A 120844-nucleotide genomic window follows, 5' to 3' on the forward strand; every position below is an offset into this window, starting at 1 on the left:
ACATAAGATGGATGGAATCGATAAAGGAAAGCACAGCCCTCAGACTGAAAGACCTGAACAGGGCTGCTGACAAGAAGATATTTTGGAGGTCTTCATTCCCATGGTCACCATAAAGTGACTTGAAGAGACTTTACAGACACACATAAAGAGACTGGATGTTGGGTTGGCAGTTTCTACTGTCTCAACTGAATTACAACTGTCATCCAAGTATTTGAGAGGTATTCTCTACAAAGAAGTTTGCAAAAGCGTCACAGCTAATTTGTCAGTTCTTGGGAGCCAACCAGCTCAGACTTTAGAGTCAGCAAATGGTCAGCTACTTTAAACAGCTGGACTGAAAAAGCTACTCTCCACAGTGTAGAGATATACAACGTTTTCAATAATTTTTGTTTAAATAATTGGCACAATTATTGTGCTATAATGTCTTTAATGATAATACATTATTAAAGAGTTCAGTCTTTTCAGTGTCATAAAGTTTAGCAGAATCCCCAAATCCACTGGCAGGCCTGCCTGTCTAAATAATACACTTTCCTCTGTTTACTGCAGAATTTGTTTTTTACCTTCAACTTCTACTTTTCCCTACCTATCAGACGGCCAAAATTACAGATCCATGTGCCGTGGCTGCAGAGTGTGCAGCTGCTGGCAACGTCTCCTCAGGTATTGCAACTTTTCTTATAGAAAACCAAAATATTCATGCTTTTAAATTCCAATATGCCAAAGAGTACAATTTTATATGCTAACTAGATTATAAATTATGTGTTTTACGTTGTTCAATCAGTAAAAGAAGTTTACGTTTGACAGAAATTGTTGCATATATTTCTATTTCCCAAAAAAATTCTGTGTTTTTTCCTTCTTTCTTTCTGTGGTTTCAATATTTTGGGAAAGTTTACATCTCTACTATCTACCTATATTAGGAAGAAAAAAATATTTTAAAACCATGATTATAAACAAAATGTTATCTGTGCAAAGTTTATTCTTTGTACAGTAGGAACTTGCCGTACACGTCATATGTATACAATTTGTAAAATAATATTTTCCAATACAATGAAAAAACAACCCTTGAAAGTCTGTGCAGTTTCTCAAAGTTTCAGCTTTGTTTTGCACAGTGCTTTGTGATTCTATCAGGCAATAATTCTATAAGAATCATTTACTCCATTCATTCCCCTTTTGTATGACCTCCATGTAACAAGCGCCTGCAGTCGGGGCCAGAAAAACCAAACAGCATAACAGAGCAACAGCTGAGACAGTTTAAAAAAGAAAGAGCATCAGATCTCTTGCATTCCTGGTTTCAGAAACATCTTTGAAATATTTAGTTTTCATCCCATAAATCAAGACTGCTTGCTGCTGGCCACCACCTGGGCAAGATTTCTGGCACAAGCCCAGTGCGACCCCCCCTCACAGCCATGCCACCCCCCTGCTTTCTTCTGAGCTGGGCCTGAAGCGGCTCCCTGGAAGGCCAGCAAAGAGACCTTAAGAAGACAGGAGAACAGAACATTAAGCTGGGAGTTAAAATGCGGATGTGCCTGGTGCCAACTCAATGGTGGGCCTCTCTCAAGCTGTGTTCCAAGGATGACAGAGAGGAACTAAAAATGTTATTCTCTAGCCGTTTATACACCACACTTTTAAACCTCATTCACTCTCCCTTTACAAGAAACACCACAGCACTTACACAGACAAACCCTGCATTTTACACACACACCATTCTCCAGTGACACACGCAACCACACATCCTTAATATCAGTTGTACCCACCCAAATCTCCAGAAAAGGAAGCCTGTCCCCCCCACACACACCCTCCACTGGCATTTGCCTGCACAGCTGAACAGAGTTTGAAGAACAGGGGGGGGGGGGGGGGAGGAGGGGCTTTTATCCACTGAGGAGATGATGATGCTTCTCAGCCATCTTTGTTCTTTGAGTTTTCTGGCCCTGCTGCCCATTAGCTGGTTTTGGTTAGTGGAAGTTGTAGGGCAGGTTCATTAGTTCCGAGAAGCTGAATGGGATTTCATACAGCTGTTGTCTCGGAATGGGAAGTTTTATATGAAGACCATTTCTTTCACATACACACACAAACATCCAGCATATCACAGCAACCATCTGAAGTTTGAGGTTTGTTTGCTGCCCTGAACCAAGTGCCTTCACCCAGAGGAGGAAGTCCTTCATACACTCCTCCCCGGACACTGCACACCTGACCACACTTTACAGGTCTACAAAAAAAAGGTGTGGCCATCTTAATGATCACTTATCTTCCTGTTCATGTTTGTAATTTCTCAGATCAACTCATATGTAACATTTACTCATTGAGGACATAAACCATTTTGCATCTAAGGATATTTCCAGAAGTGCAGTTTTGAGCCAAAATGACCTAGGCTACTTACTATCCACAAGCCACAAAAAGCCAGCAGTCTGAAATCCCCACAAAAGTTGAAAAAGCAGAGACGCATGGACATACTACAAAGAGCAACAGTTTGCTGCTTAGTGTCTGATCCTAATTAAGCAAAAATAGATCCACAATTTCTAAACCACAGGGGTGGGATTTTGCCTTTCACAAGTCCTCTGTGAGCTGCTTCCAAAACTACAAGCGTTGTCTTGTTCCAAATATATCTGCTATGACACCAGCTAAAAAGTTGTGCTGCTGAAAGACTGTTCATTGTTGACTGTCTGGCACAACGATGGCTCAGGAAATTAGATCATCATCCCCCCACCCCCCCACCCCAGTCATCAGGCAACTCGAGGTGCACAGGAGGTATCTGACGTTCCAGAATAAATGAGTCTTAACTGTATCACGAGGATCTTCCTCAGCTTGGGCTACATCACTACCTCAGGCTCTATGTTAAACAGCAAGTCATCGTTTCCCCTTCTGACTTCAAGCAGCAAAGGCGACTCATTCATCACTGCCTCTTGCAAGTCCGCAGAAGTCATCAATGGACGTCCATTCACCTTAACAATGATGTCTCCATCCTTAATCCCACCTCTGCGTTGGAGAAAGAGAGAGAGAGAGAAAGAGATTCTAAGATGAGGTTACTGGGTTACTGCACTGAAGTTCTCACACACAAGGGCCAGCTGAGCACCATGGGTTGCTGGAGAATTGTTGTCCACTGCTGTGATCGGGCAACGGGGGCTCAAATACACATGCCCACTTGTCTCCCTACAAATCAGGATCTCTTTTTAAAACTAAAACACACCTTCAGCGATCAGGTCTTCCAGTTCATTTGACAGCTGCTTGCCAAATTATTTTGCAATAAACAATTCCAACGTGCACAATGTCTCATACTGGGGAGTGGGGCGGGGCTTTCTCACAGCTGGTCTCTAAGCGAGTCACTTCTCCTGAGACACATGGAGCATTTTCTTCAAGAACAAAAACAGAAGATACCTCTTCATAGCCTCAGTCTATACTGCTGTCAGCACCCTCAATTATATACTCAAAACTCTTCCCCAAATATGAAAATTGCAATTTACAGGACTTGTCCTGTACAGAAGCAGCCAAGCCTTCTAGAATTGCCCATCCTGTGCTTGCCGCCCAGTGGGCCAAGGCGTGTGCCAGGGTCACTATAGAGAGGTCACAGCTGCTTTCTCCTCCAATCCCTTGCTGTGAGAAAATGCTACTATTTGAGTGACAACTGACAGTGCTGGAATCTAGTTCATGGTTGATATCACAGGCTGTACATCAACTGAATCCATGGCAGAGATCACAAGACTAATTCAGGGAGCACTGTCAAAAAAGTGAGCCAGGCTAGAGACTGGAAACACAATGAGCCAGGGCTGAAATCTTTAGAGAGAGAGAGAGAGAGCAACAGTTCTCAGAAGTCCACGCACACACCCTGACGTCTTGAATAATTTGCCAGCTGCTGCAAGTCACTTTGGTCCAGAAGTAGCCATTTTGGGTTTGGGCAGAGGTTCATAATGGGGGGGGAGGTCAATCTGCTGGTCAAACATGGGCTAGATTTGCCCCCCACTTCTGTTTCTGCTTTCAGAAGCCCTCCTTGAGAACCACTCTCTGCCATTCCCCTTCTTCATTTAACATTTAAAATGAGGAGTCTACAACTTCACACTCTGACAATGACCACAACTATTAAACTGAGAAATCCAAAGTATCTTTTGGATAAATTCATTCCAAAGCAAACATTTTAAAACTGCTATTAATTCAGCAATCCTAAATGGTATTTTCTTAAATTTGGACCTATTACACTCCTCACACAGGGCCGGCATGTGGGAGTAAGCGAGGTGGGCAGCTGCCTAGAGCACCCCCTTGTCGCAGGCATCCTCACTCACGCCGACCCTGATGCTCTGTGCAGTTCTTCCTTTGCTCCAATGGCTCAGAGCAGAGACAGAAGGATGCAGCCCCTGCCCAGCTGCCTCTCAAGCGGGGGAGGGCTGGGCAAGGGGCCGGCCAAGCGAGGGAGCAGTCGAGAAAGAACACTTGCGCAAAGTGCAGCTTCACAATGACATCACTTCCGGGTGACCTCATCATGCTGCATGCACTTTGTGCACGCAATTAGAGTCCGAGGGTGGGGCACGGGGCTCTGCCTGGGGCAACAGAACCCCTGGCACTGGGGCTGCCCTCACATTATAGTTATAGCCTGCCTAATACCACAGACAGGTGAAATGAGGAATGCACTTTTCAGGCCTTTACTACACAGCTGATCTAGTTGCTGGCCAATAGGAGGCAGGAGGGGGAGGGGGAGAGGGAGGGGGAGGCAGCTGGGGTCACACTGTTTTGACCACAGAATGCTTCAAGTTCAGTCTCCAACTACAGTCCTGTTTCCACAGCAGAGTAGCTATACAGAGAATGCTGGTGAGTTTCTGGACTTGGTAATTACAAAAGAGACTTGATGTTATTTCTCTGACATTAATTCTATAACCAACTTTCTTCATGAAGGCAAACACAAGAATATAAACATACAGTCACTGCGAATAAGCACACGTAGAACTCTCACGCTGGGGGCCAAATACACCTTTTTGATATATTTTAATATGTTCAACAGCAATGAAAATCAGAAACAATACTTGACTAAGGAGTCAAGAAGCACCTTTAATTCCAACAAAGTTTATTCAGAATGTAAGCTTTCGTGTGCGTGCAGACTTCTTCAGACGAGGATGCATATGAAAGCTTCCATTCTGAATACAACTTGGTTGGCCTTAAAGGTGCTAATTGATTCCTACTTTGTTCTACTGTTTCAGACCAACACATCTGCCCACCTGGATCTAGTACTCAAATAAAACATTTTTTAGCTAATAAATAGGAACATTAACTTTGGCTTGGTATTTGGCATTATAACACAGCTTTCCACACTTGATCCAATGCAGCCTCATTGTGCTTGCATGTATTGCAACCCCTCAAGGTCATCATTTCTTGAACAAAGCAATGCCAGTGTTGAAGGCTTGAAAAAAACCTAAGTCGCTCTGACTTTCAGTCAATCAGAAAGCCTCAAAGGTTGGCCTGGCCATTCAGCCTGCATTTTGCTGGCCCCCATTCCTGCTTCTTCTCCATTAGGTGACCTTGTCCCTGCCCTGCCGGTCTCAGAGAGGTTGTCAGCCCTTGTCTAAGAGCCGTTTGCTGAGTGCTGGAGGAGCCTCAGCCAGAGGGTGTGGGAGAGGAAGGAGGCCAAGACTGGCCAGGAGAAGAGGCAGGACCAGACCACTGTGCAGGAGGGGATTTTAATCATGGAGCACAACCACCAGCTTTCTGCTGCACAAGGTCAGGCACGATCAGAAACACGACTGTGACACACAACATTTCCACCCAGCCCAAGGACGGTGGTTGCCCACTAAGCGTTTGTTCTCTCATAATCCCTGTGCCCACCTGAAAGCAGGTGTGCTGCCTCCTTGGGACCCCACCTGCCTGGAAGGTCCCCCTCTGGCCTTTTGGCAGGAAGGGGAAGTGTCACTGGCTCTCAGCTGAGTGAAAACCAAGAATCCTGTCCAAAGATATCTTCAACTTGTAAACTTCAACTTGTAAGCTGCCATTTCCATTCAGAAGTTGATCCAAAGTGATTCCAAACTTGAACAGTTGTAGGATAGTTAAAGGCAGATCTGTTGTGTGTGTGTTGGTGCTTTAATTGGCTATTAATTGCTAGATACTGGAAACCACCTCTGTAACGATTTTGCAGAGGTGGAATATCTATAATTTTTAAAATAATAGTCTTTGAGGGCAAACTCTCCCTTAGGGGCCCTCCTGCCCCACTAGAACCTGCTCAAATTTAGGAACAGATACCAGGTGAGGACACTTTTATTCCTTTGCAACTGCATTCCTAAGCTTGTGCATTAGAAGCAAAACATCTGATATTTCATACTCACATTTCTAAAGCAGCCTTATTTCAATCCCTTGTTCCCATTCCCCCTCAACACACACACAGAGATCTGTATGCAACCACTGCAGATTGCCTGGCCAAGTACAAGCTTTGTCTCTCCCCACCCACCGTAGCTGCTTCAAAAGCCGCCAACCTCTGGGGCAACTCACCTGAGCTCAGAAACATACCTGTGAGATGGTGAATTTGGAACAACTTCGTGAACATAAATTCCAGTACTGACATCAGGAAAATCTGGATTATTAAACTTCAGTTCTTCCATGAGTCTAAGAAATGCACAGAAATATTATGATGTCTCAATATTAGCAATGTTACTATTGCTGTTGCTCTTTAAAGACATTCATTTTTCTTCTAGATGTCAAAATTTAAAGATTTCTATCTCAAGATTTTTTTTAAAAAAAGAAAAGAAAAACATTACCATGTTGTGTGACATTTGCTACACAAGTAGCCTTAAACAAACGCAGGCCTTTTATGTGTGTCACAGTGAGGAAAGGGGAGAAGGGTGAACTTTTCAAGAAGACCAGTTTCCATGTCACAGCCGAGGGAGCCACCCTGGAACAGAGGGCTTCAGCCATCCTGCAAGGAGACGGGGGGGGGGGAGTGGGCAGGGGGCTTGCTTGCGAGGGCAGGATGGAGGAGCAATTGGGAGAATTAAGATTTCTCAATGTGATGCGTGGGGAGAGGAATGAGGGAAAACCTGGCCCCTACCCATCTTGGGGTTAGGGCAGTGTATCTCCTTCTTTCTCTCTTCAGCTGTCCACTGCAAACGTCGTGGACAATAAAAGACCAGCTATCCATTATTGAAATCTGGGTGAAGCCACTGACTGTCTGTCTGTCACAGCATAGCAAGGGGTACCGACTGGTCCAGATGACTCTGGATGTGTCCTTGGCAGAGCCCTGTGTGGACAAGGCTTGGGGACAAAGAACCAGCAGAGAAGAAAGAGGAGAAGCCACCCCCACCCCCACCTAGAGGAGAGACGGCTGCCTCATTCATCCGGCAGAGGATGAGAGGATGAATGTTTGGTCCCACAGCCCTGGCAGAATGGGACCCTCATCATGAAAGCCTGTCCTGTTCTGAGAGGGACTCATACTGTACCCTGATAGGCCCTTAGGCCCCTGTAAATAGCCAATCCATGTACATAGTTAAGGACCAATCAGAAGGGGGCAGAATGGGACCCTCATCATGAAAGCCTGTCCTGTTCTGAGAGGGACTCATACTGTACCCTGATAGGCCCTTAGGCCCCTGTAAATAGCCAATCCATGTACATAGTTAAGGACCAATCAGAAGGGGGCAGAATGGGACCCTCATCATGAAAGCCTGTCCTGTTCTGAGAGGGACTCATACTGTACCCTGATAGGCCCTTAGGCCCCTGTAAATAGCCAATCCATCTACATAGTTAAGGACCAATCAGAAGGGGGCAAGAATTGTATAAAGGAGCGGGAGGTTTGAATAGAGCTCAGTCTGTGTTTGTGTTAGAACAAAGTCTAGCTTATTCCACTGTGCTGAAGAAAAAAGCCAAACAAGAAGGGGAGCTGAATCTGGGCGGGGGGCAGATCTTACAACCCCCTCCCCACCAGGCACAGGTTCTGTCCAGGGCCAAGGCCAGGAGACTGGACACAAAGGCATCCGAGACCTTCCTGGCCATGATCCGGGGGTGAGGAGGGGGGCAGCTGGACTAAGCTGGCTTTGGGCTTTCGGGGTATTGCAGACAGTGAGACAAGTCTGTGGCCTTGGCCCTGAGCCGCGATGTTTGGGGGCTCACAGAGGTCTGGATTACAAAGGACGCAGTACAGCAGCTACTCCCCAAGGGGGTTTTTCCAGTTCAAAATGTCTGTTTTTCTTTGCAACCCAAATTTGTTCTCCAAACCCCTCTGCCCCATCCAAGCTTCCTCCCCCCAACTGCAGTGTAAGGCAAGCAACACGCTGGCTGCTGGAGAAGCCAAACACATTCTTTCCTCCATCTGGAAGCCTGTAGCCTCCTGTAGAGACCATTAGTGGGACTCTGACCGTTCCCCCTTGAAATTCCTTCCCTCCAGGGAGCTGTGAAATTTCAAGCCATGATATCGTCCAAGAGCAGTGGAAGAGCTTTTCAGGCAGGAAAGCATTTGGAATCTTGACTGTTCCTTCTTTCCCCCCACCCAAAGATAAAACAGACACCTGTGAAATCCACATGAACACTGAAGGGGAAAACTAATTAGGGGCAAAAGGACAGCAAGTCTTGAAGCAGCAGCTGGACAAGCATGTGTCGGAGATGCTCTAGGCTGATCCCGCAGTGAGGAGGGGCTGGGACTAGATGGCCTCTCTGGCCCCTTCCAACTCTATGATTCTATGACATTCAGTCAGATGGAACTGGCCCCAGTGTTTCTTTTCTTTTACAAAACGCAGCCTCAGAAACTGCCGTCTAAAGTGGACAAAGGGGCCATGGGAAGGGATTTTCTTTGCTGCTGAAAATTACTCTCTCACACACCCACACACACCCAATTGCTTTTTAGCCCACCGGATAACTGTAGCTAGCAGAGCAAAAAGTGTGTGCTTTTTAAGCAGGAAAAAAATGGAAAGGAAAGGCTTCTGTCCTAGACCCGTGCCAGTCTGGCTTCCAGCCGGGCCACGGGACGGAGACGGTCCTGGTCACCTTGGCGGATGACCTCCAGCGGCAACTGGATCGAGGCGGTGTAGCGGTACTGATGCTACTAGATCTGTCGGCGGCATTTGATACGGTCGACCATCAGCTGCTGATCCACCGCCTCGCCGACATAGGGGTTAGGGGGTTGGCCCTAAAATGGCTCTCCTCCTTCCTCATGGGTCGGGGACAAAGGGTGGCGATTGGGGATGAACGATCCCAGAGGCACACACTAGATTGTGGGGTGCCTCAGGGAGCAGTTCTCTCCCCGATGTTATTTAACATCTATATGCGCCCCCTTGCCCAGATTGCCCAGAGGTTTGGGTTGGGTTGTCATCAATATGCAGATGACACCCAGCTCTATCTGCTAATGGACGGCCGGCCCGCCTCCGCCCCGGAGAACCTGGACCGGGCTTTACAGGCTGTTGCAATGTGGCTTAGACTGAGTGGGCTGAAGCTGAACCCAGCGAAGACAGAGGTCCTTTGTGTGGGTCGTGGCGCCCTGGGGAGGGAAATATCTCTCCCGACCTTTGACGGTGCGCCGCTAAAGGCGGCGCGGCGGGTAAAGAGTTTGGGTGTTTTACTGGAGCCTTCACTATCAATGGAGGCCCAGATAACAGCCACTGCCAAGTCAGCATTCTTCCATCTGAGGCGGGCGAGGCAGTTGGCCCCCTTCCTGGAGCGCCGGGACTTAGCAACGGTGATCCATGCGACGGTCACCTCAAGATTGGACTACTGTAACGCCCTCTACATGGGGCTGCCTCTGTGCCGGACCCGAAGTTACAACTAGTGCAGAATGCGGCGGCCAGGCTGTTGCTTGGTCTCCCAAGATGGGAACATATACGGCCGGGGCTACGCGAACTGCACTGGTTACCGATTGTATACCGGGTCCAGTACAAAGTGCTGGTTATTACCTTTAAAGCCCTACTTGGCCGAGGACCAACCTACCTGAGGGACCGTCTCTCCCCGTACGAGCCCCAGAGAGCACTGAGGTCGATAGGAAAAAACAGATTGACTACCCTGGGCCAAAAGAAATTAAACTCCAGAACACCCGCACACGGGCCTTTTCTTCCGCGTCCCCACATCTCTGGAATCAGCTCCCAGAGGAGGTGCGGGCCCTGCGGAACCTTGACCAGTTCCTCAGGGCCTGCAAGACCGCCCTCTTTAAATTGGCATTCACGAACAGCTGAGCAATAAGTGCATAACAAGAAACACTCGCCGTCTACATCAATTGTTAGGTTTACTTTAATGTATTAGATTAATTGTTTTAACTAATGTATTAAGTGGTTTTATTATTAATGTTCATTAGTATAATGTTTTATCAATGTATTATCTTTTTTGTTGTTAGCCGCCCTGAGCCTGCTCCGGCGGGAGAGGGCGGGATACAAATAAAATTTTACTTTACTTTACTTTACTTTAAGGAAGGACCCTCCCCCGCCCCCCCAAGACCAGTCTCCTGCTTCTCCCCCCACCCTCCCCGTCTCTGCACTTTGCAGAAGCAAAAGCTCTGGCCGTCACATGCCCCTGCACGAAGCCAAGGCAGACCTCCAGTTTAGGCCCACCTTGCTGGAGAAGAATCACCTGCCTCCAGTTCCTCACCCCCACCCCACCCCCCGTGATGCAGGGCTGCTGCATGACTGCAACTGCTGCGCATCCTGTGGCTCGGGCCTGCAGGTGAGAGAGCTGCATCTTGCAGCCAGACAGAGCAGCGCAGCAGCTCCAGGTCTTCTGCATTCTTGTAGATGAAGAGAGACTTACGCAGGTGTTATCGTCAGCATCCGTAAGCCAATAAACCTTTTCTTCCCATCTGGAATAAAAATGGGAACCCGAGTGAAGACACTTTTCACCTGAAGAGTAGAGCTGGTGTGAAACAGGACCTGAGAGAGCCCTACAAAGCAGATGTGGCACGCTGGAGTCCTTGTCTCCCAGGCGCCACCTCTGAGATGGCTGCTTACACAAAGGGCAAAACATCTGCTCTCTTTGCATATTTAGGCAACGGAACTGATGAAATCTGCTCTACATCTATGTAGCCTCTTCAAGAGGCAGTTTGAATTCTTTATCTTAAAAAGGAGTGCTCCTTCCAGTTCTTGAACTCTTCCTTCTGTCCATGACCTTGACCACAAAGGTGCTCAGCAGCCCACTCCTAAAGGACACTCAGCATTACAGCGCCCCACTCCCCATGGCCACAGCCACACTTTGACTTTTTGCGCAGGTCTTTTCTAACTGATGGCACAGTTGGGGCTGCTAATGCAAAACACGTCTCTCTTTTCCTCTGTGGCTGTTGGGAAGGCCTGCAATGGTTCAAACCCTGTTCACACATGATGCCGCTTCCGAGTGGAAATGCCACCCGGGATAACTGAGCTGGCCTTTTAACAATGCCCAGCCACAGGCATCCCTCACTGGCAAGACTTCAGAGGGAACCCCCCTCCTCATCCTTGAGAAATGGCCCCTCAAATGACCACAGCCAGAGGACCTGTGTGAGCGGGGGGGGGGGGGGGTCTTAACACCCCCAATTTCAAAAGCAATGTAATGACACGGCTGACCATAGGAAGCTTAACTTTTATGTTTGTCAGTTAACAATGTTTTTAAACAGTTTCATTTTTTAATGAACCAACTACAAATTTGGTGGGTCAGTTATGATTGTTGCTGTGAAAAACTCCTGCTCAAAAAAATCTGTCCCCCTTGAAGGTGTCCCCCAACTTCTTTGTGGCCAGGATAAAACCCCCTCATGACACCCAACACAACGTTGTGGCTACAGGGAGGGCATCAGCAGCACAGGACAGGATCAGGCCTTTAGGTCTGTCAGCAAAACTGAGAATCCCACAAGAACCAATGACAGTATAGTGCAATTATCTGGTAGGCAGGGGATTAGAATGTAAAATGGTACAATGACAGAATACTAAAATTAACAAATTGAGCAAACCTTTGCTCTGAATAGCATGAGCATGCAAAAGCAATAAAACAGTAATATGTCAAAATGTGAGAATATCTGTTAATGACTATATTGTATTTGACCCAGGTGTCAAGTCTGTCTGTAAACTCTGGCTCAGTCAGAGAGCATTCTGGGTAGAACCAAAGTATAACCAAATGCTGCTAGCTCAAACCTTCCCTACCCCCTCCTTTCCTGTAATGGATAGTTTTGCTTTGAAATGGAAAGATGTGAAAGTCTTATCTGTGCCTTCTCAGGCCTGGCTCTCAGGAGGGAGTCAAGAGCCCAAGACGATCAAGGCCATGCAAGCCTGAGAACGAATTAGTAACATCAATGTGTGAATGTTCCCTGCATAATCCCCCCTCCCTTAGGAATTCCTCAGAAGTATCCCTTATATGCAATGTATCATGATATACTCTTTAGTCTTTCAATGCTGACTTAGCCTCAAGTATCAGTATCAATAAAGTAGTTTCTTTGTATCAACAACGACTCGTTATTGAATCTACCGACTTGACATTTTGAAAGACTCCCAATCCGAAGCTCAACCGCCCTGGCAACTTTGTAACCAAATGGCCAAAAAGATTCCGGGAGACGGGGAGCTTCCCAACGAAGAACGGGAGCAGGAGGCACCTTGGCACATCCTGGACACCAGGAGAGCAGCAGCCTCCCCTCCGCAGTTTCAGCTCGTGATCACCCCCCGGCAGTACCAACAACGGACCTCAACCACCACCATGGACGAGGCGCCGGTCCGCCGGGATACCATCATGACCCGACACACGAGGAGGGTACGGATGGCCGAGCCAGAACCCATCAAGTCGGGCGAGGTGGACAGCATCATCGTCGTCCAGGTGCCAGAGGATGACCCAGAGCGGGCCAAGGAGGAAGACGAACCCTTGCCAAGGGACATGCCCGAGGAGGACGCCCGCATGTTCCAAGCCATGGTGCGAAAAGAGGTCGATGGGGCGATCAAAGGGCTGAAGGACGAGGTGCATGCGATGACCGCCCAGTTCTCCCATGCACTGGGTTTGACCGGACCTCGGAGGCCCCTACTGCTCCGCCGCCGGCGCAGGCAGCTCCCCCCGTGAGAGGGCCGATGCCGAGGCCAGCGGCCCCCGCCGCCCCGAGAGACAGGGGACGGGGCAGAGAGTTGGAAGTTACCTTCGACGGGGACCCGTAGTTTCTTTGTATCAACAACGACTCATTGAATCTGCCGACTTGACACCAGGCTTAATACAATATACTAGCAGGGGTGGCCAATGGTAGCTCTCCAGATGTTTTTTGCCTAAACTCCCAGCAGCCCCAGGCAGCATGGCCAATGGCTGGGGCTGATGGGAGTTGTAGGCAAAAAACATCTGGAGAGTTACCGTTGGCCACCCCTGCAATAGAGTCATTAACAGACACTCAGTTTGCTCAGTTTGTAAATTTTACTATTCTGTCATTGAATTTTAATTTTTTTTTACCATTTTGCATTCGAAACCACTCCCTACCTATACTGTCATTGGTTCTTAAATTTGTACCAGTTTGCATTCTGAGCCACTGACTACCAGCTATGTGTGGCTTTGCTCACTGTACCGGATTCCTCGTCTGATGAAGTGTGCTTAGAGAGCACATGAAAGCTTACGTTCGGAGTAAAACTAAGTTGGTCTTAAAGGTGCAACTTGACTTCTATTTTGTTCTACTACTTCAGACCAACACGGCTGACTACTTGGATCTAAATATATGATTCCATTAATATATGCAAGCACAGTTTTGGTTTCTGGCATATTCATGGCATTTGCTTCTATTTTTCAAATTAGAAACAATGTGAGCATTGTGTCCTGTAACGTCTGCTGCTGTGGACATCTGTCCTATGACAGTCAATATGAAGTATTTCCCATAAGTGCAGGAGAGGGCTGAAGCACACCAGGCAGCGCCTGACACCAGGGCAAAGTAGACATGAGTCTAGTTAAAGATGCTGCAAACAATTATAGTGCTGCCTTGTGCAAGGACTTCTGGGAACTTGTCAGGCTGACTGAGCCAGTTTGGCTAAGTGTGCAGACTCTTATCTGGGAGAACCGGGTTTGATTCCCCACTCCTCCACTTGTAGCTGCTGGAATGGCCTTGGGTCAGCCATAGCTCTGGCAGAGGTTGTCCTTGAAGGGGAAGCTGCTGCAAGAGCTCTCTCAGCCTCACCCACCTCACAGGGTATCTGTTGTGGGGGGGGGGAGATAAAGGAGATTCTAGGGCACCTAAGACTCTAAGATTCAGAGCGAAGGGTGGGGAATAAATCTAATATCCTCATTATCATCATCTGCACTGTGTCTGCAGCAACCATCCTTCCTAGTCAACCCCCTTCCCTCTGTTAACAAATTTTACCTTGACTTTGTTTGCTGTTATTCTCGGAGAGGAATCGGGAGATGCGATCAGATGGAATCGCGAATGAAATTCCTGCAGTCACCTTTAAAGTATTGATGCCAATCACTTCCCCATCCTGTTGAAAAAAGACATACGTTTTGTTTGTTCATTTAAAGGACTCAGTGTTTCCATGCCAGCTTTCAGCCTTGACAGCAGCGACTTGGCCTTTGCTTACTGTTCTTCTGCTTTGTTGTGGGGCATACGAGGGACTCAGGCCAGTGATTCTACCGGGAGGCAGGGCTGGAGCTGATGGGAAGGGCACCCCCCCCACCCCCCAACACACACACACAATGCATCAGGGGCCGCTGAGACAAAACCAGGCAAGATCCGCCTTCCTAGCCCCAACCAAGGAAGGGCCCCTCCAGCCCCCCATCATATCTCCTGCAGTGGCCAGCAGAGAGGGGGAGCAGAGCATTTCCCAGGACTTTGGATTTACATGGAAAAGTTTCCACTTCTAAAAAGGCTGTTTCATCTCGTAATAACAACGAGGAGACGCCTGCGTGGTTTCAAAGCTGTAGTTAATATTCTTCAAGTGACTAGACTGAAGAATTATGCGATAGATTGCATGTACTTTTTTATTGACCAGTAAATGGTGGGGAATAAAGTCACAATTGCATATATTGACCATCAAGTCATGTCATGCAAAGCTGAAGTTCTTATTTCTGTGTCTTGTCTATGAGAGGAGACACCAATCTGATATGGAATAAGTCACATAAGGGGGCCAGGTGCCTCCGAGGTCTCCACAGCGGAGGAGAGTTTATTTACTTAATGTATTTCTTTACTTCATTTCTCACTGAGATGCAAGGCAGATTACAAAATATCAAGAAAAGCTATGCAACCGACAGGACTGGCCTGAGAAGCAGGGCTTTGAACTGCACCAAGGAACAGACTGCAGAAGGGGCTGGAGATTCACGCTCTTGAGCTGCCACATCCGGGACCGACCAACTGGAGTTTCTAGATCGACTTTAAGGGCAGACTCCTTGAGCACTACATCCTCTTGAACTGGACAAAGGAACGGCCAGGCCTGCTGCCACCCACTGCAGACTTCCGGTCTGCCTGGGGGGAAAACCACCACCACGCCTGCCGTGTATCATTCACAGTTCATTCGGTGGGCTAAAATTAGTGTGTCAACAGTTTTCAATACCTCTGGGTTTTTCCTTGAATTCAAATAATGCATGGGAAGTGCTTCCTATGTTGTCTTTACATTTATATTTGAGTATAAACCGCACTCAAACCCTGCCCATCACCCCATCCAATCTTCCCATTCAACCATTTGAAGCCAAGCGCAGCTGGCTGTGGGGCTCTGGGGGGCCTGCAGACCTCCTGGCTCTGAGGGGGCAACTTGCCTGGCAGCTCCTCCCACTCCATCCAAGGTCAGCAGACCACAAAACGTTCCCCCCAGATGGGGAAGTCCTGGTTCTAAAAGCAGCCGTTCTCCAATGCAAGGCTTGTCTGGCTTCTCAGCCAGGTGGTCTTTAATCAGCCAGCACTCAAATTCACAGAGCCCAATTAAGTGTCTCAGAATATTGTAAAGTGTTGACTTCTGTTTCTGTTTCTGCTGGCAAAATTTATGACCATTAGCCACCACATTAATGCTGGACACACAAAAACCTACTTATATTAAGAACCGCTGCTTGCCATTCCATTTTTGTCTGATGAAGTCTGCTTAGAGCATACGAAACCTTACATTCTGAATAAAACTTTGTTGGTCTTAAAGGTGCCACTTGTCTACTGCTTTGTTCAAAAACTCCTTCAGTGCACTAAGAGGAGGCTCATATTCACCACCAGCAAGAGGAAAATGTGTACAGAATTCTACTCCTGAGGAGTGAATAAGCAGCACAAGTTTTCTCTCTTCAGACGCACCCGAGCCACTAATTGCAAGCAGGTAATTATCAAAAATGTGAATCTATGAAGTAAAAGCAATTGGAGGCTCATCTGGACTTTGCAAAAAGAAAAGAGAGAGTGTCAGACACTGGAAATTATCATGATATGATGCTAGGTTTAAACTGTAATGAACTGTTTAGCTTAACCGACTCCATTTTCTAACATATGTTACTAACCCGAAACCCTGCATATCAAAGTAGAAGTGAAATTGTTACTAACACTACTGTGAATTCCTGTCCTTGATACTAACAAAGGCAACAACCCTTTGAAGATAAAATGCCTCAGGGGAAGCCAGCAGAACTGTTCCTGTGAGAATGGGAACCACAACGAGATAAGAGAGAGCAAATGTGTGAAATGTATCACTCTAGTGTGGGAATGGAGAGTTGCTTAGAAAACCTTTGATGTGCATCTAGTTAAAACATCTATGCTTCTAGGGAAGAGTATCAGTTCCAATGTAGCCATGCTCAGAAACTATGAACTATCAAATAAAGTCTTAACATTGTAACAAATGAAGTCTGCTTAGTTTGAAGTTCCATTGTCTGACAGAGAGGGGTGCCAGTAGATTCAACGGTACGAACACCATCGCACCCTTGTTGACAGTTTGTTTTGTCTGCTCAATAATGTCAAATTCCAAAATCTGTTTATTAAGCTCTTGGCCAAATAACACTTAAAACCCATTCCTACAGCTCTCACTTCCTGCATCCAACTTTTATGCATCTCTTCCCATAACAACTGTTCTCTTAAAGAAACACACACACAGCCGCTCCGCCATGACTTGCGCATTTGAACCCTCTGCACTTACCTTGGTCCTCAATGTTTTTTGAGCCTGTGGGCACCACGGGGTCGTGGGTGCAACTACAAAATGGCTGCTACAGGAGAAGGAGTCAACCACACAGAGGGAGGCCGAGTGTAGGGGAGAAGAGAGAAAGGGGTGAAAAAGAATAAAACCCACACTGCTGCTGAAACCAGGCCATTTGAGTCTTCACACTGAATCATCTGTCCGAATTGCCAGTTAGAAGCCTGCCGGGCAAGAGCCCTGCAAGAACCACACATGTTCTTTGATAAGTGAACAATGGCCACTTGATTCATGTTGGAAAGGCAGCCAAACTGAAGCTAAGCTGAGGAACACACTTACTTCTGGGTAACAGTGCGTGTGAACAAGGTTTTGGGGTATGGGTGGGCCAATTGTGTTCCGAGTTCGTTACAAGGTGCTGGTTATTACCTTTAAAGCCCTATATGGCCGAGGACCTGCCTACCTTAGGGACCGCCTCTCTCCATATATTCCCCAGAGAGCACTGAGATCTAGCTCCCAAAATCTTTTTAAAATCCCTGGACCAAGGGAGGCCAAATTGAAAACAACTCGAGAGCAGGCCTTCTCAGTAACGGCTCCTCACTGGTGGAACCAATTACCAGCGGAGGTTCGAACCATGCGGGACTACAATCAGTTCCACAGGGCCTGTAAAACCACCCTTTTTCAAATGGCCTTTCAAGACTGAATCTTGAAATGACATCCAGCCATCTGACATACATCCGATAGGTTCTGTATTATAGCACCTTAATTGTAAGTGTAATGGTTTTAATTAATTAATTAATTAATTAATTTAATGGATTTTAATGTATTTTACTGTATATTGTATTGTTGTAATCATGGTACTCTCCATGTCTGTGAGCCGCCCTGAGCCTGCCTCGGCGGGGAGGGCGGGATACAAATAAAAAATTATTATTATTATTATAAGTTAAATATGAGCAGCCAGTGTGATGCAGTGACAAAAAAGGCAAATGCCATCTTGGGGTGTATTAACAGAGGCATAACATCGAGATCGCAAGATGTCATAGTCCAACTGCACACTGCATTGGTCAGGTCACACTTGGAGTATTGTGTGCAGTTCCGGAGGCCTCCCTTCAAGAAGGATGTGGGCGGAAGGGAGCAGGTGCAGAGGAGAACAATGAGGATGCTCCGGGGCCAGGAGACCACGGAGCCCTAGGAGGGAAAGGCTGAGGGGGGACTTGGGAAGGGGAGGCTGAGGGGGACAGGAGGGCTCTGTCCCTTAGAGGAGGAGGGCAGGGAGCTGTTTCTGCCGAGCAGAGGAGGGGACTCATAATAATGGATTTACATTATGGTTGGGAAGATGCAGCTGGATATTAGGAAAAAACCTTTTTAGAGTAAGAGTTGTTGAACAGGTGGAATCAGCTACTGAGGGATGTGGTGAGCTCCCCCTCCCTGGCAGTCTTGAAGCAGCAGCTGGATGAACACTAGTCAGGGATGCTCCAGGCTGGTCCTGCACTGAGCAGGGGGTTGGACTGGATGGCCTCTATGATTTTTCCAAGACTATTTTTCAAAATAGTTCGAGATTATTTCAGAAATTCTGCTTTTAAGGTAACTACTTCATCAGATTATGCAAACACAAAAATCCAGTCATTTCTTACCAAGTTGACTAGAGGTCCTCCTGAATTCCCATACTGCAAAAACAAACATCAGAAAATGTTAAAGCCCATTCCAGAAAATGCTAGCTGTATTTCAAAAAGGTATTTTATATTTTGTTATTCTGTTATCTTTGGGGGGGGGGAATGCCGTGTACTACATAAGAAACCTGCACCTGTTTCTACAGCCTCAGATCTAATAGCACTCCCATACCGTGAGGCTGCTTTTTACGATGAAGACAACCCTCTCCAACCCTGTCTGGATTGAGTTTCAGTTTGCTGGCCCTCATCCAGACAACGTCCCAGTACTGCCATCATCTTGACTGAATCAGAGAAAGGGGTGAAGGTAATCTGCACACAGGTAAGGCTTCACTTCAAATCCTCAGATTGCTTCTCCCAGCAGAAAGCACAGAGGTGGAGAAGAGGGAACTTTGTCACCACCTCCTGTTGAACAAGTGTTATTAGGGGCTCCCACAGCATTCCCTCAAGCACCACCACCTTCTCCTGATCCAAGAGATGAGAACCAGTTCCCCCCCCCCCACCTCCACCTGACAGCCTCAGAAGGCGGCAGAGAAAGCAGCCGTTCTGCGGGGTTCTGGCTTACGTTGATGATGGCGTCTGTCTGGACGTAGTCCATGTCCGAATCCCGCAGGCCCAGCTCCTTCCCGTCCCTCTGGGCGGTGCTGACGATGCCGGTGGTCACGGTGTTTTGCAGGGCAAAGGGGCTTCCCATGGCCACCACGAACTCCCCTGGCCTCAGGTCACCTGACTGGCCCAAGAGGAGGACTGGCAGTTTTTTCTGCAAGATGAGGGAAAGGAAGATGGCTTCATCTGAGCAGACCGGAACATGATCATGAGCAGGGCAAGTCTCGTGGGGAAACGCTCCTCTGGCTGGAGCCAGGGATGCCACAGGTCACATCTGCCTGTCAGAGCCTGAGCCTGGATATTGTGCCTGAGCATGAAGCTCACAGGTGGCCTCCGATGTTCAGGCCTGTGTGTTCCCTTGGAGCTTGGATGACGACACAGAGTGGCTGTCAAGGGAAAAGGGGCACCAACCTCCCGAATTCAGCTTCAGAGAGTTTGGTTCTTCCCGTCCGCAAGCTCCTTGTTGGTGCCCTCCCCAGACGACGACGCAGAATGTAAAAGTTGAAGAATGAGCAGCACAACCAACAATTGTATTTTAGAGGTCAGGCACGGTATTTTAATGCAGCAAGTTGTGATGTAGCTCATTATTTTACAACACAACAACTATGTAATTCTCCAACTTGATCCATTTTCAAAGGATCATTGTGGCTGCTGGTTTTGAAGACAGAAAGGGCTGCTACACAGCCACAGGTTAGGGGGCTGTGCATTACCATGTGCCACCTCATGTGATTAAGGCAACACAAAGTGTGAGGATGGCAGATCACCTGGCGCAAGACAAGCCCACATCTGACCGGCAGGGGGGGGAGCAGAGCAGCTCTGGGTTCCTAGCAACACTGGGCTTCAACTCGCTCATGGGCCCGTTGGGGGGCTTGCATCAGAAACTACACCTGCAACAGGTTCACTCCAAGTAGAAGGTGAATCTAAGTGAGAAGGCCTGTCTCCGTTTAAAGGAGCAAAGCGCTGTCAGAGCCCCCTCCCCTCGTGCCCCAGGAGGAAGCCGGGGCAGGCTCCTTACCCGGGGCTTGATCTTGATGGTGGCGATGTCTGACTTCTTGTCAATGTCCCGGATGCTGGCCTCGTAGGTGTCCCCGTTCTGAAGCTGGACTTTCAGCTGCTGCCGCCCGGTGGCTGTGCTGCTGCTGGACACCACGTGGGCGTTGGTGACAATCAGCCCCGTGTCGGACATGATGAAGCCCGAGCCGCTGGAGAGGGGGACGTTGCGGCCAAAGAGGGGGTGCCTGCACAAGAAGCCGGCAAGGAGAGCTCGTCGGTCACACGGCAGGCAGGGAAGCTGGATTATTTCTGTCCCACCCACCCAGCGAAGAAAAACCTTTTCCTCTAGAGCAGGACCAGGCTGTCTTTCAGCCAGAGGACCAAAAACCCGCAACCCCCCTCTGTGAACAGGCCTATGTGCCAACAAGCAAAAGTGTACATGAATGGCCTAGCTGGTCAGACACACCAGGAGCAAGCTGAGCCCCACCAGTGCCTCCCTTGGGTCCCCCCTTGGAGACCCAGCTGGCCCTGCTGCTTAGTAGAATGGTCTGGCCTGCCCTGCCCCCCCAGTGCCTCTGCTCCCCCCCCCCTCTGCAGCTGCAGCAAAGATCACAGAGCTGCTGAAACAGGTGAGCAGAAATGCTGTGGCCGTCCCTCCACCTTTACTGCCTCCTCCTCAGCCAGACTCTTGGGGTACCAAGGTCAGGACCAGCCCCGCTCTGTCCTGGTCTTGAGTTGAGGTCTCTGTATGTACTCCCTTATTTCATTCCTAGCCTGCCTTTCTCATCGACACTCTGGGCAGATCACCAAGTTAGAAAATATTGCAAAAGAGGCTGGTATAAGATCTACAGTGACCCATCCAGCCAGAATGGATTACAAACAAGTAGACAACAATGAAATAAAAAAGCAGCATATGAAGCAGTGCATCATACAGGAAAAACTGCCCATGGTTTTGACAGACATTGAACCTCCCCGCCCTTTCCTAATCCAACAAGCAAAGCAGATGCTCTGCCCCTGAGCCACTTCCCTCCCACCCCCCCACCCCCAAAGAAGGTCTTCAGGAACAGCCTCGCTCTTTGCCCCCCCGCCGCTCTGCAAAGGCTTCTGGACACAAGTCAAAATGCACACACCATGACAGTCTCAACCCACCCATTCTGCTCCTTCTCTGCATGAGGCCTGTTAACAAAGCCACCCAGAGGTCAGTGGCAGATTCTTTCATGCCAGGTCTCTGGACTCCTCCTGGAATGTTTGCCGCAGATCTGGCACACTTCCCTTGCCATGTTACAGCAGGCCTTGCTTGGCCTGGAGCACCAGCACAGGGGGGGTCTCCGTCCAGAAATTATCTAGACAAACATCCAGTGCAGGGCCTACTAAACAAGCCAGAAACAAGGATGCTCAGGCCTGTGTGTTCCCTGATTGCCTCCAAGTGCCATAAACTAACCTCAGCTTGTTTGTAACCCTCATGGATGTGGCGTGTTACGATGCCCATGTGCAACCTTGTGAGCGGAGCACAATCGAAGGCAGCCTTCAGTCGGGTGTCTGTGATGCTCCAGGTCAGGCATCTGAGCAAACTGGGCAGTGCTGCCTTTCCACAACCACAGCTGCATCCAAGTCTTTTATGTGAGCCTATGGAACACTCACACCACCCACGGATAGAAATATGGCAGGCAGCAAGGGAAGGCAACCCTGGAGCAGTCCCACTGGCAGGAACAATCTTTCTCTAACATTTAGAGTCCACTGACCCCAGCCAATGTGGCCTGACCCCAGAACCCCAGTTCAAATCCTCCCTCTGCCAGGGAAGGAAGGTGGCTGGCTGACTTTGAGCCACTCACCCAACCTTGCAGGACTGTTGGGAGGATAAAATGTAGACTAGAGTGGGTTCCACGCAATGAAGAGGTGAGGTGGTAGTGATCACAGCTCTTTTATTAGATACAGCATAGTATAGCGCAGCACTCAAAGACTGCAGACTGGGCCAACTATATATACACTCAAGGTTCCTGTGCTAGCATGCTATTGGACCATTCAACCAGCAGGGGGCTCGTGATTGGAGCAGGGCAGCGGGGATTTGGATCCTGCTGCGCATTGTTCCTGAGTCCCCAAGCTCAGGCCTACAGGCTCCAATGAGCCAGGCAAGAACTCCATATAATAGTCACATTTTAGATCACATATACAACAAAACGGAAGCGAGGAGGAGGTTGGAGGTTGCACTGAGTCCCCTTGGGGAGAAAGGGAGGGGACAAATATCTACGTAAATACACAAAAGAAACAAACACAATAAAAAAGGCACAACCTTTACCTGAGAAAGAGTTCTATGTGCACAACAGCAGGGGCAATCTTCTCCACCACATCCGCAATGAAGTTAAACTTAAACCTGGGGCTGTTTGGCTGTTGATGATCTATACTAGCAAAGAGAAATGGAAATGCCATTAAGAATTCAGGCATTAGCTTGGTTGTCCGTCTTATTTCTCTACGGCCAGCTTCAAATGCAGTCCTATATTTCCCCTTGGCAGTGACACTGGTGTCCGTTCCTCCCAGAGGGCTGCCACCAGTGTTAGCACCCAGAAAAAGACAAAGCCGAAGTATAGGAAGAAAACCCCAGGTTGATTTTGTACAATCCAAGGACCTGTCAGCGGTCACGGAATGGTCAACATAACCCGTGAAGTCCTCTTAAAACAAGCTGAGGTGGAGCCCGGGACTTGCTCAGATGTCACTCCTGCAGGTCCCTCACCTTGCAATTTGAGTGATCGTCTGTGAGCTTTCAGAACAAGCCCCAATTACAACAAGCTGAACTTAAATGTTCCAAAGCTGAGATATTTGGGTTGTGCCATGTTGGAGTCATTCCCCTTTTTGACCTCCTCATCTCAGGGTCTTACAAGAGCTAATTGCAGTGTTATTTATGTAGAAACGGTGTAGTAGTTCTCAAAGGAAATTATGAACTGAAAGAATAAAACACCAAAATCAATAATGTAGTTGAAAGATGCAGGCGGGTATCTGTGTTGGTCTGAAGTACACGAAAGCTTATACTCAGAATCAAACTTTGTTGGTCTTACAGGGCCACTGGAGTCAGTACTTAGTTGGAAGTGTGAGTAGAACCAGATCCCACAGCTGTGACCAGGGTGATCCCAACAGTCTGCCACAGTCAACGGGCACAACTCCTCCTTCCAGCATCAAAGGCTTGCTGGACAGATGTCTCTAGACACAAGAAGTGCTCCAAACATCCAGATCTCACTGGGCAACTGGCTGCAAAGCTCAGGGGCCACAGCCCGGAGGCCGTGATGCTCAGAGCCCATCTTCTCTCTTCCTCCTGGGGAACTGGCTGCTGTCTGAAGATCAGCTATAATTCCAGGAGAACTCCATGCTCACCTGGCATTTAGCAATCCTACCACCTAGTCCTGGGTTTCAGCATCTTCTTCTTCCCCCCTTCCCCTGCAAAGGCCTGGCAGGTACCCCAATCTGCCATGTGTCACCCAACTAAAGGCCTTGGCGCATCACCATGTGGGCAGGCAAAGAAGACCTTGCCTCCTGAGACATCATGGGGTGTCCTTGCCACAGGAAACAGCCACCAATCTCCTCCCACCCACCCCCAGGCATTTCCCAGCCTTGCTCCTTTCCTTACACTGAGCGTGATGGAGCCAGCCTCCCTGTGTTGATTTAAGGGCAAGGCCTGCTCACAAGTGAAAGCAGACAGTTTGTAAATGCTGTAAACGTGGCTGTATACATTAAGTAATTCTCAGGTTACACTGAAATGTGTGATATAAACCCAACATTCATCCAGGTGCTGGTCTCCAGTTTCCTCTGGGAAGTGAACACGCATCGGTTCTTTCTCACAAATGGGTGTACACCAGTTGTGAGTATGTTCATTTTAACTGTCGAACAAACACTCAAGCGTTCCAGCAGGTGCTCCCCTGGCAGGAGTATGTATCATCCACTGCTGCAACCTTGGCCCATTCCAGCAGACTCTCCTCTCTCTTCCTTCTACCACAGATGTTTGCGGCAGCTACTACAGATGCCCCACAACCACCAGTCTTTCTCACAGCCTGTGTCAGGTTTTATGTCTTCCCACAAATGCCTTCCTCTGCACAAGAGTCCCAGCTCACCACCAAGATCCAAAAACAGCCTCCACCTCTTCCTACTCACTCAGCAAGCAGGCAGGCAAATCATGATGTATGAGCTTCACGAAACAAAGTGAGGAAGTAACAATGTGGATAATTAAAGAGAGAGACAGACTTGGGTGTGGGATAAAGACTTGGGCTGGCTGGGCTGGCTGAAGGCAGGAGAGGACTTTCAGGGGTCTCTGAAGATAAGGGCTATGGCTGGGGGGCAGAGGCCCTGGGGGAGCACTTTGCAAGCAGCCCTGGCCATGCAAAGGCTGCTGAGAGTGTGACAGATGACCCAGAAGCCCTTGGCTTCAGACCCCAGCTGCTCACCGACTGCAGACTTGCGTGGCACGAGACCCTGCCGGTGTTCTTCCAAAAGCGCACCGCCTCTGGATTTGTGGCGGATGCAGCACAACAGACACACAAGTGCCATGAAGCTTTCCTTGCTACCCAAGATCAGCTTTATCAGCTTGTCCACAATCAGGCTGACAAGGCGGCTGCATAAGACTCCTCCTCCAGATCCAATGCCCTCCAGTGAGGTCAAAGTTATCTGTGCTTAGTACTCTTGACTGTTTTTCTGTTTTCTGTTCAAATAATAAACTTTCTTTTCATTATTACAAAATGGATGCCAAATTCAAATTTGATTTCTTTCTACTTCTAATTTGCAAACCTTAAAGTATCTGGGCTATGCTCCTCTCTCTGGCTCCTGTTGGGCATAATTGCCATTTCCCCTCCACACAACGATGTTCCCTGGGGGTGGGGAGGGCTGTCGAGTTGCAGCTGCCCTACAGTGACCCTGGAGGGGGGGTTGACCCTTGCCTGCCTCTGCGTAGTGACCCTGGACTTCCCTGGTGCTCCCCCATCCAGGTACGGACCAGGCCTGGTGGGCCATGCAGGGCTGGGCTTATACCACTTGGCAAATCTCTTCACTATGCCAACAACTGAGTCCAGCAGCACCGTAAAGACCAGCAACATTTCCCAGGGTATAAGCTTTCCTCAGTCAAAGCCCACTTCATCAGTAACATTAAATGTAGATGGATAAAATTAAATACGCCAAACACCGTAGTTGCCTTTTGCGTTCTTAAAACAGTAAAATAAGTTTATGTTCATTAAGAATATAAGAACTGGAATGTATTTCAATATCTCCCCAAAACCCTTTGTTTCCCCAGGGGCAAGGGTTTCCAAGTTTCCAAGCCACAAAACACATCGTCTTGGACACCCTCCCGACCCATATCTGCTGGTACCCCAGGCAGCCCTCCCACCTCCTTTTGCCCCTTCTTTTCAGCACAGTCCTGGCAATTTTAAATCCTCTACACAGCTTTAAAGCTGACAATGAAGAAACTGAAATTGTTCCAGAGGACCCCCCATTCCTATGTATGGGTGTGAATGAAGACTTCTTTCTTGTATGGCAGACTTACACACAGAAAGTAGGTAATAATATAAAATGTGTCGCCAAGTTGATACAACAGGCACACAGACCGATTGGGCAATCCTCCTGTATACTAATATCTAGCTTTTCAATCCATTCCAGTTGCAGCTGGGGAGAGAGCTCTGTCACATCTCCCTGGGAAGCACGACACTCACATTCCTATGACAGATGGAAAACAGTTTGGCAGGCTGCACCACGATTGGGTCCTGGTCCTTGTATTTTGCTCCATTTAAACAACATGTCTGCACAACTGCCGAAGCCTATTTGTATTCTATTAGCCATCTTCCATATTTTACATGGCAAGTCAAATCCTGCAGGCCTCTTGCTGGCTGTGAATGAAGACTGCTACAGGAAGAAAGCTGATTCTTTTGATATGTGGTGTTGGAGGAAAAGTTTATGGATACCCTGGACCACCAAAAAGACAAATCGGCAGGTTGGAAATAAAATCAAGCCTGAACTGTCCCTAGAAGTGAAAATGACTAAAGGGAGGTTCTCATACTTTGGTCACATCATGACCAAACCGGGTTTGATTCCCCACTCCTCCACTTGCACCTGCTAGCATGGCCTTCGGTCAGCCATAGCTCTGGCAGAGGTTGTCCTTGAAAGGGCAGCTGCTGTGAGAGTCCTCTCAGCCCCACCCACCTCACAGGGTGTCTGTTGTGGGGGAGGAAGGGAAAGGAGATTGTGAGCCCCTCTGAGACTCTTCGGAATGGAGGGCGAGATATAAATCCAATATCTTCATCTACCTCACAGGGTGTCTGTTGTGGGGGAGGAAGGGAAAGGAGATTGTGAGCCCCTCTGAGACTCTTCGGAGTGGAGGGAGGGATATAAATCCAATATCTTCATCTACCTCACAGGGTGTCTGTTGTGGGGGAGGAAGGGAAAGGAGATTGTGAGCCGCTCTGAGACTCTTCAGAATGGAGGGCGGGATATAAATCCAATATCTTCATCTACCTCACAGGGTGTCTGTTGTGGGGGAGGAAGGGAAAGGAGATTGTGAGCCCCTCTGACTCTCTTCGGAGTGGAGGGCAGGATATAAATCCAATATCTTCATCTACCTCACAGGGTGTCTGTTGTGGGGGAGGAAGGGAAAGGAGATTGTGAGTCACTCTGAGACTCTTCGGAGTGGAGGGCGGGATATAAATCCAATATCTTCATCTACCTCACAGGGGGTCTGTTGTGGGGGAGGAAGGGAAAGGAGATTGTGAGCCGCTCTGAGACTCTTCGGAGTGGAGGGTGGAATATAAATCCAATATCTTCATCTACCTCACAGGGTGTCTGTTATGGGGGAGGAAGGGAAAGGAGATTGTGAGCTGCTCTGAGACTCTTCGGAGTGGAGGGCGGGATATAAATCCAATATGAGAAGACAAGAGTCACTGGAAGAAGACAAGAATACCGGGGGAAACTGAAGACAACAGGAAAGGAGGAAGAGCCAACGGGAGCTGGGCAGAGTCCGCCACAAAGGCCCTCCGCTTGCAAGACTTGAGTCAGCTGTGCATGAGAGGTTGTTTTGGAGGTCACACATTCATGGGTTCACCATACATTGGAAGCGACTTGGCAGCACTTGACAGACACACCTAAAGCCCACCTGTTTATGGGGTTTTTAGGCACCTCTCATACATCCAGCCCCCATTTGTACCTCCCAGGTCTGGGGCTGACGCCAAGCCCAGGGGGCCCTTTTCTCCCCAGAAGTGAGCTGAAGATCCTCCTGCAGCATGACTCAGATGCAGCTGCACCCCTTTCCAAACAGGAACAGATTATTCTCCTGACTCAGCTGTGCAGTTGTCTTCTTGCAGCAAAATCACAAATAAGATTTCTCTTGGCACCCAAAGACATCCAAAATAAATGTTTTGAAACTGTCTGCAGCGAGATGAAAGCAAGCCAGAAGAGAACCCCCACCCCGGCGGGTTTGTTTTTCCAGCTCAGACTTTCCTGTGGGCTCATCCCAGACACGGAGCCCGGCCCATCCTCTGGCTTATGGAAGCACCAGGAGAATCAGGGGCTCCTCCAGCCCTTCAGGGGAATGTGGGGCGGAGGGGGGGAGGGAGGCTTTGGCCTCACCAGATTTCGTGCAGATACCAAACAGCAAACTGGACAGCCTGTTCTTGCATACATTCTCTTGGTGGGAAGCCACATCAAGGCCAGTTAAGTCTACACAGATCCACCGTCTTCCTGCCTGATCCAAGACATGTTTGCTCAGACATCAGTCTTGCGCTGTTTTGTTGGCCTTCTCCCCAAGCAGCCGTGGATAGGATGACAGCCACATGACGGCTGTGGGTATCCCACGAGAGATGTCTGGCTGCCCTGCCAGCTTTTACCAGCGCTAGACTTGAATGCACCTTGCCGTGGAGCCCATTTGGTGACTTTGGGCTCATCACTCCCTCAGCCTCGCCTCCCTCACAGGGTTGTGGTGAGAATAACCCTTGGAGCAAGGGTGAGATAAACACACAACAGACAAACAGTTAACCCAGGGTCCCTCAGTCTTGAGGCCGTACTCAAAGACTCAACATGACCCTAGGCCATCTGGAGAACAAGAGACTTCAGGCTAAAACTAGCCATGAACTAGAAAAGAAAAAAAAAACATTAAGGTGCATCTGCAATTAAAGACTTTCACTCACTAGAACAACGTTTGGGTCCAGTCGGGCACTTCTGAGTCCAACAAACTTTAATCCTGAGTATAAGCTTTTGGATGCCCACTTAGCACACACAGGAAAGCAACTCAAACTTTGGTCTGTTGCTTCAGACGAACACAGTGACAGACACCCCCCCCCCCCCCGAAAACACAGAGAAGGAAGGCGGCAGCATTTCTGACTAGGCAAGTGCACAAGGAGTAAGGACTGGAGCAAAGAACTGGAGTGAACGCGGGAAGGACAAAACCAAAGCGGCCTCTGGACAATGCCTGTGAATTTGGAGGGAGATCACTGCAAAACATACGAGTCCGGCCACCCTGCCGCCTGCGCCCTCCACAAAGCCCGGGAGCCAAGGGCATGTGTGCCAGCTCCACAGCCGAGCGGGGCCAGGGGGTGTCAAGGCGGCACTTCTCCGGCCTCTGGGGCTCGCTTGTGTTTAGCGGGCCTCCCCGTCGAGCGCGGCCGGCCTGGCGCCTCCCTTCCGGCCGGCGAGGCTGCCCCCCCGCCCGGGCCCCAGGGCCCTGCTCCCGGCTCTTACCGGCTCCTCCTCGGCAAGCCGCGGCGGGGGCCTGCTGGACGGCGGGGAGGCCCTGCTGCAGAGCGCGGCGGGCGGCGGCGCGCAGGCGGCAGAGGTTGGCGTAGGGGCGGCCGTCGGTGCCGCAGACGGGGGCGCTGAGCTCGCACTGGCAGGCGCCGCCGGGGGGGCGGCAGTGGAGGCCGTCTCCGCACGGCGGGTCCTCGGGCCGCCCGCACGCCTCGCCCTCGCCGCCCGCGCACACCAGGCAGCAGTTGCAGCCGTCGGGCACGTAGCCGCTCGGGCAGCCGGGGCTCGGGCAGCGGGACACATCGCAGCGCGCCGGGCACTGCCCGCTCCCGCCCCGCGCCGCCGCCGCCCCCACCAGCAGCAGCAGCAGCAGCGCCAGCAGCATCGCCCGCCCTGCCCGGCCCCGCACAGCCGCCCAAGCCCACGAGCCGCCCCCGGCCAGCGCGGCACACTCGGCCGCCGCGCCCACCCGGAGGCGGCGCTGCTGGCCGCCGCCTTGGCTCCGCGCCCCCCGACAGGCAGGCAGCGCCCAGGAGGAGGAGGAGAGACGCAGCCCACGCGCCGCCCGCCCGCCCCAGCCTCGACGTGGCGGCCCAGCGAGGGGCCGGAGCTGCTGGCCAAGGCCTTGCACCGAGCAGCCCGCCCCCCCCCCCCACCCCCGCAGCTGCAGGCCGGGCCCAGCCTTGGAGCGGGGGTGGGGGCTGCACTCCAAGGCCTCCCTGCGCCCGGGGCTCTCTCGCCTCCACCCCCCCCCCCCGCCCTGCCCTGCTCAGGGCTGCCCTCGGGGCGAAGGCCTTGGACGCCACCCGGGCACCAGGGCTGCCTTTCCCAGAGGAAGCACCTGCCGCACTTTGCCTTTTCCCGCCTTTGTCCGGAGACTTCGGAAGGAGAAAGGGCAGCAGGCCGGGCAGGAGCGCCTGGGGTTACCTGCCCGCTTGCCTGGCCTGACCTCCCAGAAAGAGGCAGCCGGCCATTTATTTATCACCTTACTTCACATTTCTATCCTGCCCTCCCAGAAAGGGGCCCGAGATGGGTCACATCAATAATAAAAAGTATTGCAGAACTTTAAAACAGCTGGCTAAAAACAACCAACCAACCAGTTTCCAAGTTAACAATTTCAGATGCTGGCCAAGTCAAAGACCAGGCCCTGGCTGACAGGAGACAAATGGCCAGAGTCAGGATCCATTCCTGCTCTCAGTCGAGTTCACAGATGGGCCTGCATGCGGCAGGGAGGCCTGCTGGTGTTCAGTGATGCCCGCTCTGTTTTACAGGCCCTGCGGAATTGCAGCAGGGTCTGCAGGGTCCAGATCTCCAATGAGAGCTGGTCTCACCCGGTAGGGGCCAGCACAGAAAAAGCCCTGGCTCTTGTTGAGGCTAGGTGGACATTCTTTGGGCCAGGGACAACCAGAAGCTTTTGCCCGGCTGAGTGTAAAGCTCTCCAGGGGATATATGGGGAGAGGCAGTCCCTAAGATATGCTGGTCCCAGGTCGTTGTGGGCTTTAAAGGTCATCACCATTACCTTGAAAAAGACCCAGTACTCAACTGGTAACCACTGCAGCTTGCAGAGCACCAGTTGGATGCACACCTGTGTAGGTTTTGCAGTCAGCAAGTGTGCCACCGCATTTTGCACCAGCTGGAATTTCTGGATCAGTTTCAAGGGCAAGCCTGCATAGAGAGAATTGCAATAATTTAAGCTGGAGGTGACTTTTGCAGGGCTCTCTATGGCAAGATCCTGAGCAGAGAGGTAAGGAATTGGTTGCCTGGCCTGCTGATCTGGCAACTGCTGTGACCTGGGCCTCCATAGAAAGGGAGGCATCCAAGGTTTCTAACTGGCACTAATAGTGCCCCATTGATGGTTGGGAGCCAGCTGCACCCCAGCTCAGGCATCTGTGAGCCACCCAACCACAGCCTCCAGCACCTGGCCAATCGGGGCAGAGTCCAGGAGGCCACCTGTCAGCAGATAGAGCTGGGTGTGATCCACATACTGGTGACATCCCAGCCCATCCTGTGTACCAACTAGGCAAGGGAGCACATAAAACATCATCAGTGAGAGGATTGCCCCTTCTGGCACTCCACATTCCAGTGGGTCCATTCCAGACTCACAAACCGCCACCCTCTGTCCCCAGCTAGTCCATTGGCAAGATGTGTGTTTGGGGGGGGGGGGGGGAGCGCAGGCAACCGCAGTCCAGAAGACACCTGTCGGTCTGTTTTCCAGTGTTAGTATTGGGGGGGGTGGGGAGGAGAGGATGCCTTCCATCCTGAGGAGTCACTTCTGGACCACTTGGAGATGACTTGAATGAGAAGTAGGCTGGAGGGCAGATTTCTTTCTGCCTAAGTGGTTGGGACCAAAAAGTGCAGTGATGGAGTGAACCCGCTCCCCCCTCCACTGGGTCAGCCTGCTTTCAGGCTTGCCGCAGGCCACATCCTCCTTCCTTCCAGGGGTCAGGAAATTGCCAAGGAATGGCAGGAGCAGCAGTTGGATTGACCCAGCTGTGGCCCATCAGCTGAAGGAACCAGCTCCCGTGGGTTGGCCCCGCAGCCCTCTTCCGCAAATGGAGGGGCCTCTTGTCACATTCTGGCTTCTCGCTGCCGGGGCCTGCATCTGCCCCCAAAAGCCATCCTGAGCCTGCTTCGGCGGGGAGGGCAGGGTATAAATCAAATAAAATATAAGAAATAAAGATACCACTTTTGAGTAGGTGTTTTCAGGCCCCTTTCTCCCTGCAGTGGACCCAAAGTGACTTAAAAAAAGGGAGGGGGTTGCAGTTTTTGTGGGCCTTCTAATGGGGGATTTTGAGAATGAGGCTCCGGATGGTGCATACCCAAGCAGTTTGCCTGGAAGTCCGAAAGGATGGATGAGCTGAGGTATCCTCAGGAAGATTTATTTGAACATCAGGTACTGGGTTTTGTGATGATTTACTTCTTGGTTTGACTTGATTTTCTTTCTTCCCACTTTTTTCACTGTGCTCTTAAATTCATTTTGGGGTCTTGCTTGAGTTGGGTCAATTCTGCAGCTGATTATATTGGACTTTACAAATGCCATACTGAGTGTATGTTTTAATGTCATTTCTATAGTTAGCCACCATGGAGGCAGGATTTTATGAAAGTCAAACCAACTAAGGAATAATTTGTACCCCATTCTCCACCCCCTCCCCTCCCCCCCCTCCGCCAAGCCTCAAGACTGCTCATTATTTCACATTTAAAATGTACAAAGCAGCACAAACTCCTAAGCAACCCCCTCCAACGCCCATGCACCTCCGCTTTGGAGGGAGGCCTGCTGGAGGCCTCTCTGTCCTCTAGACACACACCAGCCCAGCTGCCGTTCCAGAGGGGGGGCTGCCTCCCCCCCCCCTGGAACTGGCGTGTGCTCAGGCAGCCTCTGACTTCATTGCGATGCCATTTCCTGTCGCTTGTTTATGCTCTCTGGCTGGTCTGCAGCGCCTGAGGGTGGGTTGGTTCTTACAAACTTTCACAAGAAATGCACGGTTGATACAATGGGGTGATTGCTTTATATTATTGCATAAATCTGCCTAGCAAAATTCTATATTTACTAGGATCAGTTTATTCTTACAGTATGGATCATTACAGGGTTAAAGTCCAGCCGCTGAAAAGAGAGCATCTGCCAACAAGCAGGCTTTGAAATATTTCTCACTGTCTTCATAACTCAAACCTTCCTGTCTCTGTATGAATAACCTGCTCTTGCTGGCTTCAGCCTTCTCGAAGCTGGTCCCTCCACTAGTCAACTCTAACAAATCTCCACACTGAAAGGTCTTTTCTTTTCTTTTTTGCTCTGAAATCCCTCATCGGCCATCTGTTGTTTGAGAGAGAAGTCGCCCATATTTCTGACAAAGCTGGCTCGAATTCAACTTGACTCATCTCTTCTTTTTCTGTCTTGTGTTAGATGCGGGCAGGATTCGGGAGGAGGCAAAGAGAGACCTCATCAGGAAGGAGGTGGCACCAGCAGACCTCGCCCCCACCCCTGCCAGGCCTTCTTCAGCTGGGGCTCTTGAGTTCCAATTTCTCCATGGTAGCTGGCTGCACAATATGGCCACCATGGAGGAGGGCTTGCCCATGACCCACCTTCGGAGCCTTCATGACCCAGTTTTGGGTTGGGTATCACTGGCCTGGGACATGTCAGGCATCAGGAACCAGTACCTGTCATGGCCCTTTGAAAAGAGCAGCAGGTATAGGCCTGAAAGCATCATTAGCTCTCTCTCCCCAGGGAGGGCATGTGGCACTGGGTTCCAGGATCCCTGGTTCAAGGCACACGCCCTGCTGCCCCTTACTCGGGGAGAGAATGCCTCCTCCCCAGGGCTTTTTTTTTTTGAGCAGGAACGCAGTCCCGGCTGACTTGGTGTCAGAGGGTGTGACCTAATATGCAAATGAGTTCCTGCTGGGCTTTTTCTACCAAAAAAGCCCTGCTCCTCCCCAAATGGCCCTTACCACTGACACACATTACCAAAAGAAAACCTTCAGAATATTGGAACCCTCTGGCTGGCTGAGCCGGTGTAAATATTCCAGATTGCCCAGAAAACTTGTCAGGTTTGCAACGAAAACAACGGACTGAGATCAAAACGAGGGGGGGACCCTCATGGTGCTTAATGTCAGCCTGGAGCATGTCCTGTCTTCTGTGTGCATGAGTGGAGGCAGACCGCCCAAGATGCTTTTCTCTTGCATTGTGGCTAAAACGAAGAATGTCAGTGTGTGCAGTTACCTAGGAGGATGTGCTGGTATCCTCATTTGTTATCTTAGGGACTACTAATAGAAGATGTTGTTGAGTCTCAGAGTGGGGTTTAGATGCTATTATATAGCGAGCTCAGCCAGCCTGAGGTAAGCAAGAACATTTTTTGAACAAGAGCAGAACTGAATGCAAACAGGCAACACCACTCCTTATATCCATTTGCCTGAGTTAAACCCGTCCCCTTATGTGGGCAGCAATCCACCCTATTGGTCTCTCCAGGCTCCTCTATTTGCATTTCCTGAGAGAAATGCCTTGCGTCCTGATTGGCTGGTTCTAAAAGAACAGCCAATCGGAATGTAAGCATCAGGATCTTGGAGGGCAATGATGCTTCAAGGTCAAACAACAGACATAACAAAGCAGCAGTCAAAACAACCAATACACAACAGATGCAGAATGGGGGATCTGGGAAACGTAGCAATCTCTTCCTTATATGCTTGTAGGGTGAGGCCAACACAGCTCTCAGCAGCAGCAAAAAGAAAAAGTGACACAGTAGAGTTGTTATTGGCGGTTTCAGCCACTATTAGCAGGATTGTGCAACAACTATGAGGAGGTGTGGCCTCAGAGGCAGGAGTCCTAGGCAGGCTGGCCAAGTGAGACGCTGGCTAAAGGGGTAACTGAGAGACATGGGGCTGAAACACAGGAAGGGACCCAAAGAACCAGAAGTGGTTCAGGAATGGAGATGAAGCAAGAGGGAACCAAGAAGAACATGGGGCAAAGTGTAATGGGCTCCTCAGAACAAAGAGAGCTGTGCGCTCCTAAACTTGCCTCCTTCTTTCTTTCCACTCACCTACTAAATAACCTTTATCCCCCCCTCCCCGCCCCCCAAGATCATCAGTTTTCCCTCCTTCCCTACCCTTGGCAGCCTCTACCCAGGAAAATGATGGCCCAGTTGCACCGTGGCCAACTGGAAGGACTTGCAAGCAGGGAACTTGCTTTCCTCTTTTCACCAACAACATATCGTCGTTCCCTGCTGCTCTTGACTTCCTTCGCTCCTTCCTTGCCTCCTCTCATCTTTAGCTGTATTTATTATGTATTTACTTCATTTCTGTACCACTTTTAGCCACAAAAGCAGATGATGTAATTCTCCTCCATTTTATCCTGGGGTGGGGGGGGAACCTGAGCAGGAGGAGACTGGGAATAAAAAACACTGGGAAAGTCTCTCCCCACCCACCCTGACCCCATTCCTCCCAAAGGGAAGAGGCGGTCTGCCAGCCCCATCCAACCCTCCCTCCCAACGAGAGGAGGAAGGAAAAGACTGCCTGGCTGGATACCACTTTCATCCCCTCGCACTCGGGGCTCAGGGGGGCCATTTCCTGCCCTCAGGCAGGCTTGGTGCTGCTTCCCTGGTTTCACACAAGGCTTAGGCAGGCTGAATGGGTGCCGCCTCCCCAGTGTCTTGGTCAGAACAAGGTGGGCTAGGCATGGTGGCCCCCAGTGGATAAGGCTGGACACAGCCTCTCCAATCTGGGCTGCCCTCCCCCCCCCTTGCAGGGGGCTTGGGCAGGCTGGGCTCAGCCGTTCTGTTGTAGGGCTGGCCAGGTGAAGGCCATCATCCCACCAGGAGAAGTCTTAATGGCCAGCTCTGTCCCTGCTTGTGAGGTACGCAAGGCTGAGGATGCAACCGGTCCAAGGTCACCCAGGGAGTTTCCAGAGCAGACCTTGGAGAGACAAGCAAGCCCTGTGGTATCAAGTCACTCAAGGCTCTGCACCTAGCCAATAAGTCTTCCTTCAGAGGCCAAAACAGTCCTGGAAAAGGCCCCCTTTTTATTATTTATTTATTCAGTCACTGAATTTATACCCTGCCCTCCCTGACGGGGCAGGCTCAGGGCAGCTGTACTGACAGAAACCAAAACTGTTATGGCTGCCTAGCAACTGAGGAAATTAATTTCTTAAAGCTAGAGATGCTCCACTTATCATTTTGTTTTTTTTAAAAACCTCCCGATGGTTTTGGATTTCTTTTTAAGATTTCAGATTTTCCTGCAAACCTGGAGCATTTTTCAAGTTTGTAGAAAGATCTGTCTTGACCATTCATGGGCCCAGCCTCTGGATTTAAGTATCCTCAGATTTGGGCTAACTGACTATTAGTATATATAAGTGTGGACCTGTGACAATCGGGGGCAGGAGAATTCTCCCCCAATTGGCCTCACTACAGCTTTGTCATAGCAGGTTTGCCCTCATCTTGCCAGCTCCAGCTGTGGCGACAGTAGAGGCAGCCCCCCCAATCCCACGTGACCCCCCCACACACACACACTTCCAGCAGCTACGCCAGCCCTCCCAACTTCTTCACCATCAACCAAAGTCTGCTTTTGTGTGTTTTTGGAAGGAAGACAAGAAAGAGCAAGAATAATTGGCTCAGGACTGAGAAAGAAAAGAAATGGCTGCATGAGGACAAAATCAGCAACATTAAAGAACTGGGAGGCAAGAAGGGAAATGGGGGGAGGGAAACTGAGGATTGGAACAGCCATTAAGCGAGTTGAAAGGTGTTAGAGGCTTCACTTCCTGCTGTTTACCTTCTTGCCTCTGGTCTGATGTAGCAGGATAGACCCACCAGCCCTCCTGACCACCTCAGTGGCTAAGCCAGACTCTAAAAGGAGTATTCCTTGCACCCCATTTCCCCTTCATTGCTCCAGCAGTGGCTCTACCAGTACATGCACAGACAACACCCCTCCGGCTGGGAAGATTCATGCCCCCCTCCACCACCCCAGACCGTTTTCAGATTGCTTTGCAGACCTGGGTGTCCCCCAACTTTGTAGAGAAATCTGTTTTTGTGTGTAAATGGCCCTAAGAACATAAAAGAAGCCATGTTTGATCAGAGTGGGGACGGCGGCGGCAGGAAAGACAAGCAATCTGCTGAAACAACAGCTGCAGCCGCTGCCACCTCCCCACGCAATTCAGGAAGGAAGTGGTCGCTTGTCCCTCCTGCCACTGCTGCCCCCATGCTGATTGCGAGCGCGCCTGAGGGCTGGCATAGGAGTGGCCGGCCTCTGGTGCAGTTTTACCCACCTATCAGCTGATTGGTGCGGGTGGCCTTTGAAGAGCGGCGCTTCACTGCCCGTTCCCAGGCATTAAAATTGTGAGGGAGGAGGTGGAGGCGCTGGGGGGGCAGGGCAGAGCGTGGGGCAGGGGGGTGGCGGGTACTGAGGCTGCCTGGGGAGCCATGCGCCTTAGGGCCGGCCCTGAACCTGACTGCTCAGCAATTTCATTGAGTGCCCACGAGTTCTGGTATGTGAGAAAGGGAGAAAAGGACTTCTTTCTCTTCCTTCTCTATTCCATGCATAATCTTGTAAACCTCTATCACGTCATCCCTCAGACGTTTCTCCAAGCTAAAGAGCCCCAAGTGTTTAACTTTTCTTCATTACTTTGCGCTTGGACACATTGAAACTCATTTGCCAGGTTGACACCCACTCGCTTATCCTCAACAGATCCCTTTAGTGTCCTGATCCATACATTTAAGTATCTGCAGATAGGCCCTCACTTCACTATTAGATATGATGATGATTGAGAAAGGTGCTTGGAAGGAGTTAAATTTGGGCTTTCATCTCAATGCCTTCTCTACATATCTCATTACATATGCTCAACCCACTTTCCCCAAGTATGGCAATATATCCACAGTATTCCAACGTATTTCTCTTTTAGGATAGTGTATCAGAATAATACTTTTGTACTGACATACCCAAACAAGGGATATTGGCTGTTTATCTCATTACATATAGTAAACCCATCTTCCACTCTATTTTAATGTATTTTTTCCTAATGGCAAACTAGAATGATGTATATATTTATGTTACATGTTAAAAGGTAAATTAGTTGGACAGGAAAAACTCCTGGGAAAGAAATGCCCTCAATTTTGACCCAGGTTTATTAGCAATAGAATAATTAACAGGCATTCTCACATTCTGACATGTGACTGTTTTATGGTTTCCCACGCTAATGCAACCCAGATCAAAGGTTTTCTGAATTTGTTAATTTTACTATTCTGCTATTGGTTTTTAACTTGGCATTCCAAACCCCACCAGCTATGTGTGGCTCTGCTTACTGTCCCTCATTCCTCGTCTGAAGAAGAGTGCATGCACACGAAAGCTGACCTTCTGAATAAAACCAAGTTGGTCTTAAAGGTGCAATCGACTCCTATTGCATTCTACTGCCTTCTCTCCTGGTAGACTGGGGCTCAAAGGTAGAAGATTCAGGTACCCAGCTGCCAGTTCTTGCAAGGTGTGCGCCAGGAATCCAGCCATTACTAAGGGGATGGAGGAGAGCCAAGACTGTGGTAACAGGCTGCATCTATCGAGAGGAGGGTACAGCTGGGCTATGGCTGCTGGGGAGCAGAGTGCCAGCCTCTGTCCTTGTTCCTAAGCCAAGAGCATTTCTGGGGGAACTGGTAAAGCCAAGCCCCATTCTGAAAAGGTCAGCTGAGGCAGCAGAGAGCACAATTGCCCTTGCTTTGTCAGCCCCTGACCCCCTCTGGCCCACTGCTCCACAGCCCATGAGAGGGTGGAAGGATGGCCCCCTCAGACAGGAACTTCTCCTCCTCTTCTTCCTTCCTTTCTGCCAGCTGGCTGGGAGGGAGATGAGAGAGAGAAGCTCTTTCATTGCATTTCATCTTCCTGTCCTACTCCTGCAGTGGCTAATTTGCCTGCAGCATTTTGGACCAGCTGCCACTGCCAGCTTATGTTCAAGGGCAATCCTGCAGAGCCCCTCCTTGGTGGCAGGCCAGTGGTGCAGCTTCAGCCTTCAGCATGCTGGGCCACTGCCAGCCAAAGCCTCCCCGCTCCTACTTGAGAGGGGTCTTCCAAAGAGGACCCCCAGGCTCAAGACAATCCAACAGGCACCGAGAGGCTGAGGAGGACCCCAGAATGTCACATTTCTACCATCTACGAGATAACCCAATGGGACTTTGACACTTTATTGGCACTAGGTGGCTCTAGAATGTGTGTTAAAAAAATTAACTTTTGGAGCTAGCCCCATTTCAGATTCAAGTAATTGAATAAAAGTGAATTTAAAGAAAAAGAAGTGCTGAAGACTGTGATACCCAAATGTGTTGTAAAGAGACTGGTAACCTACACGTTCTTACTTTTGAGTACGCACAATTATGCTCTACTGAACTTCCAAGAAAACACGTATAAGTTTGTGGTTCCTTTACAGAGATGCAGTCCAGCTGGCTACACAGACTGCTTTCAGACAGTTTGCAGTATTTAAAGGAAGTCACCATGTTTAGGTTAAGTTTCAAACAAGAAACTCTTAAGCTTTAATAGTCAGTATGTTTATTGCTTGTCCAATCCTGCAGGTAATTACATTTCAACAATCTTCTCCTTAGATGAGCACTTAATTTGCTTTGAAATCTGCTTGGAAGATGCAGACTGTTCCGTATCATATCACACTCATTTTATTAAAGTGCACACAGGTGAATCTTTGGAGACTTTTGCAGAATCATATGTTCTCAGTATAAAAACGGCATGATGTTTGTGGCATGCAAGCGGCCCCTGCGCCATGTCATATACGAGCAGGTCTCTTGCACACTGTCTGGGCACCAGGTGTATGGCTGGAATCTCATTTGACAGTCTTCGCTAGCGCCTGTGCTGCTCTCACATGACCCTGAGGAGGGGCTAGATTGATTCTGTGAATGTTGAGCTCCGTTGCAAAGGCTCTGGCCTTCCGATAGTAAGAGAGAGAGACCTCCCGGTCCACCAGGAAGTTGTGGTAGATAATTGCGAGCCTCGTGTAAATCTTCAGCTGAGCTTTCTTGTTGCCCAGTTCCATGGCTGCTGCCAGAGCCAGGTTGTAGTACCCAGCGGCATCGAAAGGATCCTGAAAGAGCAAAAGAAGTTGTGAACGGCCAGGGCTTGCAGGAGAGGAAAGGAAAAGACACCAGGAGGCCTGCGTGGCATTCTACAGGCCGTCACCCAGAGGGATGGGCCCTCAGGAAACCCTCACTTGCTGGCTCTTTGACTTCCATAGGAACATCCATTCTGGATCAACCCAAAGATCTGCTGTCAAGTCCAGCATTCTGATCATACAGTGCCCCCCCCCCACAGCTGCCTCTAGGAAGCCCCCAAGCAGGGACCACTGCAGCAGCATCTCCCGCCCATCCTTCCCAGCCGCCGATATAAAGAAGCCTGTTGCCTCTGGAAGGGCAGACTAGTGGCCATCATGACTAGTAGCCCCGTCCGCCGTGGATTTCTCCGCTCCCCTTTTAAAGCCTTCCAAGTTGGCAGGCCTCAGCACATTCTGAGGCACAAACTGTCACAATTTACTTCCTTTTGTCTCTCCTGAATCTCCCACCCGCCAGCCACTGTGGATGGCCTCAGGCCTGAGTCCCACGGGAGAGAGTCTAGGAGAGGGAGGGATGCTTCTCTCTGGCCACTCTATCCACCCAGTGCATAATTTTAGAGACCTTTACCTTATCTCCCCTTACATTTTTTAAAGAAAAGCTGAGCAGCCCTAAGCGTTTTAACTAGTCCTCAAAGGGTCTGTTGCTGCAGCCCTGTGATAATTTCGGTTGCTCGTTTTTGCACTTTTCCAAGTCCTGCCATGTGCTTGTTCAGGTGTGGTGATGAGAACGGTGCAAGTGTGGCTGCAGCAGATGCAGTGCAATTGTGGCAGTCCTGTTGCAGTTATGGCCAGCATGGAATCTGCCTTTTTCAGAGGAGCCACACGTTGGGTCGATGCATTTCCATCGAGCTCCCCACTTCCACCCCAAGGTCCCTTTCTTGGACTGTTGCTGCCAGCGCAGAGCCCATCAGTCTACCTATAAAGCTGGCGTTTGGCGATTTTTTGCATCACTTTACACTACTTGTTCGCCCTGAATCTCATTTTGCCATTTTAATGCCCATTCCTCAACTTTGGTGAGATCCATCTGGAGCGCTTCTCAATCCATTTCTGTCTTAACCACCCTAATTTGGAGTCATCTGCAGACTTGGCCACCTCACTCCTCACCCCTAACTCCAGTCACTTATGAGCGAGTTCAAAAGCACTGGTCCCAATAAAGATCCCCAAGGAACCTATTTTTTAAATTTTATTTTATTTTTATTTGATTTGATTTATATCCCGCTCTCCCTGCCGAAGCAACCTGGCTTCCGCATCCCTTCCATGGCAAAAACTATTTATCCCTGCTCTCTACTTCCTGCTTTTTTAAAGCCAATTTCCAATCCACAAGATAACTTGTTCTCTTAACCCATGACTCTAAAGTTTGCTCAGGAGTTTTTGGTGAGGGACTTTGTAAAAAGCCCTTTGGAAACCCCAGTAAACAACATTTATCAGCTCATTGCTGTCTACATATTGATTGACATTTCAAAGAATTCTAAAAGGTTAGTGAGACATGACTTCACAGAAGCCAGCTTGGTTTTTATTCAGCAGGGTTTGTCCTTGTATACACTTGATGATTTTATCTTTAATAATGCTTTCCTTAAGTTTACCTGCAACAGATACTGGCCTGTTATTTCCTAGATCCTTATTTTAAAAAATGGGTGTTGCATTTCCACTCTCTAATCCCCCAGCACAGAAGCAGATCTTAGGGACATGTCACATATCTTAGTTAGAAGATCAGCAGTTTCACATCTGAGTTCCTTAACTCTAGGATGGACATCTGATGATTTGTTAGTCTGCAGTTTATCAGTAAGTTCTAGAACTTCCTCCCTCATCACCATTATTTAACCCAAACCCACATTCCATTCCATATTTTTAAATCCTATCATACCCTGAGAGCCTAGATCAAGTTCCAGCATAAAAGCATGGTTGGAAAAATAAAAGACTGGTGGGTTTTTTAGGCATCTCTTGTGAATGTTTTCTGTGCTTGCTGTCTGTAACACCTGTGGGATACCTGGAGTGCCACATAAAGCGTAGGAAGCTGCTCTTAGCCAGCTTTGACATTTTAAAATGAAAGGTGGGACAGACATACATTGATTGCACCAAATAAACAAACAAACGTTTTGCATACTTTTAACCGAAGCATGTGGTTAAAGCCTCAGAATAGTCTTTCTCCTCAAATTCCCAATCTAAATCACACACCCACCCAATCTAAAAGCCCACCTCATTCCTCAACAGCCACAGAACAAGAGGCTAAAAATAAAACATTCTCCTTGAACTCATCACCATTGTTGTTCTTTTTAAAAAAATAATTACAAATCTGAAGTTGGTAAAGGACATCTCTGGATTTAAAGCCACCATGGACCACTGAGACAAATAACTCCTACTGTTCTCAGTGATACTGCTGGCTCTTGAAAGGAAATGCATGGGAGAGAAACTGTTAGTATCTGCAGAAAATTGTCACCTGACTGGTCCTCCAACCAGTGAACAAGGTGACTGGTTCCATTAATTTTCTAACATGGGCTAGCTAACGGGATCCAGCCACCTCCTGGGGCAAGACTGCATGTTTCAGTATAACCCTGAGAGCCTTTTCTTAATAATATACGCTCCAGTCTCAAGTGATGGGGGGAAATGTTCATGTTCAAGTACTAATTCATTTATATTATTAAAACCTTTTAGCCCACTTTTCTCCTGAGCAAAACCAGGACCCAAATATCAGTTCCCTTCCGGTGTCTCACCTTCAGTTCATAGAAAATGATGTCTCCGAGAACAAGGTAGACCTGCATGTAGTATAAGGCTTCTTCGTCATACTCCAGAGGGGCAGGGCAGAGGGACAGAGCTTTCAGGAAGAAGTGCTCCGCAAGCTCACTGTGCCCCAGATGGTGGTGGATGACAGCCAGACGGTGATATGCCGCTCTTTCACTCAACGGTATCCCTAACAAAGGAAACAACAACCAGCATGGGAATCTAAGAACAAAATATTTCTAGAACCGTGTTTGATTCCCAACTCTTCCACTTGCATCTGCTGGAATGGCCTTGGGTCATCCATAGCTCTGGCAGAGGTTGTCCTTGAAAGGGCAGCTGCTGTGAGAGCCCTCTCCAGCCCCACCCACCTCACAGGGTGTCTGTTGTAGGGGAGGAAGGTAGAGATTGTGAGCCACTCTGAGACTCTTCGGAGTGGAGGGTGGGATATAAAGCCAATATCATCATCATCTTCTTCTAAAAGCACTAGACTTCTTCTAAGGATTAACAGCCTTAGGTCTAAAGTACACATGGCTGCCATGGAATGGCCATGGGGACTTGCAGAAAGAGGGAGGGACTCAGCGCAGAAGAACTGCAGAGTCCAATTCTGTTCAAGACCACGGTGCAAGGCCTGCCTTTCCCTGAACCATTTCCTCTGCCCCATCAGGCAGTTGCATGTACACGGAATGTGTGGCAGGGAGAAGGAACCCCTCCCCTCCCTGTTCTGGGGTCCTGGTCCAAATCAGGCCTCCTGTGGCACTTCTGAACAGAGTCCCCATGAGGAACCAGCAGCCAGCATCCTGCTGCAAGTCTACATGACCATTATGCACCAGATGTTATGTGTAGTTTAGCTCTTATTTAGCCTTATTCAAACATGCACATTCATCAAGAAATGGCATCAGTGCCCAAGGATAACCTGCATGTGTGAATGGGCCACTGCACTAAACAGCACTCTCCTGATTCTTCAAAAGCAAGTATTTCCAATTGGTTGCATCCACTCCCTTTTTGATGCATGATGCTTGCAAATAGATGCACGCCACATGCACGGCTCATGGTAAACAGACTTCACTGTGCCTTGTGTGTTTAGAGCCAGGCAAGAAGTTAAGGCCTCGCTGTACATACATGGATCACATGTGCCAGCTGTAAAAGGTAAAGTCAGGAATACAGGAGCCAAACAGGAGCCCAGACATCCAGAATAGAACTGCCTTGCAGAAGGATAAGGAACAAAAGTGTAATAGAACAGGATGACCCCCAAGTAAACTAGAGATAGTATGATCAGCAGCAGATATGTAGAGATAGTATGATCAGCAGCACATATGTGTCTGGGCCCTGGGAATGACATGGGGGTCCAATTAAATGCAGAAAAGACAGTCCAAAGATGGGAACCACTACATGCGATCACTGCTTTTGATATTCTTTAATACAGGGGTCCTGAACCCCTGGGCCATGGACCAATACCGGTCCATGGGCTGTTAGCAACCAGAGACCTTCACCTACTCCTTATTTAAAGATCCCCATAGGGGAGCAGGGATGGGGGCTGCCTGGGGCAGCAAACCCCCCCCCCCTTACTGGTCCATGAAAAAATTGTCTTCCACAAAACCAGTCCCTGGTGCCAAAAAGGTTGGGGGCCACTGCTTTAATATTATCAAAGCAAGAAAGAACTAACACAGCTTATATATATTTTACAAAGCCATTTCAGCATAGATAACTTCATATGGTGTTTGCCATTGCTAGCTCTACATTAATTGTCTATGTACAATCATTGACTGGCATCAGTGTATCCTTTTATGTTATTAAATATTAAAATTGTAAATAATTATGTTTTAATAAAATGGAGGAAAATTCTCTAGACTGTTTTTACTTGGATACTATATCCAGAATGAACCAAAATATTGTTGAGGTGTCTTGCCAGGAGATGAAAAAGGATACAGGAAAGATAATCAGACACCCAGGGCTTCTTAAGTGTACTTCTATGTCTGAATCAGGCCTGACTAGAGACACCCAGAAGAAGATCCATTTGTGAACTAGCCTTCCACTGAAAAAAGGAATAGCTTACATTTCGGTGACATCAGTTAGCTGCATTCAGTGCTGTCAACCAAATGTAATAAAATGTACATTCCCTTTAAAACAAGCAACAGCTCTTCATTATTTGCAGTCAAACACTGTGCTGTAATCAAGGAAACACAAGCTGGTTTTCTTCTGAAATTCTCTCCTATGCTCCAGTAACCAACATAAATTTGCAATATGATCTCTGGTACCACTTCCTTTTCTGAATCCAGCTAGCAAATCTGGCATTTCTCATTCTGTATCTAGTAACAATCTGTATCTAGTAAAAGGATTACTGAAGGAGGATGGGGAAATGGCTGAGAAGCTGAATGCATTTTTTGCCTCCGTCTTCACCGTGGAAGATGAGAAGTGTTTGCCCGCCCCAGAAACACTAATATTGGAAGGGGTGTTGAAAGACCTGAGTCAGATTGAGGTGACAAAAGAGGAGGTCCTACAACTAATAGACAAATTAAAAACTAATAAGTCACCGGGTCCGGATGGCATACATCCGAGAGTTCTGAAAGAACTCAGAGTTGAACTTGTGGATCTTCTAACAAAAATCTGTAATCTTTCATTGAAATCTGCCTCCGTTCCTGAGGGCTGGAAGGTAGCAAATGTCACCCCCATCTTTAAAAAGGGTTCCAGAGGAGATCCGGGAAATTACAGGCCAGTCAGTCTGACTTCAATACCGGGAAAGTTGGTAGAAAGCATTATCAAGGACAGAATGAGTAGGCACATTGATGAACACGGGTTATTGAGGAAGACTCAGCATGGGTTCTGCAAGGGAAGATCTTGCCTCACTAACCTGTTACATTTCTTTGAGGGGGTGAACAAACATGTGGACAAAGGAGACCCGATAGATGTTGTTTACCTTGACTTCCAGAAAGCTTTTGATAAAGTTCCTCATCAAAGGCTCCTTAGAAAGCTTGAGAGTCATGGAGTAAAAGGACAGGTCCTCTTGTGGATCAAAAACTGGCTGAGTAATAGGAAGCAGAGAGTGAGTATAAATGGGCAGTCTTCGCAGTGGAGGACGGTAAGCAGTGGGGTGCCGCAGGGCTCGGTACTGGGTCCCATCCTCTTTAACTTGTTCATAAATGATTTAGAGTTGGGAGTGAGCAGTGAAGTGGCCAAATTTGCGGATGACACTAAATTGTTCAGGGTGGTGAGAACCAGAGAGGATTGTGAGGAACTCCAAAGGGATCTGTTGAGGCTGGGTGAGTGGGCGTCAACGTGGCAGATGCGGTTCAATGTGGCCAAGTGCAAAGTAATGCACATTGGGGCCAAGAATCCCAGCTACAAATACAAGTTGATGGGGTGTGAACTGGCAGAGACAGACCAAGAGAGAGATCTTGGGGTCATGGTAAATAATTCACTGAAAATGTCAAGACAGTGTGCGTTTGCAATAAAAAAGGCCAACGCCATGCTGGGAATTATTAGGAAGGGAATTGAAAACAAATCAGCCAGTATCATAATGCCTCTGTATAAATCGATGGTGCGGTCTCATTTGGAGTACTGTGTGCAGTTCTGGTCGCCGCACCTCAAAAAGGATATTATAGCATTGGAGAAAGTTCAGAAAAGGGCAACTAAAATGATTAAAGGGCTGGAACACCTTCCCTATGAAGAAAGGCTGAAACACTTAGGGCTCTTTAGCTTGGAGAAACGTTGACTGAGGGGTGACATGATAGAAGTTTACAAGATAATGCATGGGATGGAGAAAGTAGAGAAAGAAGTACTTTTCTCCCTTTCTCACAATACAAGAACTCGTGGGCATTCGATGAAATTGCTGAGCAGACAGGTTAAAACAGATAAAAGGAAGTACTTCTTCACCCAAAGGGTGATTAACATGTGGAATTCACTGCCACAGGAGGTGGTGGCGTCCACAAGCATAGCCACCTTCAAGAAGGGGTTAGATAAAAAATATGGAGCAGAGGTCCATCAGTGGCTATTAGCCACAGTGTGTGTGTGTGTGTATATATATATATATTTGGCCGCTGTGTGACACAGAATGTTGGACTGGATGGGCCATTGGCCTGATCTAACATGGCTTCTCTTATGTTCTTAACAATCTCTATTTTGAGATTTTGAGCATCACTTTACTCACATGACAAATTAACTCAATGGTCTGATAGTTGCTGCAGTTTTGTTGTCTTCTCTTTTGGAATTGGAAAGTAGATTGAATGTTTCCAGTCAGTAGGCCATTGTTTTCTTTTCCATATTTGTTGGCATATTCCTGTTGATTTTGATGGACTCCATTTCTGTGGCTTAATATAGCTTAATGATATCCCAGAACTAAAGACTGGCAAAGCCAAATACTAGATACTTTTTCTTCCTTTTGGGACAGGAAAATCAGAACTAACCTCAGAGAGGGCCAGCATCCCAAAACTGAGACTATAAATTCTCAGGACATGATAAGAAGCTATCTTATATTTTTGCACTCTGTTGGACTCATGACCATTTGTTTTTTTTTTTTTTGAGTTTATAATATTTTATTAGGTCGTCTCAGTCATACAATCAGCAAGACAAAGATGTCAATTTTCTAAACAAAATAGGATTAGACATAACATCCTCCTCCAACTTAGAAAATTACAGACCTAGAAGGATTATCATTATCCTAAAACAACTTCTTTCATACATGATGAGATAGCACTGTGGTATAAAATCTGCAACTTACATATAGCCCCAAATAAGAAAGATATCCTATTAATCATTACAGAATAGTGAAGAAAAAAAAAAAAGATAATACAATAACTAAATATAATTCTTAACCAGTTAAATTTAATTTCTTTCCATCCACAAATACACTTTTTCCCATCTTCTTTTTGCTTCCTCCTTCGGGATTCCTTTTATTACATTAGCTAAAATATCCATTTCAACCATCTGCATAATTTTTTGAGTTATTTCTTCCCTGCTTGGGAGCACTTTGGCTTTCCAGTTTTGGGCAAATAAAATTCTGGCCGCCGTTATAATGTATATTGTAATAAATTCGTCTTCCCGTGGGACCGTCTCTTTAACTAGTGAGAGAAGCATACACTCTGGCTTAAGAGGAAAATTAACTTTGAGAATATCTATCAGAATTTTATGTATTTCCTTCCAGTACTTTTTAGACACACTACATGTCCACCATAAGTGGTAAAACGAACCTACCCTCGTTTCACATTTCCAACAAATAGGTGGGATAACATGATTAATTTTGTTTAGTAATACCGGCGTGATGTGCCATCTGTAAAAAAGTTTGAAAAAATTTTCACGAAAGTTAGCAGGCCTAATTACCTTATAATTATTTTTCCATAATATCTCCCACTGTTCTAGCGTAATATTAATCTTCAAATTACTAGCCCATTTTAACATAACATTTTTAACAACTTCATCCTCCAATTTTATTTGTAGAAAATAATTATATACCTTCCTAATCAATTTTCCATATGTCGATGTTATTATCCTGTCAAAATCAAAATCTTTCTTGGTAAACCCAACTATTTTATCTTTACTATATTTTGTCAAAATTTGAGTCATTACCCACCAATCGAAACATATCCCTCTTGCCTCCAGATCCTCCTTCTTTCTAATTTTATTAGTTTCATCTAGCAAATCTACATATCTGATTGCTTTCCCATAAGTCCACAACTGCGGTCGTATTGCAGCCTCCGCTGGGGATAACCACCTGGGTGTTTTCACATATATTTTCTTCTTAATCTTCATCCAAACTTGGAACAGCGCTTTACGAATTAGATGGCTTTTGAAGTAATTTTGAGATTTTTGGATATACCACATATTTGCGTGCCACCCCGCTTGTAGGTCAGCACCTTCTAACGTTAATAGACGGTTATCTTCCAACATTACCCACTCTCTCAGCCATAAAGTTGAGCAAGCTATGTGATATATCTCATAGTCCGGAATGCCAAGACCTCCATTTTCTTTTTTGTCTGTTAGAAATTTCCAACAAACTCTGGCTTTTTTCCCCTGCCACACAAAATTTTTAGACAGTTGATTTAATTTAACAAAAAACAGATCCTTTACGGCAAAATTTGCCATCTGAAACAAAAATAAGACTTTGGGGAGGATATTCATTTTGAGTAATGATACTCTTCCCATTATTGACAGTCTCAAATTAGACCATTTTTTAAATAGATTATCTATTTCCTTTAATAAGGGGACAAAATTATCGTCATAAATAGTACTACATCTGTCCGAAATCACCAATCCTAGATATCTGACTTTTTTATCTCTTTTAAGGCCCGTTTTCCTTTCCAGCTCACGAATATCTTGATCTATCATATTTTTAGTTAACATGTTCGACTTGTTTTTATTTATCTTCAGCCCGGCCACACTCCCATATTCTTCAAAGTGATTGAAAACTGCCTCCACTGACTCCAACGGATTTTGTAGCACTAAAGCCATATCATCTGCATACGCTAATATTTTATACTCTTCGCCTCTAACTTTCAGCCCCTTAACATTATTATCATGCCTAATTATTTCGCATAATAGCTCCAACGAAAAAATAAACAAAAAAGGGGATAAAGGACATCCCTGCCTTGTGCCCTTACTAAGGCATATTTCCTCTGTCAAATCTCCGTTGATTATTATCCTAGCGAATTGTTTGTCGTAAATTGCACGTATGCTGTTAACAAATTTGTCCCCAAAATTTGACTTCTCTAATAAATTCAACATAAAATGCCAATCTAAATTATCAAACGCTTTTTCCACATCAAGAAATAGGAGTGCCAAGTGTTTATCCCTTTTAAACTCAAAATATTCCAGAAAATTAAACAATAACCGGGCATTTGTGCGCATGTATCTTTTTGGTAGGAATCCTGTCTGGTCAGGGTGAATAAACTCACTCAAGACCAATTTGAGTCTATTAGCCAAAATCATAGAAAATAATTTGTAATCTATATTAAGCAAGGATATTGGACGATAATTCCCAATAACGTCCGTTTCCTTTCCTGGTTTTGGAATAAGCACAATATTACTATACCGCCAAGACTCCGGGATTTTAGCCTGGCACCAAACCTCATCCAATAGCCTTTTAAATGGGTCTAATAGATTTTCTTTAAAAGTTTTATAAAATTCTGGCGGTATGCCATCTGGTCCTGGAGCCTTGTTAATTTTTAACTTGTTCCAAACTTCTACAATTTCAGCCATCGTAATTGGACCAGTTAGTGTATCTCTCTGCTGACATGTTAACTTTGTCTGCACCTTATTTACAAGATATTCCTCTTGTTTGGCCTTATCTCTATCCTCTTTTATATATAAATTCTTATAAAATTCTTGGGCTATATCTTTCATATCGTCTAACACCGAAGTATTCCGCCCCGATTGATCCTTCAGTGTTTTAATCATTTTCTTTTCTCTCTCCTTTCTAACTCTGTAAGCAAGCCACTTACCAGATTTGTTTGCGTTCTCAAAAAATTGCGCTTTTGCATACGCTATCTTTCTCTCCATCTGTTCTATGAACATTAAATGTACCTTGTGTTGGAGAATCCTAATCTCAGATCTTAAATCCTTTAATGAAGGATTTGATTTTAGCAGATTTTCTTTAGTTTTAATTAAATCTGTCCATTTCGTCAGGTTGCTGCTTTCTTCGCGCCATCTTTTAGCACTATAGCTAATAACCAGCCCCCTGAAATAGGCTTTACTAGTATCCCAAATAATGGACTGAGATATGTCCTTCTGTGAATTTATGAGAAAAAAAGACTTCAGTTCTTCCTCTATATATCGAATAAATTTGTTATCCTTCAGCAAACTTAAGTTCATTCTCCATCCCGCTTTCCTCTTAGGGGTATTTAATGATAACAGAATAGGAGAGTGGTCAGCAATAGTGGAGGGAAGAATTTCCGCCTCTTGTACCACTTTCATTAGTCCTAAAGATATCCAAGTTGAATCAATCCTAGACCAAGAGGCGTGTCTATTAGAAAAGTACGTATAATCTCTTTTAGTGGGATTAAGGGTACGCCAAACATCCACTAATGCTAATTCGTCTACCAGTCTCAGAAAAGGTTCAGGAAGGATATTACTGCTATTCGTTTTACCTTTCTTTCTATCCTTTTTGGGAGACCTGTCTAACTCTGCGTTCTCAACTGCATTTAGATCACCAGTTATACATACATTTTCATAATCCGCATCCGTTTTCTTAGAATATAATTCATCATAAAATGACTTTTGGTTATTGTTGGGTGCATAAACGTTTACTAACAAAAACTTTTTAGAATCCTTTATTATTTCAATTCCCTGACTTCTAGCTTCTTTGCCCTCGAAAATTAACTCTGCATGAACTCCCTCTTTGACATATGTCACCAATCCTCTCTTTCTCTTGTCGTTTTCCGATGTAATAAAAGCCTTACCCAGTCTTTTATTATTTAATAAGGCTTCATCTTTTTTCCTCATATGCGTCTCTTGTATACATAAAATATCTGCGTTAAATTTTCTTAACTGAAGAAAGGTTCGCTGCCTCTTCTGCGGGGAATTCAGACCGTTAGCATTAACCGAAATGATTTTTAACCTGTTTGTCATATTAAATTTCTCGACTTACTAGACTTACTGTTGATTTCTTTTTTTCTTCTGTAGCCTAGTCTCCCTTTGTGATTCCTCTGTCTGCGGGACGTCTTCCCCTTCTTGTCCCTCTAAGTCCAGTAGCGTAAATACTTGTGCAGAATCGCTTTGTTCTCCCTGTCTCTCTATCCCATTTGGGCTTTTCCCCTTAGTTTTCTTTAACCATTTACTACCATGCCCTTGAATAAATTCTTCCAATTTAGAAATCGAATCTATCTTGAATCTGATATTTGCATAAGTAAAAGACAGACCCTCAGGGACTAACCACCTGTACATGATCCCTTTCTCCTGCAGGGCATAAGCCAGTTGCATATATTCCTTTCTCTTAATCCTAATTGACCATGGTATTTCTTTCATTGTCTTTATTTTTATCCCATTTATGATCAGCTGCTGGTCTCTGGCTTCTCTCCAGACCCTCTCTTTAATTAATTTACGAGTAAATTTTAAATGGACTTCTCTGCAGAGTCCATTTTTCCTCGCATAGTTAGTGCTGACTCTATGCACATAGTCAAATTCTTTCTCCAGTTCTGTCTTATCCATCGTCAACAGGTCCGCTAAGGCTTCACTCATCAATGTAACCAGATTTTCATTCTTTTCCTCAGGTATATTTAAAAACCTAAGTACATACTCCGCGTGGTTCATTTCCATTTTTGTAATCTTTATCTCGGATTTCCTCTGATTAATTTCTATTTCCTCCATTTTACTTTCCATGTAACTAAGCTTGCCCTCTATAGATTTGGTCATTTGGACCATCTCAGCAATATCTTTCTTCGTTTCTCCAAATTTATCATCTAGACATTCCATTTTGTGTACTACACCTTCCATCTGTTTAGTTAGTTCCTCCTTCAATTGGTTTAACGCCTCTACAAAATTTTGTTGGATATCTTTCAAGGCATCTTGTGAAATTGCCGCACCCACAGCCTTTGGCTGCCCTGGCGAAAATTTTGTTTTACCTGCCTGCGACATCACTAAATACTATGTTGTTAACTTATTTTAAACTAAACTAAACCTAGCTCGTTAGCATCCACACACTCTTAGCAGATTAAACAGGATTTGAACAAATAGGGTTAGAACAAATAGAACAATTTGCAAGACAGACTGCACTGCTCAGGTTAATAAACAGACATATTAAAAATATGTTATCAGAAATCACAGAATTATTAGCCTTCCATACAGTAGAAAGCAGGAAAAAAAAAAAAAACAGAACACTATTGATGCTATTAATGTCTTATGATGTACTGATAATGTGTGATGATGTCTCAGACTCAGGCCAGATGATGCCCGATCTGAATACACACCCAAGAGACCAGGTTTGGCCGTTTTCAGTTCTGGGTTAGTTGTAACGTCTAAAGTTTCTCTTTTCCGTTCTTCCATTCTTCCACTCTCACCACAATGTCACCACACTGACCTTTCTTGCTAAACCAAACTGTCCATAATCAGCTGTGCCAGACTCCGTTCCAGTCTTCTTAGACCGCCGCTCCTTTCTTCCGGTATTACGCCGCCCTTTCTGAGTCTAATCTATTTTCAGACGACTTCCTACGTCCTAAAACGTCAGCACGTCTATGCGTCTGCACGTCGGCGCGTCTGTTTCTGTCTGGATTAACCCTTTTGTCACTGGATTAACCCTCTAGTCACTGGATTAAGCCTCCTGTACTTGGACGCAAGTCCCGTCTCCAAAAGACAACCGCAACGACGGCCTCTTTCTTCCAGCCTGGGAATAGGGTTGCCAATCCCCCAGTTATTTTCACTTTAGTTTTCCCAATCACCAACAACCGACCTCCAGTCCGTGCTCCACGCCTTCTCAGCAAGCCAAGCCCCCCCGCGGGAGGGCAAAAGACGCCGAACAGAAGCGTCGCACACCAAAGGCACAAAAACAAAACAATAGGCTGTAAAGAACCTCGAAAGAGAGGTAAGCAGAATCGCAAAGACTTTTTCCTCCGCCGCCAATTCAACCTTTACCGCCAGCCACAGTCCACCTCGCTAGACCGGAGGCTGGGGCTGTATCGCCCGAAGACGGCTTCAACCACGGTGCAAAGAATAGAGGGATAAAACACTCAGGGAACACCGAAGGTCCCCCACTGTTCCCTCGCTCTTTCTGCACACTTTCCCTCCTCGACCGGAGGCAGTGTGGACCCAGAGGCCCCCCCAAAAAAGGTTGAAGCTGCGGTTCGTCCCGAGGAGCTTCTCAAGACGCTACCGCACCGCCCCGCCGGAACCGGAACTCCCCCATGACCATTTGTTAAGGGACAATGAAGAGAGACCCCAGGTCTCAGAACTAAGATAATGATAAATACTAAAAAAGACTTCTAAATACTGTAACTTCCAAGAATTACTAGCCTATCCCAAACAATGCTGAATTAGGAGAAGTTCAGGTTTTAAAGGATTGCATGTTTTCACACTTTTTAATATCTTGGGGCTCAGTGCGATGCTTGAACCAACCAGAAATACTCTTATTTTTATTAAATGTTCTTATATTTTGAATGTTCAAAGCATGATCTCTGTAAATACCCACCGTTCCTATTCAGTCTTTCAGTCTTACCATCCAAAGAGCAGTAACTTTCAACTATTACTCATTGCATTTGGTTGTAAATGGTCACATTTTAAGCATGGAAAGACTAGTCTGAAGTTGAGTCCAGACTTCTGGACAGGCTTCCATTAATGCTGCCAGTTTACCTAAATCTACACTGAGGACCAGCGCTGCTTGTGCGTATCCCAGGCATTCCTCATAGGCCTTCACCGTCATCAGCAGCCCCACCAGCTTGTTGTAGAGGCGGAGCTCAGCGTTTCTGTTCTGGGTCTTCACAGCAAGGGGCAGAGCCTTGTCCTGAGAGGAGGAGGAGGACAAAATCTGTTATTCTGACTGCTTTTGAAAATATATTTCCATAGCTCACCATGTACTTTGAATGCCTCTGTCGTGGAAACAGAAGCGGGTGTCTATTCTTGGAGAGGAGTGCCAAGTGGAGTGCCTCAAGGATCTATCCTGGGGCCTGGTTTGTTCAACATCTTTATAAACAATTTGGGTGAATGAATAGAGGGAATGCTTATTAAATTTGCAGATGGGACTAAATTGGGAGGGGTTGCAAGTACAGTAGAAGACAGGATACAGTATGATCTTGACAAGGCTGGAAAACTGGCCTAAAAATTTAATTTTAACAGGAATAAATGTAAAGTTCTGCATTTAGGTAGGAAAAATCCAAGGCATAATTATGGGATGGGAGAGACTTGTTTTGGCAGTAGTCTGTGTGAAAAGGATCTAGGGGTCTAAGTGGACCATATACTGAATATGAGTCAACACTGTGATGTGGTGGCTGAAAAGACAAATGCAATTTTGAGCTGTAGCAACAGAAGTACAGTGTCCAGATCACATGAAGTGATGGTATCACTTTACTCTGCTGTGGTTAGCCCTCACCTAGAATGCTATGTTCAGTTTTGGGCACCAAAAATTAAGAAGCTGTAACATGTTCAGAGGAGTGCAACCAAAATGGTGAGGGGTCTAGAGATCAAGTTCTGTGATGAGGAAAGGCTGAAGGAGCTGGGGATGTTTAGCCTGCAGAGGAGATGACTCAGAGGTGACATAACCATTTTCAAGTACTTGAAGAGCGATCGTATAGAGCAGTGGTTCCCAACCTTTATGGCCCCAGGGACCGGCTCCAGGGCCAGCCCGCCAACCGTGGCCCCAGAGACCCAATTCGGTCTCCCCTCCCACGGCGCCTCCTCCCTCCTGTTTTCCTCCCCCATTTTCCTCCTCCCTCCTCGCCCCCCTGCACAGCCTCACCACTCCCTCCCCCCCATTTTTCTCCTCTCTCCTTCCCCCCTTGTGAGCCTCGCCACCTCTTAAAGGTGCAACTTGACCCCTACTTTGTTCTACTGCTTCAGACCAACAGGGCTGCCCACCTGGATTTATCCTCCTCCCCCCGTTTTCCTCCTTGCCCCCCCCCCCTGTGCAGCCTCGCCACCTCCCCCCCCCCCGCTCCGTTTTCACCATTTTAAGGCTGGGGAAGGGGTGGTGAAGTCCTCCCAGGCTGCCCCCTCAGCAAACAGCTGCAGGGGAAAAACCACCGCAGCCAGTGGCAGCCGAGGGCACGTGGCACCCCGGCAGATGCCCCCCCCCCGCAGTGCTTCAAACCCCCTCAGGCCTGCTGTGCTCACCCCCTCCTTTGCTTCCCTTTCTGTCCCATTCCATCACCTCTCCCCCTGTCTGCAATCATAATGCACTGCCAGCGGCAGGGCTGGGGGGGGGGGGAGAGGGAGGTGACGGAACAGGAAGGGAGGAGGTGGGGAGGCTGCACAGGGGGGGCAAAGGAGGGAGGAGGAAAGGGGGAAGGAGGAGGCATTGCAGGGGGGGCGGCAAGGCTGTACGGCCCGGGGGCTGGGGACCCGATATAGAGGATGGTGTGGAGTTATCCCAGAAGGTTGGACCAGAACCAACGGGGTGAAATTAAATTAGAAGTTTTTTGGCTAAATATTAGGAAGAATTTCCTCAGTGCAGTTCCTCAGTGGAACCAGCTTCCTTGGGAGGTGGTGGGCTCTCCTTTGAAGGTTTTCAACAGAGGCTAGATGGCCATCTGACAGCAATGCTGATTCTGCGACAGGCAGATCATGAGAGGGAGGACAGGAAGGATTGCATCAGTGCTCAGTTCTAGTGGCCCTTTCTTAGATGTCCAGGGAAATGCTGATTGCCACTTTGGGGTCAGTCTATCATTTTTCTCCAGGCCAGTTTGGCAAGGGATCCTGGAGGTTTTTGCCATCTTCTGGGCATGGAGCAAGGGACACTGGCAGTGCTCCCTCTAATCTGAGTTTGTGTTTTAGCCTCTGGTTCACACATTCCTAGCCCCAGAGCAAACTGATTTATGCAGTCTCTCACAACTTTAATGCTGGTAGCTCATGAAGTAGAATTTTTGCTCACAAAACTCCACAGCTTAGAGGGAGCATTGGTCACTGATGTATGTGTATGGGAGAGGTATTCATGAGGTTCCTGCATTGTGCAGGGGGTTGGACTAGATGACCCTGCAGGTCCCTTCCAACTCTATGATTCTATGATTCGCTTTTCCTTTGGGTGTGCCCCACTGATGGATCGCTCAGTCGCCATCTTTTAGGCAAAGACAGTCCTCTTTACCAGAGAATTTGGTGGCTGACTATGTGTTTGCTACATTCAGCCAATGAGACCAAATGGCAGCATAGGCAGTCTTCTGAATAAATGGACACGACAAGGTTTTGTTCGCTGCAGTTTCATCAAAGTCCCTGCAGCTGGATGATGAAGAATTAGAAAAAGCAACAAAGAACACCAACCCTGTAGAAGGACACTGCTCTTCCCTTTTCCCAGTCGCCATTAAAAAATATGTCTCCAGATGCTTCAAATAAATCCATTTCTAAGTGAGCATCCTGAGTGCAGGCAGCAGCATTTTGGGCAACCTAGAGAGATACATTTGCAATTAAAATGAAGAAGTAACCATCTCAAACAGAAACATCATGTAATTCAGCTGAGTCTGAAGCAATAGAATAAAGTTTTAGTTATATTTATTTATTTTGTACATTTATAGTCCACCCTTTTCCATAAGGACAAAATCTGTTATTCTGACTGCTTTTGAAAATGTATTTCCATACCTCACCATGTACTTTGAATGCCTCTGTCCTGGAAGAAGTTAGTGTCCAATGGCACCTCTAGGACCAACCAAGTTTTTACGGATATAGCTTTGTTGGTCTCGAGGTGCCACAGGACTCTACCTTTATTCCATGATGCAATTTCGTGACTGTTTTAATTCACTTTTCCCTGGTGTCTTGCTAGTAACTGCATCCTTTAGTGCCCCAGTGTCATATACTTGAAATACAAATATATATTATCGCTTCTCTTTCTTTGGGATAACAGCAAATGCTCTGCTGGTTCTTTATTCAGTGAAGATGAAGATATTGAAGATGAAGAAGATATTGGATTTATATCCCGCCCTCCACTCCGAAGAGTCTCAGAGCGGCTCACAATCTCCTTTACCTCCCTCCACCACAACAGACACCCTGTGAGGTAGATGAAGATATTGGAGTTATATCCCGCCCTCCACTCCCAAGAGTCTCAGAGCGGCTCACAATCTCCTTTACCTTCCTCCTCCACAACAGACACCCTGTGAGGTAGATGAAGATATTGGAGTTATATCCCGCCCTCCACTCCCAAGAGTCTCAGAGCAGCTCACAATCTCCTTTACCTTCCTCCCCCACAACAGACACCCTGTGAGGTAGATGAAGATATTGGAGTTATATCCCGCCCTCCACTCCCAAGAGTCTCAGAGCGGCTCACAATCTCCTTTACCTCCCTCCACCACAACAGACACCCTGTGAGGTAGATGAAGATATTGGATTTATATCCCACCCTCCACTCCGAAGAGTCTCAGAGGGGCTCACAATCTCCTTTCCCTTTCTCCCCCCCAACAGACACCCTGTGAGGTAGATGAAGATATTGGATTTATATCCCGCCCTCCACTCCGAAGAGTCTCAGAGCAGCTTACAATCTCCTTTCCCTTCCTCCCCCACAACAGACACCCTGTGAGGTAGATGAAGATATTGGATTTATATCCCGCCCTCCACTCCCAAGAGTCTCAGAGCGGCTCACAATCTCCTTTCCCTTCCTCCCCCACAACAGACACCCTGTGAGGTAGATGAAGATATTGGATTTATATCCCGCCCTCCACTCCCAAGAGTCTCAGAGCGGCTCACAATCTCCTTTCCCTTCCTCCACCACAACAGACACCCTGTGAGGTAGATGAAGATATTGGATTTATATCCCGCCCTCCACTCCCAAGAGTCTCAGAGCAGCTCACAATCTCCTTTCCCTTCCTCCACCACAACAGACACCCTGTGAGGTAGATGAAGATATTGGATTTATATCCCACCCTCCACTCCCAAGAGTCTCAGAGGGGCTCACAATCTCCTTTCCCTTCCTCCCCCCCAACAGACACCCTGTGAGGTAGATGAAGATATTGGATTTATATCCCACCCTCCACTCCCAAGAGTCTCAGAGCGGCTCACAATCTCCTTTCCCTTCCTCCCCCCCAACAGACACCCTGTGAGGTAGATGAAGATATTGGATTTATATCCCACCCTCCACTCCCAAGAGTCTCAGAGCGGCTCACAATCTCCTTTACCTTCCTCCCCCACAACAGACACCCTGTGAGGTGGGGGGGGCTGGAGTGGGCTCTCACAGCAGCTGCCCTTTCAAGGACAACCTCTGCCAGAGCTATGGCTGACCCAAGGCCATGCCAGCAGGTGCAAGTGGAGGAGTGGGGAATCAAACCCGGTTCTCCCAGATAAGAGTCCGCACACTTAACCACTACACCAAACTGGCTCTTCATTCAGTGGTCTTCCTTGAGGAATTAATAGTTCCTTCATCTACCACTGTTGTGTGGCTCTAATTCAGGCAGTGAATTAGTCTCTGCTCGGCAATAATGCTGTGTGAGTTCATTGTCAACTGGAGCAACTCCACAGTGCTTGAGTAAGTGACCCAATAAGTGCTACAGAATGTCCCATTTATCAGTCCGTTTCCCTGCATGTGAGGCACTCTGGTGTTCTCCCCTCAAAGAGATCTCAAGTATGCTAATCACAGCTTCCATCTGGATTGCCTCAGGAAGTTGTGGTAAAATCTCCCGGCCAAAAAAAAAAGTATCATGTTACACAAGTCTTTTAATTTGCTGCACAGATTTTCCATTCTTTTCCTATTTGGCACTTTCCCAGAAAAGCATAAATGAAACTCCTACGCACGGTTTTCTAAGATAGTTAAAAAAAACATATTAATACAGATATTTAGATGAGATGCTACATTTTGTCAAACCCAGAGGCAAGGAAAAGACAAGTATAGCTCAAGATCTTTATTCCAGCATCATGAGCACATACAGGATTTGTTGGAACTGGCTATCCCGTCAGTTCCTTGCTCTTATAAACCTTTGCCTTGACCATTATAATTCAAGCCAAGCTAAAGCGGGGGATTTTGTGCAGGTTCACTACTATTCTGTTATCACCACAGGTGTCTGTTATCAGCCCCTCGGTTACATCTCTCCAGCTCTCTTGACCTTGGTTGCATAGTAACTAGCCAGTTCCCAGACATGCCACCCTCCCTTCAGATAAGCAGCAGAAATGCTTCAAAGCCAGCATAGCAAAGCACAAGAGTTAGCATTGTACAACTGTTTAGATACATATGGCAAGAGGAACAAAAATGGAGTGACTCTTGACACATTTGGCCTTAGAACCCCGAGAGCTCCCTTAATTTTCAACAACAGTCATCATACTTATTTAAAATCTGCCTCATCTGCCCTCTATTAAAGCTGCTCAGTCAGTAACAGGCACTGTACAAGACTGCCCCACATGACTAGAAGAAGATGATGATATTGGATTTATATCCCGCCCTCCACTCCGAAGAGTCTCAGAGCGGCTCACAATCTCCTTTATCTCCCTCCCCCACAACAGACACCCTGTGAGGTGGGTGGGACTGGAGAGGACTCTCACAGCAGCTGCCCTTTCAAGGACAACCTCTGCCAGAGCTATGGCTGACCCAAGGCCATGCTAGCAGGTGCAAGTGGAGGAGTGGGGAATCAAACCCGGTTCTCCCAGATAAGAGTCCGAACGCTTAACCGCTACACCAAACTGGCTCTCCAGGTGGGCTGAGGCATGACAAGGTGGGCTGAGGTCCTCTCACCTGCCAACAATGGCAGCAACCTCCTTGACAAGGCCTTTTTTGCCCCAGATTCCCTTCCAAAAAACTCTAGTTCTGTTCATGAGCAGTGCTCAGGCCTTCTCTGCTCTCTCATGTCCAACATTTTTAATCTAGCCTCCCAAATGCATAGTTTCCAGCCACCTCTTGGCATGGCCCTGCACCACCCACTTGGACTGCCATCGCTCTTAAGCATTTTTCAGGCTGTTGAGGTACCAGCAGCCCTTTCATGATTGCACTGAGCCTGTGGCAAAGCTTAGAAGTGCTGCACAAACAGTTAAAGGACTGTGAAGGGATAATTCTTCACAGAAGCCAGAGAGGCTTGAGTGACAGGCTGCTCCAAGCAATCTGATTGGTCGGCATTAGCTGAGCAGAAATGTCTTCAGAGAGCTGGATGCTGAGGAGAGAGTCAGTCAGATTCCTGCCTTCACTGAGTTGAGTCTGATTTCAGCCCTGCCTGAGAGCAGTTTAACACAGACAGAAGATCTGGAGAAAGTTGGCAAGGAAGTGTGGGAAGTAGGTGAAGCTTCCTGTTTGGGCCAAGGAAAGGGCACAGATCTTCTACTGAGAGGAGAATTTCCCTACCCAGTCTGAGCAGGGAGAGTTGGCTCAGAAGACTGCAGAGATCCCTGGTCTGGTGGGGTTAGGAACCTGCCTTTGGAGACCTTGAGAGTCAGTAAAAACTCGACAAGTCCTGGCGTGTGTCAAGAGAAGGAGTTTGGGTGCTAGGAAGAGTGCACCAGCTTTCTGGAAGCCAAAAGAGTCAAAGAAAGTGTACTGGAGTGTGTGGGAAAAACACTGGAACAAAAGCCATTCAACAAAGATTTAAAGCAACTGTGAATAGTGTTAAAACTCTCATTAGTCTAAAACATAAAAACTAAAGTCTGTGCATGTACTGGCTTTACCTCACAGTTATCTATATTGAGTTACCTCCGAAATTTCACCTGACCTTTTCCCTCTATGTTAAATAAAATATTTTGTTAATTCAGAATATAAAAACTTCTTGAGTGTCATTTAAATCATATAAATTAAAGGGGGCTCTCATTCCTTCCCTTAGGTTCCTGGGCTGAGCAAACCGTCAAAATATCCTACAGGGTGGGACAGCCAGAATTCTTCAGGAAAGAAGAAAATAGATAACCAGAGTGGCTTGGTTACAGAAGGAAAAAAACCAGAGGGAAGATTTTGCTTCGGAGGGAGGGAAGTGGACAGGGCCATCATAGAGCCCTTATAGTCAAGATTCTGGGCATAACTGGTTTCGCTCTTTCCTTTAGCCAGAACAATCAGACGTGGAATCACTGAGACACACAATATGCTTTTCAGCTCTGTGACCCTCAGTTAATCCAATCATTTCCAATCCTTTACAGCATTTACACTATCATAATTTAATTCCAAGCATATAAATAATCTTACCTGAATGTAAAGGTCCACTAGCTCATTCTGCCGCAACATATAATATATTTTTCCTGCCTGAAGCCAGGCGTATGCTTCCTTCACTTTTGCCTGAAGATCAATGAACAGTCCAAGACTTCGTTTAGTGTATTCCAGAGCAGATCGGTATGCCCTAAAGAAATCAATCTGCGTCAGAGTCACAGGCTGGCCCTGGAAGAGATAGAAGACCCAGTTTTCCCAGCCTCCCCAAAGCCCATTTGGCTACTGTTTGCCCCTGAAACACACCATCTCTAACTTTGTAACCTGAGGGCACAACTAGACGTTATGGTGTCCTGCAGTACTTAGAGTAGACTCTAGGAAAACTGGGTTCAAATCCCCCTCTGTTGTGTACATTCACTGGGTAACCTTGGGTCAGTCACACAATCAGTCTAGCCTACATCACAGGGTTGTTTTGAGAATAAAACGGAGAGAAAGAAAACACTGAGAGCCACTTTGGAGGAAAAGGCAGGGCATAAATGAAATAAATAAATACAACATATTCTGCTTCAGCTATGTAATACTTCATATGTGAACAGTGTGCTTTGAAGTTATTTAGCAACTATCCTGGGCAAAATATAGCTGTTCTTTTCATTCCCAGGTTTCTGGAGAAGGGTCCCAGCATGAAGTCTGCCGCTGTTCCATCAGGCAAGGCAAGCAAAGGTCACACTCAGAGACAGAAGGGATCACTGAAGTGAGCAAAGCAACATACTACAATGGAAATCACAATGCTTGGATGACAGAGTGTGAGAATTCATCACACAGAACGGAAGATCTGTCCTCTCTTACTGTGAAGTTTCCTTCTTGTAGGTCCAGAGAAGTGGGGCATTTTCTAAACAGAGAGGACTTGAGGGATGTGACTTCTCTCACAAGCACAGACAGGCACAACATGCTCTTCCTACCACAATCACGCAAACCGCAGTAGCTCCTCTGGCACATCTCACTTTCTCCCTCTTCCCCTGAGCTCCTGCCGCCTTTGGGAAGGTCACACCTGCTCAGCTGTTGAAAAAGGCTCACCCAGGGAGAGCAGCAGCTGCCCCCCCCCCCAGTGCACACTCAGCATTTCTACCTACCTGACGGGTGAGGCAGTTTGCAAGCAGGTAACTCCCCATGTAATTTGGCAGTTTTGAAAATGGCATAATTTTAGAACTTCCCTCTGCCAAGTAACAGAGGGTTATTTGTTGGGGGGGGGGGGAGGGAGATCTGGTATTCCAGCTCCCTTCTCTGGTGAGCAGGGGGGGGTCCCTTTGCACTCCAGGACTGTAATGGGGACACAGGCCCCTATTGAGTGCTGCAGGGAGACACACAGTTTTAATCCCCCTTCAACTGGGACTGCAGAAGAAAATTAGCTCAGCTGTGCAGAAAGCGCCAGAGACGGAAAGGGCACTTGCTCAACCCTGCTTGAGCAGCTCACCGAGGAAGGCACCTTCAGTTGGTTCTCAGGGCAGACACCACGTGCCATCAATATCTGCAAAATCCAGGAACCCCAAATCCAACATGATGTGCAGGCTGGGCCTCTGGTCCCATGTCTACAGGGCTCCTCACACCCTCACTCTCGCTCCCCACAACACCCCCCCTGCACTTGAGATATAAACAGCAGTGAAATTTAGCAGCCCTCAGTCTGAAGCAAATCACTTCTGAGAACAGCTGGTTCTCACCTTTCAGTGCCTAGAGACAGATACAGCTGGCTGATGGCTTCCAGCACCTGCCCCTCCACGACTTTGTCAGGCCTTTTCCTAAGTAAGGAAAGCTGGTACTCTTTGTACAGAAGACACTGCATTTCGTCTGGAAAAACTGTACTGTAGAATTGGCACAGATGCTGAACAGCCTGGAATTGCCCTACAGAAAAGAAGGAACAGGGGCTGAAGGGCCACTGAGAAACCCTGTGGGGAGAAACAACAGAGCTTGGCAGGATTATCCCTGCTGGACGGCTCTGGACAACTGGGCACAGGGAAGAAGCCAACAGCTGGTGCTGGCTATGGGAGTCAGGGTTCAGATCTTAAGATGCTACCGGTTTTGCCTTTGAAGGTCCTCAATTTGATTATTTGGTCCATGTCAGTTTTAAAAAAACCCTTAAATACAAGACAGTTATTTTAAAATGGTTTGATTTATACACAGACCATCCCCTCATTCTCCTGAGAAATGGAAGCGTTTGTTTTAAATAATGTTAAAGTTTAATGTATACATAACCTCAGACTAGCCAGCAAGTGAATTTTCTAACTGGCCTCACCGCAGTGAGCAATGTGGGTCTTCTGCCCCGCAAAAGGACTGGACCATACCCAGGAGGGGGGGAGGGGGTGCGGGAGGGAAGGAACAGCTCCTTCTGGCCGCCTTCTCTCCATCCCAGCCTTTGGCATCAGCACTATCAGCCAGGATGGCAGCAGCTTGAAAGCAGACAGAGGTCAGAGATCTGCGTGGCTTGTCCTCCTCAATAATTTCTGTAATGACATATCCCACTCCTTACAACTCAAGCGTGCAGGCCGCAAAAGCCTCCTGTTCACCATGACTACTCCATGGAGCCCTGGCCCAAAGAGACAAAACAGAGCCTCGTCCTGCTGAAGTTCTGGTGGATCAGAACACACTTCTTCAGGAGCAGTGAGTGGCTCCTCGCTAGGAAGTCATTTCATGCAGGGGTAAGAAGCCATGTCGAAAGAAGTGGGCTCTCCTCCATGACGGTTGATGCTGTCTAGTTTTGCTGCAACCAGCAAACACGGACACCCCCCTGCTTGGAAATGCAGGCCTGCCCCAAAATGCCACTGAAATCAGCCCAGAGTCTGCCGCCTCCCACCAAGATGCCTGCTGCAGTGTCTCCCCAGGATGGTTTGGCCTCGGGGCAAGAGGGAGGGAGGGAGGCTGTTCTGCCCTCTACAGAAGCGGCTTCAGTTTAAGACAAAGTTCTCTTAGGGCCTTGGAGCACCCCCCCACACACACACCCCACACCTTTGGGGACCAGAGACCAGGTGGAAAGTTGCCTGGTGGAGCCTCCCCTGTGGAAGCTCCCAGCTGCTAGCCTGCAGGTCTTTAGGAGGACCTGCCTCTGGATGCCACTTTTAGCCTCTCCTTCTCCCGACAGCAAAACCTGGTCCCCCATAGCTGAAGCAAACACGAACATATTGTATTTGCTTGGATGACTCTGGATGTAGGACGACACCCCTAAAAAAGAGAAACCGATACCTGAAAGCAGGTGATTCCCCAAAAGAGGTCAGCTGGTCTGTAAGCCAGAGGTGCCCGCCTGCCTCCCCCTTCCCTTCCCTCCCTTCCGCCCTGCCTGCTGCCTCCTCCCCTCACGGGGCTGCCCATCCTTTTTGTAACATCATAAAAGGGTCTTAAAAACACAGCCCTTCAAGTCCTCAGCAGCAACCCTGAGAGGAATGGCAGCACTTCCCATGGTCTCCCCGCCCCCCGCCCTTTCTGGTTGGTCTTAAGGTGCTGCTGGACTCCTACTTTGTTCTACTGCTTCAGACCAACACAGCCGCCCACCTGGACCAGTCCTGTCACAGGAGAGACACTGTCCCCTTCTCAATACAACTGAAGGTGCACAAAAGTCACTTCTCTGCCTCCGAACCACTCAGTTTCTGGACCCCTCCTGTTACCCTAATCTCATGGTTGGTCTACTTGCTTACTCTTGCTGAAATCCCTGAAATCTGATCCTGGCTCTAACTGTCAGGGTTTGCCCAGATACTATCATAAGACTCCTCGAGTGTAGGCAGAAGAAGTTTTATTGATAGATCAGGTAGGCAATTATTCTCAGTATGCAATCACAAGACTCACTTTTGCCAGAATGACGCAGATTAGCAGTCCCTTGGTAAATATACCTTACAAAGTAACAGCTTTTCCCCGCACCCACCAAAGTAATCTGAATTAATTAATACAAAGTCCTTTCTCAGGCCTCAGGATTACTTCCCGCCAAGGTCACATTCCACATACTCTTCCCTTTCTAGCTGGTCCATATCAGCGTTACCCAGAGAAACCAGATTAGCTGTCTCCCCACCCTCCTCTTCCATCTGCAGGCCTGGAACACCCCACTACACACAGAACACTCCATGTCTACAGAAATCAATGGGTGTTAGTATTTGTGAATACAATCACAGCACAGGGTTAGTACATTAGACAGATATAAATGCATCAACATAATAATAGTTAATGAGCAAGGATAATAATACCAGCAAATCAAATAGCAGGGCCATCCCCAGATATACCTGTCAGGGATTTGTTCCTGACAAACTCACTGAATCCTTCCTTCTTCCATCTTGATTTCTACACAGACAAAAGGAGAGGTACATCTTTGATCCCTGTCTTGATCTTTATTTTCCAAACCATTCTGCACCACACAAAGAACTAACACTTTGCTGCTCTCTGCTATTTCAGCCTCACATCTGGAAGAGGGGACACCTTCCCCCCAGTAGACTGCAGCTCTCCCCTTTTCTAGTCCGCATTCCCCCCTCCCCACACTGACACCTTTCTCTTAAAAATACCTGCTGCTCCAAAGTGGAATAGCTCTGGTTAACATTAGTGGCTGTTGCTGAAGTATGGTTAGTTAGGATAAGGGATGTGCAATTTATCTGTGCTTTGATTTGGTATTTGCTTAGGCTAAGCCCCCCCCCCCAACACACACACACACACACAATGGTACCAAATCCCTCAATAAACTCCATGTTCCTTTTAAAGCCTTTCAGCCTGTTTTCTGTTATCCTTCTCCTGAAATTTGCTAATCAAAGCCACTTCTTTAGGTAAAAGATCCTAGTTTCCCACTACACAAACGTGTCAGTCTGAAAGCTAATTCCCCATGTCAGGCTGAACACACATGCACGTGCTTGTAAACGAGTGATCATGTGGGTTTCACTGAGGCAGCACACAGAATAGGAGCCCCAGTTTTTTGTTGCTGTATGTTCTTGCGTACCAAAGCTAGAAAACATACACAATTGAGCAATTCAAAAAAATTGGTAGTGCCTTCCATTATATGAGGGAGGAACACTGAAACTGTAGCCACAGAGAAAACTTCAAGGGGACAGATGACTTTAAGTGTTGAGAAAGGGAAAGAACTGTGCTGGTTCACTTTCCAGACATTTTTTGTGTGCAGGGAGTGGCTTCTCCTCTCCGGAGTTAGAAGGCCCTCAAATGAAAAGAATCATATTCAGATTTAGTTTGAGGAGACTGGAAATGTACTCACCTTCCAAGTGGTCTGTTTCCATGGCCACCAAAAAGGCCCATTCATAACAACATCTTGCTGCTTCTTTCCACACATGGTCGGTGTAGCAGCGCCCAAGTCTGAGGAGGACTTCGATGAAATCTCTGCCCCAGTCAGCCCTCGGCAGTTCAGAGAACACCTTGACTGCTCTCAGCAAGAAGCGCTCCCCAAGACTTCTGGCGCTTGAATGCCAACAAAGAACCCCCAGGTTGGCCAAAGCAACTGCCTGGTTCTGCATCCCGCCCGTCTCCTGTGAAAGGCACAGGGCTTTGTAGTAGCTTTCCGCTGCTCGCTTGGTGGCACGCAGCCGTTTCAAAGCAATTGCCAGCATGTTATGCACAACACCCAACTGTTGGTGGCTGCTCTCCGAAGACTCAGTTATGGCATTCAAAATATCCACAGCTACCATATTTTGCCCTTGGAGGATGTATAACCAGCTGAGGAAAACCAAGTGGCTAATGGTTTCTTTGGTGCTCGTTTGCACATCTCCCTCCAGCACCTTCTCCATGTAAGCAACGGCTTTCCTGTACAGCTTGTGGCGACTGCAGAGAACAGAAAGGCTGCAGCAAACGACTCTGCACAGTTTTCCATGCTCCTTGCTGCCGGCCAGCAAAGGGAGCATCTGCCTGAGATAAAGTGCAATTTGGGAGGGGGGTGTTCGCCCCACGGTTCGGGGACCATTTTTTAATACAAGATCAATGCTTCTGAAGGACTCAGCCAAAGATCCTGAGCTGCAAGAGGAGGCTTTCTGGACACAGCTGAGCACCAGGTGGGGCAAACGCTTCTGGCCATAGAGCTGGCCGAGGATCAACCATCCCCCTGCGGACAAGGCACGCTCTTGGAAGCCCGCCTCTTCCCTCAGGAGCTGCAGCCGCTCCAGGAAGGGCAGAGCGTCTTCCCCTTGCTTCAAGTGCAGATAATGCTTCACCAGCAGAAAGCAGGCTCTAGCTTCTGTGCTCCTGCTTTGGCTAAGGATGGCTCTCTTCAAAGCGTGCTTCAGGATCTCTGACTCCATGGCTGTGCTGCTGATATAGTCGGGAAGGCCCAGGAGCAAAGCGGCAGCCTTGTCCAGAAGGCCAGAACATTTTGCTTTGTTCTTCTGCATCAGGTAGATCCCAGTCAGATTTACATAAAGAGCAGTGACAAGATAGAGGTCTCGAAAGTCTCCTTGTAAAGTTGCTAAGGCTTCTTCAAAATAAACTCGGGCTTGAGACAGCTTGAACTTCCGGACGCTCATCCTCCCCAAGAGGCAGCACAGCCTGGCCAAGGCCCACCGCAGACCGGCTCGTTTTGCGGCTTCCCTCATCGCACCAAAGTAATCCGTCAGGTCCTCCTCACTGGCATAGCCGCAAAACAAAGTCCCAAGGAAGGAAAATGAAAGGTCGTACAGGCTCTTGAAGGTAGCCTCATACCCTTCCCCATTCAGAAAAAGCAGCAAAGAATCAGAGACTCCTGGCCGGCAGCTCTGATCCACTTGGCCTACACAGAAAGGGGGCTCCGGTGAGGCAGAAGGCGGCACCTCGGCCTCCGGAGCAGAAAAGGGCTCCTTCCCTTCAGCTCCCCCTTCCCCAGACAAGTCTTTCACTTTCCTCAGCAATTGCTCCACCTGATATTTCACCGCACAGGTGTTTTCGTTAATAGACATCCCTGAGAAAGAGAAAGGCCAAGACATGAAGAGAATTCTGGAAAATTAACACAAGTCAAATCAGGAGTATGTAAGGCTAAAGTTTACCTTTCCTTCTCTCACAATTGCCACACCTAACCTGAGTCAGCCAGGGGCCACTTCACATATTTCAAAGTCCACATGTTCCCACCACCCTCAACTCCGGGAGTTCTCAGGGGAGGACAAGCCTGGTTCAGACTAGCTCACGCCACCCGCGGCCATTCTCCTGACCCAGGGAGCAACTGTTCCCCCCTGGGGAAAAACTGACACGCCCTGATGGCTGCTGACCTTACTTTGAAGAACCACCCACAGCTGAGCCTGCTACAGGCTGAATTTGATGGACAAAGAGGAACTCTGGTAAGCAGCAGCAGCCTGGCCCTGCGACTCCAGGAGCCAGAGCTCTGGTGAAGGCTCAGCGGAGGGGAGGATGCGAGTCTGCTTCACGAGGCTCGGCAGGGCTGAGGGAGCCACTGACAGCACAGACAGGATGGACACGTGGAAGCAAAGGACAAGGAAGGGAGCTTTCTTGAAGAACACCAGTCATGGTGAATCCCTCCCAAAAGAAAGAGACTGGATAACGGGGAGATGCAGGGAACACTTGTTCTATCTCAAAGGGCAAAGGGGCTGCCTCTGGTCCATGAGGAAAGTACCTATACAAAAGGCCAGTCAGAATCAGACTCCCCTCTCTGAAGCCCTAAAACTCCACTCTGACTTCAACCTACCTCAACACCTCCCTCCCCCTCCCTTTTTCATGCACATTCTGTTTCTATCTTTGCTCTTTAGCCTCTATACTAGCTTTGCTTCCTTTTTATTTTATTATCTTCTTCTGGATATTGCCTGGGAACTCCAAAGGACGGAGGAGGCAGCTATGCAAACTGCTACAGAATAAGGTAGAGAACAACTGAGAGGACTCTGCTTAGCTTCCAACTAAGATGGGTAGGAGGCAGCTAGAAAGTGTGGCTATTGCATATTTTGATTATACAATCAATTTTATATAATCATTTACTGCTGGCCCATATAATATGCCTTTTCTGTATTGATATCTTTCATCCTCTATGGTGTTTAACTGCTTTGCTCGAAAAAAATGCATTAGAAGACTACATTTTCCCACTGGTCATGTTCTGTGAGTTTTTGTATCTTTGTGGTATTCTATTTTATTTGCAGGGTTGTGCATTGTGCTTAAGAAAACATTTGCACATATTTTGATCAGCTAATGTGCCTCTCTGTGTGTTACTCACTGGTCAGTGTTGGGCTGCTGGGAAAATTAGGACCCAGGCGTTCCATGGCAGCTCAAAAGGCAACTTGAATGGGGTAAATGATGCCCACAGGGCAGCAGGAGGAAGCCCGGTCCTCTCATATGCTACGGCAACAGGTCATATGCTATGGCCAGGCCTGCAAGTTCCCAACACAGAATTCCAGTTGAAGATCTAACCCCCAAGTCCTCATGGGAGCCACATGTTCATGGACCAGGAGAGATACTTTCACATAAATGCTCTACGAGTTGGAGCCGGGTGAGAAGGCATTTGGGGATCCCAGCACAAAATGGAGGGCCCCTTTGCTCAGCCCTGCCTTTCCAGGCCACACAGACCAAGCAGCACACGTGAGCCTGAGGTTTTTCCCATTCCTGCCAAGTTTGCACAGCAACAACCAACCAGATCCTAAGACAGAATAAAGTGAAAGTGGATCCAAAGCAACTCTTGTTCAGTGAAGATCAAAAATTGCTTTCAAGAGAGACAGGAAAACTACAGGAAGTTTTAAGTATGCATTCGCTTCACTGAAAAAAATGTTTAACACACGCAATGAATTTTACCTTGCTTCACAGATGGTTCAAATTCAGTATCTTCTTGTCCATCTGGTAATAAAATAAAAACAGTTCAAGCATATATTAGTCATATACTTTAAATGAGGGCAAACAAATTTTTGCAGCGAATGGACTTGTATTATGCAAGGGTAATACCTTTCATTCAGCTTGCTTTTGTGAGTGAAGAAGTCCAGGGCCTTTGCTCTGCATGTGCCCAGAATCAAGCCTTCCACTCCAAGCTACTCCAAGGCTGCTCCAGCGCCCGTCCCCCACAGAAAGGAGCCAGCTGGCCTGGGAGGCAGAACCCCAGAAGGAGCTGCTGGGAAAGTGAGTGTTTCTTGCCTTTCCTAAACTGCTAAATTACTGGGGAGCATTAACTGAGGTTGCTTTGAGCAAGGTGCATTTGACTTAAATCAAGTTGATTTAAATAACTAGTCAGTAAGACTTGATTTAAATCATGGTTTTTCTACATAAAGGCTTATTCTTGCTGGCCTTAATATTTACTACCCAGGTGAAGGTTTCATTTTAGTATAATAACTTTTCAGGTTAGCTTTAGTTATATAGATAATTATGAAATCACTGCAATGTGAACTATCCCCAGTATAATATGTTATTATATTTGGACAACTTTTCTGCTGAGAACTGTCAGACCAAACATCTGTGATAATAGCTTCTGCCCAATAATCTTACAGAAACCTCTGGAAGAGCATGACATTGTGAATGGATTAATGGAATTCATTTACTAAAAATGTAAACACTGCATGAATATACAGCCTCATGCTACATAACTAAAAACTAATCCTTATTTCATGATGAATAACCTTTGGACCAGGGATGGCCAAACTTGCTTAACATAAGAGCCACATAGGATAAACGCCAGGTGTTTGAGAGCTGCAAGACATGAACATCAGATGTTTGAGAGCCAGAAAGAAGGAAAATAGGTGGGACGAGGAGAGAGGTGAAAGAAAGCAACTTTAAATGCATTCTCCAAGCTGCTGGCTGGCTTGGATAAGTGATTTAAAGAGAGAAATGCCTTCTCCAAGCTGGTCAGTGGGGCAGTGAGGGGGGCAACGGAGGAAGAGGGAGATGCTGACTTTAAGACAGAACTAGGAAAAAAGAAGATGGGTGTTTGTACGAAGGAGACAGCTTATATGTGCCAGAATGTCTCAAGAGGGGAAATGCCAATGTAAACACTGTCATGATAGCCAACTCGCAGAGCATTTTGGATATGTAAAAACCCTACTTCTTGTTCAGAGACAATTGTGGTGCCTGAGATGCATAGGGATAAATCGCAGTATGTAACTTCTTGTCCTGTATGCATCATGGCCAAGGAAAGTGTTGGGAAGCCCTCAGGTTTAGAATAGAGTTAGAAGTGACCTCCAGGATCATCTAGTCCAACCCCCTGCGCAGTGCAGGAAACTCACCAACCCCTCCCCCTAAATTCACAGGATCTTCATTGCTGTCAGAGGGCCCTCTAGCCTCTGTTGAAAAACCTCCAAGGAAGGAGAGCCCACCGCCTCCCCTACTGCATCCCCTAGAAATGACTTTGAAACCCTGGGAGATGGTTACAATGGACTTTATCGCAGACCTATTTATAATATGTATTGTTTTAATTGCTGAAGTTTTATGTTGTGATATAAATTAAATATTATTCTTATTCTTATTACTATTATTAGACCTCCCTTTGAGCCAGGGAAAGATAGTAGACATCCATGTTCCTTCTATGCTGCAGCGTCTTGTAAGCCAAAATTCTACTTTGTGAGCTGCTGGCATTAAAGCTATGAGCTGCTGCATCAGTTATTGTGCTCTGGGGTCATCTTTCCTGGGCTGAGACAAAAATGCATGAGCTGGAGGCTAAAAATCTGTGAGCTGGCTCACACTCACTCAGCTGAGAGGGAACCCTGGCAGACATGTCTTCAAAGCAGAGCCGGGTGCAGAGATTAGAAACTGGTGTGTTGATCCATGTATGGATGTTTTTCTCTGTGGCTCTATGAAGAGGTCTATTTCATGAATAATTCAGGGGAAAGTAGTTGAGAATGCAGAGGGCTGAACAGATTCAGGCTTTCCTGGAGGACACATCTGTCCTTGACCCATTTCAATTCGCTTTCTGCCCTGGCCATGGGATGCATACTGCACTGGTCATCCCCACAGATGATCTCTGGAGGCGCTGGATCGTGCAAGGTTGGTGCTGCTATTGCTTTTGGATCTCACAGTAGGGTTTGACATGGTTGACTATGATCTCATGGCCCACCACCTCACTGACACTGGAGTTCAGGGGATTGCCTTACAGAGGTTCTCCTCCTTTCTCCATGGTCGGGAACACAGGGTGACGGTTGGTGAGCAGATCTCATCGCAACACCCGCTTGAATGGGGTGTGCCGCAGGGGGCAATTCTATTGTCAACAATGTTCATCATCCTTCACCCAGCTAGCCCAGGAGGTTGGGCTGGGTTGTCACCAGCCTGCAGATGACACCCAACTTGATGGCCACTCTTACTTGTTCCAGACCATCTGGCTGAGGCACTGGGAGCCATGGCTGGGTGGTTGCCACAGAGCCGGCTGAAGCTTAATGTAATGAAGTTGGAGGTCCTGCACCTGAGCCAGGGTGGAGCAGAATTGGGTCTCAGGCTCCCAGCCCTGGACGGTGCACTTGTGCTGGCCCAGGTGTATAGCCTGGGAGTGATCCTGGATGTCTCACTCTCCATGGAGGCCCAGGGCACTGCAGTTGCCAGGCTGGGCTTTTACTGTCTTCAGCAGATCAGGCAGCTGGCACCCTACTTCTCCCCACAGCTACAGTGACCCACGGCAACGGTCACTTCCAGGTTGGATTACTGTAACTTGCTCTACATGGGCTTTGCCCTTGGGGCTAATCTGGAAACTCCAGCTAGTGCAAAATAACTGCATCACCTGTACGAGCATGCTTTCGGCTGACACTACACCATTTGCACTGGTTCCCTATCGAGTACTGGATTCACTTCAAAGTTTTGGTATTGACCTTCAAAGCCCTCTGCAGCCTGGGACTGTCATATCTGAGGGACTGCCTCTCCCCATATGTGCTCCAAAGGATCAGAAAACCAACATCTTCTAGTCGTCCCCGTCCTAAGGGATGTCCACCTAACCTTGACTAAGGCCAGGGCTTCTTCTGCCCTGGCCCCAACCTGGTGGAACCTGCTCCCGTTAGAGATCAGGGCTCCTACCAGATCTGTTACCTTTCTGCAGGGCCTGCAAAACAGCTGTTCCGCCAGGCATCCAAAGTAACCTGACCTGGCCTCCCTTGCCCCAGTATTCCATCTTCAGTCAGGCCTATTGGTCTCAGCTTGAGAGAGACTGTAATTCGATTAATTCTGTCTTCCGCTCTGACACAGAGTCGTTTTTATTGTTTTATTGTTATTTTACTGTTTTTAATTGTCTATTGTATGCTGCCCTGAGCCCGTTCACAGGGTAGGGCAGAATAAAAATCAACTAACTAAATAGCATAAATAAGAGTAGGAAGGTGAATTCCCCACCCCTGCCACAGGACTTCTGCCTTTGATGGGTTCAGTTTTGGAGGGCTTTGCTTTGACCAGACCAGCTTCCAAACAACTGGCCAGATCTCCTGAGGTGGCAGCTGGTCAGCCATCCATTAACAGACCCACCTGGGTACCACCTGCATATTGATGACACCCGAGCCCACTGGGCAAGGGGAACGCATACAGACAGTCAGCAACTCTGGGGAGAGTGGAGCAGCACGTTTGGACTGGAGCCCAGGAGCACCTCAGAGACCAACAAGATTCTGTGGGTGGGGGCTCTGGTTAGTCAAAACTCCCTTTGCTCCCAGGAAGGGAGCACATCTTGTTGGGTCTCTTGGAAGTCAGATCTAGTGCTCTGCAAGTTGTTCCTTGGAAGCAGCTTTTGGAATGGAGCTACATCATGCTCTGACAGCCTCTGTGCAAAAGAAGTTCATTTCTATACAGCAGACATTGTTTGGCGCAAATTTGGAGAGTATTTTTCAACATCAGGGGAATAGCGACACCTGCTGGACTTCAAGAAGATTGCAGTCCCCCCACCCCACTACCTGTGATACAGCTTTTCTCCAACCTTCCAAGAAAGATAAATACCCCCCAATACACATTCTTTGGGAGGCTAGAAGGTCAAGGCCACACACAAAACTGGGGACTGTTTCTCTCTGGTGTGTTCGTCATTACTTGTCATACACAAAACGGTTGCCATGGTTCCAAAGGCAAGGGCCTGAGCATCAGGCTCACTTAGTGGGAGTGGGGGGAAGCTCTTTTCCAGCCCCTCCAGCCCCCCCGGAGGTCACCCTGGGCAGGATCAAATCAACTAACCAACTAGAAGGCAGCTATGCCTGCAAGAAAGCCTGCATGGACTGCAACGGGTATCTAAGGGACATTAGAAGGGGGGGTTTCTAACAGACTATCGAGCCACTGCCTCTAAAATCCATCCCTGGAGGGACAACTTTGCTGCCTCCCTCCTCCCACTGCAGCCTGAAACGACCCCCAGAATGCTGCTCCTTGGGGATGGGACCCTCAGAAGCAGCACGAGTGGGGGCGGGGGGAGAGGACTGCTGCTACAGCACAGAGACACCTCCCCCCGCCCATGCCACACAGAGCCCACTCACAGGTGCACATCTTTTTCACTTCTAAGGCTTATCAGCCAGTTTGGTGTAGTGGTTAAGTGTGCGGACTCTTATCTGGGAGAACAGGGTTTGATTCCCCACTCCTCCACTTGCAGCTGCTGGAATGGCCTTGGGTTAGCCATAGTGGTTAAGTAAGCGGACTCTTATCTGGGAAAACCCGGTTTGATTCTCCACTCCTCCACTTGCAGCTGCTGGGATGGCTTTGGGTTAGCCAGAGCTCTCATAGGTTGTCCTTGAAAGGGCAGCTGCTGGGAGAGTCCTCTCAGCCCTCCCTACATCACAAGATGTCTGTTGTGGGGGAGGAAGGGAAAGGAGATTGTAGGCCGCTCTAAAACTCTTGAGATTCGGAGTGGAGGGTGGGATATAAATCCAATATCATCTTCTAATCAAAATGAAAACATAGAAGGTGGTGTCTTGTTTCAAAGGCATGGATTTTTGCAAATAGAAGCCACCATGGGGGACCATTAGGTCAAAGAACACTGGACAATCCTCTGTTTAGAGCAGATTCTGTCATATTCTGATGGGTGAAAAGGACTGGCACTGCTGGTCAGTGCAGATTGGCCATCTAAGTTCCATGGGATTCAAAGTGGTCTAGTTGGGCACCCCATGTCGCTGCTGGTTTCCATGGCACAGAACTCAAGAGTGTGCAGACAGGAGCTCCCTGCGTGTCCAGTGCAAGCATCTGTGCAGTTACGGAATTGGGCACCACTCAGCCCCCATGTCCACTGGGTGACCTTGGCCCAGTCCCTTGCTCGCACAGTCTAAGCAACCTCCCAGTAGTGTTTGGAGGACACCACAGAGAAGAGGACCACATCCACTGCCCCACGGCCCTCAGGAGGAGGGCAGGGTGAAGATGCAAAAAACAAACAGATGCAACGACATAATGCCAGAGCTGCTTACCTATTCGGTAGACCTGACAGATGTCCTCGTGTGATGCTTGTTCCAAGAGTGTTATCACATCCTCTTCTGAAAGGGCTGCTTCCTTGGTGGGGAAAGGAGGCTTGTCTTCAAAGAAAGCCTGGCAGGGTGATCTGAGGGAAGCACACGATACAGAGAGGAGCTGCAAGGACATCTCTCATCCCTCCTTGTTGACCAAGACTGTGATTCAGTCTGGAGGGCAGGTCTACTGCCCATCGGAACAAGGGGCCTTGGACAGGGCTGATGGGCGGCTGCAGGACAAGAGGAAGGCCTCTGGCCCCAAGCCCAGGAAATGTCTGGAGGGAAGCCTTTCACCACATGGGATTTTGCCAGTCGCGGGAATACGGGGCTCTTTTTCAGGTTGGCAATCTCAGGGTATCCATGAGGTCAGGCACAACAAGTGCCAGCAGGGCACCAGACAAGCTCCCCTCCAGCAACACGGAAAAGAATTTAAGGGGGCCATTTGTTGTATCTTTTCCACCTCTTGATTCAGCAAGTAACTAGAAAAATAACGACTGAACCACAGCCACTTCAAGGAGCCGCGGCTCAGGGGTGGAGCCTCTGCTTGGCAGGCAGGAGACCCCAAGACCAATCCCCAACATCTCCAGTTAAGAGATCTGGCAGGTGATGAGGAAGACCCCCGCCTGAGAACCTGGAGATCCACTGTCAGTCCGAGGAGACAACACTGACCCCGACAGGCCAAAGGTCTGACTCATTATAAAGCAGTTAATATGGATCCCAAACCGAGTCATGTCTTCGCCACTCCCCCGCCCCTGCAAGGTCTGATGGAATTCAGTGCATTTCCCTGGAAAAACACTGCCTGACCTGGCTATCAGCCCCTTCAAGGCCCTGGGCCCCCCATCTGCAAGGTTTCCTTCTGCCTGTGCCACCCTGCAAGTCGGCCACATTAGCATCTGCCATGCTGGTGCTCCCTCTGGCTGGCGCAATCGCACCTTGTAGAGCAGCCCACTGCAGGCAACCGGGGAGGCCCCTGCAACCCTGTCCCTCTGCTGAACGTCGTGGAGCACCAAAATGTTCAAGACAGCATTTTTATATAAAAGAAACGGGGCTGTAGTCTAACAGGAAGGTTGTCAAGGCAGCTTTATAAAGGGAGCAGGAGAACTGCAGCCTGCTTATTGCACCCATTCTCCTGCTTTTGGAAGCCATTTTCCACATTGTTTATGGGATGTCATGACTTAGATGGGGGATTTTGCAATCCCACTCCAATTACTGATGTCTTCTGTACTCTGTCTGATGGGAAGTTTCATCATTTGCCTGAGTCTCAGGGAGAAAAACGGGTTATAAAGGAAATGAATAAATTATCCATAATCATACCCTGCAGGTAGGTTTTAAGTTTCACCATTCCTTGTTCTACCTTCTGTCTTTTTTGAAAAATCTTCCCAGCAATCATAGCACTTAGCCAACCTGTACAGAAGTCGCACTACAAATGGCAGCAGGAACTTTTGGAGGAGAGATTTCCAGTGCCAGTCATGGGGGGCTTTCCTCAGCACTAATGCCTCTGATACTTACTCCTTGAAGGTCTCTGGTTTAACATGAGTGCTTGGCACAAAACCAATCTGGCCCCCCGGCACTCGTCTTCCCACAAACCACGGCAGGCTTGTCATGAAGTAGCCAATAATGTCAATCCTGCTGCCTTCCTGGAAGCCAATTTCGTCTGGCCCAGCACTTGCGTGGCCAATAATTGCTACTGAAGATCCCTCAGCCACATCAGGACCTGGAAAAGACAGGAAGTGGGTTATGGCAGCACACGGATGTTTAATTTATGACAGCAAGTCAATAAATGGTCAATGACAATAGTTCCAGTGTAACGTATGCCTCTGTTTCTTAGCATCTGTTGAGCTGAATGTTACTAGTTACTTGCATTGGACTGTGAAACCACAAAAACAAAGAAACAACGACTGAAACCTTGAACAAAGAAGAGATGATGGGTTATTCAATATGGCATAGGCAGAATAGCTCTGTCTGATGGCCATAAAATAGCACAGCCACTCTCTGCTGCTACACCAAATGACAGGAAGCAAGAGTCTTCAAAAGACTCTGTGTGCGAGAAACAAGAATTGACTCGGAAGGCTCCTACACCAGAGAGGAATCATGTGACCCAGCAATAAAGAGCGAGAACAACAAAAAAGGCATTTCTCTCAAAATTAAGTCCCATCACCTCCCCTCTCCCTGTGGTGGAACAGTCCTGGTCTGACCTGCAGAACTGATTCCACCACACCCTCCAAGACACCTGGGGCCCCGTGGCTGCTCAAGGTTTTTGCCTGGCGCATGTTGCCCACCCAATTTCCCCAACGCTTTTCTCTCTGTGAGCTCCACTGTTGCCACCATCTGGCCCTCATAAGAATGGCCCACTGAGAGGGCCAGGCGCCTAGCATCCTTGCCCTGTCCTGAGGCCTCCCCTCTTTCCCTCCTGCTATCCGTGGCCAGTTACCAGGGGGAGAAACTACTCAGTGCGCCACTAAAGGAGCAGCTGCTGGCAACTGACTGACCTCACTTGCTGGTGGGGCTCCTTTTTAAAATAGCAGGCCCTGCATGATAGCAATTTAATGTGGTACCGAGAATCACTACTAGTATCAAAAGTTATAAAGTATTTTTAAAAAGAAAATATTCGGACTTCCAGGCTCCGTCATCTTGGCTTCAGAGGGGCTTGCAGATCATCCTTCTGTGGCAACTCTGAGTCTGGCTGTTAGAGGGGGGTCACAGAAGTGATGCCCCCCATAGAAAAAGCCCGGAAAAGGCTTTTTCTTCGGCATGGGATTTTTACAGGAAGAGAGAGGTTCAGCGGCGGCGGCCTCTGCGTTTCCTGTATGTCCTGAAGCTCCGCAGTCATGAACAGCTGGCATATCAGTAGAAAAAGAAGAACGCCCGACTGCTTTCTTGCTTTCATTTTCTCCAGTACGTCTTTGAAGAAGCGTTTTTCTACTCCTAAAGTGATGATTCTACTTAACAAGTAGGTGCTTTTCTAATTCTACTCCCTGATGGATCACTTTGCATAACAACGAGAGACTAGCTCAAAAGAAGGCCTTGGAAAGTCATGAGCAGTCTTAACTATTTAAATTGGATTGATTACAATTACTAAAATCGACCCGGATTATAACTGGAAATATACTAAAGAGATTATTATAAGGTTGCAATACGATCTGAACACAAAGGAGATATGTTCTAGAGAGATCTGTCTCTATTGCCTGACTATTTGAAAGAATGGCATTTAAAACCTCAGCTGGAGCTGTTGTGGAACGTTGATTAGCAGGAGCTCGAAGCTATTTTACAATTTGAACTAAGAGACTGAGTTTTGTTATCAGAGAAAAATGTCACTGCCTAGCGAAATGTCTCATGAAAAAGATATCTTTTCAAATATCATCTCTCTGAAACAAGATCTTGTCTCATTTATGCAGCTCATTAAAGATCAAGTGAGTTGTTTTATGCTGAAAGCTAATGAAATTGCAAATCTACAGGGGCTGAGTGCTAAAGAGAGTGTGCTGACGGCTGTGAAATTGGAATGGGAAAGTGATACACCAAAATAAACAAAGGAAAATTAAGATGGTCTCCTATGTTGCAGTTTTAAAACCAGACTGGAAATCAAGACCCAGTGGAATCAGGCTGAGAGGGAAAAATGGTGTTGAATTCTTCCCCCTGTTGTTGAGGGGGCAGGCCATATTGAGAGAAGAAAAGATACACTCCAATCAACAAATCAAGATATGGAAAGCTTTTCGGAAGAAGGATCTTGGATTTTATCTTTTACTTTTGTGAATGGCTAGATATGGAACTCTGATTAAGAATTGGTATGTGATTTTAAAAGGCAAACTGTGATTAAATGGGCTGCCTCTGGTGTAATATGGATGCAGAAATTAAAGGAATTTAAAAGTCTCTAATATTTCGGAAGAAGGATTCTTGAGTTTGGGTTCTTTTTTGTGGACAAATAAACATGTAACTATTAATAAAGATGTTCGCTTCAAAAAAATAAGGGAGATTTTGAAGAAGTAAGAGTTGCTAAAATTGTAATTAAATATATAGTCATTTTGGATTAGTTAATGAGTGCAGATAACAAATTTCTCTATACAGTAGATGTATTTACAGTATGCCTAGTTAGTGAGATTGCTTTTATTGATGTAAGAGCTGGATTAATGGTTGAAAAGCCAGATAGCATAATTGTTGTGTAATCTGGTAGATTTGGTAATTTTGTAGATTTGTTTTTAATATGTTATTTGGAGAAATGGTATAGACTGAGATAGACACATTATTTAGTTGTATCTTATGTAATTTGCTAAAGATAAAGAAATAATTTCTATGTGCTTGTTTTAATAAGGATTTTGTTAAACTAACACTATAATCTGTGCTTACAATAGGCTTAAGTTAGATAAAATTGGCGTTGAGATAGTTTTGAAAAAAAAATTAACTTGTTATATCTATTTGTGTTTAAGAAGTGTTCAGATTCATATTGCTACTACTAGTTTATTAAAAGAATTTTTTCCTTTTTTGTTTCTGGTAATGAAAGAAAGGAAGGTAAAATTTATGGGGATTTTTATACTTGTAGGTAGAGTGATCTGAGTATTTTATTGGGAGGTAGAATTATAATTGATATATTTGTACTGGTTTCTGTTTCTCCCATTCTGTTAATGCCCTTTCCCCCCCTTTTTTTCTGTATTCTTTGCAATGCTTCTTTCCTTTGTAGTTTAAATCAAAAAAGAAAAGAAAAAGAAAATATTCCCTAGACTGAGAAAAGGATTCAAAAGAAAAGGGTAGAACACAATTCCTCTGTCCCTCCCTTTACACATGCCCTAGCAGACGTTAAATATAAGGTAGATTCCTTAGCTTAGAAAGTTGCTAGATGTTCTACAGAGGTTCCATTCTCTTGAAGCCTCTTCCAGATGTGCAGGCCAGTACAGGGCAACGGCTGCCTCCCACAGACTTCAGACAAGCAGGTCTGTCTGCCTCAAGGGAATCAGCACCAGAGAGCCCCGACTCCTGGCTCCCGCCCCCCCGGGGGGGTCTCTCTCTCTCTCCTCCCATTGACTAGGCCAGGCCAGGTCAAAAAAGCTTTTCCTGAAGTCTCCAGATTTTTCCTGAAGTCTTTCTAGCATTTAATTTCTCCAGAGTTCTGTTTCCTGCTAGATACCACCTGTCTAGATGCAGGTGTGTGAAGGGGGAGGTGGACAGCATCCCATTGTCTCTTGCTGTTAGGATTTCTAAAAGGGTGACTGAGGTGAGGTGGGAAAGTGACTCCCCCCCTCCTGCCTGCTCTCTCCCCAGAGAAAAAAACGTTTTCAAACTCAAGCTGAAGGTTTTGCTTAGTTCAAACCTCTAAGGGGAAAAAGGGATTTATCCACATTCCCACAGCAGATTCACAACAGAGCCGCAGCTTCCCTTTTCTTTGACCTTGGCGAACAGGTGCCTTATCAGAACTGCTGGAAAGAATGGTTTGGAATTTCATTTCCAAAGAAAATACACTTAACTGTGGGGGTGGGTGGGTGGGAATTGAGCACATTTATTTCAAATGCTTTACTGCTGCTTTTTTGCTCATTGGATTGCTGATGTCATTAACTGCCACGCCTAGTGTATATATTTGGCCCTACCCTATGAGGTCAGTTCTAACAAGAAACATCTTGCTGTGAACATGTATCTCTTTAATAAACTCTTTATTTGATTCCAATCAAAGGGGCTGAGTTGATGAGAGCTGCCAGAACCTAACAGTTACACTCTATTTTGCCCAGCACAGGAGAGGACTATAGCACAGTGGCAGAGGAGACCTCCCAGGGGAGACAGTCAGTTTCCAAACAAAGGCAGCACCACAACGGAAGAAAGAAAGTTAGGTGCTGGCAAGTCTAACTGCAGAACAAAAGAACATAGCTCAGAGCAAATCAGAATAATCTGTTTCATTTCTATCACTTTACAATTGTTGCATTAGCCATTTGCAAACCAGATGGTAAAATGGAACAGAAAGGTAGTGTTGTTTAGTGGTCGGAGGCTTAATTGGGGAGACTCAAGTTCAACTCAAATCAGCCATGAAGCTTTCTGGATGTCCTGGAACCATTTGCTGTCTCTCAAGCAACCTGCCTCACAGGTGCTGGCTGGTTTGCCTGCCTCGCCATCCCCAAGGATGGATGGGAGGAAGCTCTGATGAACAAAGCTGCCCGTGGCCATTGAGAGCAAGCTGAAGCACAGGCCTCAAAGCCACTCCAGGTTCTTCAGATGAGGGTTTCTTTGGGGGAAGGACTTGTAGCATCAACATGCTGCTTGTGGAGCTGAGATTCTGACCTAGCGCTGTGCAGCCTGCCTTCTGCTCTAACAGCACTCACCAACTGAACGGGGACCAACCGGCTGGGATGTCCCAGCAAAATCTGCAGGGTTCAGGTTTGCTTTCAGAAACCACCTAGAATGGAGAGTTAAGGGAAATTAGAAACCATGATAAATAGTTCTGACAATTTTAAGCAATACCACTTCAAACTTCAAGCTACTACAGTAGTCATTTAAAGCAAATAAAATGTACCTATTAAAAGTAGTGATATTCAGGGTTTTGTAGGAAAGGCCCAGCAGGGATTTGAATATTAGGCCACACCCCCTGACATCACCATTGTTTCACATATGGCCTTGTGTAGTAAAAGCCCAGCAGGAACTCATTTGCATATTAGGCCACACACCCCGACACCAAGCGAGCTGGAATTGTGTTCCTGCTCAAAAAAGCCCTAGTGATATTACATTGATGAAAAAACACAGAGAGAGATTGTGGTGGATATTTGTTCTGGGTTTTGGTGATGTGGAACCTCATTGCCCCGCACACACCGGGCAGCTGAAATTTCACTGGGAAGAAATATAGATATTTCAGTGATTTTTCTGGTTCAGGGGAGAAAGGAAGAGCAGAGCTAAGCTTCTAGGCAGCCATATTAATTGGTTCCAATGCCAACCCTCCGCCCCTCCGGATGTTCTAAGGAAAAATTGCATGTGGTTGGAGAGTGATGTGGCAGCTGCCGCCTTGCCATGGAAGGCAATTCCTGCTGCTTTCCCTTCTCCAGAGCTCAAATTAAGGGAAGACCCTCTCTCTTTCAAAAGCTGTCCTTACCCATCTGGTATAAAATTTGGGCCAGTAGAAAGAAATAAAATTATTCCAGAAGTCATACAATCTTTGTGAACAGACATGTGAAACTGAGAATGAAGCGCAGGGGCCTACTGATGAAAAGGAGCCAAGGGCTGGGAAAGACGGTCCGTGAGGGCCTTCCACTCCGCTGCCTCAGAAGCTCTTTCAGCCCAGCTCAGCTGGGAAATTCGGCCTCCAGAGTACGAAGCGCTTTTCTCACTTAGAACATTTTCAGGATGAAATACAAAGAAGGCCCCTTAAGAAAAAATATGGGTGAGAAAACAGGTCAAACATTAAACATGAATCACATAAATTTGTGTTTCAAAATGCATTACATTACATTTAAACACCCATCACTAGGGAAAATAAACAGGTTTGTGGCAGGTCTATAGCCATGAATTTCCACAAACTTCAGCAGTTTGTGGTGGTTTGTGGATGGAGTAGAAAGCCACAAAAACAGCTGAGTGGCTGGAGACATTTAAGGTGTCATGTGCAGTCCCTTTAAAGGCAGCCTGAAAGCAGTCTCCCCACCAGCCAACTGATTTGGGCTCTCTTGTGCAGTCCCCTCAGGCAGGCAGGCAGGCAGTGATGCTGTGGGGCACTGATGCTCTGTCTTCTTGGGGACAACAGTGGGAGGGTTTCTGGAGTTCTGGCCCCACTGATGGACCTCCTGATGGCACCTGGGTTCTGGTGGCTGAGTGACACAAGTGTTGGACTGGATGGGCCATTGGCCTGATCCAACATGGCTTCTCTTCTGTTCTTGGGGATATTTAAAGAGGCTGCATAAGGGAGCTCAATACAGCTGAGTCAGCAGGGAGGACCAAGCCACATGTTGCCATTTCATGCCAATCCCTAGAGTTACTGCCTCACATGCTACAAGCAGAAGGCGAGGCTTATCATGTCCATTTCTCCTGTAAGTTTGAGAACATGATTTGACTACAGTAATTATATATGGATTTTATGATCCACTAAAGGTACGAATTTTCCAGGTAAAGCCATCTTCCTGAGATTCTACCATCCAATTTTTTTTAAAAAAGGCCACGGTCATGTAGAGTTTTATTAGATCAGCACATTTAAATATAGGATGTAATTCAAATAATATAGAACATCCAGCACTAGTTGGAGCGCCACCTTGAGCACGGCTATTCAGAAGCCAGGCCTGTTTCTCTCCATTTCTTTGGACTGCAGCTTTACAGAGCTCAATATATTAAATCTGATAAAAACTATTTCCTGACAATCAGCATTTGAGTAGCATAGCCCCACTTACCCTCTTGCATGGCCAGGTCCCTGGAGATGATAGCCAGGCATTCCTCGTCCAAATGGACATCAATCTCAGCTGCTTCCTCCTCCTCGTGTGCAAAAAGCCAGAAATGGCCATCAAGCAACAGACTCTCCATGCAATGCTTTAAAAACCCTGTTGATGACATTTTTCACTCTAACACCATTATTTAACATGACCCGTTTCGATGACAGTCACAGAGTAGGTTGGCAGGCAATATAACCCAAGCACCTCACTCTCCTTTAAACTCTCCTGCTACCCAGCACTTCTGGCCAGGAGCTGGGCTGGGCTTCCCTTCGCACATGTGCAGCTGTGTGTACAATGGGGCAAAACCCACCCCCTCGGCCATTTCATCTTGGGGAAAAGGTTACCGGGGGGGGCCAAAGTCTCTCCTGCTCTAGCAGGAAGGTCCCCATCCAAATTGTAGCACTTAGAGAGGCAGCTGCTACATAGCTGCAGGGAAAACAAGTTGGGAGGGGAACCCCAATCCTAACAATCAGGCAGTTTGGCCTCGATAACTGTGGAATCCTACAGTTTGCTCTCTCTGCCCCACCTGCCTCACAGGGCATCTGTTGTGGGGGGGGGGGGAAGGAAAGGAGATTGTAAGGGAGACTCCAAGTGAAAGGTGGGGTATAAATCCAATCTGTTTTACAATTTTTATTGATTTTAACTACAAAAAGAAGAAGCATAAGCACAGATACATAAAAGGGGGGAAGGGCATATACAGAATGGGAAAAGTAGAAAAAGAGAAAAGTACAAATATATCAGTCATAATTCTACCTCCAAATAAAATACCCACTTTGTTCTACCTGCAAGTATAGAATTCTCCATGTATTTTACCATCTTTATCTTTCATTATAAAACATTTTTACTGAACTATTAACTTGCAATACAAGTCTAAACGATTCTTCTTCAACACAAAGTATAAAAAAGACAGAGCAATCTCAACACGGAACTGGCTGATTTAGCTTAACCATGTTGAAAACACAGACTAGTTTGTTAGTTTAACAATATCCTATTAACATAAACACATAAAATTCATATCTTTATCCTTAAGAAGCTAAAAAAAAATACTACATAGCATTTTGTCTATCTTAATATAAAGTTTCTCCAGGGGAGCGTATTAAAAGCAAATCTGCCAGATTACAAAATAATTGCACTGTCTGCCTTTTTAACAATTAATCCAACTCTTATATCCCTATTGGTCTAGAAAAAACAACTTAATATAACCCCAAAATAAACGTCACATACTTGTTCTTATTGAGAGTTCCATACCCAACTACCCACAAAGATTTCAAGAGACCCTTCCTAAAAAGAAATCTCTCCTGATTTATAACTAAAATGCACCTTCTCTCTCTTTATCTTTATCCTTAACAGGCTAGAAATTGAACACAATAATTTATCTATCTTATTATAGACAATTTCTTCAAACAAACATATTAGGAGGAGATCTACTAATTTACAAAATAATTATGATGTCTACCTTCTTAACAATTACAGACTAACTTGTAGGATTACCCATATCGATAGCAAACATAAAAAGCTAATATCATTATCTGTTAAAACAAGTTTACCAATTTACAAAATAATTATGCTGTCTGCCTTCTTAAAAGTTGATCTAGGTTAACTATTTTTACACAAAATTCTTTTCAAAAACTTTTTAGTCCTTTAGCTTTTATGTTCATATTCTAGACAAGACAACTTATTATAGCTCAAAAAAAGAAAAAAAATCTTACTTAGCCTTCTAATATCACATATCAGATTTTCTTGCAAAGTCCATATCTAACTATCCACAGAAAGAGATCTAGTTCAGCAAGCCCTTCTTTCTGAAAGATTTCCACATCATGATTTTCTGGTTAAAATGCACCTTCTTACTCCTTAATGCAGTCATCCCTCTCGAAGAAAGTGGGGAAAATTCCGCAGCCTTTGTTCCTCTCGACATAACTTCAGTCAATCTCCATTTCCGGTCTTCTTTTTTAACTACGCCATAGGGTTCCGTTTTGATTTCCTTTTGTTCGTTTCCCAACGAGTCACTCTCCCATTTCAATTCCACAGATGTCTCTTTAGCACTCTGCTCATGTAGATTTGAGATTTCACTAGCTTTCAGCACAAAAGCTCCCATTCGTTTCTTAACCAACTCTGTCAATAAACCAAGATCCTGCTTCAGAGAATTCAAACTGCTTAAAATATCTTTTTTTTGTGGAAGATTTTGCTTAGCAAAGCCATTTTTCTCGGTCAGCAAACTCAGTCCATTAGTCCAAGTTGAAAAGCAGCTCAGAGTCCCAGATAGTCTATCCTTACCGATCTCCTCCAACAGGAGTTTTGAGTGTTAGCATATTAATTTCAATCAGACGACAAGGAGAAATCCCCCTAACAAGTATCTCATTTTGTTCAGACAGGATTGCAGTCGAATAATAGTCTCTTTAACAAATATCCAATTATAAGTATCCATATTCAGGTTAATTCAAATTATTTCCAGTACTTAAAGATGTTCTTTAGCTTTTTGAGGCCTCATTCACAGGGAAATTGGAGGTATCGACCTCTTTCGCTTCCTTTGAACTGCCCGTTTATTGAAATGTAAAACGTCCCATTAGCCACTGGCATTGAAAGCACACTTACTTGCTACGTAGAATTGTCATGCTTGAGGTAGAGAAGTGATAGATCAAAAGCTTATTGAAGAGAAGCAAGCGATCGGGTGTTCACCTCTTGCTGCTGTAATGGCGATCACGACGGGGGAGGGAACTTTGGGGCATACAGAGAGAACAGGAACAACTGCCGTTGCGCCGTCTTGCTATAAAAGCCCCATGCTGAAAGGAGACCCTTCAGGGCCTTTTTGAGGGTGTCACATCCGTGGCACCCCTCCAACCGCTTGATTCAGAGGGGCCGCAGGCAGGAGAACCCGTGGACTCTGCTGAGATCAAGGCGACATAGTCCGGAAGTATCTATAAATCCAATCTCTTCTTCTTTTTCTCTTCTAATGTAGTTGCAAAGAAGGCTTTCTTCCCTGTCTAGTCAGAAAAATGGCCCCTTAGCATGATCTGGCTAGTTTGACCACCTGGAGATATGCCACAGTAACAAGACTAAGGTGTAATCTTCTCACCATCCCCGGGCCCAAGGAAGTGCGCCTCAAAATAACTAGAGACAGGGCCTTTTCCACAACGGCCCCTATGTGGTGGAACCAGCTACCGGAAGAGGTGAGGGCCCTGCGGGATCTTACTCAGTTCCGCAGGGCCTGTAAGACGACCCTCTTCCGGTTAGCCTACGCCTGACTAGACAAATGTAGCTTTCTAGATCTTAGATTTTTGTGATTATACTGCACAGTTTTAATGTAAAATGTAAAATTTTAAGGTTTTTAGGTGTTAAATGTTTGAATTTAAATGTATTAATTTGTTCCGATTTTATTGTTTTATTATTTGTTGTAAGCCGCCCTGAGCCACTTGTGGGAAGGGCGGGATATAAGTTACGGAATAAATAAATAAATAAATAAAAATAAATAAGACTAGACTACTGCAATGCACCCTTTGTAGGTCTCCCCTCAACGGCACCCTGGAGACTCCAGCTGATGCAGATGGAGCATGCATATTGCTGCCATCCTGCAAGTGCTTCACTGGCGGAATTCAACTGAAGATGCTGGCTCTCCCAGACAGGGCCAGTGCGTGGGAGCAGGTGGGGTAGGCGGCTGCCTAGGGCGCAACCCAGCCCTGGGGGCACCATCAGGCACCCTCTTACTCCCCCTTGCCCGTGCAGAGCACTCCTCTCAGCCTGCCTTAAAGGTAAAATCAGAGGAGCACTATACAGTGCAGTACGCTCTTCGGAGGCTTCCTTGGAAGTCTCCAAAGAGCACACTGTTTTAGCAGTGCCCAGCCGCTTTTGGGCCTTCCCATTGTGCTCATCAGTCCAATGGGAAGGGGCCAGTCAGCTGCTTTCAACCCAAAAGCATCTGGGCACCGCTAAAACAGTGCACTCCAAAGAGTGAACTACAGGGGAAAGCAGTGGCACAGCAGAACTGTCGCTCTCTCATCCCCTGCTTGCCCAGCCTGCTTGCCCATCATGCCATGCGTGATGATTTCCACAGAGGGAGCTTGTGGGGGGGACACAGGGGTCTGCCTCGAGAACCCCTAGTGCTGGGGCTGCTCCCAGACAAAGCCCTTCCTGGCCTAGGACCCCCAATATCTGCCAGACCACCTCTCCTTCTGTGTTCCATCTGCACAGTAGGGCTTTCTACAGGCGCCAACCTTCAAAGGGGCAAAACCACCTGCCTGCATGGGTGCCTTCTCCGCTGTGGCCCCCACCGTACGGAACACCATGCTTGAGGTCAGGAAGACTCCCGCTTGCATTAGTCAAGAGGGCTTCTTGACACAGGCAACAGAAAGTTACTTGGAAAAATTATTAAGGACTGTGGCCTGGTCCATCGTGTATAGCTGCTGAAGCTAGAATCCTTCCATGGAACTTTTGCATCATTTAACGCAGTTGTTTTTAGACTGCTGGCTGGTTCTACAACCCTAATCTTCATGCACTGTTTCCTGACTGTCCCACCTGTGGATTCTATTGACTCCTTCTGTGTAATCTGCCTAGAGTTTAAGTGAGAAAGGCAGCTCACAGGCGCCACAACCACCCTCCTCTGCGAGTTTGGGGGAACAAGGGGGTGGCCAAGAGAGCTCCTGGAAGCCACTGGGGCTCAATCAGACCCATCTGGAGGCCAGAGGAGCCTCGGTCCAACTGGAGTCAGGCTGGGTTCTTAAACACATTTTGTTCCATCATTAACTATAGAAAGCTTAAATTCTTTAATTCTTTAACTTGGAAGTAGCTCTGAAAATATGTCTAGTGTTCAAACATATGGGATATATATATATATAACTAATGAACTTTCCTGCAGGTGGAAATACTTTACCTAGAGAATAATAAGTTTCAAACTTCCAGATTTCTTCAAAAGTCCAGAATGTCACCATGATTAGGTGCTCCTCACTATCAATAGACAAGAGCCGGGCAGACAGTTCCTAACAAAGGAGATAAAAGCATTCATTTGCCTTTATAAAAAGAATCAGGAAGTTGTAGTCATACTTAAAGAGCATGATGGGCAGCTGAGATGCCCCTGGGGAGGGCAGGCTGGAATGGCCAAGAAGGGATATCTGGAAAAAGCAGACCAGCACCAAGAGACAGCCAGCCTCACTTGCTGAGCCTGGGCTTCCCTGTCTCTGATTAATCATCTATCACACCAACAGTGTGCCCTTCTCAGGAGAAGCTGCAATAACATCAGGAATCTCTTTGTCCTGGCTGAAGAAAAGGTGCTCACAAACTCATTCATGCAGCAGAAAAGTCATGGAAATGGCCAGTCCAAAGTCTGCTGCTCCTCCATTCCCACCTCCTGTTAGCAGCTCTCCTGTTCCACAGTCTCTCTTATTCCGCTCATTCACTGCTCAGCCAACAAGGTCCCGCTGTTGTTTCTGCCTCAGCCCTGTTCTTCAGCTAGCTGAGAGGAGCCCTGCTGGAGTCTGTGGTATGTAGCCAACCCCTTAGTATGACAAAGCTGTGAGAACTCCCATGGCCTCGGAGTATAAGGCTTAGAAACCTTTTATCACACGGCGTGAAAATTCTGTTCCTCCTAACATTAGATCAACATGTCCCATCATTCAGAGAATATATCTACCCAGAACGCAGCATAATTTCACCCAGTGCTTGTGGGGGGGAGAGGGAGACACCTGATGTAAACTTAAGAACAAGTGAACTGTGTAAATGTCTATACGGTAACTTAACATCATAGACATTTACACAATTCACTTGTTCTTAAAGGCTCTTATTTGTGAGGTTCAAATTTGCTTTCTTCTGACATTGCCAAAATTCACATCTAACAGGAGTCTTGTCCTAACTTACTTAGACAAAATTTACTGCCTTTCAACTAAGTTAGGAGGATTCAGATTTACCCACTGAAGAATTCCTTGAAGGGAGGGTGAGTGAAGGCCATGTCCTCCTGAGCGACTCTGGTCAGGCCTGACTCAGGTATGGGCCGGCAGGTCAGAATCCCTGGCCACCTAGTTAGCTTGCCTATATCAGGTCACATTTAGCCAGAGGTACACCTTTGTAATGCTACAGGATTGTTCTAGGTTCAGTACACAAATAAATACTCTGCTTCCATTCTAAGCTCCTTTATTAAAGTGTCCCGCCCCGGATGAGGCGGGACTCCATCAGGGCCCCCCCCGCACCCCATGGCTGAGATAGGGCCCCCCCCTGCACCATCAGAGGCCCCAGCATACCTCCTGGCCGCCCAACGCGGCCCGCCCCGCCAAGACGCCTGCGGAGAGGGGAACCGGCAGGCCCGCCCTCAGGCCTGGGAGAAGTGGCCGAGCCGTGACCATGGCCGTGGAAGGGAGAAGGCAGGAATGCTGCCCAGCTGAGGGGGCGGGGGAGGCAGGAACCCTGAGCCGCAGTGGCTGGTGCCGCCATGCCCAGATGCAACCACAATGCCCCAGCCCACTCGACTGCCGCCTGAAGACCACGCCCCAGGGAGCCCTTCCCCAGCGTCCTGCTTATAAGAAGGGGCGGAGCTACCCAGGGGTGGGACCGGGGAGGAAGGGAGGGGACTGGGAGAAGGATAAAAGGCTGCAAGGCTGAGAGGTTCGGGAGGAAGCAGGCCGCTGCAATAGACGGGCAGCCAAGACAGAGAGAGAGTGGAGCCCAAGCACAGCCAGGGAGGACACGAGCCTAAATGGGTGAGGTAACCCAGCTCTGTCCTCCCGCATTCCGAGACCTCTGGGACACCTAGACGGGTCTCGGCCCAAGCCAGGTCACCAAGAGAGCAGCGGCCACGGCGGGGCGCGGTGGGGGCCAGCAGGGGGGGACATAAAGTATAAGTGCTGCATTCTTAACAGACTAACAGAGCAATCCTAAGGGAAGGGGCTGAAAGTGCTCAGGGAGCCAACTGACCTCTGCATTGGCATATGTCTGAGATATGCCTGCGTAAGGGCCACTTACAATGGCGCAGGCCCCCAGCATTGCCGATCACTCATGGGTACTGGCAGTGTGGCATGGCGTGGCGATGCCCATTAGGCCCCTGTACTGCATAGTTCTGGGTGGTATTGTGGGTGTGGCCAGAGTTAGTCAGCTTCCTGAGCCCTTGCAGCCCAAAAACACTCCCTGCCAGAGGTAGAAAGTTACCCTGACAAAAAACATGGCAAAGGCCACAGGTGTCCATTGCACTTGGAAATCAAGTCAGCCCCTGCCACTGCAGCCTTGCCCATGAGGCCTGGAGGAGCTGAGGGTGCTGACTGCAGGCTCAGCCAATCACCTTCCTTCCCACAGTGGCCAAGCCCCCTCCCCAGCACCCGGTCGCGGCCCCCTCATCCTACAAAAACTTCCACCAGGACACCTTACAACTCCGTAGTTAGGGCAGGTGGCACAGGACTCTGCCCCTGGAGCTCCTTGCTGTGCAGACTTAGGGCAGCTGGAGGAGAACTTTGGTGGTGGCAAAAACACAGACAAGGCACTTGGGACTACAGGGTGGGCATTCAGCACTGGCACCCAATGAGGAGAGCAAACTCTCTCCCTTTTCAGAATTCTAACAGGTACCCCCCCCCCCCCTTTGGAGGCTCAAGCCACAGGGGCAATGCTGCACTGACAGGTAAGCGGTGCCAGGGTCATGAGCTTGAAGCTGGGTGCCACAACAGCATGCAAGTCCAGCATTGGGGTTGTTTGGGGTGGCAGAAGCCATGGCCTTGCAGCACCGTGGTCCCCAACATGCCATGGGGGAAAAACCCAGGAAAAGTTTTCCAGGAGATTGGGGGCGGGGGGGGGGGAACTGCTCTGCCATGTGCCTGTTTCCCATCCTTGACAGAGGCCAGGGTGTGTTTGTGGGGGGGGGGGGCGTCTGGCAGCTGCTCCACTCTACATGGTAAACCACCTAGCCATGCGACCCTGGGCTCATCACCTTGCAGAACCACAGCCTCGAACAGAAACTGCAGGTGCCGACGTGGATGGGTCGCCAGAAGTCTGGGAAAACTTCACCACAGGACAGGGGAGTGCTAGTTGGGTGGTACCATCATGTGCCACTAGGAGGGCTCGTGGTGCCCTCCCTCTACATTTGCAGGCCCTGTCAGGACAACACTTCTAGGGCTGAGCCCAGCATGACACATCTGTTTTACTTTACTGCAGGTAAAAACTTCAACAGGGAAATGTGTGGGTCTAGAAAGTCCCCCCTCCCCTCTCCCAACACCCTGCTCAGTCTGCAGCTCCTGCCCTCATCTTGCAGCAGCCATTCCAAATCCCACTTGCAAGGCCATCCCATGCAGGGATCCTCAGTCCTCTCCCCCGTGCTCCCCACGAGGAAGCGAAAGGAGTGTCCACACCTCACCATGACGTGAAGTTCAAGCAAGAATGCGTCGTAGCTCAACTGTGTTGCTGCCTGTTTGGTTCAGACCACTCAACAGGGCCTCCAATCCTCCCTGCCCTGCCCCACTCCCTCCCCAGCCCATCTGCCACTCCCTCACAGGGCTTCAGCCAGCTTGGACAGAGCAGGAGAACAGAGCTGGGAGACCAGATCCCTCCACTGAAGCAAGGTGGGTGGCCTTGGGCCAGATGCACACCTGCAGCCTGACCAGCCTCACAGGGTTGTTGTGAGAGGAAACGGAGGAGAGGGGGATGATGGAGGCCATTTGGGGTGGGGGGTGGGAATTAAGTGCACAAATGAGTTTAGGGAACGGCCCTAGACATCACACAGGGCTCAGGATTGCTCTGTAAATCCACAAAGCATTTTTCCATCTATCCATTGTTATTCCATAGATACTTAAAGGAGAGCAATTCCATGAGTCCAAGAGGGTTTCTTCCCCACAACCTCAGAAGGTGACAGGCAAGGAGTCCCTTCTGAGAAGAAGCTCTCAATCAACACAATTTCCCCTCTTGACAAGCTTTTAAAAGTCATCTCCTAACAAGAGTTAATTGTCCTACTAAATAAGGGCGCACATTCTTGGCCAACTGATTATCTTACAAAGTCAACACCAGATACAGTTATCATGACTTGAAATAACTTCTCAGAATATGTAAGAATATGTATTCTCACTGGCTTTTATCTCAACAAAGCCTGTTTAAAAATAACAATTGCAAGTTTTCATATTTATTAATATCTTTTAGCTCTCAGTCAAACTCCGGTCCTTGAATCATATTTTCATTTCTGTCTAGTTGGGACATTCTTCTGATTTCTGCACCTGAGCCTAAACAAACGGTATCTATTGATACAGGGGTGTCAAACATGCAGCCCAGGGGTCGAATCAGACCCCCGGAGGGCTCCTATCAGGCCCCCAAGCAACTGGCTGTCATCTGCTTCCTCTTTCTTCTCTCATGCTTCCTTCTGCATCACAGCTTGCTTTGCCAGGCTCGCTCAATTGCACAGGAGCTACAGAGCAAAGCCTCTATTCTTTCCACTGGCTGAGGCTCCTCCCTTGGGAGGAAGGGGGGAAGGGAGAGCTTGCTTTGCCAGGCTTTCTCAATTGCACAGCAGAGCTACTGAGCCAGGCCTCTCTTCCTTCCATTGACTAAGGCTCCTCCCCCTCCTGGGGAAGGCAGGAAAGAGCCAGGGCTTCCTTTGCCCAGTTCCCTGGATCCCATGGGAAAAATACAAAGAAAGCATCTTTAAGACCAATGAGTGCTAATGTTTAAGCACGTTTTATTTTAAGGTTAAACAAAAAAATCTTTGTGTTTGTCAGTGTACTTCATAACATTTCTCTCTCTGCTACCTAATCTTAAATAGGTGCACACCTGGCCCAGCCGAACATGGCCCAGCCCAACGAGGTCCCATTTATGTCAGATCATCCGGCCCTCATAATAAATGAGTTTGACACTCCTGGGTTAGATGGTTTTTAGCCTACACAAGCCACACTATTGTTACCCCTTTGTATTCTCCTGACAGATCTTCAAGGCTATTCTGTTCTGGGTCTCTGGAGGCAGTCCTCCTTGGCCAGCTCCCCTGAGAGGCCACATCTGTCCTCCTTATCTGTGCTGGTCTTCTTGGTCAAGGCCGGCAATTGCCTGTCTGTCCCCCTCTATTTCTGGCCATATTTGTGACTGCTGGGTGAATGTAACGCCTCCACCTTTCTAAGCTAAACACCCACCCTGATGAAAAACAACCCCAAACTGAGAAGCAGTCAGAGCAGCCCGGCCTGGTTATGGAGAGAGCCAGGGAGAGAGCAGCTACATGACAAGCGGGAAAGTTGCTGCAGAGGGAAAATCCAGGGTTTTTTTTAAATTGGGGGAGTTTAGCTTCCGGTCCTCTTGTGCAACATTATGACATAATGTTAAGATCCTGTTACAGCACAAAGGGGAAAGGTCAGTTCGGAAGATAAACATATTTTAAAAGGCTGTTTTTCTTTTTCTTGTACAACAAAGCAATTAAAAAAAAGAATGCCAATGTTTGCCCATTGCATGCTGATATTTTTACATTTTTTTTAAAATGCACTCAATTAGCTAATTTAAAAAAAAATTAGCTAGGGTTTTTATATTGGAGAGGAAAGCTAATCCATGTTTGCAACCTTTACACAGAATATTGACTTATGTCCTAATGTAGAGGGCTCATAAATATAATTCGTCAATTCCCCCTTTTCACAAAAAGAAGTTCTAGATCAAAAAAACTTTAAGCTCATTTATCTTGACTTTTATAGGAGTGAAATATGTATATAGATCTGTGCTGCTGAATCAAGTATGCTAAATAATTCAGCAAACACAGTTAATTCCATTAAACATTGATCTAAATGCTGAGACATTGGTGTCAATACACAATATTTTAACAGTGGGATTAGATAATAAAATGCAGATGGGTGCAAGACCTTAAATTGTGTGAGCAATTCTACCTCGGCTTATGTTTGCGCCTCAACTGCCTGGGAAGACAACTGGAGCCACGCCTGCGGGGAAAGGCTCAGGTCTTCTCTCCTGCACTAGGTACCTTGGCCACCGTGCAGCCGGGTGGCCACATAAGCTGGCTTTGGCCACAGCTCTCCATGCTCGGATCTCATTCAGAGCAGCAGCGCTCTCCATGCACTTGCGGAGGGCACAAAGCCTACCCTGGTGCACAAGGGGGCAGTGGTGAGACTCCTGGTGAGCACCGGCTCTTGGGGACACGTGGCCCCAGCCATAAGGGCAATTCAGCAATTCAATATAAGAGGATCCCCATCAACTTACGCGGAACACGGCCCTGGCTTTACTGTCATCATTCTCCAGAAGACAAAGTCGCTCCCTCAGATATCCCTGCAGCCAAGCATCAGGAAGTCTAGTTGCACATTTCCACATGGTGAGCTTCAGAGACAGAACTAAAAATACAAGAAGTTTTGGGGTCTGGATGTGAATCAGACCAGGCTTCAGGCACCTGCCACATAATGCTGGCTAGCCCAGATACAAAAGCACACCCCTGCTCTTTAATGTTAGGCAGCTACATCCAGGTTGAAGTAAAGTAGATTGACCGTCAGTGTGGCATTCTTGCTAACTCTCACAAACCCTTCTGACGCTCCTTGCTGAATGGCATCACGCTCACTAGGACGATGGCAGCGCCCACTATCCGAAGGGGCCCTTCCAGACTCCCATGGAGTTCTCAGAGTCTTAGCCACTGTGATTTGCTGAACTGTAATTGGGAAGGAGGAGCTACTTGCTCACTGGAAAGGTCCAGAAAACAATATGGAATTGATGAAGAGCCCCCTATGCCCCTCTTCACGGAGAACTTTGTGAAATAAGCTCTCCCCTATGAGAGAGCAGCACAACAGAAGCAGTATATAAATTCAATGCTCATTGAGAAAAATAGGACAATAAGCAAACACAGGGATCTTTCTGGGTTTGGAAAGCTGTTAAAACCTCTGCCAGGGCCTTCTTGTTAGGATCTGAAAACGCACCCTGCAAATTATTATAAACTTCAGGGGCTTTGTCTCCTGTGCAGTGAAGGAAGACTGCGATTTTGTGGCCCCTGGACTCTTTGTCCACCTTCTGCCTTCAAAGTAGTTTCAACTTTTCTGGTTTAAACAATTTTATTAATAACATATGGTAACGGTGTCTATTTATATCATTACTATCCCTAACCCACATGATATTTTCTGATCCCCCCTCCCTCCATTACTAGACTCCCGCCGAAGTTATATACTTGAGTTCACTTATAAAGGTACCCTTAACCAATCAAAGTTCAATTTCTTCCTTTTCTCATACTCATTATTAAAAAATTGTCCAATGTCCTTTGACATTCCACTCTTTCTCTATATATCCTCTAAATTTCTTCCACTCCCTTTTAAACACTTCCAAATCATAGTCTCTTAAAGTTCTCCTTAGTTTGTCCATCTCACTCCACGATAAAACTTCCACAATCCAATCCCAAAGTAGTTTCAACTTTTGTTCCCATCTCGGTCCCTTCTCCCCCACATTTCCCACTGAGGATAAGCGTGAGGGAGGCGTGAAATGCTCCACAGCCTTACAAGGGAAGGGATGCAGCCTGGAACTCTGCCAGGGTGGAGACCCCCGGGAGATACAGGCCGTGCAACCCCCCTCCTTTGGCTGAGGGCTGCCAGTTCCGAGCAGAGCCGAGCTGGCCCAGCGGCCCCTGACTTGCAGGCGGGCAACAGCTGCAGCTGGCTCGGGGAGCTGCGCCAGGGCTCCACCCAGCCCCGAGAGCAGACCCAGACCGAGTCGCCCAGCGGCGGCAGACGAGGGGGCTCTTCCTCCAGCAAAGGTCCCCGAAGCGCCCGGGAGCCACTCACCCTTCTGCTGCGGCTGCCCGGCGGGGGCGCTCGGGCCCAAGAGCTCCGCCCGAGGGGGCCGGGGGTGTGGGGCAGCGGCGGGGGCGCCCCCGGGGGAGGGCTCCATGCTCCCTGCAGAGCGGAGGCAAGGCGTCGAGCGAGGCGGCAGGGGCGGCTCCCCCTTTCCCCCGACGCCGCCGCCGCTGCCCGCCCCCTCGAGCCGGCAGCTGAGCGCTGGGCCAGGCGGGGCGGCGGCTTCCTCCCTCCCTTCCGACGGGCTTTCGCTTTCCCGCCGGTCTGGCTGGAGCGAGGCTGCCCGCCTGGGGCCGCCTTCCGACGTGCGCAGCCGGACTCTGGCCTCGCCCTCCCTTCCGAGCAGCCGCGGGCTGAAGAAGCCGGTGGGCCGCGCTGAGCTGAGCCGCACCTCCCTGCCCTGGGCCAGGCGGGCCGCCCACGCTGCTGGGCCCGAGGAAGAGGCGGCGGCGGCGGCGGGTGCCTGGAGGGGGCGTCCGGCCTGCGGGCGGATTTCCGCGGCGCCTTTTGGTGTCGCGAGCAGCGGCGAGCCCCCGGGCGGCGGGGCGGCCATTGGCGGGAGCGGGAGGGCTCCGGCCGGCTGCTGCTGCAGCGCCCGCCACGTCGAGGGAGCCTTTCCGGGCAGAGCTTCCCGGCGGCGGGAGTAGGCGGGCGGAGGTGCAGCGTGGCCCGCGTCCCCCGATGGAGAGGAGAGGCTTCGAGGCCCCTTCCTGCCCCAGGCCGCCCCCCCTCCCTTCTGCTGCCCTGGAGAGAATCTTCCCGCTCCTTCTGGTTTTGATACTGGGGGCCTCCCCTTCTCATGGCTCTGCTGTCGGGTCACCACCCCCACTCAGCTTTAGGGGCTTCATGCAATGGGTCAGCATCTCCCCTACCCCTCCCGCGCCTTTCATGCAACAGGATAAGAAGGAAGGCTTGACCCGGGGCCAGCAGTTTTATCCTGGGTAGAAGCTTCCGTGCACGCAGAAGAAGCCCAACGGGGCCTTTCTGGGGTCTTATGGCTGCAGCTCTCATTCAGCCCTGCTAAAGGGATCTGTCAAGTCTGCAGATTCAATAACGAGTCGATGTAGGTACAAAGAAACTAGTTTATTGATACTGGATGTTTGCGTCCACAGCCAGGGCTTGAAGAGACTGAAACCATACAGTAGATACATTGCATATAAGGAGCACTTCAAAAACATTCCTACGGGCAGGGAAATTGTGCAGGGGACATTCACAAATAGATGTTACTAGTACATTCTTATGTTGATTAGGCGTAGTGGCCTTGATGTTTTACTAGGCTCCTAAGACTGGGCTGAGAAGGTTCAGATAAGACTTTTCACACATCACCCTTTCAAAGCAGGGAGAGTTTCTAAGAAAGGGAGGGGGGAGCAGCAGAGAGGCACTAGCAGCGTTTGGTTCTACTTTGGTTCTACCCAGCATGCTCCTTGGTTGAGCCAGAGTTATATCAGACTTGACAGGATCCAGCCCTGTATTTGCACCTCTACTGAAGGTGACCCCAGAATCCACCTTCCCAGTGCAGGCGTTTCTAAGCTCCTCTGTGTGAGAACAGCAGCACCCAAGGCTTCTGCCTCCTCACACCATCCCTTTGTGCAAATAAGAAGGAGAAGAGGTGGCTTTGTATACCCTGCTCTCCTGGGAGCGTGGGAGGACTGGGGAAGGCAATGGCAAACCACCCCGGTGAAAACGTTGTGAAAGCAACGTCACCCCATAGTCGGAAAGGACTGGTGCTTGCGCAGGGGACCTTTCCTTTCCTTCTTGGAGCAGCTTACAGTGACCTTCCCTTCCTCTCCCTGCAACAGACACTCAGGACATTTCCTGGTTGGTCTCCTGCAAGGCCAGCATGGCTTCCTGCTTCCATGCTGCTCATGGCCAGGGATTTCTGGAACGAGGCCCCAAAACAACCCCAGTCCACATAGTCAGTCCCCATTGGGGAGAAAGGCAGGGTAGAAATGAAGTCAATAAACACTTAGTATTTTCCAAGGAAGTAAATAATAGCTTTTATTACGACCAACCAGAATGACATAAAACAGTGCATGCTTCCTGAATCCATCCATTAATCATTAATGATTTGGAGTTGGTTGCGGGTAAGCAGTGAAGTGTCTAAGTTCGCAGATGATGCTAAATTGTTCGGGGTGGTGAGAACCAGAGAGGACTGTGAGGCACTCCAAAGGGATCTGTCACAGCTGGGCGAGTGGGTGTCAACATGGAAATGAGGTTCAAAGTGACCAAGTACAATGTAAGGCACATTGGGGCCAAAAATCCTAACTATAAATACAAGTTATAGAATCATAGAGTTGGAAGGGACCTCCAGGGTCATCTAGTCCAACCCCCTGCACAATGCAGGAAACTCACAAACACTTCCCCCTAAATTCACAGGATCTTCATTGCTGTCAGATGGCCATCTAGCCTCTGTTTTAAAATCTCCAAGGAAGGAGAGCCCACCACCTCCCGAGGAAAGCTGTTCCATTGAGGAATTGCTCTAACGGTCAGGAAGTTCTTCCTAATGTTGAGCCGGAAACTCTTTTGATTTAATTTCAACCCATTGGTTCTGGTCCTACTTTCTGGGGCCACAGAAAACAATTCTTTACCATCCTCTATATGACAGCCCTCCAAGTACTTGAAGATGGTGATCATATCACCTCTCAGCCGCCTCCTCCAGGCTAAACATCCCCAGCTCCTTCAACCTTTCCTCATAGAACTTGGTCTCCAGACCCCTCACCATCTTCGTCGCCCTCCTCTGGGCCCGTTCCAGCTTGTCTATATCCTTAAAATGTGGTGCCCAAAACTGAACATGATACTCCAGGTGAGGTCTTACCAGAGCAGAGTAAAGCGATACCATCACATCACGTGATCTGGACACTATACTTCTATTGATACAGCCCAAAATTGCATGTGCCTTTTTAGCCACCACATCACACTGTTGACTCATGTTCCACTAAGACCCCTAGATCCTTTTCACACATACTACTGCTAAGACAAGTCTCCCCCAGCCTATAACCATGCATTGGATTTTTCCTACCTAAATGCAGAACTTTACATTTATCCCTGTTAACATTCATTTTATTGATTTTAGCCCAGCTTTCCAGCCTGTCAAGGTCATCCTGTATCCTTTTTCTGTCTTCTTCTGTATTTGCAACCCCTCCCAATTTAGTATCATCTGCAAATTTAATAAGCATTCCCTCTATTCCTTCATCCAAATCATTGATAAAGATGTTGAACAAAACAGGTCCCAGGACACATCCTTGAGGCACTCCACTTGTCACTCCTCTCCAAGAGGATGAGGAACATTCACAAACACTCTTTGGGTGCGATCTGTCAACCAGTTACAGATCCACCTAATGGTAACAGAATCCAAACCACATTTTACCAACTTGTCAACGATAGTATGGGGAACCTTATCAAAATCAAGATAAACGATGTCTACAGCATTCCCCTGATCCAGCAAGGTAGTCACTTTCTCCAAAAAAGAGATCAGGTTAGTCTGACATGACTTGTTCTTGAGAAAACCATGCTGGTTCTTGGTAATCACATCCATTCTTTCTAAATGTTCTGGGACCGACTGTTTGATGATTTGTTCTAAAACTTTTCCAGGTATAAATGTCAAGCTGACTGGTCGGTAGTTACTCGGATTGTCTTTTTTCCCCTTCTTGAAGATGGGGACAACATTCGCCCGCCTCCAGTCTTCCGGCACCTCTCCTGTTCTCCAGGAATTCTCAAAAATAATAGCCAGAGGCTCAGAAATTACATCCGCAAGCTCTTTTAGAACCCTTGGATGCAATTCATCTGGCCCTGAGGACTTAATTTCATTTAAAGAAACTAGGTGTTTATGTTTCTGATCCTATGCTGATCCTAGGTTGGAACTTCATACCCTCCTTGTATGTTCTGTTTTTGCCATGTTGAGCACCGTTTCCCTCGGAAGAAAAGACTGAAGAAAAGGAGGAATTGAGCAGTTCTTCCCTCTCTTCGTTACCTGTTACAATTTCACTTTCTTGCCCTTGCAATGGGCATACAGTGTCCTTGCTTTTTTTCTTACATAAGAAAAGAACCCTTTTTGTTGTTTTTAGCATCTTTGGCCAGCCTAAGCTCATACTGAGCTTTCCTACCTTTTTCTCTACAAGTACTGGTGATTTGTTTATATTCATGGTTTATATTCATCCTTGGTTATAAGACCCTCCTTCCTAAATTCCTAAAGGAGTCTTTTTTATTTCTCAAGTTTTTAGAGAGCTGTTTATGGAGCCACTTCGGCTTCTTTAGGCTTTTTCCATTTTTTCTTCTCATAGAAATCGTCTGTGATTGTGCTTTCAGTATTTCGCTTTTAAGAAACTCCCACCCCTCTTAAACCCTCTTCCTCCTAAGTATTTCTGACCATCAGATTTAATAATAATAACTTTTATTTATATCCCGCCCTCCCCGCTGAGGCATAGTTCTATCAAAATTTGCCTTTCTGAAGTCCAACCTATAAGTCTGACTACGTATGGCTTTTCCCTTCCCTTAGACTGTAAATTCCAAAATCACATGGTCACTACTGCCCTGGGTGCCCACTATTTCCACTTCTTCAATCAATTCTTCCTTGTTGGTGAGAATCAAATCCAAGATAGCAGATCCCCTTGTTTCCTTCTTCGTTTCTGGAAAAGGAAGTTGTCAGCAAGACAAGTCAGGAATCTATTTGACTTTTCATTTTTAGCAAAGTTGTACTTCCAATGGATGTCTGGGTAATTGAAATCTCCCATGATCACTGTATCCCTTCTCTTGGAGAACTTTGCAATCTGCTGTAGAAGTATCTCATTCAAGTCCTCTGCCTGACTTGGTTTGTCCAGAGCAGACCCCCACAATAATATCACTTTTGTTTCTTACTCCTTTTATTTTTACCCAGAGACTCTCAACTGATCTGCCATGCTCCGATTAGGGTGGCCAGACCGTCCCGGGAGCCCGGGAATGTCCCGGTTCTGGCCCCCTATTCCCGCCTCCCGGGCTGGCTATACCGGGACCATTTAGAGGTCCCGGTTTAGCCAGCCCCGGAGGCGGTGGGCCGCGGGCGCCGGCGGGGAAGGCCGCGAGTGAGTGAGGGAGCGCCCCTGCGCACGCGCAGGGACGCTCCCTCCCTCACTCGCCGCCTTCCCCGCCCGTGCGCGGGGCCGGCAGCGGTGGCGGAGGCCTCTCCGCGGCCTCCGCTGGTCGCTGGAAGCCCTCCAGAGTCTCTGGAGGGCCTCCAGCGACCAGCGGAGGCCGCGGAGAGGCCGCGGAGCAGCCGGCGCTGGTCCCTGGAGGCCCTCCAGAGTTATTAGTGACAGGCTGCTTCGGCGTGCCGCTGCGCCGGCCCCCTGGGCCCCATAACGATGGGACCGATGCCACAGGGACGGGCTTGAAACACTCTATAACCCCTCAAAAGAACAGCAGTCTAGCTCGCTTCCCCTGAGCCCTGCCGCCATAAGCCTCAAGGGGGCTCATTTTGCGGCATCTCCCGGCGGGAGGGTGGCACCCGCACGGGACACATATCAAATGAAAGAGGGGGCGCAGGGCTATCAAAAACAGCCGGCGGAGGGAGTCACGAGACCACCCCACTGGGGGATCCACACCCCGAAAGTGATGAAGGTGGCGCAGATAGAGCCAACAGAGCAAACAGGACAAAATAAATAGGCTGCATTATGCAGCACAGTTGAGAAAGTGCCTTATCCCATATACTGATGAAGTATATACAGGATTTCAGAACAAAATTGTTTCCGGCGGTGATATTTGGGGGATTTTTGGGGATGTCACAGGAAGTGCTGTGAAGTCACTTCCTGTTTCCGGCAGTGGCATTTGGGGGAAATGATGTCACAGGAAGTGATGTCACTTCCCATTTCCGGCAGGTGACACGGGGAAATGACGTCACTTCCTGTTTCTGGCGGCACGTGCGCGAAGCGCGCGCACACCCCTACCTTCCCCCCCCCCCAACGTGTCCCTGGCTGGCCTTCAGACATTATGGTCACCCTAGCTCCGATTCACATATTTCCTCACAAGTATATACCTCCACATATACTGCTACGCCTCCGCCCTGTCCCTTTTAAATAAGTTGTACCCCTGAATCCTAATATTCCAGTTGTGAGTGTCATCCCACCATGTTTCAATAAGGCCTATTATGTCATAGTCTCCTTCCTTTATTAGGACTTCCAGTTCCTCCTGTTTGTTTCCCATACTCTGTGCATTAGTGTAGAGACATCGGAATCCATGTTTTATGCATCCCGAGGGTTTAGTTTCCGTACAAGTCTGCAAGTTAACATTACCTAGCGTATGCACCACTCTTTGCAAATCTTTAATGTTCTTATCCCCAGTTTCTGGCATCATATGTGGCTTTGAATTATTGTCTCGCTCCCCCATACAATTTAGTTTAAAACTCTCCTTATTAGGTTAGCAAGGCTGTTACCAAACACCCTTTTTCCTACCGCCGTAAGGTGCAAACCATCTTCCGATAGAAGACCAGCGTCTCGAAAGTGTAAGCCATGGTTCAGAAATCCCAATCTTTCCTGACAACGCCATCGATGTAGCCAGTCGTTTATTTGAAGTATTCTTCTTTCTCGTCCTAAGCCACGGCCTTCAACAGGAAGAACTGACGAGAACACAACCTGTGCGCCCAGCTCCTTCACCTTCTGACCCAGAGCCACATAGTCTTTTCTAATACATTCAAGGCTATGACAGGCAGTATCATTCGTCCCCACGTGGATCAGCAAGAAAGGATAGTAATCCATGGGCTTGATAAATCTTCCAATCCTTTCTGTCACATGCTGGATGCATGCACCCAGCAGACAGCAGACCTCTCGGGATGACAAGTCCGGTCAGCACACTTTGAGCTCCACCCCTCTAAGCTAGGAGTCTCCAGTCGCCACCACCTTCCTCTTCCTATATTGGGGAGCAGAAGCTGCAGGCTTCTTATCCACAGGAGCCTGAGAAACTTTTTTCAAGCTTCGTGGAGGCTGGGGAAGTAGCCCTTGTTCCAGTGGCTCTGAGTCAGTTACTGTGGGGAGATCCTGGAACCTATTGCTGAGCAGCGGGGGCTCAGAACATCTCCTGATTTTCTTTCTCCTTTGGGTTACATTTTTCCTGGAACCTTCCTCCTGTGTTGGATTCTCTTCTAATTGCTGAGATACCATTTCCTCTCCTTTCAAGAGCTCCTCATGCGTTTTGTCAAGAAAATCCTTACCTTCCTTTATACACTGCAGTGTGGACAATCGTGCCTCCAGTCCCTGTATCTTTTCCTCCAGCAAGACCACTAACTTACACTTGCTGCAAGTGTAATTCGTACTACTCTCAGGTAGAAATATTCTCAGGTAGAAATACACAGTCTTTACACGTCACTGCCTCTGCTCCCTCACCAGCCATACTGCTGCAATTCATTTCAAAATTTTCTTCACTTCTCTTTAAATCTCACTACCAACTGCCACTTGAAACTACTTGTGAGTAACTACCCACCTTTCTACAGAACCCAGGCAAGACCTCCAAGCTAAGAGCCCCAGGCTAAGTTGATGGGGTGTGAACTGGCAGAGACTGACCAAGAGAGAGATCTTGGGATAATGGTAGATAACTCACTGAAAATGTCAAGACAGTGTGCGATTGCAATAAAAAAGGCCAACGCTATGCTGGGAATTATTAGGAAGGGAATTGAAAACAAATCAGCCTGTATCATAATGTCCCTGTATAAATCGACGGTGCAGTCTCATTTGGAATACTGTGTACAATTCTGGTCACTGCACCTCAAAAAAGATATTATAGCATTGGAAAAAGTCCAGAAAAGGGCAACTAGAATGAATAAAGGGTTGGGACACTTTCCCTATGAAGAAAGGTTAAAACGCTTGGGGTTCTTTAGCTTGGAGAAACGTCGACTGCGGGGTGACATGATAGAGGTTTACAAGATTATGCATGGGGTAGAGAAGTATTTTTCTCCCTTTCTCAGAATACGAGAACTCATGGACATTCAATGAAATTGCTGAACAGTCAGGTTAGAACTGATAAAAGGAAGTATTTCACCCAAAGGGTGATTAACACATGGAATTCACTGCCGCAGGAGGTACAGGGTGATTGACACATGGAATTCACTGCCACAGCATAGACAGCTTCAAGAGGGGATTGCATAAACACATGGAGCAGAGGCCCATCAGTGGCTATTAGCCACAGTGTATTGTTGGAACTCTGATGGCACTTGGGGGGGGGGGGGGGTTTGGCCACTGTGTGACACAGAGTGTTGGACTGGGTGGGCCACTGGCCTGATCCAACATGGCTTCTCTTATGTTCTTATGTTCATTTTACTTACAAAAGCTGTTGTTATCAATGACAAAACAAAACTTGTAAAACAAGTGTGTCAAACTCATTTGTTATGAGGGCTGGATCTGACATAAAGAAGACCTTATAGGGCCGGAGCCTTGTTGAGCCAGGCCATGTGTGTACCTGTTTAAGATTAGGTAGCAGAGAGATAGAGAAACTTTATAAAGGACAGAAACACAGATTTTTTTCAACCTTAAAATAAAGCATGCTTAAAACATTAGCACTCATTGGTCTTAAAGGTGCTTTCTTTGTATTTCTCCCACGGTATCCAGGGAAGTGGGCAAAGGCTCTTTCCTTCTTTCCCCAGGGAACCAGGAGGAGCCTCAGCCAATAGAAAGAGGAGAGGTTTGGCTTAGTAGCTCTGCTGTGTGATTGTCAAAGCAAGCTCTGCCTCCTCCCTTCCTCTCCAAGGGAGGATCTTCAGCCAGTGGAAAGAATAGAGGCTTTGCTTTGCAGCTCCTGTGCAATTGAGCAAGTCTGGCAAAGCAAGCTGTGATGCAGAAGGAAGCAAAGAGGGAGAAGGAAGCAGATGACAGCCAGTTGCTTGGGGGCCTGATAAGAGCCCTCAGGGGGCCTGATTCGTCCCCTGGGCCACATGTTTGACACCCCTGCTTAAAAGCTGAGACACAGGATCCAAGCACAGGTACTTTATTAATCTGAGGATTTATTTTTTTTAATGTTGTGGTTTTGAATAGCAGTAGAAAAGAGTAAAGAGTCCAGTAGCTCTTTAAAGACTTACAGAATTTGTGGTTAGGTATGAGCTTTCATGAATCACTGTTCACTTCTTCAGATCTAAGTCTATTTATTCTTTGCATCCTCTTGGACCAAACTGAGACCTAGGTTTCCTGTCTCATTGCCAGTGTTGATATATCCATTCCTACTACACCTCTGCATATCACACCTAATCCAATCAAGCCTGCTGTTGCCATTCAGCATTAAGTTTATATCTCCAGTATCTCATGTTACATTTTTTGGCCCAGACATCTGTATCAGACCTGGCGCTCATAACAAATGAGTTTGATACTTCTGCTAGGGTTTTCAAGGCAAGAGATGTTCAGAGATGGTTTGCCATTGCCTGTGTAGTGACCCTGAATTTCCTCTGTGGTCTTCCATCCAGATATTAATCGGTGGTCTTTCATCCAGATATTAATCAGGGCTGACCCAGCTTAGCTTCTGAGATCTGATGAGATCAAGGTAGCCTGGGCCATCCAGGTGAATGAACACATTAACAACAAAGCCCAACCAAGGTCTTTTGTTCTGGAACCAAAGCCTGCAATAAGCCCAGATGCCAACTTTGCTGCCAAAGTTTACAACCAGCATAGGGAAAGATTAGGGAATTATTTTGGGCTCCAGTGGAAGAAGGAAACACACATGTAAGATATAAATCACTGACCATCGTTTGCATCATTATGCATCTCTCTTTGCCTTGACACCAAGGAGAGTAAATATAGCTCCTACAAGATCTATGAAACTAAGGGGGAACCCTGGTGCTGCCCTCTTTAATTTCTTCCAGTGGGACAGCCTAATGGGGGCAGGAGGGGGAGGCACCTGAGAAAAGGTGTGAAGTGTTATCACAGGTGAACCAAAGGGACACCGTGACTTCACTGCTGCTTCTGAAGTTGACTAGAACTTGGCGGGAGACTAGTTAACCCGCTTATTTTTAAAGCCCAGCACAGGAGAGGGATATAGCAGTTCCCTTGTGTTAGGGTTGCCAATCCCCAGTTGGGGGCAGGGCGTCCCCTGGTTTGAAGGCCCCTCCCCCACTTCAGGGATTCAGAAAGTGCAGGGGGGGGCAGGGACCGTCCACTGGGCACTCCATGCTCCATTATACCCTAAGAGGACCAGTCTCTTTGTTATGTGAGAGACTAAGAAGAACAGGCATGTAAAAACCTTACAGTTCCCATACAAACAAGTGCTAAAATTGTCAGAATTTCTGACATTGCTTTGAGCAATATTTTAAAAGTAAACCAGGGTTCTGTCTCCTTTTAGGAATGATCAACAAGCCCAAGTCTCGCACACACCCGGAAATCACACCTGATCCCCTTCTGCAACTTCCATCCAGAGCAACCTGATTTGCTTATCACCGTAGTGCTTATTCGTAGAAAAAGATGTCTTATCTTTTTTCTAATCTCATCTATCTTAATCATTTACTTACTGTCTAAATGTGATTAGTTCTCAACTAAATTTGATATAATCAGCACAAGTGCAAACGTGTGAATCAGTACATACGTATGAGTTACATTTGATAAAGCAAGATAAGAAGGCCAAACTTATAACTTCTATGAAGAAGCAATTAATCTAACTTTTCTGTAACTGTTTCATTTGGCTGTCAAAGATTAAAGTCCCTTTAAGCAAACAGAGTTCGCTGACAGTTGAACGGGGCTTGAACTCCCAGTTTACATGCAAAATCAGCAGGAAGAAAATTGGTGAAGTAAATCAACTCCAGCTACACTTCTGCTTGTAGAATTCTAGTAACTGATTGGCCAGCCCAGTTATTTTGACTGTTCAGTTGCCCCAATACTTTTACATAAATGTGTGGATTGCCCTACAGCTCTGTCTCTGGTGATTCGAGTTTGATGGGTGAGGTTCACTTCACACAAAAGCTGATATCCACACAAAAGCTGTTGGTCTTAGAGGTGCCATTGGACTCAAAACTTCATCCTATAACCTTCTAGAGAGTGAGTACTTTGTTGTCCTCTCTGGTGTAGTCACAAACTGCACTTCTAATATAACCTATAAACATATTACATTCCTCCTTCTTTTATTTAATTGCCTTGAACTGACATCAGAAATAGAGATGTCCTTTCATTAATTCTGTGTTCCGCATCTTTCCAAATCTTTGGCTTTACTTCTCAACCATATTTGGAGAACTGTCTTTTGTCTTTTTTCTGGTCCAAGTTGGTGGGTTCCTGTTCAGTCTCTTGTACCTCTTTCTCTGCCATGCTTGTGTTGGTGGTTTCAGTGTCTTCTCCTTTATTATTTACTTCGTTTGGTGTATTTGTGAACTCCGACATCTCGGAAATGTGGTTCTTGACGTTTCCTTTTGCACCTGTTTATGAGTATGTGGAGAAATGACTTGTCTCCTGGATGGATGGCAAGGGACAGGGCTTGACTGAGGTTTAACCAGTCCCCCTCCCCCCCCCCCCCCGCCCAAAGAACAAGAAAGAGAAGGGAAGAAAGCAGCTCATGGCTTCCATGTGTCTCTTCAGAAATGTGAATGGGTCTTGCTAGAGATAATGGGAAGGGCCAGTTCAACCCCCCACCCACCCTTTCTGCAAGCAGGGAACATGGAGGCTTGGAGGACTTTTTGCTGGACAAGATACAGGAAGGGGCTTCCATCCTGGAGACAACAGGCAAAGAAACCTTGGGCTGGGCTGACGGGGGTCAAGGGACAGGAGACGCCTTACAAGGAGAAGGTGGTCTCTCTTTTCCTGGGGATGCTGAGTGGAACAGACCTCTTGTCTGAGGATGGGACCCAGGACCGTAACTAAGATTTATTCCAAGAGGGGATGCTGGGGGGCATTGAGGTGTGTGTGCTAATTTAGCTGGAGGAGAGGGTCCGCTGGGCTGCGGGAGGGGGATTCATGGCAGAAGCCCACCTGCCGAGCCCAATCTTGCCTGACATCAGGGGGGAGGGGGGGAAGAAGAAACATGGCAGGAGGTGGCCAGCATGAGAAGCTATTAATTATTGATTGGAGGAAGCTGTTAGTTGGCTGCAGGTGACTGCATCTTGGAGAAAAGTTTGTTAAGGAAAAATCCCTGAGGAAGCTGTGAATGTGAAATGCTGTTGCTGTCACAAGCCGGCAGAGGTGTCGGGGTGGGGCTGCTTTGGCAGCTCATGAAGGATTTTGCTTTGGCAGCTTATGGAAGAACACTGGATTCCAAGCAACCTGGACTTATTTCTTGTTAAGAGCTACTGAAGTGGATTTCCTACCAGGCTTATGGAGAATATCTGAAGTTGGACTGGGGAATGCGCCAGAGAACAGAATGACCAGCAAAGGAGCCTCAAGAGCTCATTTGTTATGAGAGCCGGATCTGGCATAGATGGGACTTTGTGGGGCTGGGCCATGCATATCATAAAATGTAATACCGGGTGGCAGAGATATAAACTTTATAAAGGACACAAACAAATACAATTATAGGTTTCTTAACTTAAAAGACAAAAATCCTTAAAACTCTTGCTATACTTTGTTTAAAATGGAAAGGTGAGGGAATAGTGGCAATGCAATTTCAAAAATAAAACATCAAGACAAAGCACAAAGATCACAGCAGAAACTACAAACATAAAATGCTCTGAGTTTGGGAAAAGAATGAAATGACATTGCAAGCTTCTCCCCTGGGGTCTACTCAGATTGGCAATGGCTCTCCACCGTAATATACCCCTTTGTAGGGTTGCCAAATCCAATTCAAGAAATATCTGGGGACTTTGAGGGTGGAGCCAGGAGACTCTGGGGTGGAGCCAGGATACATTAGGGGTGGAGCCAAGATCAAGGCTGTGACAAGCATAATTGAACTCCAAAGGGAGTTCTGGCCATCACATTTAAAGGGACGGCACACCTTTTCAATTCCTTCCTTCCATAGGAAATAATGAAGGATAGGGGCACCTTCCTTTGGGGCTCATAGAATTGGACCCCCTGGTCCAATATTTTTGAAACTTGGGGGGTATTTTGGGGAGAGGCACTAGATGCTGTACTGAAAATTTGGTGCCTCTACCTCAAAAAACAGCCCCCCCAGAGCCCCAGATACCCGCGGATCAATTCTCCATGATTTTCTATGGGAATAAATCTCCATAGGGAACAACAGAGTTCCCAGCAGACATTTCCCTCCCCTCCCCCTGCTTTCTGACGACCCTGAAGCGAGGGGAGGGCCTCCAAACCGGGGGATCCCCTGCCCCCACCTGGGGATTGGCAACCCTACCCCTTTGGCTGTGGGTTCCCAGGCTACAGTACTCACTAGGCACCAGTTCCCACCTATGTACACACTCTAGAAGATGAAACCTTGGCTCAAGAGTTGCTATTTGTAAGGCAACTAAGAACAGATACTAAAGAGGAGTCAATATTTGTGTTGTTGAGCAGTACTTCAAAGACAAGGACATTTTGCTTACCTAAATATTTGCTTGTGCAGCTGATGGAGCACCACCAATGCCTGGTCATTGCCATAAGTGTTGCTTACTTGGAAAAAAGCAGTGCTAAATGTCTTCAGCATTCACTCTTTCACTTATCGCTGACATCTAGTTGCAAAAACCTTCACTGATTGCCTGCACAAGACATTATATAAAGTAATTACTGCAGTGAATAAATAATTACTGCAGTGAATAAAATGAAAGCCCATACTCTCAATTATAGACTATTCCAGAAACTATTCCAGAATGATGAAGATTTTCCATGTTTGCTGCTTCATACTGTTCATTGGCTATCAAAACACAACTGTGCGAGACACTTTCACAACCTTTTGGACACAGTTGCAGAGCTTTTTTAAAGACACAAATGTTCTGCTCAGTGATGAACTTAAAAGAGATCAAGCATGCCATTGCTTTGTTTATCAGAACTATTTGTGAAGTTCAGTGAAATGAAATTGCAGGTGCAAGGAAATTAAGTCACTCTTATTAAGGCCAAATCTGTCATCTCTACATTTATGTCCAAGTTAACTCTATGCAAACACTATAGTCACATGAACTATACCAGTCTCCAAACCTAGCTGAGATAGAAGAGAAAGGTGGAATACAAGACGATGCCCCCCCCCAATGTTTTTGTGACCATTTCAATTGCTGCCTGAAGATCTGTCTGAGTGATCTGAGGATCTTCCTTCAATGGAAATTCCAGATTGGGTGATAAATCCATTTTCAGATGCTGTGTGAATTGGGGTAGTGCAGGAAGAACAAATTGGACTACAAAATGACAGTGAGCAGAAGCTAAAGGTTAACCAATCATACCAAGAGTTTTAGTTGCAGAAGAAGATTTCTGATCACTCTCTTTCATTAGGGACAGGGGTTAAGAAGCTCCTTGTTGCATTTCCAACATCATAGTGGGTGGAATGTGGTTTTAGTGTGGTCATCCAACTTCTCTCCAAGCAAAGAAATCCAGATTACTGCTGCAATAAAAATGAATATTCTACCAAGGATAATGTATCTGTTTCAAACTATTCCCATTGTGAAAGATGCTAAACAGTTCGATAAATGGCGAAGGAAAATTTCAGAATTTGTGTGGGCTGGGAAGAAACCAAGGATTAAAATGAAAATTTTGACAGATGCAAAAGAGAGAGGTGGATTCCAATTACCAGATTTAAAATTGTATCATGAAGCAGTTTGTTTAGTATGGATGAAAGAATGGATAACATTGTTAAATAAAAAACTTTTAGCGTTGGAAGGCTATGGAAAAAAATTTGGCTGGCATGCATACTTATATTATGGAAAAAAGAAGATGGATGGCCTTTTCTCTCACCGTCCCGCATTGGTCTTGTCAGCCACCAGCGAGCCTGCAGCAGACGTGGACTACTGCACCCTTCTTAAATCTTCGTTCGCGAAGCCAAGCCGAGAGATATAAGAAGTAATCTACTAAATACATGGATAAAGTATAAGAAATATGGTGATGAGAGGAGACCTTTGTGGATAGTGCCAGCTGAAGTGATAAAGATAATGGCTAAAACAGCCAAAGAAAAACGGCTATCATACAATCAGCTGCTAAAAATACAAAGTGGAAAAATAGAACTGAAAACTGCAGAAGAACTGAGTTACAAATATGATTGGTTTCAAATGCAACAAATAAAAAGTTTGGTGGAGAATGATATTAAAATTGAAGGAATAAGGAAAGAGCAAACAGAAATGGAAAGAGTTCTGCTCGGAGATAATGAGAAATTAATTTCAAAAGTATACAAATTACTCTTACAATGGTCTACAAAAGATGAAGTAGTGAAATCTCAAATGATAAAATGGGCAATTAATGTAAATAAAGAAATAAAGATGGAATCTTGGGAATATTTGTGGAAGAACTCTATGAAACTCGCAACATGTCAAAGTATTAAAGAAAACTGTTTTAAGATGATGTATAGATGGTATATGACTAAAAAAAAAGTAGCAAAGATGAACAACAAGATGCCAGATAGGTGTTGGAAATGTAAAAAGCATGAAGGTTCTTTCTACCATATGTGGTGGACTTGTGAAAGAGCTAAAATGTTTTGGCAAATGATTCAGCAAGAGATTTCTAAGATTTTGGGATATGAATTCAATAAAGTGGCAGAGACTTTTCTGCTGGGATTACAAATGGAAAAATTTCCAAAAGAAGACAGAACTTTAATATGGTACTTGCTCTCAGCTGCTAGGACATTGTATGCGCAGCTGTGGAAGCAAGAAAAAATACCAGAGAAATGGGACTGGATTATAAAAGTTATGTCATGGAGTGAAATGGACAAACTAACAAGAAAATTAAGAGACTATGATTTGGAACTCTTTAAGTTGAAGTGGAAGAAGTTCAGAAGATACGTAGAAAAAGAGTGGAAAATAAAAGGACATTGGACAATCTTTGATAATGATTAAGTTTTTAAAATAAGAATATAACTTTTTGTTTTTTAACAGTTTAGGGTACCTTTAATATTTGTTTCCTTTAAGTAAATAACACTGGCAGGGGTCAAGTGATGGGGGGAGGGGTGGGGGAAAAGTAAGATATGGGGTAGAAATTTTTTTCTTTTTCTTTAAGTTTTTATAAGTTGTAGATATAGTTTTGCTACCATATGTTACTAATAAAAATTGTTTATCACAGATAAAAAAGAAATCCAGATTACTGAACATGGTGATTTAGGACTCCTGCAGAGTGGATATTGGGAAACTGGTATCACTTCATCACATTAAGAATTTACTGAAGAGTGACTAAATGTGGTATCTAAGACTGTCAGAATTAATCTGTTATCACTGGATCAACTTCATCAATTTTGTTGAATAAATTAAGCTAAAAAGTTTTATTTGGATTTTGAATAAATGTGCAATTAATTATTAACGTGCAAGTGTGCAAACTGAGTTGTGAGCCTTCTCTCCGGCAGGCCATGCAAAGGGCTGTTTTGAATCGTGCTTGTTTTAGGGGGCACTGGCCAGAAGGGAAAGCTGCCTTTTGGCAGCAGCAGGAAAACAGGAAGCAAAGGCTGGCCTTGAAAACACACACCACACACACACACACACACACACTCAGGAGCTGCTCTCAAAGCACCCAGCCCACCAGCATGGAGTAACAAAACAGTTGGCACACAATGCAAGAACTGAATGACCTTAGCATGTGTAGTGAGACAAGAAAACAATGTGTCTGTTAAACCCAGCAGGTTCCATTGTCCTGAGTGCTTTACTTGTAATCCAGCAATCTCCCGTTCCAATCTGTTTCTGAAATTCCTTCGCAATAAAGAGCTACTTTGAAGTCCCCCATTGAGTGCCCTGGGAGAGTAAAATGTTCTCCTACAGATTTCTCAGTTTTGTGATTCTTGATGTCTGATTTGTGTCCATTTATCCTTTGGCATAGGATTTGACCTGTTTGCCTATGTAGAGAACTGAAGGGCATTGTTGGCTTTTATTGGCATATACAGTGTTAAAAGATGAACAAGTGAATGCGCCTGAGATGGTGTCGTTGATGTTAGGTCCAGTGATTGTGTTGTCTGGGTGTCTGTGGCAGCAAAGTTGGCATCTGGGCAAATTGGACACCCTGAAAATGATATGATAAACTCAGAGAGAATACACATTCTTATTTCTGCAGTCCGTGCCACAATTGCCTCACAATGGATTGACAAGTCTCCTCCGACCATATTAGCATGGCAACACCGTTTATGGGAATACTTTATAATGTCCAAAATTAATAATAATAATAATAATAATAATAATAATAATAATACATTTTATTTGTATCCCGCCCTCCCTGCCGAAGCAGGCTCAGGGCAGCTAACAGGACATGGTCTACACCATGATTTGTATAAAACAATTTTAAAATACAGTTAAATAAATACATTTAAAAACAGTTACATAAAAATTTTAAACTACAATAAATTAAGGTGCTATGTTCAATAGATGTATTCCGATGGCTAGATATCGCTTTCAGGGTTCCTTATAAGCTTGCAGAAAGAGGGTGGTTTTGCAAGCCCTGCGGAACTGATTAAAGTCCCGCAAGGCTTGCACTTCCTCTGGTAGTTGATTCCACCAGTGGGGGGCCATTATAGAGAAGGCCTGCTCCCTCGTTACTTTCAGTTTGGCCTCCTTTGGTCCAGGGATCCTTAAAAGGTTTTGGGAGCTAGATCTTAGTGCTCTCTGGGGAACATGTGGAGAGAGGCGGTCCCTAAGGTAGGCAGGTCCTCAATTCAAACTCGCTTTCCAGTAACAGAGAAATATGAAAGTTTCTTTATTGCAATTTGTTTTCCAATAATTGATTATCTTACTGAACATGATATTCTTCCATATAGGGTAGTTCATAGCAAAATGATGAACTTTTAGACTTAGCTCTGGTACCAATATTCATGGTAAAATTAAGTGTTGTATTGTTGTGGGTGAGGAGTGGTTTGAGCTTGGGGGGCTGTCTGTGCACAAGAAAAGGTTTGCCCCCCAGTACTTTGTGAAAGAGAATGGTCATTGTCCAGTAGAGGTTGTAGGTCACTGATGACGTGTTGAACCATTTTGAATCCCACTTTCCCAGGAACACAATTGATCCAAGATTAGAACCTTATTTTTTTTTTGTTCTTTTATTATATTTATGCTAATTTGCTGCTACTTACAGTTTTTTCCCCAGTTTGAACATTAATTTTATTAAGACGATCAAAGAATAACAGTGCAGGTAAAGGCAGATGAAGTATCCATTACAGTACAGCTGGATACAGAGAGAACAGTTGGAAACACATTGGAAGGGCAAAACAATCTATAGTCTGTAATTGCTAAGCGTTAGCAGGTAGCATTTATAGCCTCAGGAGTGGAAGGAAACTGATTTATTAGCAAAGTACTCAAGAAATGGAAAGCAGGTGGTGGCAAAGTCTGAGGAGTAGGGGTCCGTTTCAGCCATAGACATGGTCAGCCACCTTGTCAAGTGCACAGGGCTCTTTCACTGTGAAAGCTGTGAACTTCATGTCTGTGTGTGAAGGAACTGAAATCGGGTTCCATTTAACAGCCTGAAAACCGAGGAAGATTTGAACTGAGACGTCTTGGGATATCTGGAATTGAACACCTTGTGAAAGCTGAACGTATTTCTTGTCCCTTATCACCTATTGGAGAAGTGTGGACTTTTTGCTTATCTGTATTATGAACTAACAGTTGTTGGGGGGGACAATGGAAGGATGTTGAAAATTTTGAATGACTGTTATATATATATATATTTGCATTTTGCTATGGAATATATGCATTTTTTAAATCTGAGAACTGTTTGTATGATAATTTGGAATTTAGCAGTTTTTCTGTTTCCCGTGTTTGGCAAGAACTGTTCATGCAGTTGCACAAAGATGTTCTATGAGATGTTCTGATATGTTCTGTCAGAAAGACCATCAGTGTGAGGATGCCGCTGGTTTAACAACAGGTACTCCATTTGAGGGGAATACATTGATGTGTGATCTCATATGTGTCATTAATAACCATGCTCTGACCAGAACTGCTGGTCAACGGGGCAACTCCACCAACCATGCTGGTAAGTTCCTTGGCCATCACACCCCCACCTCCAAAGTGGAGGAGGTTTACACGGAGTGAGGTACCAATATGCCACCAGTTTAAAAAATTGATTACGTATCTGTACTTCTTTGCTTTCAAAGGTATAGGGATTCCTGATATTATGCCAGTCTTGAGGAGAGATTTGATGCATCTTTAAGTTGTATGAAGGCAGGAAATTAGAATTGTATATACAAGAGAGAGGTGTTTCTTATAAGTAGGATGTGAGTTTTTGATTAATAGTTCAAAAGCAGTAAGGCTCTGATGTATATACACTTGGATACAGACTGTGCAATAAAGTGACGTAATTGTAAATACTGGAACCATGGGTTCTTCCCATTGCTATGTGATTCTAGCAGGGCCGGAACTCCCACTAGGTGACTTAGGTGATTGCCTAGGGCGCTGCTGGTCCAGGGGTGCAGAATTGGACCCCCTGGACCAGTGAGGCTTTCTTCCTGCTTTTGCACCCTGGGAAGCAAGAGCAGGAAAAAGATCCCCCCCCCCCGCATCTCTTGGAGTCTCCAAGAAGTGCAGGCTGGCGGGGCAATCCCTTCTCTGGGGTTGGGCTGCAGCGGCAGCTCGATCTCTCCATTCTGTCCTATGGGCCCATAGGATAGAATTGGTTAACAGTGTGGAGGGGGGGTGGTCAAGTAATTAGTCTTGCCTAGGGTACCAAACCTAAGTCCAGCCCTGTCTAAGTCTAGCCCTGGATTCTAGGTCATTCTTAGGTAAAATTGAGCCATTAGAAGTCACAGTGATCTGTGTAATTTCTACTTTTTCCAGATTGAAAAAGAGTCATTATTTAAAGCAGAGGCAAAATGAGCCTTAAATTTGACTTGGCAGTTTGAAGGTAACTGCTGTCACAATCTGATGGGCAGATTACTAGGGAAATACCTGACATTCTGAGGTGGGATGATTGTTGGATGGTTTTAGTGTGTTGACAAAGAATTAAAATCTCTTTTTTTCCAAAAAGGAATTCCAATTTTCACTTGTAGCAGTACCACATTTGACCAAGAGATGTCATTGCTCACAGTCCAAAAGGGCTGGTGGAGTGAAGTGCTGGCTGAGGAGTGATGGAGGAACTGATGGAACATATGAAGCTGCCTTATACTGAATCAGACCTTTGGTCCATCAAAGTCAGTATTGTCTTCTCAGACTGGCAGCGGCTCTCCAGAGTCTCAAGCTGAGGGTTTTCACACCTATTTACCTGGACCTTTTTTAGTTGGAGATGCCAGAGATTGAACCTGGGACCTTCTGCTTCCCAAGCAGATGCTCTACCACTGAGCCACCGTCCCTCTCCAGAGGGAGAGTAACCTTGTGGAAGCAAGAGGATTTTGATTGCCATAAGAGGAGCTGGCTATGTTTTAGAGTTTGCTACCTGTCTGCCCCATCCCTAATTTCCTCTCCAACTTAATGAGTAATACGCCGCAGTTCCGAACCCGCATGAGGTCCTTGGATGTAGCTCTTCACCAATGAGGTCTGTAACTCTTCACCAATGTGGAGCCCTTTCCATGTTCCAGAAAAGAGGGCAAGTTTTTTTTGTTTGTTGAGGGAGGAGTAGAAGCGCAGTTGCAGCTGGTGCCAGGGGGTGGGGCCTAATGTGCAAATGAGTTCCTGCTGGGCTTTTTCTACAAAAAAGCCCCGGTTGTTACCCAGGAGCACTTGTGGCTGGCAGGTAGTTCCCTTCTTGAAAGAGCCAGTGCTGGAGGCCAGGCATGCTGTTCACCTTCCTTAATTGCAGCCCTTGGCCAGAGTTGGAAGTCAAGGGCCTGTCATCCCCCCTGTTCTCAGGTTGCCACTGGGGCAGCTGCTGGGAGGAGGAGGAGCTGGCTGCAGAGAAGAGAGACAAAGACCACCCCCAGTGGCCTACCAGCCTAGAGGATGTAGGAGCTACTAGAATACACCCAGAAGGGCTTGCAGGCTGCACCCAGGCACCTCAGAGCTTACAGGGGAAAGGACGTTTCTTAACACCCAGCCCTGCAACCAGGGCCGGCCCTGCCACTAGGCAAACTAGGCCAGGGTGGCCAACGGCAGTTCTCCAGATGTTTTTTGCCTACTACTCCTGTCATGATCCTGGGCCTAGTGAGGCCTGCAGGCCCCAGGGAAGCCTGCTTAGGAGTTACTGAGAAAAGCCTACATTTCCCAGGATCCCCTCCGTCCCTCTGATTGGGTAGCAAGGGTTTTGGAGTGAAACAGGTTCCGAGAGGGGTGGGGCCTGGGAGGAGAATATAAAGACCAAGCCCAGGAAGTGGGTGTTCTTTCCCTGGAAGGCTGAGCTAAAGGTAGGCTGTGCCTGAAGAGCTTGAGCAGGGGAAAGCTTCCTCACCTAAGGAAAGGGGTGACTGCTGGTTAGTAGCTTAGGGACTGTAAGTTAAGATGCGTTAGGACTTTTGTTTATTTTCCCTTCACCCTTTTATTGTTTTATGCACCTTGTTAATTTATATAGCACTGACTTTAAAATAAACCTTCTTGTTGTTGTTCACTCTGTCTGGTCCTCACGCCTATTATTTGGCCTAAACTACAGGAGGCCTGAAGGGCCTGGGAGGGGACTCTGGGCCTTCTCCAGGGGAACCCTTAACCCAGAGTGGTGGCAGCACTTGGTAAGACTTCCCTGAGTCGTGACATGGTGGCAGCAGTGGGATGGACTAGTTTTGGACCCTGGTGAGGCAGAGTGCCGTTTGGCCTTGATAAGTTTTTTTTTTTGCTGCTGGCTTAAGGAAGCCACATTTTCTGAAGGTACTGGCAGGATCAAGTAAGGTCCGGTAAAGGTGGTGAAAGGGTATTTTGTTAATTTTTCTAGCTCTCAGGTCAACTGGATAGTGAGGCTAGATAGTTAAGTGTACGCTCCTCCGGCCTGGGAAAGAGAAGCCAGAGGACATGCCTGTCCCTAGAACGAAGACCCAACCAGGGGCTGTTGGTCTGATGTCTGAGGAGAAAACATCAGACAAAGCTATGGCATCCCCAAGTGAGGAGGCCTTGCGTCTTCAACTGCAAATTAAGCAGGCAGACCTTGAGAAGGCCAGGCTTGAGGTAGAGTTAAAGGAGAAAGAGCTGCAAAAGCAAAAGAACTCAGCCAAAATAGAATTAGAGAAAGAAAGGATGCTAAAAGAAGAAAATGCATCCAGAATGGAGCTGGAAAGAGAGAAAATGAACCTGGCTCATGAGCTTGAACTGGCAAAAATTGAAAAGGGGCTGCTTCCTCCAGATACTGCTGTGCAAGGGGATAGACGAAAGTACCCTTTATTCAAGGCATTCATTGAGGCATTCCTGCAAAACTTTGAGCAAGTTTGCATGGACTACAAGCTTCCCCCAAAGTGTATATGGAGAAGTTGAGACCCCAGCTAAGTGGAATTCTGGCTTCATTGCCTGGGCAGATGGAAGGTGAAGAGAGGTCAGACTACAAACTGTTTAAACAGAGAGTGCATGAGAGGGTGGGGTTCTCCAAAGAAGGAGCCTCACACCTTTAAGACCAACTAAGTTTTATTCAGAATGTAAGGTTTCGTATGCTCTTCATCAGACAAAACTGGAAGGAAGGATGGTCTTCCCTGCGGATAGTTGAAAGGGAGCTGTTTGTGCAGTTCAGAGGCTTGGTGTGGGTCTGGGAATCTCATGGGCCAGGAGAGTAAAGCTGAGGGGGCAGACTGACCATGCTCTAATTGGCCCTGGGGACTAGGGCTGAGAGGGAAGGGGGGGAGTCAAAGTATTTCCACCAAGGGACACATTTGGCAAGGGCAGCATTCCTGCCCATTGGTCTGATGCCTCCTTGAAGCCCCACAGGAAGTTCTGGGCCATTGAAACCAGGGGGTGGGGTGGGAGCATACTGAACACGGCACTTTAGAGGAAGGGGGTCGTTTGGTAGCATGTACAGAGTGCTGCCAGGTCTGCCTTGACACTGCGGATCTTCCTAGGCCAGGCTGTGTGCCAGGGAAGGAACTGCTGGCTGGGCAGCCGCTGACCTGTCAGGGCAGGGCTGTTACTAAGCAGGGCTGGCCCTTGGCCAAGGGAGGGACGGTGGCTCAGTGGTAGAGCATCTGCTTGGTAAGCAGAAGGTCCCAGGTTCAATCCCTGGCATCTCCAAAAAAGGGTCCAGGCAAGTAGGCGTGCAAAACCTCAGCTTGAGACCCTGGAGAGCCGCTGCCAGTCTGAGTAGACAAGACTGACTTTGATGGACCCAGGGTCTGATTCAGTATAAGGCAGCTTCATATGTCCTTGGGTGACCTGACCTGGCCGGCCCTGAAGCCAAGACTGCTGGGGAACATCTCATGCCCTGGTGGGCTGGGCAATGACAGAGCGGGGTTGGGGGAGATGGGGGTTCAAGGCTGCCCTGGCAAAAGTGGGCTTTGCCTTCCAGGGAACAACCCCCTCCCCCATGCTGGTGGCCTCTCAGGGGAGGTGGCCTTGGTCGCTCAGGGCCCGCATGGCTAGGGGTTGGCGGGGGGGGGGGGGGCTTGGGTCTGGCAGCTCTCCCCCCCCCCCCCCCGCCAGCAGGCGAGGAGGCCGAGGTGCCCTCGGGGGCCAAGCGGCGGCTGCTTCCCTCTCGGCTCCTCGCAGCCCGCGCCGTCTTCTGGAGCCAGCCGGGGAGGGCGGTGTTGGGGGCGCCGCGGCGGGGCTGGAGGGCCGGCCCGCCCGGCCTTCGCCGCAGCAGCAGCAGGTGCGCCGCCGCCGCCGCCCGCCCGCCTCGTCCACTGCAGCATTTCCCGGCGCGGCGGCCGCGAGGGGCGGGTCGCAGGCAGCGGCGGCAGCAGCAGCAGCAGCAAAGCATCGCGGGGCCGCCGCTCGCCCATCGCCTCCCGCCGCCGAGCCCCGCTGGCCACGATGAGCGCCGCCGCCCCCGGGGCAGGTAGGGGGTCGAGGGGTCTCGCCTGCTGCGGACTGGGGGGTGGGGGGGCGTCCTTCGTTCCCGGCCGGCGGCTGCGGCCCCCCCTCCCCTCCCCTCCCGCCAGGCTGGCCTGGCCCGGCCCCTCCCGTCGGGGCTGCTGCAGCGGGTGGCGAGAGGCGGGCTGCGGCTGCCCTGCCCAGGGGATGGGAGGGGATGGGGGGTCCGTGGGGCAGGCAGGTGAGCTCCTCGCGCGGAGGCTGCTGCGTGTGCGCCTGCTTCGGCGGGCCTGGCCTGCAGCGCCCGGAGGGAGACGAGGCTGCCCGGAGCCCCTCCGATGCTCCTGCCTCTGCCGGTGCCGCGGGGCCTCCTTCGTGTTGGGCCCCGCTGGGAGGGCGGCGACTCCTCCTGTGCCAGGCTGCAGTGCGCCTGCGGGGGGCGCTGCGGAACCCCTTCCTCCCGGCCTGGTCCGCTCGGCTGCCCCGGGGAAAGAGCCCAGCGGGAGTGCAGCCTCACGCACCCCTCCTGCAATAAAGAAACCCGGGTTGGCCTTCAGAGCCCCCCCCCACCCCAATCCGGATTAGTCCGTTTTCAGCCGGAGGCTTCCGCGGCGGCGGGGGGGGGGGGGCAAACAAAACGGGAGTGCAGCCAGGCGCCTTCCAGGCCAAGAGAGCCTAGCGGGGCGGGGGGGGGGGGTGGCTTTTGGGTGCACACAGCCGCCTCCAGGGAAGAAATATCGAGGAAGACCCCCCTGCTCTTTGGCTTCCTGGAATGGCTGCTCCCTCCAGAGGAGAAGAAGCCTCCCTGGCTTTGCCCCCCCCCCCCGCCCCCCATGCAGCCTCTCCTCAGGAGAAGGGCCCTTGAGGCAGTTCTGTGGGGCTCAGCGGTCCGTGTCCATCTCT

General features: G+C 47.5%; 2 protein-coding genes across 2 annotated transcripts; both read right to left on the minus strand.

Annotated features, from left to right (window-relative positions):
* Nucleotides 1–950: 950 nt before the first annotated feature.
* On the minus strand, nucleotides 951–22600 carry HTRA3 (HtrA serine peptidase 3). Its single transcript, XM_060246162.1, has 8 exons — nucleotides 22485–22600; nucleotides 20211–20433; nucleotides 19155–19349; nucleotides 18557–18589; nucleotides 14213–14321; nucleotides 10681–10729; nucleotides 6472–6567; nucleotides 951–2967 (listed from the first exon to the last, which is right to left on the minus strand). Exons 2-8 carry the CDS (start codon nucleotides 20379–20381, stop codon nucleotides 2802–2804), a joined length of 819 nt encoding a protein of 272 aa, XP_060102145.1. The 5' UTR covers nucleotides 20382–20433; nucleotides 22485–22600; the 3' UTR covers nucleotides 951–2801.
* A 16270-nt stretch (nucleotides 22601–38870) lies between these two features.
* SH3TC1 (SH3 domain and tetratricopeptide repeats 1) lies at nucleotides 38871–96277 on the minus strand. The gene is made up of 16 exons (XM_060247266.1): nucleotides 96172–96277; nucleotides 94619–94746; nucleotides 88350–88455; nucleotides 83447–83593; nucleotides 82273–82435; nucleotides 81404–81477; nucleotides 76617–76821; nucleotides 75069–75199; nucleotides 69526–69585; nucleotides 66053–67717; nucleotides 62541–62721; nucleotides 60868–61018; nucleotides 56058–56180; nucleotides 53442–53592; nucleotides 42167–42363; nucleotides 38871–39431 (listed from the first exon to the last, which is right to left on the minus strand). The coding sequence occupies exons 1-16, from the start codon at nucleotides 96275–96277 to the stop codon at nucleotides 39174–39176; spliced, it is 3846 nt and encodes a 1281-aa protein (XP_060103249.1). The 3' UTR covers nucleotides 38871–39173.
* Between the last annotated feature and the right edge of the window lie 24567 nt (nucleotides 96278–120844).

This window comes from Heteronotia binoei, chromosome 9 (genome assembly GCF_032191835.1).
Source record: "Heteronotia binoei isolate CCM8104 ecotype False Entrance Well chromosome 9, APGP_CSIRO_Hbin_v1, whole genome shotgun sequence".
In the NCBI taxonomy this organism is placed as follows: domain Eukaryota; kingdom Metazoa; phylum Chordata; class Lepidosauria; order Squamata; family Gekkonidae; genus Heteronotia; species Heteronotia binoei.

What these genes read in the sequence shown, in the direction of transcription:
- HTRA3 (XM_060246162.1), bottom strand. Translation starts at nt 20,381, where the DNA reads ATGTCCGACACGGGGCTGATTGTCACCAACGCCCACGTGGTGTCCAGC. An exon ending in AGACAGACGCCATCATCAAC is followed by an intron (nt 18,590 to 19,154) that starts GTAAGCCAGAAC and finishes TTGTTTTTGCAG; the next exon opens with TATGGGAATTCAGGAGGACC. An exon ending in GAGGACCTCTAGTCAACTTG is followed by an intron (nt 14,322 to 18,556) that starts GTAAGAAATGAC and finishes TTTTTTCAACAG; the next exon opens with GATGGGGAAGTGATTGGCAT.
- SH3TC1 (XM_060247266.1), bottom strand. Translation starts at nt 96,277, where the DNA reads ATGGAGCCCTCCCCCGGGGGCGCCCCCGCCGCTGCCCCACACCCCCGG. An exon ending in CGGGCAGCCGCAGCAGAAGG is followed by an intron (nt 94,747 to 96,171) that starts GTGAGTGGCTCC and finishes TTGTATTTTTAG; the next exon opens with TTCTGTCTCTGAAGCTCACC. An exon ending in CTGTCAGGTCTACCGAATAG is followed by an intron (nt 69,586 to 75,068) that starts GTAAGCAGCTCT and finishes TTTTATTACCAG; the next exon opens with ATGGACAAGAAGATACTGAA.